Below are 136,573 nucleotides of genomic sequence, written 5' to 3'. Positions count from 1 at the left end.
CATGTGTGTGTGTGCGCATGTCTGTGTGTGTGTGCGCATGTCTGTGTGTGTGCGTGTGTATGTTTGTGTGCGTGTGTATGTGTGTTATTAACAAAATTTGTAATTTATTAAGCATTGTTTTGTAAATAATGCTATAATCAAAACTTTTTAATTTATTATGCATTTTTCTTATAAATTCGAATCCAATGCAGAAAAAAAAATTGTTTGATAAAAAAAAAGTGTGCTATAATTGTGATAAAACTTTCATCAAAGAAAAAAAAACTTAATCCATTCATTTTCTAGTTTCAGAGGGAAGCTATGAAAACTTCTGCCTTCCCCGGCCCGGGAATTCAAAGTATCATGGGTAATTGTCCCCTCTCGCCGGATGATGATGTTAGTGAAGGTACGTTATTTGATATCCCCCTGGATTTTCAATTTACAGCTGAAGAAATGGACAGTCTTATGCAAATTGTTGGACCTAATTTTTCCGGGGACATTTTTGACGATAATTTTATAATTAGTGAATTGGGTCCTGTGCAAATAGGTGCAGGACATGAAGATAGTGTCACGTCACCGGAATTACGTGAATTTTATTTGTTAGAATCTGCTCTAGGTCACTTACAAACATATAGGGTAGATTTTAACCCCCCCGAGGAAAACGCGATTGACGGGAGCATTATTTTAACAGACCCAGTGAATGTTCTCTATAGCTACATCGACAGAACTCAACACAAATTGAGATTCAGATTCAGAAATGGGAGGGTCAAGGGGGGATTAAAGCATCAGTAAATCAAAAAGTTTATTTACAAAAGGGAACATCTGGGGAAATTTTTTATTTTCATTTTTCAACTGGCAATCAAACTTTTTACCCTGGTCTAAATGAATTTGAGAGCAACTTTTTCAACTGGGTAAATAAATTAATATCAGCTTTGGACACGTTTAACGAGAGGGGAAGTGGGTCCACCATTTTACACATTGAACACATGGATCTGAATCTATGTAGATTAAAAAAACAACTTTATTTTAAGGGGAGCGGGTAGAAAAATAAAATGCCACCCAGATTTGTCGGCTACCAAAGGGGTTCAGAGTTTCGGTTTTGACACGGGGCTGCAATGCTTTAAATACGCATTTTTAGCAGCAGCCCATAAAACATTAAAAAATGAGTCAACAATGAAAAATCTCGACGGACTTGCTCGTAACGGTGGAGAAAATTTCCCTAAAGTAAATTTTGATTGTTTAGAGGGGAAGTATCCGGTGTCTTTGAAAGAAATAACCTTATTTGAAAAAGCAAATGAAAATCTTGGGTTGGGGGTGGTTGTTCTGCAGAATGACACAGAATTCGTAGATCACGGGAAAAAACCAAATAAAAAAGGGGTTTTGTATGCAGTGAGACGACTAATGATGGAAAATGTTTAAAATTGTGTATGAGTTATTTATGAGCTCCCCAGAGATGTAAATTTTTATTATCATTTTTTCCCCGTTACAGCAATAAGTCAACTGCTATCCCAATGTGTTCAGAACGGGGAACGTCTCTATCGTCCCATGTGTTTTTCCTCATTTTGATCTGAGCGAACATTCTCGGATCACATAGGACATTGTAAAATTCATGGCAATCAACGAATAGAAATGCCGGCAGAAGGCAAAGATACTTTACAATTTAAAATTTCCAAAATTCCCTGCTACAAGTTGATAAAGTATCTTTAGATTGTGAATCAAGACTGGTGGAGGTATCAGACCCATCAAGGCCCAATATAGTTAAGGAACACAAACTAGTTGCGTGTTCTGATGCGCATGCCCGTCGCGATTCCAATAATAAAATGCAGTTGGAAGAGTTTTTTGGCTATGGATCAGGAGGGTAGTATGGAAAAGTTACTGATATTTTTAATAAAAACAGCAAACGCCGCAATCTCACGATTGCGTCACACCAACTACCCATTGATATTATCAGATAAGGAGCAACTGGCACTAGAAAAGGGAACAATTTGTTGGGTTTGTAGAGGTGTTCTTGCCCCAAAAGACGCTGTCCAGGATCATAATCACCTTATTGACCCCAATTCAACGGGAAAAAGTAACTTTCGAGGGTGGGCTCACAGTTCATGTAATTAAAAAATGAAACAGCAAATGTTTCTTCCGGTTTTTATGCATAACTCTCACTACGATCTGAATTATCTGAATTATGTGAATTATCTGAATTATGTATAAGTACCAGCAATGGCACATCTTCAAAGAAATGGAACAGTGGATAATGCATGGGTGATATACAGGTTTTCCTACAAAAAAATTCCTAAATCATCGGAAAAGTTGCTTGTTTTGGAATTTATGTGGAAATCTGTTGAAGCCGACGTTGAGTACACGAATAAAATTCGCTTTTTAGATTCTCACAGTTTTTTTTCCTAAATCATTGAGCGAATTAATTCAGGTGCAGAAAAACGATGACGGCTGCAACGCTTTCCCCCTTCTCAAACAACAATTTCCGAATGATTTATATGATTTGTTGACGGTCAAGGGCATATATCCTTATGATTATTATTGTTCCATGTTGAGATTCGCCGAGGAAACTATTCCTTCTAATGAATCGTTTTACGACAGTCTAAACGATCGTAGGTGCACCCCCGATGAATACAGTTTTGCTAAAAAAGTGTGGGCAGAGGGAGGGTGTAAAAATGGGTTTGACTAATGCAAGCCGTATTTGTCGAGTGATGTGTTAACTCTATTAGACATTATATGTAAAAATACGGACAAAATCTATGGGGAATTTAATCTTGATTTGGACTATTATTTTTCATCTCCTCATCTAGTGATGGATCTCATCCTAAGAATTAGTGGGGAAAAAATTGGGCTAATCACAGACATTGATCAGCACCTTGTTCATCAAAAGGTCAATGAGGGGTGGATACGTTTTTCACGGGGATCGTATCTGGGAAACTGATCCAACTGGAGAGAAGACGGGGACAAAATCGGATGCAGTTTTCCTTGATATGAATTCTCTCTACCCCTCGGCCATGTCCCATTATGCGCTACCTTGTGGTGACTATAAATGGCTCAATGACCCTCAAGCTCCCCATTTCCCCAACATCTACAGTGTTGAGGAGAATGGACCAGTTGGATAGTTGTTTGAAATTGATGGGGAGATACCAGTTGAGCTTCACGATTCATTAAAGGATTTTGTTTTCCCGTGCATCAATAACCTGTGACTAGGGACTCTTTGAGCCCCCACAATAGGCGTTTAGTCGAGGTGGACAGATTGCATTGGTCACCTTCAAAACAAAAATTTATTGCTGAACTTCTGCCGAAAAAAAATTTTGTTGTACGTCATGTGGCTTTAAAATGGATGTGCAACAACGGTTTCAACGTCACAAAGGTTCACAGAGTGCTCCAGTTTAGCCAAAAACCATATCTAAAAACGTTTGTTGACACTTTTGTCAAGAAACGTTCTGAAGCGTAGACAAAAGCCGAAAAAGAAAGATATAAACTCATTTTGTATTCGGCTTTCGGCAAAATGTGTGAGAGTGTTCGCAATAGGAATCGTTGTGACGTCGTGACCGACCCCAAACAATGTGCTCGAATTATTGCCGATCCAAATTACACTTTCTTCACGATCATTGGCCCGGACATGGTACTATTGAATAGGAAAAAAAGAAGCATTGTCCCGAATAAAAATATTGCTGCAGGCAGTGCGATCTTGGAGATCTCAAAAAAGCTCATGTTGGAATTCTACTACAATATGGCTAGGGTACAGTGGCCGGAAAAGGGGCAAGTAAAGGTCTGTTACGGGGACACAGATTCTCTACTGTTAAAAGTAAAAACCCAAAATCTAATTGATGATTTGGCGCACGGTGAAATTATCAGCTCACGGATGGACTACACCTATTGGAGTGGGTTATACCCAGAGCTAGTGAAACGTGGGGCACCAAATCAGCTTTTATTTTTTAAATCAGAAACGGGAAGCGATATGATTTCCAGTGGTATGTTTTTAAGTCCGAAGGTGTACTTTATACAGACACACGACGAGGAAATCAAGAAACGTTGCAAATGCGTACCCACGCGCTATGTGGATAAGAAATTCGACATGGACATCTATAGGAATTGTATTGTTCAAAATACAATTCCACGAGCCAAATTGCTGGCAATTCATTCTCTCAACTACAGGAACTTTACTGTAAATGTAGAAAAAATTGCCATGATTACCATCTCCGACAAGGTCTATGTTTGTCAAGACGAAGTGACGACCCTCCCCCTTGGTCACTATTTAACTTCAGACCGGGCCGAATGTGTTATCGATAGAGAAAGTCTCGGATTGAATAAAGTCCAGTAAATTTTTCCCTAAGACCTTGGGGGGGCCTCAAGGCCCGGGGGGGGGGGGGAGCCGCCAGTGGGGGGGGGCGCACCGCCAGCCACTACCAAAGTTATCTTTTTTTTACTTAGAGCAGATTTTTGTGCTTTTGTAAATGTTGCATTGAAATTAAAAAAAAAGTGATATTATTTAAAGTGCTTTATTCTAATAAATGTTGAATTTTTTTTCTATAAACAAAGAAAAGTGTATTTATTTAAGTGTTTTTTCTCTGTGCCTATGTAAATGTTGTATTTTTTATTATAAATAAATTTAAAAAAGTGTATTTTCTTTCAAGTTTAATATTTTTTTCAATGTAGTATTTTTTAAGTATTGTTACTTTTTTTTATGCATATAATAAAAGAAAATATGATTCTTTATTCGTCTTCTTCTTATTATTATTATTATTCTTGAACGTAGTAGTAGTAGGGGAATTATTTAGTCATTAGACAACTATGGTCTACAGTTAGTTGTCTAGGTGAACTATTGAAGGGAACATGTATTAATTTTAAAACACCATTGAGATCGTTTCTGTGTGGGCCCTCAATGTCAGGCAAAACCACACTCTTAACTAAAATAATTTAAAATTGCGATAAAATGTTTGTGGAAAAGCCAAAAAAATCTACTATTGTTACAGTATTTGGCAGGAGTCATACGATAAAATAAAAGTAATTGCTGCAACCACGGGTTTGGTGCAGATACAATTCATACAGGGACTTGATGTTTTAAGCATTATTGAACCAAACTCTTGGCTGATCATTGACGATCTGGCTGAATCTATTGAACAATGGTCCTATGAAATGCTGCAATTGTTCACTGTTCGCTCTCATCATGAACAGATTTCCGTTACTCTGGTTCTACACAATCTCTTTCATCAGAGCAAATGTATGCAAACACTTGCATTGCCCTTCTCCTATCATATCGTCTAAAGAGTTTTTTGAAATTCTCGATTCCTCATCACTCTCAAAAAGAACATCTATCCAGATATCTTCGTTGGTCTGCCTTTAGCAAAAACTTAGATAACCAATAACTTATACAACTATATACGATTGGATCTTAATCAAACTACACACGATGACTTGCGTTTAGTCACAGATATTTTCTACAATAAAGTTACAGTATATCTCCCCGTGAACACTAAAAAGACCTATTAGTCGGTATCATGACACTGAAGAAACTACATGAAAATAGACATCTGTTTTCAGTTCTAACAACATCAAAGCCCTCCCTTAGGAAAGCCATACTCAAAATGGTACTGACAACGATTTCATTAATCTAGTATCTAAACTTTGTTTTAACTTGATCGAGATTAATGTTCCACTGCCAGAAGTATTTGAGCAGGGGGCAAATCAACATCATTCATTTGTACTTAAATGGGAATCTAAAAAGAAAGGAAATAATTTTAAAAAGAAACGACTTCTTCAGGCGGGCGGTAGCTTTTTCACGATTTTACTGCCAATAATTGCAGGACTTGTAAACAGTTTCTTCTAGATGGCAAAACCCTATAAATTGACTCCAATAGAACTCGCTCTCTCAACCGTGGAACACTTTGAGAACAATCTGAGTAAATTCCTTGACAATGAGAATATTAAGGATGATAAAAAACTGCTTTTACTTCAAGATGCACTTCGCCACGTGGACAAACATAAGCTCTATCGTGTGAAGGCCACTGCTGCTATTGATCACAAAAAAGAATCATCTCCTCAGGATTCTGCTGCTGGAACACAATTAAAGAAGGAGGAATTGGATTAAATTTTATTTAAAATCAGTAATATAATGACCAACTAATAGCGTTAACAAATTACACGACTCCTAGCATATCTCATGGAAAGTGGTCAAGATCATATTCAAGTTGAGAGCAATGGGAAAGGGATTATAATTCAGGGCAAGAGCTATAATCTACTTTATTTAATCTATGATATGGTTACAAATCGTAAAGGACTATTATCATTTGACGCTCATCTATACAACTTTCTAAATACATTGAACTTCCCCAAAAGTCACATTAGCAATAGACAAATTCTAAAAAAATTAAATGAACATGCATCATTGTCAACACCATTAAAATATGAACATGAAGAAGAAGAAGATTTTAAATCAATTTTGGAAAATACTAGCACACCACTGATAGCTAGACAAAAGCGAAGACGTATCAAGTCAACGTCACCACCATCGCCACCAACCGCCAGCATACAAAAGGGTAGTGGACGTTACACAACGTGTTTACGTTCAAAATGGTTGAAGTTCTGAAAGGTGTTTATGAAAATATTGGTGAAGTGGGGAGTTTAAGTTCCCCCACCACTCTTTCCAAGGTCACTGGTGTTCACACTAAAAGTGTACAACAATATCTACAAAATGAATTAAGTTAAACTTTGCATAGAAATCATAGACTTCGTGCTAATCATTATCGAAAAACTAAAGCCTTTTTCCCATTGCATATAATGCAAGCAGATCTCTTAACTCTAGATGAGATTCAAAGACGTGAAAATACACCGTACAAGTACATTCTACTTGCAATCAGTGTTTTTAGTCGCTATGCATATGCAATTCCATTGTGCTCGAAGAGAGGTGTTGAAATGGCTCAGGCAATTGAAAGTATTCTCGAACATGATTCAAATAAAAAAATTCAAACGGATTGCGGAAATGAATTTGGTAAAATCTCCATGTTGCAAAAGCACTACTAAACTGTTGTAAACTGTTCTATCACAGTCACAGTTTCATATAGACTGCATTGGCTGAATGTTTGATTAGAACTATTCGACTTTAAATTTCAAGATATTGTATATTGCAAAATACACCTGCTTTTATTCAGGATTTAGATAAAATCTTTTTGATCTATATGCAAAGACTTTATCTATCAGTGTCCAGCTCAAGCTCAACGAAAGTTCGTCATTCTGATAATGATACAAATGTAACCTTTCTTAAAAGATACTTCAATGAAGCGACTGCGAAGATGAAAAATAAATTCAATGTTGGTTATATTGTTCGAATTAATAGGACAACTAATGTTTTTGAAAAGGAGAATTACTTGTGGTCCACCGAACTTTTTAAAGTGGCAAAAATCCTAGACACTAAACCCATAACTTATCGGTTGCGCGATACCAAAAATGAAGAAATTCTCGGCGGCTTTTATGACTATGAACTACAAAAAGTTAAAAATAATAGTGAAATCTATCAAATTGAAAAGATATTAAAGACTCGTACTCGCAAGGGTAGGAAACAAATACTTGTTCGGTGGCTAGGATACAACTCTGATTTTGATTCTTGGATGGGTGTTGAAGATATTGACAATGCCCAATGATTTCTATGTAACTTTCATGTCCAATGTTTCCGATCCTCTCTACAACGACTTGAATGCGACAAGTGATTTTTGGACAAAACTCTCACCCGCCATCAAATTTGACGTTGTGTATGAAGTGGCTCTTGTCGACTGTATTCTCAAAAATACCTATGACATCCTGAGAAAATATCGTGAATATGAAATAAAAATTAGACCCCATGATTGGTCACTCATTAGCGATCAACATGGTGATTGGCTAGTCGTTAACGATCGAGAAAAAATTGAAAAGATCAATTCATTTGAATATTCATATGTTGTATTACCCTAAGAGGAGCTCACCTGTATGATTGATTTATGTCGTACTATCAATAATAGAATTTCTGCTCGTAAAAAAGGAGCTTTTCATTTCAACTATTCAAAGGAGGAGGACAAGATCTACAGTAGTTCACCTATTGCCGATGAAAAGGTTATTCTCAATGATAATCTAAAGGATGTTCTTGGCTTTAAGCTCAATATAGTCAATGGTAAAAGTGCCAGAAACACTAATTTCAGTTTCACTGACTACCCACCTGCCTTCTCCGCACAAACTTGTATATTTCTCTACGCATCCTTTGTGGAAACATCGAGAGTCGGTAATTCAAATGTTCCCCTCCTACGTGTTCTTGAACGGAAAACATCACATGAACTTGTTCATCACTATAATATAAAGCATCTTCAGTATGTTCCTGTAAACACTTCGTATTTGGAACTCTGTCAGTTAACACTAAGAACTGAATTAGGTGATCCTCTAGCAATTTCAAAAGGCTTAGCAGTGATTACATGTCATTTTCGACCCATTGTTGGCGACAGCACAATCACCTAAAATGAACAATAGGAGAATTCCATTTGTCTGTCCCAATATCGATTGCTATGTTAGTGCTTTGAGTCCACATCAAATAGGCAATGGATTGGACTACAACAAGGGACGCACTACAATGTCTGGCTATGGTCTTGGTAGCTGGTTTGCTAGGCCATTTCGTTCTGCACTACCCCTTGCCAGAAATTATCTTGTACCTGCTGCATCAAATTTTGCTGCCTCCACATTACAGGACTGGGGGTCGGGCAAGAATTTCAAGGAGAGTGTTAAGGAAAATATTAAATCTTCAGCAAGAGCCGTTGGTGAGCAATTAAAATCTCGACAAAATTGGGAGGGATTGAAAAGGATGCTTGCGCGTCATTCACTCATCAGTCTCCGCCCTGGCCGGAAGCTAATGACATCAACAAGGACTTTGAGGAATAAAACAAGGAAGACCAATAAGCAGAAGAAGAAAAAGAAAAAGATTGTTAGATCAAAGAAGGATTTCTTCTCTGAAATAGAAGGGGGAGATAAGATGACTTATCTCCCCCACAAGGAAGCATATCCATCAATTAATTCCTCATTAAATCAATCTGATGGTGCAAATATTGATTTCAAAGACAAGCATAACTAGTATGAATAATTTCATCACCACTAGGCCTTTACGGAGCAGATCCCCTTTCAAATATTTTCGAATGAGTGCTATATACCTGAGGTATCGTTTACGGGTAGAAATTTAATTGTCGTGGTGAAGAAAAAGTCAGATAATACAACTCCAACTGCTGCCGATGGTCTCTCCTACGAGAACTGTATTCTACACAATCTATTCAAACAAATTAATGTATTTATTAATGAAACATTGGTGAGCACTAGCAATAATTTATCAAACTATTCAAGCTACATACAATTTATGATGATGACACCAAAGGCATGCAAGGAGTTGTGAGGACAATCATTGGGCTATGAATATCGATGAGTTGACTACTGCAGTGACCCAGGAGTATCATCTGGTTGGAAAATTAAATCATGAGATATTCAATATATCCCAATGGCTACCCCCCAATGTCAAGATTGACATAAAGTTACAGCTGGCCCCATCGAATTTCATTTTGAGAAAAATACTTCCTGCAGCACCCGATGCTAATGTCATTATCACATCGGCAATTCTCCACGTCCGAAAACAACAAGTTATGAGCTCTGTTTCATTGGCAGTGGAAAAGCTAAGAGCCAATGGCAACAACATTAAACTTCTTGTCCCCCATACAATCACAAATCAACGTCACAGTGCCAACGGTTCTCCTAGCTATAGTGACTCGTCATTTATAAATGGACAAATACCACCAAAATTGGCTTTTGGTTTTCTAAAGAATAGTAGTGTCATTGGATCCTGGTACGAATCCCCCCTCCCATAATTTAACTTTTTCGGTCTATCTAGCCTCGTTTGCAAAGTGAATGGTATCCCACTGCAAGCTCTACGATTTTAAAAAGATATCATTTAGAACTTTGTATAACCTCACCATGCGATCCCTATATCATGACTCCCAACTATATTAAAATGGAATAACCGATTAAATGTTTTCAAAAAATCATGGGGTAATTGTTTTGGAATTGTCGGTGACTCAGAATATAAGCATAGTACGAACAGAGATTGTCCTTCTAGAGTGTACATTTGCCGATATTTTGACTGAGAGTATCACGCTAACATCACTGAGTCAATTTGAAACCTATGGGGAGATCACACCCGACGTCAGTGTTTTACTAGACCTAGCGCCATGAACACAAACCAAATAATCAACTTATTTAGTATGGATCCATACACGTCCCAGTACAACTCATACTGCATACCACCAGACTTAGATGAGAATATGCGAGGCGTGGGCAAGGCTTTAATCAGTTTTAATAATTGCCCATATAATATAAAGAGCATCTATTGGTTACCCTTATGGAAGAGGTCATAGAAGGATGTATTTTGTATCCGCTAGACCAATCGTATGGACACTACGCGCCATACATCAGCTACTTCATTGAAAGCAGAAGGAAAACCATTATTCAGAATCAACGACGTATACAGGATTTAATGGCTAAGACATGTGGCTTTCATGCACTACTCTTTTTCCTGTTCAGATGTCATGGCTGTACCTACAAGCAGTTTCTCAATATCTACGTCGACTTACCTCGATTGAAAGACTTTCTAATGGAAAATGAACCTACAAGCGTATTTAATATTGATTTTAGTGCCCTACGAATAAAATGTTCTAAAAATGTATGTGAAATTGTTTATTAATAAAAATTTATATACATGATAAAACGACTTTTCTACTCTTTAGATTTCATCTTCTACTAGGTATTTGTCGACAACAACTAGTGCAGGTAGATTATCTGAATTCACAATGTACTGATCCTTATGTACTGCAATGTCAGAGTCACATTTTCTACAGTAGAGTGTAACTTCACTCTTGTCATATCTCTTTGTATAGTCAATGATACTATTTTCATTCATTCTATAGAATTCACATGTTTCAATTTGCTTATTTGAAGCAATTTCACAAACAGTGTCCTCAAGTGTCGAATCACATTCCGTCACAGCCAAATAAAAATCAGTGGGCTTATAATCATAACACCCATTGTCTTCACAACGATGACGTAGAAACCATTTTCTTTTGCTGTTCCAACAGTTGAATCGTTGACCCGGCTCCTCCTCCCAGAACAATCTAAAACCACGACGATACCAATCTCGTAGCAATAAACTAAAATCACGGTTAGGATTCTTTCCAATCATACCGGGATATGTATTCTCCCATTGATTACATTTATCATAGCGGCAATTGGAGCATAGGTGTCCTCTAGGATGAGAGTCACAAACCTCTTCAAGACAGGAATTACAATCTTTAATTTGTACAGCATATCTTCTATGCAATTTACACGGGTTGCAGAATCTACACTTTTCATCATACTCATCAATCATTGTGCAATTCTCACATGATGACCAACTGCCCAGTGTGTACATACATAGTGGACATGTATAGAACATTTTTTATGTGTTGACACTCTCACTGCCACAATGAAACTGAGCTAGCAACAACAACAAAATTGTCTGAGAGAGAGAGAGGAGTAAATATCTCGGTTGTCTCTGATTGGCCCCCTAAAAAACAGATGTCAGCTCGAAAAAAACACTCTGGTTGAAAAACTTGGAGTTGAAACAAATTCGTGTGTGGAATCCCCGTTCATACTGCTATATTTTTTGCAATGTTTAGGAACAGGAGGGGAATCCCCACTCGTTTGGAATGGTACCAACAGGGCATAAGCAAATAGAACGTAGTTTCATAACGTGTTTAATCACGTGTAGAGAAATAACATAGGAATTGCTATACAGGCTACAGAAATGGAATGTACTACTCTACTGGCATATCAGTTTTTATAGAAAGCGTTGTCGTAAAAACTTCAAAAGGGGCTCATTCAATTGGAAATTGAGAGGGATATTGCCCTTTTTAATAGTCGAAAGTAATCGGAGGGAGAATCATCCCCCACGCCCATCATATCCCTAAATATTTATATTTGGGCCATTATATATTGGCCCAAATATATGGCCATTTTGTTCAACGTAGTTGAAAGGTCTGGAAATTATGTCTTTGAGGATGACAGCCCTCCCCCATAACCCTCAGGACAAGGGTCCTAAATTATGCCCTTGGGGCGTATAAGGTTTTTATAGAAAGTTGTGTCGTAGAAGCTTCAAAAAGGACCCATTCGATTGGAAATTGAGAGTACTAGTGCCTTTTTTATTAGTCGAAAAACTAATATATATTATAATTTCTAATACTAATATTTTCTAAATACTAATACTAATTATACTTTCAAAATAGTCTAAATATCATACAACAAGGCTTTTGGGTTTGAAACAAACCCCAGAGATTAAGGGCAAGTTATGCCCAGGGGGTATTTAAGGTTTTTATAGAAGGGATGGTTGTTTAACTTTAGAAGAGGCTCAGTCTTTTTCATGAAAAAGACCATGTCAATATAAAACGAACAGAAATTAATTTAAATAAGTTTTTTCACAAAATTACTTTTTCAAGAAAAAGTAAAGAACTTCGTTAAGCCAAAAATGAATAAAATTAGAATCAAATAATCTACTAGACATACAACTACCACAAAACAGTATCAATAAATAAATGAGACACAAAACAAACAGAAATTAAAATAAATAACAAAGTCATACTCAAAACGAGGAGAAATTAATATGAGTAGGATTCTAAACCCCTATGCTTTCTAAAAGCCAGAATATGATTTGTACTTTACTAAAAAAATTCTTGTATGTTTTCGTTTTTGTAACTTTAAGAAATCAAAAATTAATTAAGATTTTAAGGAATAAATATCAGCATATGTATATTAAACTGGCAATGCACATTTTTTTCAGTAAATTCATTTGAATTTTCTTCAGTAAAGAACAAATTATATTCTGGGTTTTAGAAAGCATAGGGGTTGAAGCAAAGAAGCAAAAACTGAAACAAATTGAACAAACATGTCCCCCACTTTCAACAACAAGGTAAAGAACTTTTATGAATGTGTCTGCTTTTTTCCAGGGTTAAACGTGCAGAACCACTGATCATTTAAAATTGGTAGAAAGCTCATCTAATGAAATTTGAATATCTAGTGCCCTTATTTAAGCAGCAAAAGAGCAAAGTGCCGTTTTTCTGTGGTTTTGTGACACAAAACGACAAAATCCAAATACTAAAATAACCAATAAATTTTTCATGGTCAAAACCCTTAACCCCGTCTCCAATATCAAGGAAAATTGCTTTTTCTATTGGGATCACGCAGTGATTTGTATCCCTCTTCTTTCCTTTTCTCCACTATGACTATTCAGGGCTAACCGCAGGGCTATTCAGGGCTATCACAAGATCACAGAGAAATATTTAATGCCTCGTTTATTAAAAGCTACTGCTCCTATTAACGAGCGATTTGTCATGATTGCTCTACTTTTAAGCCCCATATGACACTAAAAATGGTACTTTTGGGGCCATTTCTGGATTGAAAAGGATGGAAAGCATAACAAAGGAACCATTGCAATCTCCATGATTGAGAATAATTAACCAGGAAGTTTATAATCCCCTTTTTGTAAGCCTCTCCCAGCTTCCTTAGTAGATGAAAACTAAAAACGTGTTTTGAAAAAAAAACTACTTAATGGAAAAATTCATTTTCACTATTATGTGAAAATATCATCATTATCATTATCAGATTTTCATTATCACTATTTTTATCAGTAAATTTTCAAAGATACCGATAATGAGCCCACTTTGAAGTTTCTACAACAACGCTTTATCTAAAAACCTTATATAGCCCCAGGGTATAACTTACAACCCTTAACTTGAGGGCTGTGGGGGGTTGTCATCCTCAAAGATCTAAATTCAAGAACTTACATAACCCCAGGGAAAAACTTACAACCCCTGCCCTCAGGGCTGTGGGGAGGGGGGTGTGTGTCAAACTTAAAGACATAATTTCCAGAGACTTCCACTACGTTCAACAAAATGGCTATTTCAAAATGACCATCGGAAGTGTTTCGGGAAATGATGGTCGTGGGGGGGGATACATTAGCCCTCCAATCGCTATTGACAAAATTTTGCTTGAATGTGTTCGGGGAAATGGTGGGCGTGAGAGGGGGGGGGTTAGGTGCCCTTCAATCACTTTTGACTTCTAAAAAGGGAACTAGCCCTTTCAATTTCCAATCGAAAGAGCCCTTTTTGAAGTTTCTACGACAACACTTTCTATAAGAACCTTATATGCCCCCAGGGCATAACTTACAACCCTTACCCTGAGGGTTTTAGGGGGAGGGGCTGTCATCCTCAAAGACCTAATTTCCAGGCCTTTAAATTCCGTTGAACAAAATGGCTATCTCAAGATTTTGAGTGGATGTATTTGGAGAAATGGTGGGTGTTTGAGGGGGTTAGTTTCCCTTCAATCACTTTCAACTATTAAAAAGGTCACTAGCCCTTTCAATTTCCAATCGAATGAGTCCTCTTTGAAGTTTATACAACAACGCTTTCTATAAAAACCTTATATAACCCTAGGACATAACTTACAACCCTTACCTTGAGGGCTGTGGGGGGGGGGCGGTTGTCATCTTTAAAAATCTAATTTCCAAAGCTTTCAACTACGTTGAAAAAAATTGCTAACTCAAAATTTTGGATCGGACATATTTGGGGAAATGGTGGGTGTGAGAGGGGGGTTAGTTGCCCTTCAATTACTCCGTTTTTTTTCTTGCGCTGAATTTGTGTTTTCAGTAAAGCCCTAGTTTATAAATTTTTATAAATGTATGGAAATATCGCGGAATTTGAGTTAGTTCTGTAGATAGCCTAGGTTTTGGTATAGTCTGCATAACAATGATTATTGTTCCTCTAATTTTTAACTTTCCCTTTGCTTCCTTAGGAAAGCTTCTTTTATATTTAATCAACTATTTTAAGATGTAGTCTGTTTAATCCTCTAAAAAAAGAGTTTCTATACGTTAAGAGTCACTAATTATCTCAAGCTTAATTAAAGGGTTCATTGAATTGACGTCAATATGGGATGGTGGCCAATTTTGCAACTTCTATGCCAGAAGAAAAACGGATAAATCCAGTTTTCGAGCCCGGCCCGCTACAAAATCATCAAGCATGTCGATTATGCGTGAATCACAGTGAGTATTTGCTGTCCATGCTAACTGGTGATTTTCCTATACTGAATAGCTACGGAATTAACGCGGGTACTCCAATTCCTGGTAAGCAAGAAAATACGAATAAAAGTTTAAAATAAATAGTATAAAAGCATATATTTTTATCGTATAGGCCGATAGCATACAGTTGTCTTGTATTGATTAGTGGCGTTTCGAAATTGCTATATATTTTCGGTGCTTATTCGTTAGCCAGTACACAATCGAGAATTTGGATCGATAAAATCAGACAATAACCAGTTCATTGCTGTTTGTATACGGAGACAATTAGCTTCGGCTCAGTGGAAAACTACATTGTAACTATATTTTAATAAATATTTAGTTGGTATTTCTGGTAGGTTATGTTAGATTAGGTTATATTTTGCATGCAGCCCCGCTATACTTAACCCCCAACCTCCCGCCGCCTAATCTGCAATAGAAATTTGCCTACTTGACAGGTTTGCCTACTGACTTGAAATTTGCCTATTGGAATTTTGACAAAACAACATTGTACCTTGATTTTCAGTTTTCAGTTTCTTTTTCTCTGGTTATAGTTTTGAAAATGCAATTCCCGTTATTTGAGTACAATTTTAAGCCATATCCATCTTCAGTGGTCGGCAGGGGGGAGGATCAATTTTACTTACAACGATATTTCTATGCTGAAAGTCTCTTCTAAAGTCTCAAGTTGCTTTTCTTGAAAAACTGCCGGAAAAAGCTGACGAAGTGGTCGATTAATTTGTAATGTTGTTTAGATCAGAAAATAGTAGATTGTCCTGCTTCTTGTTTTTCGTCCTAGTTTTCCAGAAAACGGGTAGTCTGGCCGAGCTCGTAGTGATTGACCATGGAGAGGACTGTATCAGATTTCAGCAACGACAGCAAAGGACTGTATATTTCACTTGTATTGGGGTAGGGGGTATCGGGGTGTCCCTTTTCCTTGTCCTTTTCCTTGCCCTTTTCCACCTTTTTTGCGCAAATTTCTGGGTAAAATCTACCTCTTTAAAAAAACGACTTTAATGTCTGTTTACAAGAAAAGTGATAAGGAATCAATTGATTTTTAAAAAGCTCAGTTTCTTTGTTAAAATAGTGGCGGTTACAGTATAGTGGCATAGGCCTGTTACAGGCACCAAAATTTGGTATGAATTTTACCCCATTTTATTGGAAGGATACAAAACAAACACCGTTTTTTCACTCGACAGGGACCACTCTAAGATGCCAGTCGAGTGGAAATTCTGAGTCACTTGTCGCGTAGGTCATGAAAGGAAGAGGCTGTATCAAAGTGTTAATTTGTGCACATATTTGCCTTGTGGATATGCATTTAGCTCTTTGGACTTTAGAGATCCCAGCCCTCTTGTCAGACCTCCATTTGTCCAGAGATTTCTCATCAACACTGCTCAATTGCTAATTGACCAGACAGGCCTGCCTAGAATTTCTAACTGGTCAGCTTGATAATCCAAGTTTAAATCCAATGAACATAATTTTTAGCGTTTCGTCGATCAATCCGTGTCGAAGACACTCGTGACTAAAGGAGGCCCTAGACGGTCAAACATTTTGATCAAAAGTTTCCGTCAATCGATATACGTGTGCTTCAATCAACGTTCAATCGACCCTTCAATCTCGACCAGCGCCGATCTAACACACTGATTTTGATCAAAATGATTGAGTCATTCAAACTTTCTATCAATCACCGCCAACGCTTGACTCAACCGTCAAACAGGTTCCTAGACTGTCAATCATGCTTGGGTCAATCTATTGATGGAAGCTTTTGATCAAAATAATTGACCGTCTAGGGCCTCCTTAACTGCTTTGCCTCTCATAACATACTGACGATGTTTGGAGCATTATATACGAAAGTGGAGCTGTTCGTTATACGTCCCATGGCTCATTAGACAGCTCAATCGAGTTGAAAACTTCCAAGCATCCTGGTCATGTTCTTTATGGGGCTTGTTGATTGCTCGGTTCGCGTAATATCAGTGACTGGTAAAATATTGCCGTTGAAATCAAATCAAAACATCTCCCTAATGATATTTTTAACCCTTCTGACCGCGCTTAGTGTCAAAATGACGGAGTTTTTCTTTCAGATGTCATTTGTGGTCTGCTTAAACTTTAATTAGAAGGAAACGACCTTCAAGTTTAGAGCATATTGCATCAATTAAATTCAGATTTTTTTTTTCTTTTACTCCCTCTGACCTCGCTTATTGTGGATATGAGATATTAGATAATGAAGTATTCCGGTTCTAATATTTACAGTTTTCTTGAACTTGAATTAAAACAAAGCAATTTTTCAATTCACAAAATGTTGCGGAAATTAAAATTCAAGTTATAATCTCCTTTTTCCTAGAAAAAGAAGGATTTCTGTACGGGGTATCCTGAGTGCTTTTAAATCTGTTAACAAGTACTTTTTTTAACATTGTATTGCCAAAAAAACCTTGCTCATATGCCAAGGTTTCACCTTTTTTGCGTATCTTCACTGTATTTAATTATGAGCAAACTGTTAGTAAGAAATGAGCACAAAAAACAATGAACGAATTAATTATAAAACTTTTGGATATGGCTTAAAGCTAGATCCAAGAACTAGGGGAAATGGGCTGGGATGCAATTGAAATGGAAACACCTGTGAAAATCTAATAAACAGAAATTTTTCGAATGAAATGAAGTTTTTTATTAAGTTTTTGTTTTCTTCAGAAGAATGTAAAAACCGTATCCTAATATTTTATGTGTGTGTGGGGGGAGGGGAGGGGTTGTGCGGATACTTATCATTTTCCAGTAGTTAATGCAATGGCCGTCGTCTGTATTTTATTTTGCAAAACAAAAATTCCTGATTTTACAATACGCCTCTTATCAATTTACGTTCTTATCATTAGTTTGTCATCAGTGCGTTTTTATTAGTATTTATAAACTTGTTGGTATAGGATATTGGCTAGTCCGTGAGAATATACATATGTATGTTAGAGGTGCATAATAGTGGCAGTTCGCTAACATATATATATATATATATATATATATATATATATATATATATATATATATATATATATATATATATATATATATATATATATATATATATATATATATATATGTATATACCTTATTCAAAACTTTCCAAATTAGTAGAAATTTCCTTGTAAGAACCTTTATAGTATTTTTGTTTTTAACTTGTAAACACCATCTTATTTATGATTGGCTATACTTCGACAGAGAGGGGAGTTCAACCTCATCCCTTAGATTTCTTCAAAGTACCCTGTCCGCCAAAATTTGCTACCTAAAATACACCGTTTTCAGCTTTTGGTAGTCCCCCGCCCACCCCAAACCACTCTGTGCCAATTAAAGGGGGTGAAGCTCAGGTCAAGTGGAAGGGTCCAGTAAATAAATTTGTCTTTAAGTAATAACAGTACAAATCAGAAATGCGTGATAATTTATAGTAAACGTTCACATTAAGGGGACGTCAAACCTTCTCCCTCGCATTTCCACGTACGCAAGGGTCTCAAACTCCAGTCATCTTGACGCTATTGGGTCCAGAACGCTGTGAAAACTGTTGGTATTCTATGTCGCATGTGTACAAGAACAAGACTGCGTGCCTATGACCATTCATTCGGCATTGCCTTTGACCCTGTATCTTCGAAGCTGCGCCTCATTTGCTTGTATGTCTTCGTATCTATAGCCTTCAGACACCAGCTCCTGAGTTCCTAAGGCAGTTGCGTGCTTTTAATGTTGGAAACAAGCTTCAAAGAAACCATCTAAAATTTACGCCTGACAATCCATTTTTACGACTTGAATCAACAAATGAAACTAAGAGAGAAAAGAAAATAACAAAATGAAAAATAAAATAAAAAAGGTGAATCAACAAAATTCACCATCCTGTGGCGCAACTACTTGTGATGTTTGTGTGGCTGCCGAAGCTGGTGCATATTGGGGAGAGGACTACTTACAGTTCCCCCCCCCCCCCTTAATTTCTTGAAGCTTTTACTTAGATTTATGCAAGCTAGTCGAGAAATAAAGAAATTCCGTTATCGAATTCCTACTCTAAGAATCCGTCAAGTAAAAGCTTCATAAAAATTCTAGCCAGCCACCCCCTCTTCCCAAAATCCTGGATCCATCACTGGCTTCTGATCCATACGTCTTTTCTTGATGTGTCTGACGGTATGATAAGTATGAGAGCTATGTTTTACATAATTTTGCCTTGGAGTGACTTGAATTCTAAAAATGACTATGATTATTTAATTATAGTAACTATATTCAATTCAGTTGTATGACTTTGATTTTAGATTAGATACTTTATGATTATGCCTTCATTTGCTTTCACTTATAATTTTTCACTCTTCGTGATTAGACCACAAGTAAAGAAGTAAATCTAGAACCAATGAATCGCTTGTTCTCAGCCACCAAAGTGTACATATTGAAATGCCATGCCCCTTTGTGCCGTTCATGGCGTAGTAGTTTGTGTCCCGCTAGGTACACTGTGTAAATGTGGCGCGTGGCACAGGGTGTACACAATTTTTAAAATTGGATGACCTTATGCTTCGATTTACTTGGAACTTTTACTATTGTGAGCATTAACATTCTTTAGTATTGCGACAATGTTGGGTGTAATAGAAGTTTATTGCGCTCCCAACTAGAAACAAATGTTTGAACAAGTTAAGTCAACAGTTGCAAAAAAAAGAAAAGAAAAAGCAAATAGACATCCAAGTAAGTTTAGAAATTGAACCAGGTGGTTAAAGCAGCCTGAAGAGAAGGACTTGACCTTGAATAGCCATTTTTCAGTGGCATCATTTCACAAAAAATGTTTTATAACAAGATTTTATTGACTTTTTTTGCATATATATACAAAAAAAACAATCGCTGATGGAAGGCATGTATGCAGGAATGAATTTGGTGGATAGTGGAGATTAGGACATAGATTAACAAAAAATTGCTTGGAGAAATGGCAAACAATCATGAGAGTTAAAGTGGGGATTGGCCTGAAGGCCCCCCAACTTCCTTATTTACCGGACTGGTGGAACATTCAGACGGAATGAATATTTTGTTTTTAACGAAGAAGGGAGTAGTATGTTACCTACCATTTCTAATACTTTATGTTCCTTCCGGTTTTTCTGGTAGGTAATTCTATTCTACAGGAGCATTACACTCTTTCTTTGCCAAGAGGAACGAGTATAACTTGATTGGTGATTAGGATTTGAATATTTTTTAGGTTAAATCCGTGGTCATTCATCTGTAAGTTGATTAGTAGGTTTTTTTTTTTTTTATATTGGATAATAGGTTTTTAAACCTATTGCTACGAACCCTAAATGCATTCCATTTTTGTAACTAGGAGCGAGATTGTGTGATGCTATAAGACTGGTTTCGTTTCAAGGGTTCATTAATAGAAGGACTAATGTTTTTGAAAAGGGTAATTACTTCTTTAGTTTACGAGATTTGCGAATTTTTTGCGAAAATATATTTGCGTAAAGGTATTGCGATGGTTAAGAATGCCTCACGGGTAATTAAAGAATGGGATGCTTGCATCAACAATACAAAGAATAAGCTCTGATACTTAATAGATTTGACGCTTACAAGAGACATTGCTAGAAAGTATTCAATAGCTTAATTGAAAAGTAAAGATAGAATTAAATTGTGACTTGACCTAGCTATACCTCGACGATGTCATCTGTATAATACCTTATTAACTTTTTAAAAATATTTTCAGTTTAAAAATAATTGTCTTATAAGGTTTTTGTGGGGGTGGTGGTGCCTAGAGGGGTGAGTTGCCCGCGGGTTCAGTTAAAGGGGATACCGTTGCACGGGGGGCTTCGGTTATACCGGGGTTCAGTTACACGGGGGAGCCAGTTGCACGGGGGTTGAGTTAAATGGGAATTGAGTTCCACGAGAGTACGAGAAAATGACTGAAAAGTGTTTTGAGGGAGATGGGTTGCATGGAGGGTTGAGTTGCATGAGAGTTCAGTTAAAGGGGGTACAGTTACACGGGGGTTTCGGTTATACAGCGGTTCAGTTACAAGGGGGTTCAGTTGCACGGGGGTTGAGTTAAATGGGGATTGAGTTCCACGAGAGTAGTGCTTTGTCGTGGTTTAGCTTGTCACAGTTTTAAAAGAGCTTTACGGACATTGAGAGACTCAGTTGCCTAATTCCGTGTGGTTTTTCTTTTCATGATTTTAATTGAAATCTAAATTTGGTTTCTAAATCAGTAGTTTTTGTATCTTTAAAAAGTGCTGTCCTGTGTTTAAAAGACACTGATGCCTGATTCCGTGTAGTTTACATTAACTTTGTGGTAATTAAAAACGTAATTTTGTGTTATCTAAGTAGTTTTTTGATATTTTAAAAGTGATTTACAGGGTTTGAGAGACTCAGTTGCCTATTTCCGTGTGGTTTTCCTTTACTTGGTGGTCATTAAAAACGAAATTTTTGTGTTAAATCAGTAGTTTTTGTATCTTTTAAAAGATCTTTAAGGGGTTTGAGAGACTCAGTTTTCTGATTCCGTGTGGTTTTTCTTTACTTAGTGGTCATTTAAAACGAAATTTTTGTGTTAAATAAGTAGTTTTTGTATCTTTTAAAAGAGCTTTAAGGGGTTTGAGAGACTCAGTTGTCTGATTCCGTGTGGTGGTTATACAAGGGTTCAGTTACAAGGGGGTTCAGTTGCACGGGGGTTGAGTTAAATGGGGATTGAGTTCCACGAGAGTACGATAAAATTACTGAAAAGTGTTTTGAGGGAGATGGGCTGCATGGAGGGTTGAGTTGGATGAGAGTTCAGTTAAAGGGGGTTTCGGTTATACAGGGATTCAGTTACAAGGGGGTTCAGTTGCACGGGGGGTTGAGTTAAATGGGGATTGAGTTCCACGAGAGTAGTGCTTTATCGTGGTTTAGCTTGTCAAAGTTTTAAAAGAGCTTTACGGGGATTGAGAGACTAAGTTGCCTAATTCCGTGTGATTTTTCTTTACTTGATGGTCATTAAAAACGAAATTTTTGAGTTAAATAAGTAGTTTTTGTATCTTTTAAAAGAGCTTTAAGGGGTTTGAGAGACTCAGTTGCCTGATTCCGTGTGGTTTTTCTTCACTTGGTGGTCTTTAAAAACGAAATTTTTGTGTTAAATAAGTAGTTTTTCTATCTTTTAAAAAAGCTTTACTGGGTTTGAGAGACTCAGTTGCCTAATTCCGTGTGGTTTTACTTTACTTGGTGATCATTAAAAACGAAATTTGTGTGTTAAATCAGTAGTTTTTGTATCTTTTAAAAGAGCTTTAAGGGGTTTGAGAGAAGTTTTGTATCTTTTAAAAGAGCTTTAAGGGGTTTGAGAGACTCAGTTGCCTGATTCCGTGTGGTTTTTCTTTACTTGATGGTCATTAAAAACGAAATTTTTGTGTTAAATAAGTAGTTTTTGTATCTTTTAAAAGAGCTTTAATAGGTTTGAGAGACTCAGTTGCCTGATTCCGTGTGGTTTTTCTTTACTTGGTGGTCATTAAAAACGAAATTTTTGTGTTAAATAAGTAGTTTTTGTATATTTTAAAAGAGCTTTAAGAGGTTTGAGAGACTCAGTTGCCTGATTCCGTGTGGTTTTTATTTACTTGGTGGTCATTAAAAAATAAATTTTTGTGTTAAATAATTAGTTTTTTTATATTTTAAAATAGCTTTAAGGGGTTTGAGAGACTCAGTTGCCGGATTCCGTGTGGTTTTTCTTTACTTGATGGTCATTAAAAACGAAATTTTTGTGTTAAATAAGTAGTTTTTGTATCTTTTAAAAACGAAATTTTTGTGTTAAATAAGTAGTTTTTTGTATCTTTTAAAAGAGCTTTAAGGGGTTTGTTGGGATGTGTAGTTTGCTTTTAGGACTTTTCAGAGCTATGATTCTTAGTCTCTCATAGGCGTTTGTTGTCTAAAACTTCTAGTTTGGGATGAATAGTTTGCTGAGAAGTTAACTTTTAGTATTTTATGGTTTTATGTGCCTGAAATCATGAATTAGAATAGTTAATTAGCTGTTTAGCTTTTCAGACATAGTTTTTTAGATGTTCATGGGTGTTGGGGTCCTGGAGGGTTTTATGACTCCTCCTCTCAATGAATTCAGATGGTTTTAGGACTCGTCCTCCCTAGCCATAACTCCATTCAACCTTGAGCGAGGATATAAAAGTTTGATGAAGTATTTTTCTACTTAACAACTACATTAATAACTTCCAAGATGGTAGGACAGTATGACACAGAATTTATCAGTTACCGAAAGTTCAATGACTCCTCCCCACAATGAATTCAGATGGTTTTAAGACTCATCTCACTAGTCATAACTCCGTTCAACCTTGAGCGAAGGTATAAAAGTTTGATGAAGTATTTCTCTACTTAACAACTACATTAATAACCTCCAAGATAATAGGACTGTATGACACTGAATTTATCAGTTTGAAAAAATCATCTTGTGGTGTTATATTCGAAGGTGCTTTTTTATTATTGTCTATGGATCTCAAAGAAATTGACTGTTATCATTTGTTAGTGAACTATAATCTGTTTGAGTATGATAAAAGCTTGTGGAGTACTACATTACGTTGTATAAACACACTGGGATTCTATGATAGAGTGATTACACCACTTAATAATACTGGTCAGGAACTGAGAAATGTCCAGAAGGAAGTCAGTGAAATTTGCAGCTTTTTCGGAGTTGGAGCACTCTACGTAAAGGGCAATGTACCTACAGATAAAGTTTTAATTCAAAAGTGTGACCCTAGGATTCCACTTTTCAATCTAGAAGAGTTTAAGTCTCCTAAGTTTGAGGGGGGTTATCACCATCCTGAAGACGAGGTTAGGTTCTTCGCACAGTGGATACCTAAGAACATACCTGATCGTGATAAATCCATAAGACATGTTAAAAACTATTCTATATCATGGGACCATCGTTTGTGGATGTTAAAGAGTGAACTCTAAGTACTATTTTTACGTAAACATTTGTTGTTGTTTTTTTTTCTCAAAAAAAAAATCTGTTTATACATTTAAGCAATAAATAGCTGTAAGCTTAACCCGTCCTTGTTCTTTAGAATAGTTCTTTTGTAAGCAAGTAACAAACTCTTTCCTGAAGTCACCTCTTGGATACACAATGCAGAAACTTCATTACAGAAACTATGAAAAAAATTGTAAGTAAGTAAGTAACAAATTCTTTTTTAAAGTCACCTCTTGGATACACAATACATAAATTTTCATTAAAGAAATTATGAAAAAATTGTAAATAAGTAGCATATTCTTTCTTGAATTAACCTGCTGGATAAACAAAGACATTTCGTTCAAGAAATTATGACAAAATTCTAAGTAAGCAACAAACACTTTATTGTTTACATGACTTAGATACACGATGTAGAAATTTAATTCAAGAAATTATGAAAATATTCTCAGAAAGTAACAATTTCTTTCTTGAAGTCATCTCTTGGATACACAATACGGAAATTTCATTCAGGAAATTATGAAAATATATGTAAGTAAGTAACAAACTCTTTATTGATTTCACCTCCTGGATATACAGTACAGGTAATTCATTCAAGAAATTATGAAAAAATAGCAAGTAAGTAACTTTTTTTTTATCTTTATCAAAATCAATGTTCACTTAGCTAAATGATGTAGAAATTATTGAAAAATTCTCAGTAAGTAACAATTTCCTTCTTGAAGTCAACTCTTGGATACGCAATACGGAAATTTCATTCAAGAAATTATGAAAATATTTGTAAGTAAGTAACAAACTCTTTATTGATTTCACCTCTTGGATATACAGTACAGATACTTCATTCAAGAAATTATGAAAAAATCGCGAGTAAGTAACTTTTTTCTCTTTATCACAAACAATTTTCACTTAGCTACATGATGTAGAAATTTAATTCAAGAAATTATTAAAAAATTCTCAGTAAGTAAAAATTTCTTTCTTGAAGTCAACTCTTGGATACACAATTTCATTAAAGAAATTATGAAAAAATTGTAACTAAGTAGCAAATTCTTTCTTGAATTCACATGTTGGATTAACAAAAATACATTTCGTTCAAGAAATTATGACAAAATTCTAAGTAAGTAACAAACTCTTTATTGTTTTCACGAATTAGATATACGATAATTATGAAAAAATTCTCAGTAAGTAACAATTTCTTTCTTGAAGTCAACTCTTGGATACACAATACGGAAATTTCATTCAAGAAATTATGAAAATATTTGTAAGTAAGTAACAAACTCTTTATTGATTTCACCTCTTGGATATACAGTACAGATACTTCATTGAAAAAATTATGAAAAAATCGCAAGTAAGTAATTTTTTTTCTATTTATCAAAAACAATTATCACTTATCTACACGATTTATTAATTTAATTCAAGAAAATAGTAAAAAAATTCTCATTAAGTATCAATTTATTTCTTGAAGTCAACTCATGGATACAAAATACTGAAATTTAATTCAAGAAATTCATTACTTATATACGAGATGTATAAATTTGATTCAATAAATTATGAAAAATTTATAATAAAGTAAATAGATCTTTCTTGAAGTCAATTCTTGGATACACAATACGAAAATTTCATTTATGAAATTATGAAAAAATTGTAAGCAAGTAACAAACTCTTTCGTAACAAACTCTTTCCTGAAGTCACGTCTTGGATACACAATTCAGAAACTTCATTTAAGAAACTATGAAAAAATTGTAAGTAAGTAACAAATTCTTTCTTGAAGTCACCTCATGGATACACAATACAGAAATTTCATTAAAGAAATTATGAAAAAATTGTAAGTAAGTAGTAAATTCTTTCATGAATTCACCTGCCGGATAAACAAAAAGACATTTCGTTCAAGAAATTATGACAAAATTCTAAGTAAGTTTTCACGACTTATATATACGATGTAGAAATTTAATTCAAGAAATTATGATGAAATTCTCAGTAAGTAACAAACTCTTTTTTTTTTATTTCACCTCTTGGATATAAAGTACAGATAATTCATTCAAGAAATGATGAAAAAAAAATCGCAAGTAACTTTTTTTTTCTCTATCACAAACAATTTTCACTTAGCTACACGATGTAGAAATTTAATTCAAGAAATTATGAAAAAAATCTCAGTAACCCCACCGGTTCCTACACATTGCAAAAAAGTGAGCTGCACGAAAACTCCACGTTTTCAACCAGACTGTTTTTTTTAGCTAAATCTTTGGAAACAGCCCAGCCTCTATTTCTGACCGTTTAAGTTTTGATGTTAGTGTTGTCAGTCAAAAGCCTATGACATTGAGAAAAGAGCTTGAGAAAATTGCCTGATTATCGAAAAAATGAGAAGCAACGTCGTGTCTCAGGGACAAGCATAGAGTACAATTCATTCAAGAAATTATGAAAATATTTGTAAGTGAGTAATAAAGATGTTTTGAAACTACGTGCTATTTGCTTGCCTTTCCTTGGCACCTTTCCAAACGAGCGGGGATCCCCCACTGGTTCCTACACATTGCAAAAAGTGTGCAATACGAAAACTTGGCACCTTTCCAAACGAGCGGGGATTCCCCACTGGTTCCTACACATTGCAAAAAAGTGAGCAGTACGAAAACTCCACGTTTTCAACCAGACTGGTTTTTTAGGGACCAATCAGGAGAGACATGCAAAGTCGACATAGCTTTATTTCATTTTATAAGGTTAATTTAGACTAGGTTACGTGCGCACACGTAACCTCGTCTAAATTAACCTTAAAAAATGAAACAACGCTATGTCGACTTTGTATGTCTCTCCTGATTGGTCCCTAAAAAACCAGTCTGGTTGAAAACGTGGAGTTTTCGCACTGCTCACTTTTTGCAATGTGTAGGAACTAGTGGGGAATCCCCGCTCGTTTGGAAAGGTGCCAAGTTTTCGTACTGCACACTTTTTGCAATGTGTAGGAACCAGTGGGGGATCCCCGCTCGTTTGGAAAGGTGCCAAGGAAAGGCATGCAAATAGCATGTAGTTTCAAAACGTGTTTATTACTTACTTACAAATATTTTCATAATTTCTTAAATGAATTGTACTCTATGCTTGTCCCTGAGACACGATGTGGCTTCTCATTTTTTCGATAATCAGGCAATTTTCTCAAGCTCTTTTCTCAAGGTCATAGCTTTTGACTGACAACACTAACATCAAAACTTAAACGGTCAGAAATAGAGACTGGGCTGTTTCCAAAGATTTAGCAAAAAAAAAAGTCTGGTTGAAAACGTGGAGTTTTCGTACAGCTCACTTTTTTTGCAATGTGTAGGAACCGGTGGGGTTACTGAGAATTTTTTCATAATTTCTTGAATTAAATTTCTACATCGTGTAGCTAAGTGAAAATTGTTTGTGATAAAGAGAAAAAAAAAGTTACTTGCGATTTTTTTTTTCATAATTTATTGAATGAATTATATCTACTGAATATCCAAGAGGTGAAAGAAAAAAAAATAGTTTGTTACTTACTGAGAATTTCATCATAATTTCTGGAATTAAATTTCTACATCGTATATCTAAGTCGTGAAAACAATTAAGAGTTTGTTACTTACTTAGAATTTTGTCATAATTTCTTGAACTAAATGTCTTTTTGTTTATCCGGCAGGTGAATTCATGAAAGAATTTACTACTTACTTACAATTTTTTCATAATTTCTTTAATGAAATTTCTGTATTGTGTATCCATGAGGTGACTTCAAGAAAGAATTTGTTACTTACTTACAATTTTTTCATAGTTTCTTAAATGAAGTTTCTGCATTGTGTATCCAAGACGTGACTTCAGGAAAGAGTTTGTTACGAAAGAGTTTGTTACTTGCTTACAATTTTTTCATAATTTCTTAAATGAAATTTCCGTATTGTGTATCCAAGAGTTGACTTCAAGAAAGAAATTGTTACTTACTGATAATTTTTTCATAATTTTTTGAATCAAATTTCTACATCATTTATCTAAGTCATGAAATTCTTGAATGAAATTTCCGTATTGTGTATCCAAGAGTTGACTTCAAGAAAGAAATTGTTACTTACTGAGAATTTTTTCATAATTTCTTGAATTAAATTTCTACATCGTGTAGGTAAGTGAAAATTGTTTGTGATAAAGAGAAAAAAAAGTTACTTACTTGCGATTTTTTCATAATTTTTTCAATGAAGTATCTGTACTGTATATCCAAGAGGTGAAATCAATAAAGTTTGTTACTTACTTACAAATATTTTCATAATTTCTTGAATGAAATTTCCGTATTGTGTATCCAAGAGTTGACTTCAAGAAAGAAATTGTTACTTACTGAGAATTTTTTTCATAATTTCTTGAATTTAATTTCTACATCGTATATCTAACTCGTGAAAACAATAAAGAGTTTTTTACTTACTTAGAATTTTGTCATAATTTCTTGAACGAAATGTATTTTTGTTAATCCAACATGTGAATTCAAGAAAGAATTTGCTACTTAGTTACAATTTTTTCATAATTTCTTGAATGAAATTGTGTATCCAATAGTTGACTTCAAGAAAGAAATTGTTACTTACTTATAATTTTTTAATAATTTATTTAATAAAATTTCTACATCATGTAGCTTAGAGCAATTTGTGTGTGATAGATAGAAAAAAAAAGTTACTTACTTGCTATTTTTTATTAATTTCTTGAATGAAATATCGGTACTGTATATCCAAGAGGTGAAATCAATAAAGAGTTTTTTACTTACTTACAAATATTTTCATAATTTCTTGAATGAAATTTCCGTATTGCATATCCAAGAGTTGACTTCAAGAAAGAAATTGTTACTTACTGAGAATTTTTTCAATAATTTCTACATCATGTAGCTAAGTGAAAATTGTTTGTGATAAAGAGAAAAAAAAATTTTCTTACTTGCGATGTTTTCATAATTTCTTGAATGAAGAATCTGTACTGTATATCCAGGAGGTGAAATCAATAAAGAGTTTGTTACTTACTTACAAATAATTTCATAATTTCTTGAATGAAATTTCCATATTGTGTATCCAAGAGATGACTTCAAGAAAGAAATTGTTACTTTCTGAGAATTTTTCATAATTTCTTGAATTAAATTTCTACATCGTGTATCTAAGTCATGTAAACAATAAAGTGTTTGTTACTTACTTAGAATTTTGTCATAATTTCTTGAACGAAATGTCTTTGTTTATCCAGCAGGTGAATTCAAGAAAGAATTTGCTACTTATTTACAATTTTTTCATAATTTCTTTAATGAAAATTTTTGTATTGTGTATCCAAGAGGTGACTTTAAGAAAGAATTTGTTACTTACTTACTTACAATTTTTTTCATAGTTTCTTAAATGAAGTTTCTGCATTGTGTATCCAAGAGGTGACTTCAGGAAAGAGTTTGTTACTTGCTTACAATAGATCTATTCTAAAGAACAAGGACGGGTTAAGCTTAAAGATATTTATTGCTTAAATGTATTAACAGATTTTTTTTTTGAGAAAAAAAACAACAACAAATGTTTACATAAAAATAGTACTTAGAGTTCACTCTTAAACATCCACAAACGATGGTCCTATGATATAGAATAGTTTTTAACATGTCTTATGGATTTATCACGATCAGGTATGTTCTTAGGTATCCACTGTGTGAAGAACCTAACCTCGTCTTCAGGACGGTGATAACCCCTTCAAATTTAGGACACTTAAACTCTTCTAGATTGAAAAGTGGAATCCTAGGGTCACACTTTTGAATTAAAACTTTATCTGTAGGTACATTGCCCTTTACGTAGAGTGCTTCAACTCCGGAAAAGCTGCAAATATTACTGACTTCCTCCTGGACATTTCTCAGTTCCTGACCAGTATTATTAAGTGGTGTAATCACTCTATCATAGAATCCCAGTCTGTTTATATAACGTAATGTAGTACGCCACAAGCTTTTATCATACTCAAACAGATTATAGTTCACTAACCAATGATAACAGTCAATTTCTTCGAGATCCATAGACAACAATAAAAAAGCACATTCGAATATAACACCACAAGATGATTTTTTCAAACTGATAAATTCGGTGTCATACAGTCCTATCATCTTGGAGGTTATTAATGTAGTTGTTAAGTAGAGAAATACTTCATCAAACTTTTATACCTTCGCTCAAGGTTGAACGGAGTTATGACTAGTGAGATGAGTCTTAAAACCATCTGAATTCATTGTGGGGAGGAGTCATTGAACTCTCGGTAACTGATAAATTCTGTGTCATGCTGTCCTATCATCTTGGAAGTTATTAATGTAGTTGTTAAGTAGAAAAATACTTCATCAAACTTTTATATCCTCGCTCAAGGTTGATTGGAGTTATGGCTAGGGGGGACGAGTCCTAAAACCATCAGAATTCATTGAGAGGAGGAGTCATAAAACCCTCCAGGAACCCAACACCCATGAACATCTAAAAAACTATGTCTGAAAACCTAAACAGCTAATTAACTATTCTAATTCATCATTTCAGGCACATAAAACCATAAAATACTAAAAGTTAACTTCTCAGCAAACTATTCATCCCAAACTAGAAGTTTCAGACAACAAACGCCTATGAGAGACTAAGAATCATAGCTCTGAAAAGTCCTAAAAGCAAACTACACATCCCAACAAACCCCTTAAAGCTCTTTTAAAAGATACACAAAAACTACTTATTTAACACAAAAATTTCGTTTTTAAAAGATACAAAAAACTACTTATTTAACACAAAAATTTCGTTTTTAATGACCACCAAGTAAAGAAAAACTACTCGGAATCAGGCAACTGAGTCTCTCAACCCCCGTAAAGCTCTTTTAAAAGATACAAAAACTACTAAATTAACACAAAAATTTCGTATTTAATGACAACTAAGTAAAGAAAAACCACACGGAATCAGGCAACTGAGTCTCTCAAACCCCTTAAAACTCTTTTAAAAGATACAAGAACTACTGATCTAACACAAAAATTTCGTTTTTAATGACCACCAAGTAAAGGAAAACCACACGGAATAAGGCAACTGAGTCTCTCAAACCCCGTAAAGCTCTTTTAAAATATACAAAAAATACTTATTTAAAACAAAAATTTCGTTTTTAATGACCAACAAGTAAAGAAAAACCACTCTGAATCAGGCAACTGATTCTCTCAAAACCCTTAAAGCTCTTTTAAAAGATACAAAACTTCTCTCAAACCCCTTAAAGCTCTTTTAAAAGATACAAAAACTACTGATTTAACACACAAATTTCGTTTTTAATGACCACCAAGTAAAGTAAAACCACACGGAATTAGGCAACTGAGTCTCTCAAACCCGGTAAAGCTCTTTTAAAAGATACAAAGACTAATTATTTAACACAAAAATTTTGTTTTTAATGACTCACTAGTGAAGAAAAACCACATGGAATCAGGCGACTGAGTCTCTCAATCCCGTTAAAGCTCTTTTAAAAGATAAAAACACTACTTATTTAACACCAAAATTTCGTTTTTAATGACCATCAAGTAAAGAAAAATCACACGGAATTATGCAACTGACTCTCTCAATCCCCGTAAAGCTCTTTTAAAACTGTGACAAGCTAAACCACGATAAAGCACTACTCTCGTGGAACTCAATCCCCATTTAACTCAACCCCCCGTGCAACTGAACCCCCTTGTAACTGAATCCCTGTATAACCGAAACCCCCTTTAACTGAACTCTCATCCAACTCAACCCTCCATGCAACCCATCTCCCTCAAAACACTTTTCAGTAATTTTCTCGTACTCTCGTGGAACTCAATCCCCATTTAACTCAACCCCCGTGCAACTGAACCCCCTTGTAACTGAACCCTTGTATAACCACCACACGGAATCAGGCAACTGAGTCTCTCAAACTCCTTAAAGCTCTTTTAAAAGATACAAAAACTACTTATTTAACACAAAAATTTCGTTTTTAATGACCACCAAGTAAAGAAAAACCACATGGAATCAGGCAACTGAGTCTCTCAAACCCATTAAAGCTCTTTTAAAAGATACAAAAACTACTGATTTAACACAAAAATTTCGTTTTTAATGACCACCAAGTAAAGGAAAACCACACGGAATTAGGCAACTGAGTCTCTCAAACCCTGTAAAGCTCTTTTAAAAGCTAGCTCTGGTAAAGCTAGGTCAAGTCACAATGTCATTCTATCGTTACTTTTCAATTAAGCTATTAAATACTTTCTAGCAATGTCTCTTGTAAGCGTCAAATCTATTAAGTATCTGAACTTATTCTTTGTATTGTTGATGCAAGCATCCCATTCTTTAATTACCCGTGAGGCATTCTTAGCCATCGCAATACCTTTACGCAAATATATTTTCGCAAAAAATTCGCAAATCTCGTAAACTAAAGAAGTAATTACCCTTTTCAAAAACATTAGTCCTTCTATTAATGAACCCATGAAGCTAAAACATTCTTAAATTAAAATAAAATCTGGCCCCTTGCTCAATACTTGTATTGCAGTCTGGGTTCATATCAATAGGTTTAAATACCTTTTATTCACGTTTAAAAAAAAAAACCTACAAAACAAAGTTCATATTAAAGACCACTGATTTAAACTAAGAAATATTAAAATCCTAATCACTAATCAAGTTATACTCTTTCCTCTTGGCAGAGAAAGAGTGCAATGCTCCTGTACAATAGAATTACCTACCAGAAAAACCGGAAGGAACATAAAGTATTAGAAATGGTAGGTAACATACTACTGAAGGGGAGGAGAGATACTTTTTATGAAACTAAAATTACTAGAAATTTTTGATTCTATTAAGTTTGCGTGGTGTTGGAATGCCAAATTTGGATCTATTTAGACCCCCTAAAGTTCAGAAGAACGTATCTATGAACGAACAATAGATCATTTTGGCAAATGAATTACCTATAAATTCTGCCATGTTTTTGAAACTCTGGAGAAATTGGAAAATTTAATTTCAAAATATCCAAAACAAGCTTGCGTCCAAGACGAGCTAATCGCAAAAGTGTCACAATTCGCGAGGAGAACCAATGCCAATTACTACGGTAAGGAATAATCTCCAGAGCTAGAACATATATTACATTTTCCTTACTATTTCAAATAATCGAAGACATTTTATTAGCTATGTTCTTTCGAAATAATAATGGTAGGACTAATAATATTCTTTTTGATATCGTTTACAGTTTGTTTGTTTTTTGTCCATAAAAAAGAAAAGTTGTGATGCCATTTACAGATTCTTGAGAAATTTCATGGGTTTGTATAACCGATGCATTATAATGAATGAGTACATGTCTCTATTGTGTAAATTATTTGAAAAAAACTACGTTTTCTAAAGAGTTAAAGAGGCTGAGTTACAAGGTCGAACCTTAAAACGTACAGGGATTAGGAGGCACAGTTGGGGGGCTACCACCCCCCAAACCCCCCCGCTTTCGCAGCCTTTAAATATAAAAAAAATTTCTTTAAACTGAAAGTAAGGAGCGAGATTAAAACTTAAAAAGAACAGAAATTATTCCGTATATGAAAGAGGCTGTGCCCTCCTCAACGCCTCGCTCTTTACGCTAAAGTTTGACTTTCTCACAACTCTTTTTTTAAACAATAAAAACTTTAGCGTAAAGAGCGAGGCGTTGAGGAGGGCACAGCCTCTTTCATATACGGAATAATTTCTGTTCTTTTTAAGTTTTAATGTCGCTCCTTACTTTCAGTTTAAAGAAATTTTTTTTTATATTTAAAGGCTGCGAAAGCGGGGGTTTGGGGGTGGTAGCCCCCCAACTGTGCCTCCTAATCCCTGTACGTTTTAAGGTTCGACCTTGTAACTCAGCCTCTTTAACTCTTTAGAAAACGTAGTTTTTTTCAAATAATTTCTGCACGTTTTTGTACAGTTTATTACTTATTATTGCTTGACTAACTGTTAGCTGATCGTGTCAGGAGTTAAAGTTGGGGGCTGCCGCCCCCAAACCCCCCGCTCTTGAACATTCTTGTGTTAAGGCTTTTAATTCCTGAATACTCAAATCACGTCGTACAGGGTGCCTCCTAATCCCTGTACGTTTTAAGGTTCGAACTTGTGACTCAGCCTCTTTAACAGCCCCCCAACTGTGCCTCCTAATCCCTGTACGTTTTAAGGGTCGACCTTGTAACTCAGCCTCTTTAACTCTTTAGAAAACGTAATTTTTTTCAAATAATTTAAAAAAGAAACTGAGTTTCTTTTCAAAGTATATAAAAAAGTTGCTATGAGGGTGAATCGAACCCGAGTTTTCCGAATGAAAGTCTGAAATCTCAGCCGCTGGACACCAAAAAAATAATAGTAATTGTTGTTTAGCAAATAGAAGGTATTTTCGACGCAAGCAAATTCCCAAAAATCTTGATATGTGGTTTTTGGAAAATAGGGAAGGAGTGATCAGATTGAGCTGAAATTTCGACGATAAGCTCCCAGGCCCCAGGAAAGCTTATCCTCTAAATTTCAGCCCGATCAGACAACGTTAAAGGGGGGTTGTGGAGGGAAAAATTAACATGGGCTAATATAGGAAAACGAGGTTTTTCGTAAATGTAAATTCGGGGGATAATTTTTTCGGTCTGAAAATATCAAAAGGCCCTAACAGGTCGAATTCTGCTTCGAATGAGTCCTCATTCAACCGGATCCGTTGCCAACTGTGGCCTGTAGGCGTGGCTAAGAAAAAAAAAGAGATGAATTTTAAGTGGCTATATTTGGTTTTTTGAAAACAGGGAAGGAGTGAGCGGATTGAGCTGAAAATTTGAGGATAAGCTCCCGGGACCTAGGAAAGCTTAACCTATAAATTTCAGCCCAAACGGACAACGTTAAAGGGGAGATGTGGTGGGAGGGTCCAAACTTCCGGCCCAGTTTACCCCATGAAGAGAAAGTCGGAGGAGGATGAAATTTTGAAAGTTTCTTAGTTTGAGCTTGGGCTACAAAATGCAATTACCGCCGTCTCTCTGCGACCTCTAGGACCTGAAATCGCTTAACATTGTGGTGGGTCGCCTCTTTATAGAGGCACAAGTGTGCCTCCTTGATGAGACTTCTTTTTAGTCTGGTTTATTCGATCATGTGATTGAAAATAAAAATGATACGTTAGGAAGAATAAAAAGGTTTTTTAAATGCGAGATTTCAGCTTCCAAAATAAAGCCAGGCTCGATAAGACTGAGGAAATCTTCCAAATCAAGCGAGAATGTTTTGTAGCACGACCCGGCCTGACCTACGTTGAATCCCCAATTTCATTCGTTTTAAATTTTCAAAAAAGATCTGTGAATCTCGATGACGCCACTGCTTCGAAACTTGCAGCTGCTTAATTGGTTCATCAGCGACAGTTCCCTCTGATTGCTTGCTCCCTATTGGCCAAAAGAGCAACGGTATCAAGCAGGTGACAATAGGTGACAAAGTAATGATCCAACTATTTATGAATTGTCTTTTAGATAGTACTATTTTTGTATTTGTATGCATCCACCGGTTGTATTGGAGACCTAATGTTGTAGATTACGAAGTTATAGATTACAGCTTTAGCTGTTATTATGTATTTTCAGATTCTAAAGTTTGTCCAAAATTAAAGTCTCTATCAAATTTTATGATTTATAAAAAGAGAAATGTTGATTTTGTTTGCTCTTTAAGAACCGATAGTAGGCCTATAAGGATCTCGGAACCTTTTTTTTCGCAATTTACTGGTCGGAACGACAAGATCTCAGTTGTTTTTCAGCTTGAGATTATTTCGTATAAATGCAAAGAGTAAGAACACAGCTTGGATATCAGGGAATTGGAAAATCTGGTCTCTGTGACCGTTGTAAAAACCAAGGGTTAATACAAAAAATTATGAATAGCGCGGTGAAAACCCCACGAGTAGTGCGGAATATCTGCAATATGGAAAATCTAGTCATAATGACGGCTGTGAGAACTAAGGGTTAATAAAAAAAAAAAATTATGAACAACACTGTAATATACTGCATAGCCTGGAAATTGTGTACATCTACAATCAACGAGGTGCATAATCTCTTTATCGACGATATAGGTCACGGAAAGAGGTGCATAATCTCTTTATCGGCGATATAGGTCACAGAAAAAAGTTTTTAGGACAAATTCTGAGTTTGGGAAAATATCCAAACTATTGGACATGGCCAAGTTGTTGTGCTTTTGAATGTAGGAATTAATCTAAGCAACAAGGATCAATATTTCAATAGCAATTATGATAATTCTATTAAGATAAGCGTGTGTAGCAAATAATGTTAGTGTTTCCAAGTTATTTCTTCTTTCCTTTTGTGATTATTACAAACTCTACGACTCACAAGTTGTCATTCACAAGTTGACGACTCACAAGTTGTCATGACTTTATACATGCATCCTTATGGGAGAGTGACACACAGTGGAACTTCCAATCCACAATAATTATTATTTTGCAAATATTCCACGATTCTATAGATATCCGTGAATATCCTATAATTCTCGTGTATTTTAAATATTTTGTACTGTAGCCTTGATCCCAAGTAAATTACCTGCCTAGACTAATTTTTGCATTGCTAGTAAAACTGTTAGAAAACCATGTTGCTAGTAAACTCTGGGCTAGAATTCGTTCTTTATTATAAAAAATGAAAAAAAAAAACGGGAACAAAACATTCCTAGAAGTTCATTAAACTTTGATTAGTCCGTGTGGAGCCTTCTACATCGAGTATCCCATGGAGATCACGCTGTAATAGACTTAATAACCGTCCTTCCCATTCTCTATGTCTTCTAATCCCTGTAGGTCCAATTTATAACGCATTATTCCACCAATACCACAAAAAACCTCGAACAAATTGCAACCCTTCTTGGCTTCTATCTATAATTATCTTAAGGGTATTATTGAGTTCTTTGGGTTTTTTTTTTTTTAATTTGTCTTATTTTTTAGTTGATACCGCCTGAGTGACCACGAAGATATCAACTATGTCGTTTATACAAGCAAAAAACAGTAAAGTGAAAAAAAATTCTAGAAAAGAGCTGCTACCAATCCATCTCCAAGATGAAGACACTACTAAGAAGACGAAGAAGGTAGCATTTAATAGCTGGGGCTTTCCAAAAGGAAAGTCAGAGCATGAAGATGACTCTGATTGCGAATCGTTATTCACTTATTCAACTATAAGTAGAAAAACAACTATACGACGAAACAGGTCTGTTGCCTCATTTAGTTTATGCGAAGGAGACTTAAATGGACTGTTTTCTGTCTCAGTAGAATCAGAGAAAGGTATGGTTTTACTTACCACGGAGGGGTGAACCATTTTAGGATAAAATTATTTTTGATCTAGTGAAAAAGAAAATATTCGTCTATAAAAACTACGTGAAAAACCACTATGCTTGAAAACATATATCTTTCCTCATTGTGATTTCCATTAAGATTTAGAGGTAGGGTTGCCATTAGAAAAAAGTTTTAAATACTGAAACTTCTCAAAAAAAATACCGTTTTCACCCAATAAAATGTTGTGTTTGCACTTCACCCAAACGCATGGACTGCATTGGAATCATGCAATTTTTTTATTGATTTGGTTATACAACTGACCATATTCATCTTAGGCGAGGGGGTGCCCGTTTTCCGCCAATAGGTGTACATCTCTTGAGTTTCACATATGCCTCAAAGTTCCGCCACACTTGGCACACTTCCACCACACTTGGCACATGCCATCTGGTGCATTTGGTTTCTGAAAGTGGGCGCCCCCTCCATATAAGGTGTATTCATCTCAGGAGGATATATCTTAGTTTGAGAAAGTACCTTTAAGCCAGAACCGTTTAAAAGAGAAATATGGACAGCTTTCAATGCCCATACCTCTTTAATTAAGTTCCATTAAATCACACTTAGAAAATTTGGTGAGGCAGCCTGTTCTTAGCACCCTTGGTATAAAAAGAATAAAAATGTAGAGTGAAGCCCATGAAACGAAATAACAAGACACCTTAAAAATAAATAAAGCCCCCTTCACATATGAAGGGCATGTGACTTAAAAAAATATCATATATATTGATGTGATTTTATTCATTCATTTTTTGGCAGTTCATGTGTGAATTTAGCTATATATTTTGTTTTCGCTTTTGAGGTTTTTCAATTTCAATTTTCAAATATCATTCAATTTTATAGACTTCAGTCAATATTTTCATTCCTTTTGCACTGAAAACGGTTGAGCGGAGGTCTCGGATGAAATATCTTGACTTCTAAAATTCCACTTATGATGAACCTTCTGTTATGATCTGATAAATATTCTTTTGATAAATTTTACTGTCCAAATAAATCAATGATACTAAACAAGAGAAGAATGACGCAATCAACAAGACCAATATTCTGTGTAAAAAAAGGGGGGGGGGGAATGCTTAAGCTTAAAAAGATAAGCTCAGTTATCTATATCTTGGCATTCCAATCACCTATACTAAATTAAAAGTACAAATCCAGGTACAAATAAGAAAATACTCATAGCTAAACGTAACACTAAATAATGTTCAATACCACGATTTCCACAATCCTAAAATTCCTAAAATTCCACGATTTCCTAAAATGAAGGCAACTGCTATGTATTGATATGGCTAAACAAATTTGGAAAGTAAACTATTTTCAAATAACAGCAATATTCCGACTGAATCGACCCGTGTGGTATCAAGCACCGTTAAACTAAAAGTCTAAGAAATAGATAGTTCCGAAATCATCTATTTCTATCATAGAAATATCTATTTCAATCTACTAAAATATCTAAAAATGATCTATTTCTATTATAGAAATTTATAGAAACGATTTATTTCTATTATAGAAATTTCTATTTTATATATAGAGATATCTATAGAAATATATAGAAATTACCTATTTCTATTATAGAAATATATAGAAATTACCTATTTCTATTATAGAAATACATATTTCTGTCTATCGAAATATCTAGAAATAACCTTTTTCTATTATAGAAATATCTATTTCTGTTTACAGAAATATCTAAAAAAAGACCTATTTCTATTATAAAAATATTTATTTCCCTCTATAAACATACCTATAGAAATACATAGAAATTATCTATTTCTATTATAGAAATATCCAGAATTGATTTATTTCCATTATAGAGATTTCTCATAAGTCACTCATACAATTTCGTGAGATAAAAATTCAGTCACAGAAAATAATGCTTTAACAGTGAGTCATTTAGAATTGAAACAAATATCTAAATACAAACAAGAAACACTCAAAACTAATTGCTTTAAAAAAAAAATTGTCTAAAAATGCTTGCACCTTATTGTTACGGTAAAGTCGACTGCAAATAGAAACAAGATTGAAATTCAATTGAAAAATAAAACAAAAATAACTCATACAACTGGTTGAAAACTCTTACGACTCTTAAGGGCACGGATTCAGCGATTAGAAAAATTTTCTAGTTTTCAGTGCCGACTCACAAAAACGGCACCGAATTTCATGGTCGTTAAGTTTAAAGACCATTTTAAACTTAAGATCAGCAGATACAAGTACCTGTTATTATTCAAACTCAAAACGACCAAAAATTACTATTAAAGTATAAATGAAGCCCAAAATAAACAGAAATTAAATAAACAATCAATGCAAACAAATATACAATAGATGCTAATGTAAATGAATAAATAAATGTTAAAGCGAGTGAAACTTAAATTGAATATGCAAATCAAGCTTGAAACGAACAAAAATCAGAACAAACAAGAGTTTGGGTATCGCCTCCTTTTCTCTGTAAAAGTCTAAAATCTACATCGTCAAACCTACTTTAATAATAATTTCTGGTCGTTTTGAGTTTGAATTTTAACAGGTATTTGTATCTGCTGATCTCAAGTTTAAAATGGCCTTTACTTTTCTTTGAAAAACTTCTTTTTCGGAAAGTTTTTTTTTTAGTTAATCACCAAAAATACTGAAATTCAAAATGAATTTTCATGATGAATTCCTTCAATATTATTTTAGTTCGGAACTAGTTATTGTTTTTTCCCTGTTTTTTTTTTTTTTTTTTTTACATTAGTCTGAGTATATCCCTTATTTGACTTGAGGTGTTCATTTATCATGTTAGGGTAATTTAGTTGTCAGGGTATTTAGTTTTTCTTTCTTTTTCCTTTCCTTTTTGTCATAGCCTGATAATCAAGAGTAGCATGAATATTTCTTCTACCATTGCATTATTTTGCTTCAAAATATTGCTTAGATAGCCCATGGAAAGATTTTTTAGCTCATATGCAAACAAAGTCGCTTATAACTTCAACAGTTGGATTTATTTACTACAGGACTTTTCGTATTGGGCCTTAGGTACTAAAATCCTCACTTTAGTTAGAAAAAATTAAAATTTTGTCAAACTAACGAAGGATATTGAAATTACAAAAAAAAAGAAGAAAAAACTGAAAACTAAATAGAATATCAAAGTGTCAACATTGGCTACTGGTAAGCAAGGGAAGATAATGCGAAGCTTGTGAAGATAAATCTTCGAAGAAAGAGAAAAGAAAGAGGCGAAAGGGAGAGCAAAATAGAATCGTTTTCCCAGCTAGTAAAAATAAATCCGCATGAATTAATCATGTTATTCACTATGGGAAAAGCCACAAAGTTTTGCCTCGCCAAACACGTTTTATTCTTCTGAGAATTGTAAATAATTGTTTTATTTTTCAAATATGGACGTATGCGCAGAGAAAACCAAAATGGTTATAATTACCCTTTTTCAAGAATTAGGGCTTTTTGTCATTTTGCCGTTTATTCTGTTACTCCAAAGACGGAAAGAAATAATTCAGCACTTACGCATCAATAAATGTAGAAAAAGGGACCCATCTCATCAATCTGAAGTGAATCCGAAGTCCGTATTGAAATTTCTTCAAACCATTTTAAGTTTTAAACGGCAGTATTTTAAGAATGGGGGTCACTATTTCAATGATAAATGGGCAATACTTTCAAGACGTGAGTGAATATTTAAATGTAAATCCAAAGAGTATGGGTAATTTATATGAGTGGAACCTGACGCTATTGTCAACATAAAAACTATTAACACCATTTAGCGTTTTGTAAAACTTAGCATTTTTCAAGCTTTGTAATCGTTTTTTTTTTGGCAGGAAGTAAGGTCAGACACATATTCCTACCCTAATTTTACCAGTTACACTAATTAAATTAATTATTCTTCTTATTACAATTCCAAAGATGTCAATTGTTGCCAAACGCTGGATGGTACTGATAGTTTTTTTGCCGATAATAGTGCCAGTTTCCACTCTTATAAATTATACATACTGTTTAGGCAAGTTTTTGACTTGGGAGGTGGGTTTCAGGGAAATCCTGTGGAAATATATGGGTTTTTATAATATTCCATAGTGTCTACATAGCACGAAACAATTCGTTTTTAGTCAAACTTTTCCTCTGAAGGGTGGTGTATCAGACCACACTTAAGAAAATTCCCTTCCTCTCTTGTCCCCTTGTGTTGATGTCAGTAAGGAATTTTCATATCAAGTAGATGCACTACAGCTTGCGATCCTCCCCCAAAAAAACTTTGCTCTAGGGACGATATTTGAAGGAAAAAAAACAAAAAAACGAGAGATCAAGAAAAAAGAATTCGTAATTGTAACAGTTTAATCTCACACCACCCTTCATATCAGGAGGAAATATTTAGGGAGGGTAAGGGTAATGGACGGTCCTTACTCATGCCTTATGTGTGGAGAAAATGGTGAGGATCTGCTTTACTTTATGGCCCTTTGTCCCGAATTACAGGATCTAAGGAAAGAATTATTTTTTGGTAATGTGGGGACAAGTGAGTGGTTCGTTTCAGTAATGGGATCAAAAATTATGGGACAATAAGAATGATAGCAAAATATATAAAATTGGGTATGTCACATAGAGATAGATTTTAGTAAAGGGGGTGAGGTGAGTGTTGAAATTATTGTTGTATGTCTGTAAGTTGTTTTCTTGTTTGTTATTTTTTGTAGTCATGGTCCTTGATATATGTAACATACATCTATCTATGTATGTTAGTTTAATGGTATTGTGTGCTTCATTATGTTTTGTTTTGTTTTGTAATTTTGCGTTGTTATTGTTATGTAGGCTACTATATTTTGCTGTGAGTGTTATAATCATGTGCTATTATTTTGTGTGATTTTCCTTTTTTTTTTGCCATGGCCCAAAGCAGCTTTTATTGCAACAAATATCTATCTATCTATCAGTAATTTATAGTTGTCCGCTATTTACAAAAAAAAAACAGAAAAGGCAATTTATTAATATTTTTAATAATTTCGAACGCCTAGGCACAAGGGTGAAGGTTTATCATTCTTCAAGGCCAAATTTGTCTGTATTTATGTTCCTTTAAGCATTCTTCATTGTAACATTCTTGAAGAACCTGGTCTATAGTAAACTGAAGTTAAGGACACATCAATCCCGCAGCTCTAGACAGCAAAGGGTATATTATTTTTTTACGCAGGATGTTCAAAGAGGATCCTCCCCTCCCCCCTGCCTCTTCCTGGCAAAACAAACAAAGCGTGTAAAGTACATGGTTTTATAACTTTCAGAGCATCACAATAGCAAAAAAAAGTTCACTGTTGAGTTCCCCGTGTCAAGCTTTACGTCTTAGGGAGCCCCCTTTGCAATCCCAAAAACCTGACAAAAAATAACCCTTAAAATATAGCAGTTAAAAAAACAAACAATTACAGTTTTAATAATGAGGTCTTCATTATTTTTGTTCCTGCCAGATCTCTTTTACAAGCTAAGAACAAAAGGGGCACTAGAAGAAAAAAAACATGTTTGGCCAAACCATCAAATGGTATTTTTGGTAAGATTGGGAGAGCTTAAATCTCTGTAGTATTTACACAAATCCAGTATCGAAAATATTAAGTCTCATTGAGTCAAACTCTTAAACTTAATAAGTAAATGTAAACACGCTCAAAATGGGCTTTCTTCCTGAAAGAATTTTTTGTTCAGAACGTGGTTCATATACGCCCATTGTTCAGATACGCCCATTTTGAATAAATACTAATGTTTTCGTAAGCTATTTAGTTTGGTGAAAATATGCTGTTATTTCATCGTCCTTCCTGCAAAAACAAGTTTTAGCTATAAATCAGGGATTCTTCATCGTTTTAGTGGCACTCATAGTTGCACTCCTTTGATAGTGATCAGTAGATAGAACCCATATATCAGCATATACGGAGGGTATATGAGCAAAGCTCTTAAGCTGGCAAGTCTAGGGAAGCAACCCGTGCGATCTTATTTAGCTATATCTATTCCAGGGATTCTTTCACTACCTGTTAAAAAGAAAAACAAAACAAAAATCTGTAAATCAGGAAACACAAAACTTAACAACATGTAAATCTGTCGACATTCAAAACCAATGGACTATGGCTTTGCCTTCTGAAATACTATACCTTTTCTGAATATACTACCACTCAAATAACTCTCCCGAACCAAGTTCATTTGGAAATGATTTATTTACATCATCAAAAAACAATCTTACGTTTAGTTACTGTTGTTCAAAAGCTAACTTTGGTTTTATTTGCTTGCTGCTGCAGATGGAGATAAGGTTGATGGTATCAACATGAGTAGTATATCCCTCCAAATGTTGCAAGCGATTGAAGAAGGAGATGCAGTTGCACTTCGCTATCTACTTGATCGAGGTACAGATTCAAATTTGAAAATTGGAGTTTACGGGTGAGATTAATTTGTTGTTATTTAGTATTAGAAATGATTAATTCTAATGCTAGTTAATTATAATATGCTAATACTAGAGTAGCAAGTGTCTGACTCACCGAACCGTGTTGATTAAAGTGACTAGCACCGAACCATTCTGGGACTTGCAGATGACGTCCCTGCATGACGTCACGGGATGTTGTAGATTCTAGCTAAATTAATAATTGAGTCCTGTAGGGGTGCAGTGGGTTTGATCTCAGCTTGATAATACGAGATCCAGAGTTCGAACCCAGCTGTAGCAGCAACCTTTAGGGCTCGGAAATTGATTACGGTGATGATATTAGAGAAAAGCGTGTCTATATTGATCCAAACAAGAAGAAGAAGATTAATGATTGAAATAATGTAGAACAAAATAGTAATGATAGTCAGTAATGCAGAACTGTAGAGCTATTTTTGCAGAACTGTGGAGTTGTTTTTCATCTCTACTCAGGACTCAGAGGGCTGTAAATTAGGGTACTTCCATTATCCCTCTGGGTTCTCTGAAATCTCCTAGAAAATTAATGTCCGTAAATACGTGAATATTAATATTAAAAACAAACTTTTAATTTTAGTTAGTGTTAACTTTGGAAAATTTGGGGATACTGGCAGTACTGCCGTAAATGTACAGCAAAAACTCTACAGTTGGAAGAAGAACGGTCCAAAGAACACCCCTTTTCGTAAGAATTGAAAAATGTTAGCCATAGACATGCACTCTCGAGAATATACACCCACCCCCCCCCTCCTCCCGCATCGGGAAAATTACTGATGTACTCATAAAGATTGCACCTATGAGCATATTAAAGGGGATAAACCAGTCTATTCACTAAGCAAATTGTAGCCACCGTTATTTTAGTTACAAAATATTCCATATCGGATATCGAGACTTATTTTAGTTTTCTAAAGCATTAATCATTCTTACCTTATTTTTGAAATTTTCCTGATTATTGGCAGTTTTTTCCCAACAGATTTTAGAGTAATCTGAAAAATCAGAGGGACTTCGAACTTAATTAGCCCATGCACTAAGCTCCTTGCGGTTTTTATTCCCTGCTATCAGCAGAAGTTTCCTAAGCTTTCTTTCCAGGAGTAAAAATCGTTTTCCTGACAAATTCCCATGACGTATGCCCTGACGAGGATAGGCTGGATATAAAAGGGTGGAGCTGTTCCGGTGTTGTAAAATATTTTAAATTACTCGTTCCGCCATAATCTCCTTTCTCCGTATATATTCCCTGCATGGAAATCTTGTTTGCATGGCATCATAGTGGCATCGGAATGGACCTTTCATGAATTTTCCCTAACCAAAACTGTAACTGCTAACAGCGCTGCAGGGTGACATTGAGGAATGGTGCCCACGGAGGCAACGCTGGAAAGAGAATAAGCTGTGTTTTGAAAAAAAGCTTCGCTTTGTTTGTGTGTTTTCCATAGTCAGAGTGAAGATGGAAAAATGCAGTTACCTTTCCAGTGGTCGCCATATCCGATTTGTAATTACCGGTCATTTTTCTTCTGGGAAAAAAAAGACCAAATTAGGTATCTAGTGTTTATTTAAAAATATAATTTTGTTGAACTTTAGTTTATAAAAAAAAAAAATTGTCGAGGGTTAGTTTATAGGTTAGCGGGTTTAATAAAGGTTTGTTGTGGTTTAGTTTATATTATAGGGGTTTTAATAAAATTTTGTTGAGGGTTAGTTTATAGGTTTATAGGTTAGAGGTTTTAATGAATTTTTGTTGAGGGTTAGTTTATTAAAAAAAAGGGAAAAGGGGAAAAAAGTGAAAAAAAGGAAATGGCAAGGAAAACGATTAAGTTCGATTTTAGTGCCATGCCAGAGAATGTATTGAAAGAACTGCCGCATTCGAATATCTACCGATTCCTGATGTCGATTGGCCTGAATGCACAAAACGTACACGCGATTGACGGAGATGATGCAAATAGGTTTGGTATAGTGCGAGTAACGATGCAAAGCCCTGTACTGGCAGAAGAATGGGTTCAAAGACTAAAGGCAATGGAGTTGAAAATTATTTTCCAACATGAAAGGTATCCAGTTTTCGTAGATAAAAATGAAAAACGCCCACACGTGATCCATCTCAAACGAATTCCGGGAGAAGCAACCGACCATGATATAAAAACAGCACTGAAAGGTTATGGGCTTGTGGTGAATGTTAGAAGGAAAACTTTTCAAGGGGATGGGTTTATACCCGTTTTTAACGGAAAGGGAACAGCCCTGATGTATTTGGAAGTAGCAATCCCACCGTCCGTAAAGATTTTGACAGAGGATAAAATGCAGGTTTTCTACGATGGTCAGCCTAAAATATGTTACATTTATCATCAAGAGGGTCATGAAGCCCTATTATGCTCAAGACAAAAAAACCAAATAGAGGAAGTAGAAACCCAAGCGTAGTGCTCACAGATCAGTCCTCGGAAACCGGCAGAAACTCTAATGTTGGTTTACAGGCCCACAGAAAATTGTAAGCTCTCTAGATGAACAGCTGGCAAGTTTGAGTCCCATGGAGGCGGTGAGCCTGGTACTGGGGGCGACAGGGTCATCAGAAACGGAAAAGACTCGCACAGGAAACTCGAAAGCACAAGATGAAACCCGGAAAAAAGAGCGGGAAGTAGCTATTGTGAAAGAAAAGGAAATGACAGAGCCTAAGAGAGAAAGTTCGAAAAGAGCTGAAGTAGGGGTGAACGAAATAAGGAGCATCACCCCCCTGAGTAGTCTGAGAGGATTTAAGGAGCCAGAGGAAAAATCAACCCAATCCCCAAAAAGAACGTTAAGTAGCCTATCTTTATCGTCAACTACAAGTGAAAAAACGAGCGAAAATAAGACTGAAAGAAGTGCGCTGCCAAGGAGGCAGAAGAAACCCGGACAAAAATAAATGAGATTTGCGACGCTGAACGTTAACGGGATAAGACAGGAAAAATGACAGAGTTTAGTTTTATATTTTATTGTAAAGCAGAAAATTGATATACTGTGTCTCCAAGAATCAGATACAGTAAAGATAAGAAATATTGAAACACAGGAATTCCACTACATTGCTGGAGGACTCCGACCTGACACAGCATAGATAGTGAACGAAAGATTTAAAGATATAAGAGGAACACTGCTTTTTAAAGAGGATGGTGAAGTGAGCAGTATTTGCTGGAAAGGAGTGGTTTTTGTAAATGTGCATTTGCCTTCAGGCACAAATAAAGCAAGAGAAAGACAGTTGGTAATACAAATCACTCTTGCACGATATTTAAGACCTGGCCCGCTTTTGCTATTGGGCGACTTTAACTGTGTTTTAGAAGAAAAAGACATTTTGAGTTCGAGCCAGACAAACATTAAAAGGAAGATTACCATCGAATAAAAAGGAGTGGTAAAAACATGGAAACTCGTAGATCTGTGGCAAGAAATGGGAATGGAGAGGGGTTTCACGAGAATATAAAAAAGAGGCAACACGAGGATCAACAGGGTGTATTGTTGGAAAGATGGAGTAGAAAAAATAAAAAATATAGAAAATATCGCCGTGCCTTTCTCCGACTACTGTGCACTACTGGTAGATATAAAGCTAGAGGATATGGAATATATTTCGCTACCCATGAAGCGACATTTTTAGCGAATGGATATTAGTTCCCTCCAGGGAAATGATAAATAAGAAATAAAAAAAGAAGTAAGAAGACTTCTGGTCAGTTATCAAGAATCGAGTCACCTAGTGCAATTTTGGTTGAATTTTAAGAGAAAAATAGTAGTCTTCCTGCGCGATAAAGAAAAAGAGTCGGAACGCCAAAGAAACACAAATAAAAGGTACTTGTACAGTGTTAAATGACTTAAAGAAAGAAGTAGAAGAGGGAGAGTCCGTATGGCTCGAATATGAGCAAATTAAGAGAGCAATAAAAGATCTCGAGTACTGAGAGTATGAGAAATGGAAAACTTGGAATCGAATGGCGGAAATGTTTGCATCGGACCAGGTAAACCTAGCTTCTGAAGTTAAAGCAAGAAGAAAAAGAGAAGAAAATAGCCTGGGCAAAGTAAAAAGGGAAGATGGAAAAGTAGTAGAAGAGCAAGCAAAAAGAAGTGGGTGAAGCAGTGACAGAGTGGTTCAAGGGGTTGTTTAAAAGAAAGGAGACGCAAGGTGAAGAGGGCCGAAATTATTTTAATGAATCATACCAAACGAGCCGTATGGTAAGCGAGGAGGAAAACAAAAATTTAAGGAGCCCTGTCTCGAAAGAAGAAATTGAATTAGTTTTAAGGAAAGCTAAAAAGAAAAAGTTCCCCGATATAGAAGGGCTGAGCTAGGAGTTTATTTGAAACTATGGGAAGAAATGGGGGTTATATATGAAAAAGTCGTTAAGGGGTACCCAGAAGAGTAGGCAGTAATATCCCTTGTACACAAAAAGGGGGAACCATCTGATCTACGCAACTGGAGACCCCTCTCCTTGCTTTGCTGCAACTACAAGATTGCATCCCTAGTGCTAACAAAAAGACTAGGAAAAATAATGCCACATATACTAGGAAGCTACCAGTTCGGGGGGATAAAAGGAAGAAAATCACAGCATATTTTGAGCGTTCTAAGAGATGTATTAAACAGTTCGTGGCAAAGAACTGTAAGTAAGGAGCGACCCGGCTCAATGGTAACCGAAACTCTGAAAAACGGAATTTTGATACCAATAGATACATCAAAAGAATCAGATTTTAATGCTGATTTCAAATATATAAGTTTTCATCAAGTTTAGTCTTACCCATCAAAAGTTACGCGCCTGAGAAAATTTGCCTTATTTTAGAAAAAAGGGGGAAACACCCCCTAAACGTTATAGAACCTTAATGAAAATCACACCATCATATTTAGCGTATCAGAAAACCCCACTATAGAGGTTTCATGCACCTATCTACAAAAATGGGGAACTTAGCATTTTTTGCCAGAAGAGAGATCACGGATGCGTGTTTATTTGTTTTTTTGTTTGTTTTTTTTTTTCCAGAGGGGATCGTATCGACCCACTGGTCCTAGAATATCGTGGTAGGGTTAAATGGAACGGAAATTAAGAGTTCTAGTGCCCTTTTTAAGTGACCGAAAAAAATGGAGGGCAACTAGGCCCCCTCCCACGCTCATTTTTCCTAAAGTCACCCGATCAAAATTTTTAGATAGCCATTTTGTTCAGCATGGTCTAAAATATGATAAATATGTCTTTTAGGATGACTTAATCCCCCGAAGTCCCCGGGGGGAGGGTTGAAAGTTATGAACTTTACCCAATGTTAACATATAGCATTGGTTATTGGGAAGTATACAGATGTTTTCAGGGGGGATTTTTTCTGGTAGGTGGGGGGGGGTTCGGGGGTTATGGGGGAGGATCTTTGCTTAAAGGAAGTTTTCATGGGGGAAGCGACATTGCTATAAAGGGGGCGCCGGATTTCCCAGCATTATTAAAGAAAAAGATCAAAAATTAAATAATAAAAAAAAACAAGTTTTTCAACAGAATGGAAGGAGCAACATCAAAACTTAAAACGAACAGAAAATATTACGTATACGATTGGGTTCACCCCCTAGTCAATGCCTCTCTCTTTAAGCCAAAGATTTTTTTAGTACTTTCATAAGAGCTATTTATTCTAATTAACGGCCTTTGTGATTAAGGGGTCATTTTTGAAGAATTGGAACAAAATTTGAACTTTAGCTTAAAGAGCAAGGTATTGACTATGGGGCGAACCCCCTAATATACGAATTAAAAATTTATGAATATAGAAGTTCGTTGCGTAAGTTAATTCGTAAGTTACATATATTTATATATAAATACGTATTATTACGTATATTATATATTACGTATTATTACATATGTTTATATATATATATATATATATATATATATATATATATATATATATATATATATATATATATATATATATATATATATATATATATATATATATATATATATATATATATATATATATATATGTATATTTAGCACAACAGATCCAGTATGGACCTTAATTTGCTCCGAAGTGCGAATTAAGGTAATTAAGGTATATATATATATATATATATATATATATATATATATATATATATATATATATATATATATATATATATATATATATATATATATATATATATATATATATATATATATATATATATATATATATATATATATATATATATATATATATATATATATATATATATATATATATATATATATATATATATATATATATATATATATATAAACGTTCGTAAATAAAATTAAACAAGTTTCGAAAAAGCCATTTAACCAAATCAAGGTAGAATTAATATGCAAATTTTGTTTTAATTATTCATGTACGGTGAGCCAAAATCAAAACCTGCGTTAATTCAAAAACGTTCAAAAATTAAATTTAAAAAAAAATTTTTTTTACTGAGAGTAAGGAACGACGTTAAAACTTAAAAGAGATGAGATGACCCGAAAGAAAAATGAAGTGTGGAAACTTACTTATTTCTTAAGTTTGGATGTTGAGAAAGCATATGATTCGGTTGACAGGGGAATTTTATGGTCTTTGATGATTTTAAAGTATGGTTTTCATGAGGATTTTGTTCGTATGTTTAAAAGTTTTTATCAAAAACCAGTAGCTGTCATAAATGTAAATGGCTCCCTTACAAGGAGGATTGATTTGGAGATATCGTTGAGACAGGGCGACCCGGCTTCGCCATACCTCTTTGTAATATACATTGATCCCTTGTTCAAGTACGTAGAAGACCGTATAATCGGTTTACCTCTCCGTAAGGAGATATGCTTAAAGGCCCTGGGGTTTATAGATGATGCAACTTTTACCCTATCAAGTGTCAAAGATGTAAATGCAGTTCTACAAGGACTTGATTGGTATGAGAGGAATTTTAGGGTAAAAATCCAGAAGGGAAAAAGCAATCTTTTACCAATACTGGAATCAGAAAATACGGAAAAAATGATGCAGGAACTTTGGATAGCGAAACTAGAAAAGGCGAAAATACAGAAAATTAAAGGGATGCTGGCGACGGCAAATGATATTGAAGTGTTCTTTGTTTTTCAGAGCGACATATGTAAACACATATTGTCTACCACTACTGTTCTATTTTGCGCCAGCTTTCGAGCTAGATGAAGGGAGTGCGAAGAGAATAGGAAAAATTATTTTGAGGTTTGTGTGGAGAGGAAAAATTGAAAAGTTGAGCATGAAAATGCTCTTTGTAAATAGGGAGGGCCTATCGACTCCGAAACCTACATAATTCGGTTATCAAAAGAATGTATATCCACTAACGGGTCAATGACACCGAGGGGAAATAGATTTCTGAGAATTTGATTGCATAATCGGCGGGGAATTATTGATCCAAGAGAAGGGAATTAAGAAACAATATGGCTTCTCTGATCTTTAGGTCTGGGAGATAAATTAATATTCTTTTTTTAAATTTGGCTTCTCTGGTCTTTAGGCTTAGTGATTAATTCGGGAATTAATATTCTATGGAAGCCTTAATAGTGTAAGTAGGAACACCTTAAAGATGAAGACAGATTCAATATATTTTACGCGGGAAATGGTTTCTTGGGAATTTCAAATTTGACAGCGCAGGGATGCCGAAACAAAGGAACATGCAGAAATTACTTTTAGGGGATTATTTGGGCGAAACGGTTTAAGAAATTTTAGAAGATGATTTGGGCGAAACAGTTTCAGACATTTTAGAAGATGATTTGAGGTGAAACTATGTGGTCGTTATAATACAAAAGTTCCATTTGAACAATGTTGTGAGGTCCCCTACCCAAACCCACAAGGGCCCCATCCCCCCAGGCCCCCAGAGGGTCCCCTCTACCCCGGGGCCACCCGAACCTCCCATAAGGGGCCCCTCCCCCCTCCGTCCCCCTCTCCTGGGGCCCCTCACAGGGCCCCAAAAGCCCCCCGGGATCCCCAAAGGGCCCCCTCCCCCGCCCCCCCCAACCCATTTTTTAACTTTTTTTTGCGCACTTGAGACACACAAGGGCCCCCCTCACCCTCAACTTTTTGGCTTCCCCTGAATATATTTTTTCAGAACAAATTCTTTTATTAATGTCCCTACTAAACCAATTTTACAACTTGAGTACTCATCTTTTTCACCCACAACTTTACTTTATGACTTTTTGAATACCCCAACACCAAGCAATACATTCAAAAGGCTATCTTTTCAGAACAAGTTCTTTACGTAATGTCCTTCCTAAACCAATTTTACAAATTGAAGTACTCATACTTTTCATCCACAACTTTACTTTACGCCTTTTTGCATAACACCAACACCAAGCAATACTTTTCAAAGGCTGTATTACATCTTTACAGAACAAGTTCCTTGCATAATGTTCCTCCAAAACCAATTTTACAACTTGAAGTACTCATCTTCTTCACCTAAAACTTTACTGTACGACTTTTTGCATACCCCAACACCAAGCAATATTTTCAAAGGCTATTTTATAACTTTTCAAAACAGGCTTTTTACTTAATTTCCCTCCTAAACCAATTTTATATCTTGAAGTACTCATCTTTTTCACCCACAACTTTACTTCACAGCTTTTTGCATGGCGCACTATCAAGCAATACATTTCAAAAGGCTTTTTTATACCTTTCTAGAACAAGTTCTTTACGTAATGTCCTTCCATAACAAATATCACAACTTGAGGTACTCATCTGTTTCACCCACAACTTTACGACTTTTTGCATAGCCCAACACCAAGCAATACTTTTAAAAAGGCTTTAGTATATCTTTTCAGAAAAAGTTCTTTTCTTAATATCCCTCCTAAACCAATGTTACAAGTTGAAGTACTCATCCTTTCCACCCACAACTTTACTGTACGGCTTTTTGCACACCCCAACACCAAGCAATACTTTTCAAAGGCTTTATTATACTAGTTCTTTACGTAATGTCCCTCCTAAACCAATTTTACAAGTTGAAGTACTCATCTTTTTCACCACAACTTCACTTTACGACTTTTTGCATACCCCAACATCAAGGAATACTTTTCAAAAGGTTTTATTGTATCTTTTCAGAACAAGTTATTTACGTAATGTCCTTCCTAAACCAATTTTAAAAGTTAAAGTACTCATCCTTTTCACCCACAACTTTACTTTACGACTTTTTGCACATCCCAGCACCAAGCAATACTTTTCAAAAGGCTTTTTTTTATATATTTTCAGAACAAGTTCTTTGAATTTTTCCTCCAAAACGTTCTGCTTTAATTCTATATTTTCTCAAAGAAGTGAAAAAAGTTCAAGTTCTCTTCTGAATATTTTCAAAGAAAAGAGAAAATGTTCCACTTTAATTCTGAGTTTTCACAACGAAGTGAAGAAAAGTTCAAGTTTTCTTCAGAATTTTCTCAAAGAAAAGAAAAAAGTTATAGTCCAATTCTATTTTCTCCAAATAAAATAAAAAATTTCCGAGTGGAAGGATTTTGCACGGGGATTAACACTTTAATTCTGAGTTTTCTAGAAGAAGTGCAAAATTTTTTAGTTCTCTTCTGAATTTTCTTAAAGAAGAGAAAAAGTTAACTTAATTCTGAATTTTACCAAAGAAAATGAAAAAAAGCTTCCGCTTCAGTTCTTAATTTCTCAAAAGGCATAAAAAATTTAAAGTTCTGTTCTAAATTTTTCAATAGAAGATAGGAAAAGTTGTACTATTTCTCAATGGAAAAGAAATAAGTTACAGAGCAGTTCTGGTTTTTCTCGAAGAGATGAAAAATTTAAAGTTCTGTTCTAAATTTTACCGTAGATACTTCGATTCTAAATTTTTCCTCCAAGAAGAGAAAAGGTTCTGCTTTAATTCTATATTTTCTCAAAGAAGTGAAGAAAATTTCAAGTTCTCTTCAGAATATTTTCAAAGAGAAGAGAAAGGGTTCCACTTTTATCCTTAGTTTTCTAAACGAAGTGAAAAATTCTAATGTTCTCTTCTGAATTTTCTCAATGAAAAGAACAAATCTAGCGTTCAATTCTATTTTCTACAAAGAAAACAAGAAATCTCCGAGTGGAAGGATTTTGCAAGGGGATTTATTTTACATGAGGAGGGTATTTTACAGGGGTGAAATTTTCAGGGGGAAATTTTACTGATTTTTCCGAGGAGACGGAACGGACAGAATTCAAACTTTAGCGTAAAGAGCTAGATGTCGAGGAGGGAGACAATAGATATTGATGACCATACTAAACTAACTTAACCACAAAATTACACATTATTGCACAAAAATACCAAAACCATAGGTTAGGTTAGCCTATGTACGCGCGCGTACATAGGCTTTGGTAAAATTCAGAATTGAGTTAACTTTTTCTCTTCTTTAGGAAAATTCAGAAGAGAACTTGAACATTTTGCACTTTTTCGAGAAAACTCAGAATTAATGTGTAGCTCCTTATCGTCATAGTGAATATTCACGATCAAAGTATAACTTTTTCTATCTTCTAAGAAAAATTTGGAAGAGAACTTTAAATTTTTCATCTCTTTCAGAAAAATCGGAATTATAATTAAGAAAATTTAGAATTGAAATGAAACTTTTTATCATAATGGAAAATATTCACAATCATAGTATATGTTTTCCTATCTTCTACGGAAAAGTTTTGAACATAACTAGTTAACAGAAAAGTTGACAGAGTTAACTTTTTCTCTTCTTTAGGAAAATTCAGAAGAGAACTTGAACATTTTGCACTTCTTCGAGAAAACTCGGAATTAATGTGTAGCTCCTTATCGTCATAGTGAATATTCACGATCAAAGTATAACTTTTTCTATCTTCTAGGAAAAATTTGGAAGAGAACTTTAAATTTTTCATCTCTGAGAAAAATCGGAATTAAAATTAAGAAAATTTAGAATTGAAATTAAACTTTTTATCGTAATGGAAAATATTCACAATCATAGTATAACTTTTCCTATCTTTTACGGTAAAATTTAGAACCGAACTTTAAGTTTTTTCATCTCTTTGAGAAAAATCTGAAATGAAATTATAAAAATTTAGAATTAGAGTGAAACTTTTATCTTCATGGAAAATATTCACAATCATAGTATAACTTTTCCTATCTTCCACGGAAAAATTTAGAATAGAACTTTAAATTTTCATGTTATTTGAGAAATTAAGAACTGAAGTGTAACCTTTTTTATTTCTTGATAAAATAGAATTGATCTGTAAGTTATTTGGTAATTCCGAATTGAGCTAACTTTTCACAATCAATGTATAACCTTTTCTATCTTCTATGAAAAATGTTGGGGTGTGCAAAAAGTCGTAAAGTAAAGTTGTGGGTGAAAAGGATGAGTACTTCAACTTGTAAAATAGGATTTAGGAGGGATATTAAAAAAGAACTTTTTCTGAAAAGATACAATAAAGCCTTAGAAAAGTATTGTGTGGTGTTGGGGTATGCAAAAAGCCCTAGCCCCCTTAATATTTTTCATAAATCGTCTGATGACTAAAATTAAAGACCCCTGAAGGTTGAAAGTCTCGAGCATGAGTAGGAGGAGTTTCAACACGCAAATTGTTTGATGACAAATCAGCCTTCATTCCGAAGTTCTAAAGAAATATATTCCCGTTTTGAAGTGAGTTTTGATTCTTAAGTGCTTCGGATTAAATACTGTGCATTTTGGCTGAAAAAAATACAATAATTTTGATACCAGGAGACCAAAATAATATAGAATTATTGTTCCTTTAATAAGCTTCGGGTAACAAGATTATTGTTCGTATTCCGCTGTGAAAAAACGTTCTAGATAGGTCACAACTTTGGGAATATTCGTTTGTGACCATAATTTTCGGAAAACATTTTTCATATGACTGATGTTACAAATGCCCAGACGTCCAATACCCTAACGGTTTTACTTTCTAAAAGAGAATAAAATAAAATTCAATTTTACTTGTTCTGCGAAAGAGATAAAATATACTCTTCTTTTTCACCGAGCTAAGCTCTGTTCCCTAGTACTTACCATTAACGGTTTATAGTTTTATGGTTTTACGGAAACGTTTTAAAATTTAAAGTTGTCGAGAATTTAGACTTTTCAGTTCTAAATAAGTAAAATCTTATTTATTTTTAGAATATCTCCACTGTACGTAGCAGTCGACAAAGGACAAGCAGAATGCGTGAAAGTACTTTTTGAATTTGGTGCCGATCCAGATCCATTACTGCCAATAAAGAACGGTGTATCTTCCACAGCACCAGTTTCACCACTGCGTAGTGCTGCAAAAAGAAATAATGTGGAAATTTTAAAAATGCTTATAGAAAAGGGAGCTGAAGTCAATGGCAGGAATGGATTATATGAATTGGACACGAGTCTCTTCTTTGAATCTCCTTTACATAAGGCTGCTGCCAACAATTCATGTGGTGCTCTGGTCGAACTGATAAAAAGGGGGGCAGTGGTAAGTTTATTGATTTTAATTTGTTGATTAAAAATATGATTGATCTGTTATTTGTCAATTGTTTTGGAATTATTATTTTGTTATTCTTTTTCAGTTCTTATTATTTTTGTTGGTTTTTATTGAATTAGCATGACTGAATTTAATTATGACTCAATTATTGTTGGATTGTTAAAATACTGGGTTTTTTTTTTTTTTTTTTTTTTTTTTTTTTTTTACCAATAAAAGATATTCTTCAAAGTCTGTCTTAAAATCTAAAGATGGAGGTGTCTGTAATTTTCAAGGTAAAAAAAAGTAAAATAATTACTTTTTTCAAGAAATATCATTTTTCTTCTCTTTTGATTTTCAAAATTGTATCCTGTATGTCTTTTTGTTTTACAGATAATTTGGGAATGACTAGCGCCTGGCCCTTCTCCGGAGGTGTACCGTTTCTACTGATATATGGAAAAAGAAAAGAGACATTGGATGATTTTGAGTTGGGAAAGAGAAGAATGAAGAGAAAGCTTAGAGAAATCGGCCATTATGACCGAACTGTCACTTCTTTCACAGTGTTTCAAACAGCTTGTGGTAACAAACTGTAAATAAAAAGTGAACCATGCCAATAGTTGCCAAAGTTTTAAAAATTCGGGATCAAAAGAACATTTTTTTAAGAAATGCCTAGATATTTTGGGAAAATGACTTGACCTTATACAATTGATTTCTTTCAAATTGAAAAAAAATATATCAGTAAAATGGATTAGAAATGTGAGAATGTTCTAACTTACTGGAATTTGGATCTTTCAGAAATTTCATCCAAAGTAATTCGAAGATCTTACTGTTGCTTTTTATAGGAAAATTAAATTAAACTGAATATAAGGTTAATACAAATCTCCTCCTAGCTAGAGTATGCTATCATTTCAAAGGCTACTAATCAATTCTGTGTCTCTAGGAAAAGCTCAATGCATGGACTTTGAGCCGCACAACACAAATTTGTACATAATGCGGTAACGAACGCTCTTGTTTCATTCATTGACAGTTTTTGACAAACAGTCATTATTTTGATGCATCTTATGTGGCTTGTTATGTCATATATCTAACATGATCTCTTCTTTTTAACATGCTATTGGTATGTGTCAGCTTCAAAACTTAGGCCACATACAGTTTAAGCTCTTTTTCAATTTTCAAATGAGTCTGCGATGCTGTGTTGGTGTTTCTGGTGTATTGAAGGACAAAAACTGAAGTAAAGTATCTGTGAATATCGCTTTAAAGATGTAGAACCCTGATTAGTCGTATTGGTTTCTGAAGTGCTAATTGTTGTCGACTGTTACCTAATAAGAAATTTGTGGTATCTGTTTTTCAGGTAGACAATGAGTCAAGAGTACTCTTTGCCGGTTTTCCCTTGGAATGCATTTATTTTTTTGGACTTTTTGTTGGTCGAAATAACCAGAAAGCTTTTTGACGGACGGGAGCAAAGTTATTCAGCTTATAATTAGTACAAAAAAGAAAATTAACTAAAAGACCCAATTATGTGTCAATTGTTTTTTGTTTTTTTTCAGGTCGACATAGTTGACTGGCGAGGACGCACACCTCTACTTCAAGCTGCTTGCTTTGGACACACAGCAGCTATGCAGATTTTGTTAGGTTTTGGAGCTGATCCCTGTATGGCAGATTTGCGTGGCACAACGGCCCTCTTACTTATTGGTGGTCACTACATCACAACAAAGAAGACAATTAGACGGAAAACTCTGTCGGGGTATGGCAATTACATTTATTTACTAGAACTTAGAAAGTAATGCTATTATCAATAATTTGAATATCCTGTCTAGTACTTTAAATTTTAATTGTAATAAAATGTATCTGTGGTAATAGAATGGGATTCGTGATGCTTTATTAAAGATATTACCTTTCAATAATTACAAAGAATTTTTTTTTTCAAAGATTCGAGTTTGTTCAAAATAATATGAAGGCTTAAAAGTACGTATCTCGAACTAAGGTTCCCAATTTAATAGTGTATTTGGGACTTGCTGTTGTCTATAAAAATTTAGCATTTTTTTGCAATGAATTATAGAAATCAAATTACACATAAACTAAATATAATAATATAACATAATTGTACATAATATAACATAATTTCAATATAACATAAATTGTGTAATGTGTCAATTATTGTACATAGTAAATATCGACTTCAATCATATCCTTTAACTGTTATTTTGTCCGATTAGGGTTATCCCCAACTTTCCAATGGACCTTAATAAGATATTTATTTCCAAAAATCATTATCACAAGCCAAGAAGCGCTGAATTCGAACGTCTTACTCCAAAATATCATTAAAAAACACGAAAACTGGAAAGCTGGCAAAACATGCAAAAACCAAAACAAAAAAGAAAGTTCAGAATGATTAATCATTCGTCAATCAATAATTTAACTGTAAAATGTCAATTAAAAAGTTAAAAAGATAGAACTGTTTAAACTAAACTAAAAAAATTGTAAAATCAAACGTTAAAAAGAACACTAAAACAAGGGGGCTAAAACCAGCGAATAAATACAAAAACAAAAAAAATACATATGAAACAAGTTAAAAGGGACAATAAAATGAGGGGGGGGGGGAAACAAAAAAAATAAATTAAAACATACCCGGGCAGCAACGCTATCCGAAAAAAAAGAAAAACTAGCGGAATATTTTTTTTTTTTTTTTCTGTAATGATAGGGACAAAGGTTTTTCCATATCTGGAGGTAAAGCAGCGAATGGGGGACAGATTAGGAATGGGTTCAGAAACAGCTTGAGGTGGCCGTAATGTGGATGGGGAGTGACCTGTGGGAAAAATGCTTTCAGTGCGAGGGTTTATTATTGCATCTTTCTTGCAAAGCGGAGTTACAACGTAACCTTCCTTGGCTCAAAGGTATCCAACCTAGCTTCTCTTAGAAGCAGAGTATGGCACCTTGCCTTCCAAAAAAAATTATTTGCAGGGCTTTTTTGAATGGACTCAGTTTTTTTCGGATTCTTCGCGGATGACACCAGGGTGCCAAATTGGACAAGCATATTCGAGATGAGGGCCGGCAAATAAAGCAGAAATCTATAAGGAATGGGAAGGGGGACGATAAATTTACTTAGGAACTTAAGGAGGGAGATAGACACATTAGCTCTATGGATGATATCTTTAAAATAGATATACTACTTTAAAATAAAAGATTTTGTGACGCCAAGTAATTTAAAGGAGGACAGAGAAATTTCAGGAGTGATAGGATTAAGAAAATGGGGCGAGTATTTAAGGAAACATATCTGCATTATCATGGACTTAGAGGAGTTACTGTCATGTCCAAGTCCGAGGCATCATCTCCAGTACCACTGAGGATACTCAATGGGTTGCTTATTAAATTTCTGAAGCAAATTTCAACTACCGTTAGGTCACACATTTTGGTCTGTCAGGAAATTCCTTAGGTAGGCTGTTAATCATAACTGAAAAGAGGAGGGGACCTAGGAGAGTGCCTTGGGGTTTTCCATTGTGGACAGGGAGAGGATTGGAATAATGATTCTGGTATTTAACTACCTGCGATCTATTTCATAAGAAGGCAGCCAATTTCACCTGAAAAGAATCAATATTGAATCCACTGGCAAGTTTCTCTAGTATATTGTGGTTAACAACGTCAAATACTTTTTGAAGGTCAATAAGTTTAGCCAGGAATTATGTTTTCCGAGAATTTTCCCAATGTAGTCGATAAGAGAAGCAAGGCAGTGGGAGGTAGAAGTGGATTCAAGGTTCCCGAATCGCCTCAGGTCCGTAAGAGGTAGGATTTTTTCTTTAGCCAATTTGCAAGGAATCCTTCATGCAGTTTCGAGAATATAGGAGTAAGAATAATAGGACGAACGCCTTCTAAACCAAGCTTTCCGTCTTTCTTTTTCAAAAGTGTTATGAAACCCTATTTCCGTATCGTTGAAATTTTCCCAGACTTGGTAATCTCGTCGAAAACGACAGACAAGGATTTTGAAAGGAATTCACTGAAAGCACAATAAAAGGAAATGGGATATCCAAAGGAGAAACACTTTTTTTATTTGTTTCCCAATTCTTCTTTCTATCTCAGACAGGTAAATATAGGGAAAAGAAGGGGAGAGATCACCTGTTGGTAATTGATAAGACAATGATGGAAGGCCCTGGACGATGGAAGCGAGGAATCTCTTAAAATTATTGGCAGTAACACCCGGAGACTCAGTTAGGTTGATGTTAAGCTGATCTAGCTTCCTGCCACATAGCTTTTTAACCTCGGAATACCAATTTTTGGTTTAGTAGCAAACAATTCTTCAACCCTATTTATGTAGTAGGATCGAGCTGATTGACAAATTTCTATTTTTATTGTTTTTTCATTCAGTTTGCCATATTTGAAGAGATTCAATTTGTATCTAATTAGTATTTTTATGGGTTGATTAATGAAAAGATCATCACTGTAGCACTTTTTAAATTTTTTTTTCTGGAAAACAAATAAGATATTCATCAATTAGATTTTTGTGGAAATCATTTTCCTCCTATCTCAGCCACAAATAAAACTGAATTTTATTTCGCAATTAGGTACAACAATAAAAATGCAACATCCCAAGGGGTCTGAAAGCTTATGCTTCTCTGATTGAAAAAAAATAACATGTAGCTCGCAAAAGGCACTGAATGAAAAAAAAATAATTCTTTTTACCATTTCTCACCGTTATCACTTCTTATCCCTTTGTCTGTACTCACCTACAAACAGGTATTGATCACGTGTTTCCGAGCGGTTTAAATGCCCCTAAAAACGTGTTCAAAGGGCGTACAAAAAGAGCATCAAGAGCCGTATCTAAAACATAGGTTTTTACTGTAAAAAAATTTAAATAAAAAAAAAGTTTTTTTAACTGAAAGTAAGGAACGAAGTTAAAACTTAAAACGAACAGAAATTATTCCGTATATTAAGGGGGATGTCCCCTCCTCAATGCCTCGCTCTTTACGCTAAGTTTTTTATTGTTTAAAAAAAATAAGAGTTGTGAGAGAGTCTAACTTTAGCGTAAAGAGCAAGGCGTTAATGAGGGGACAGCCCCTTTCATATACGGAACGATTTTTGTTCGTTTTAAGTTTTAACGTCGTTCCTTACTTTCAGTTAAAAAAAACCTGTTTTTTTATATAATTTCTGAACATTTTTGAATTGATGCAGGTTTTGATTTTGGCTCACCGTACATGGATAATAATAACAAAATTTACATATTAATGTTACTTTTATTTGCTTAAATGGCTTTCTTGAAACTTGATTAATTTTAGTTACGAACGTTTTTATTAGTAATAAATATACGTAACTTACGAATTAACTTACGTAACGAACTTCTATATTCATATATTTTTTTAACGTATATTAGGGGGCTCGCCTACTAGTCAATACCTCGCTCTTTAAGCTAAAGTTCGAATTTTGTTCAAATTCTTTAAAAATGATCCCTTAATAACAAAGGCCATAATTTAGAATAAATGGCTCTTATGAAAGTACTAAAAAATCTTTGGCTTAAAGAGCGAGGTACTGACTAGGGGGTGAACCCTATCATACAAGTAATATTTTCTGTTCAGTTTAAGTTTTGATGTTACTCCTTATTTTCAGGTGGAAAAACTTGTTTTTTTTATTTTTAATTTCTGATCTTTTTTTTTAAATAATGCTGGGAAATCCGGCGCCCTCTTCATAGCAATTTCCCTTCCCCCATGAAAACTTCCTTCATGGAAAGATCCTCTCACATAACCAACAACCTACCCACCTTCTACTACCAGAAAAATCCCCCCTGAAAACGTCTGTACACTTCCTAATAACCAATACTATATGTTAACATTGGGCAAAGTTCATAACTTTCAGCCCTCCCTCCGGGGAATTCGGGGGATTAAGTCATCCTAAAGGACATACTTATCATATTTTCAACCATGCTGAACAAAATGGCTATCTCAAAATTTTGATCAGGTGACTTTGGGAGGAAAATGAGCGTGGGAGGGGACCTAGTTGCCCTCCATTTTTTTTTGGTCACTTAAAAAGGGCACTAGAACTTTTAATTTCCGTTTCAATGAGTCCTCCCACGATATTTTAGGCCCAATGGGTCGATACGATCACCCCTGGGAAAAAAAACAAACAGAAACAAAAAAACAAATAAACAAATAAACCTCTACAGTAGGGTTCTCTGATACGCTGAACATGATGGTCTGATTTTCATGAAGGTTCTATAACTTTTAGGGGGTCTTTCTCCCTTTTTTCAAAAAATCAGCCAAATTTTCTCAGGCGCGTAACTTTTAATGGGTAGGACTAAACTTGATGAAAGTTATATATTTGTAATCAGCATTGAAATCTGATTCTTTCGATGTATCTATTGGTATCAAAAATTTTCTAGAGTTTCGGTTACCATTGAGCCGGGTCGCTCCTTACTTACAGTTCGTTACCACGAACTGTTTGATTAATTACAAAAACTTTTCACACAAAATAAGTTTTTCAAAGAAAAATAAACAACTCCGTTAAACAAAAAATGAGCAAAAATAAAATCAAATAATCTACGAAGCGTGAAACTACCACAAATCAGCATCGATAAATAAATCAAACCCAAAACGAACAGAAATTACACAAAATAACCGAGTCAAACTCAAAACGAGCAGAAATTAACATAAGTTGGGCGCAAAACCCCTATGCCTTCCCAAGGCCAGAAAAAAAATTGCACTTTACTGAAAAATTATAAATGTTTTTACTTTTATAACTTTAATAAATCAAACAATGTTAACATTTTGATTACTAAATATCAGTATATGTATATTAAACTGACAATGTACATTCATTTGTATTTTTTCAGTAAAGTGTAAATTTTGTTCTGGCCTTGGGAAGGCAGAGGGGTTTTGCGCCCGACGTATGTTAATTTCTGCTCGTTTTGAGTTTGACTCCGTTGATTATTGTAATTCCTGTTCGTTTTGGGTTTTATTTATTTATCGATGCTGATTTGTGGTAGTTTCACGCTTGGTAGATTATTTGATTTTATTTTTGCTTATTTTTTGTTTAATGGACTTACTTTTCTTTGAAAAACTTATTTTGTGGAAAAAGTTTTTTAAATTAATTTCTGTTCGTTTTATATTGATAGTCTTTTCAGGAAAAAGAAAATAATACTTTAAATCTTTTCGTTTTTTAAGAATTTATAGTTTGGCCTTCTATTTGTCCGCTGGAGAAAATTTTTCAGCAATATTTAACAACAGACACCCTCTTAAAATCTTGAAACAAATAGTTCTGTTTAATTTAGTTTTATACCTCCTCTAGTTGACCTGAAATGGAAAACTTGATACCATTCGCAAGAAAATCTGTTTACTTTCTCTGATAACTTGGTTACACTTACGCTATTTTGATTTGGTTAAATTTTAAGAGCAGAAATGGGAGGGTTAGCGTGGGAGGGTGGGAGTGGAAGGGGGATTAGTTGCCCTCAAATCACTTTCGACTATTAAAGACGGCATCGGCTCTTTCTATTTTCTATCGAATAAGCTGTTTTTGAGGTTCCTACGACATTTACGTCGATGCATAGTGCTCTGGTCTAAACAACAACAACAACAAAAAATAATACATCAAACCTACATCGATCTTTACTATAAAAATGTTAAGCCTTCCAATCACATTTGACTATTAAAAAAGGCACTAGGCCTTTTGATTTTCAATCGAATGAGCCCTTTTGGAAACGGCAACGCTTTCTATAAACACCTTATATGCCCCCAGGGCATTAATTACAACCCTTACCGTAAGGTCTTTTAGGGTGGTTGTCATCATTTAAGAACAAATTTCAAGAACTTTCAACTACGTTAAACAACATGGCTATCTCAAAATTTTGATTGGATGTGTTTGGGGAAATGGTGGGCGTGAGAGGGGTGTTAGCTGCCTTCCAATCACTTTCGACAATTAAAAAGGGCACCGGCCACTTCAATTTCCAATTGAATGAGCGCTTTTCGAAGTTTCTACGGCAACTTCTTCGATACGAAGATCCCTGCTCTAAAGGAAAAAATTAATAAATAATACATTGTGCCAACATCGTTCTTATATGCCCCCAGGGCATTACTTAAAACCCTTGCCCTGAGGGTTCTGGGGGAGTGTCCTCCTCTTTACTTAGTCCCCGTTTCTTGTCTCGTTCTCGAGTGTCCCCGTTCTTTACTTAGGCAGCGCGATCTTGCTGCCTATGATTTATACAACAACTTTCTATACAAACCTTATATACCCCCAGGGAATAACTTACAACCCTTGCACTGAGGGCACTGAGGGGGTCATCATCCTAAAAGACCTAATTTCCAGAAGGATAAACTACTTTGAATAAAATGGATATCTCAGAATTTTGATTGGATGTGTTTTGGAAAATGGTGGGCGTGAGAGGGGCGTTAGTCGCTATCCAATCACTTTAAACTATTAAAAAAGGCACTAGCCCTTTCAATTTCCAATTGAATGAGCCCTTTTGAAGTTTATGCGACAGCACTTTCAATAAAAACTTTATAGGCCCCAGGGCATAACTTACAACCCTTCTCCTGAGGGCTGGGGGGGCAGGGGCTGTCATCCTTAAAGACCTAATTTCCAAAACTTTCAACTACGTTGAATAAAATGGCTATCTAAAAAATTTGATTGGTTGTTTTTTAGAAAAAGATGGGCGTGAGAGGGGGTTTAGTTGCCCTCACATCACTTTCGACCATTAAAAAGGGTACTATCCCTTTGAATTTCAAATCGAATGAACCCTTTTTCAAGTTTCTACGACAAAGATTTCAATAAAAACCTTATATGCCCCAGGGCATAACTTACAATCCCTGCCCTGAGGGTTGTGGGGGAGTGTCCTCCTCAAAAACATACTTTTTATCTGGAAATCTACTACGCTGAACAAAATGGCTATCTCAACATTTTGATTGGATGTGTTTGGGGAAATGATGGGCGTGGAGGGGGCAGTTGCCCTCCAATCACTTTAGACTATTAAAACGGGCACTAGCCCTTTGAATTTCCAATCGAATGAGCCTTTTTTGAAGTTTATACGACAACGCCTTCTATAAAAAACCTTATATGCCCCCAGGGCATAACTTAAAACCCTTGCCCTGAGGGTTGTGGGGGGGGGGAGTGTACTCCTCAAAAACATATTTTCTGTCGGGAAATCAACTACGCTGAACAAAATGGCTATCTCAAAATTTTAATTGGATGTGTTTGGGGGAATGATGGATGTGGGGGGGGGGGCTTGTTGCCCTCCAATTACTTTCGACTATTAAAAAGGGTACTATCCCTTCGAATTTCCAATCGAATGAGCCTGTTTTGAAGTTTGTACGACAACGCCTTCTATAAAAACCTTATACGCAACCAGGGCATAACTTAAAACCCTTGCCCTGAGGGTTCTGGGGGAGTGTCCTCCTCAGAAACATATTTTCTATCTGGAAATCAACTATGCTGAACAAAAATGGTTATCTGAACAAAAATGGTAAAAATGGAAAAATGGCTATCTCAAAATTTTGATTGGATGTGTTTGGGGGAATGATGGGTGTGGGGGGGGGGCTGGTTGCCCTCCAATCACTTTCGACTATTAAGAAGGGCACTAGAGCTCTCAAATTCCAATCGAATGAGCCCATTTTGAAGTTTCTACGACGACCCCTTCCAAATGAAGTGCCCTGCTCTAAAGGAAAAAAATAATAAATAGCACATTGTGCCAACATCGTTCTTATATGCCATCAGGGCATAACTTAAAACCCTTGCTCCGATAGTTGTGGGGGAGTGTCCTCCTCAAAAATATATTTTCTATCTGGAAATCCACTACGCTGAACAAAATGGCTATCTCAAAATTTTGATTGGATGTGTTTGGGGAAATGTGAACGTGGGGGGGGGCTAGTTGCCATCCAATCCCTTTCGACTATTAAAAAGGGCAATAGCCATTCCAATTTCCAATCGAATGACCCCTTTTCGAAGTTTCTACGTTATTTCCTTCGATACGAAGTGCCCGGGTGGAGAAAAAAAAACACATTGTGCCAACATCGTTCTTTATTTAGGCAGCGCTAGCACGCTGCCTATGAAAATCAAAGATTTTGAGCAAAATTTTGACATAAAATTTTATAGTATGCTTTGTAATTACATATAGAAATCAAGTTTAATAAACTACTAGATTAAATTTGCTATGTTAGTTGTTTCAGATTCTTTTAAAAAAGTCAGGAACTAAGCTAAAAAAAAACAGATGCTAGATCCCATCTATTAATTTTGTAGGTGGATGCCTTCTGGAAAAACATTAATAGTTTTATCTGTTTTTTTTTTAGATATGAAGAGGCTGTTTCGCTTTTACTAAGCTATGGTGGTGGGTCTTTCTGCATTGATCCAGAAACAAAGGCCACGCCCCTACATCAAGCTGTAACCATAGGTGATGTAAAAGTAGTCAATGTTTTATTAAGTGAGCATCATCCAGTAAATATACAGGACAAGGAAGGATGTACGCCACTACACATTGCTGCCATAAAGGTAGACTTTCAATTTTTTAGCAATTTGTCGTGTTTTTTTTTTTGAAAAATAGCAAATATTTGTAAAAAGAATGGCCATTTCTTTTTTTCTTTCTTTTTGTTTTCACGGTTCATTTGGAATCAAACAGACAAGGTTAAACATTAATCTGGATTAATAAAAACCCTGAAATAGAATGATATATTAAGTTGCTTAGATAGGCAGGATTAGGGGGATTCCTGTTTGATGGTAGCATGAACCTTTAGCCAAAACCCATCATAAAAAAGGTAGAATATTTCAAAGATCTTTTTCAAATGTCGTTGAGACTGCAAACTTTGCTCTAGGAGTTTAGCTGCAATTCTGGCGGCTTTCCTATGATAGAAATATTTATCATTAATTTCAGTTGTGGGAGATTTTGTGAAATATTCCCAGTTGGATTTTGCAACCAACCTTTCGCGCCTCTCCTAAAACAGGAAAGTAGGAAAACGCAGAAATTATGAAAGAAAAGTATCGCTGAGACAATAAACTTTGCTGCTGGAATTCTGAAATTTGCTACCAAAATTCTTTCACCTTATCTGGATGTGGGAGCTCTGTAGCGGTAATTTGACAGATTATCTTATTCAATTATTACTGCTTATTTTTACTTTTTTTCTGATGCAGCAGACTAAGATAACCAAGAACCTGGAATTTTTTTATATTTAAATATACAACTTATGCATAAAAAATGCCAAAATTTGAAAAACTAACCTGCGAGATGCTTAAAACTTTAACTTTGCGTCTTTCGTAATGGTTATCTCAAAATGGTTAAAAAATGGTTATAAAAATGGTTAAAAAGGTTATCTCAAAATGGTTATCTCAAAAAATGGTTATCTCAAAATTTTGATTGGATGTGTTTGGGGGAATAATGGGTGTGGGGGGGGGCTAGTTGCCCTCCAATCACTTTCGACTATTAAAAAGGGCACTAGAACTCTCAATTTCCAATCGAATGAGACTATTTTGAAATTTCCACGACGACCCCTTCCAAATGAAGTGCCCTGCTCTAAAGGAAAAAAATAATAAATAGCACATTGTGCCACATCGTTCTTATATGCCATCAGGGCATAACTTAAAACCCTTGCTCCGATAGTTGTGGGGGAGTGTCCTCCTCAAAAATATATTTTCTATCTGGAAATCCACTACGCTGAACAAAATGGCTATCTCAAAATTTTGATTGGATGTGTTTGGGGAAATGTGAACGTGGGGGGGGGGGGGGTGGCTAGTTGCCATCCAATCACTTTCGACTATTAAAAAGGGCAATAGCCACTCCAATTTCCAATCGAATGACCCCTTTTTTAAAGGTTCATGCTAAATCATGAACCTTTAGCCAAAACCCATCATAAAAAAGGTAGAATATTTCAAAGATCTTTTTCAAATGTCGTTGAGACTGCAAACTTTGCTCTAGGAGTTTAGCTGCAATTCTGGCGGCTTTCCTATGATAGAAATATTTATCATTAATTTCAGTTGTGGGAGATTTTGTGAAATATTCCCAGTTCGATTTTGCAACCAACCTTTCGCGCCTCTCCTAAAACAGGAAAGTAGGAAAACACAGAAATTATGAAAGAAAAGTATCGCTGAGACAATAAACTTTGCTGCGGGAATTCTGAAATTTGCTACCAAAATTCTTTCACCTTATCTGGATGTGGGAGCTCTGTAGCGGTAATTTTACAGATTATCTTATTCAATTATTACTGCTTATTTTTACTTTTTTTCTGATGCAGCAGACTAAGATAACCAAGAACCTGGATTTTTTTTTATATTTAAATATACAACTTATGCATAAAAAATGCCAAAATTTGAAAAACTAACCTGCGAGATGCTTAAAACTTTATCTTTGCGGCTTTCGTAATGGTTATCTCAAAATGGTTAAAAAATGGTTATAAAAATGGTTAAAATGGTTATCTCAAAATTTTGCTTGGATGTGTTTGGGGGAATGCTGGGTGGGGGGGGGGCTTGTTGCCCTCCAATCACTTTCGACTATTAAAAAGGGCACTAGAACTCTCAATTTCCAATCGAATGAGCCTATTTTGAAATTTCCACGACGACCCCTTCCAAATGAAGTGCCCTGCTCTAAAGGAAAAAAATAATAAATAGCACATTGTGCCAACATCGTTCTTATATGCCATCAGGGCATAACTTTGCAACCAACCTTTCGCGCCTCTCCTAAAACAGGAACGTAGGAAAACACAGAAATTATGAAAGAAAAGTATCGCTGAGACAATAAACTTTGCTGCGGGAATTCTGAAATTTGCTACCAAAATTCTTTCACCTTATCTGGATGTGGGAGCTCTGTAGCGGTAATTTTACAGATTATCTTATTCAATTATTACTGCTTATTTTTAACTTTTTTTTCTGATGCAGCAGACTAAGATAACCAAGAACCTGGAATTTTTTTTATATTTAAATATACAACTTATGCATAAAAAATGCCAAAATTTGAAAAACTAACCTGCGAGATGCTTAAAACTTTATCTTTGCGTCTTTCGTAATTTCTATATAAGAGAGGATAGAAAAGACGATAGAAGAGGATAGAATATATAGAAGACAAGAAGGATAGAAGAGAGAAAGATGTGATTCCCTGGAAATTCTGAAATTGTTTTCATATATAGAATATCAAAATAGTAAAAGCTGGCCCACAGCAACTAATAGTACTGAGGGTCTAAAGATTTAGACGAACTTTGGCCTAAGCAAAACAAAAACTAAAAAAAACTATCAGAACTAAGAGCTCTGTCTGGTCCCTCCGGTGAGAAATCATCAAAACTATTCAGTGATCTTGTTTCCTGACTGGATTCGATCTATAGATCTAATTAGCCGATTTCTCTCAAATTAATTAACAGAAAATATTATTTTCCTCTGATTAGTCAATCAATCAATCATTTATTAATACTGAAAAGAAAAACAATTACAAACATAAGAAGGTTACTTTGCCCAAGAAGCTTTGCTTGTGGCCACACAATACAGTAAAAATCACCAGACTTTAAGAAAACACTAAAGCACATACAACAATAAAACACTGGAATAAAACAAGGAGAGAAATATATGTATATGGAATAAAAGAGAGAAGAGATACATATAAATTAGAGTAGAATAAAAAAAGAAAAAAACAAAGGATAAAAATTACTGGACTTGAAAATCCCGCAGAGAAACTGCCTTTGCAGGCAGACATTGAGGGACATCAAAAGGGATGGAGTTCAATAGTAGAATTGATTGATAAACAGGAGGCCTCTGAGCTGCTGTTGAGAATCGTCTAGGTACATTAAATCTGCGAGAACAACTACGCAAAGAAGAAGAGCACTTACCTGACCCTGTCCCTGAGAAAAACTGCTGCAGAGACGGTTGAAGTGTACCTAGAATGGGCGCCATAACCCCTGGCTGAATGAATCTGCCTCATATTTGTATTAATTTAAAGACTTTTTTCACTAAATAAGTTTTTCAAAGAAAAGTAAAGAGCTCCATTAAGTCCAAAATGGGCAGAAATAAAGTCAATCTTCCAAGCGTAAAACTATGGCAAATCACTATCAACAAATAAATGAAACTCAAAACGAACAGAAATTAGAATAAATAGCCGAGTCAAACTCAAAACGCGAAAAAATTAACGCTACTAGGGCTTACAATCTCCATGCCTTCTCAAGACCAGAACATAATTTATTTGTTGTCTTTAATTAAAAAAGTGAAAAAAATTTAAACATATTTTTTTTTCAGTAAAGCGCAAATTATGTTATGGTCTTTAGAAGGCAAGGGGGTTATCAGCCGTACTAATGTTAATCTTTGCTCGTTTTGACTTTTACTCGGGTATTTATTGTACTTTTTGTTCGATTTGGGTTTCATTTATTTATTGATAGTGATTTGTGGTAGTTTTACGCTGGGACGATTACTTGACTTCATTTCTGCCCATTTTTGGCTTATTGGAGCTCTTTACTTTTCTTTGAAAAACTTGTTTTGGGGAATAAGTTTTTTTAATTAATTTCTGTTTGTTTTTTATTGACATAGTCATTTTCATGAAAAAATAATATTTTATATCTTTTCGGTCTTTTTCTATATGAATCCATAGTTTGGCTTGCTATTTGTATGTTGGTAGAAACTTTGGGCCAATTGTATAATTGTGGGGGGGGGGGAGTTGACATGCCCAAAATCCCTACAGACATAGTTGCTGGACCGCTCTACTATGTTGAATCAAAATATTTGTGTCTAAATTTTGACTAGATGTGTTTGGGAAATAAATCGGCTTGAGAGAAGGGCTGATTGCCCTCAATCTCTTTTTACTCACAGAAAGGACACTAGAACTATTAATTTTGAATCGAATTAGCTTCTTTAAAATGTTTCAATTATATTTCTAGCTATTATAGAGTGGTCCTGCCTATGATATTGGTTATATGCCTTTTTGAAAATCTGAATGAATACAGTTTTTTCGTTTGGTTGGAACTCCCCCTAAACGTTCCCTACAAGTTTCTCCTTAATACTCTTAGCGTCATTAGTTACAGTAACTGTAGTGGTAGGATTAAAAGTATACCCTTAGTGCCTTCTGGTTAGTTCAAAATCCCCCACAACTTGCTCTTAAAGGTCTAACTTAATAATATTGGTTGTTCTTGAGATATTGCTTTGTCAACTTTTTGAAAGTCCACATGCTCATAGCTTGTTTTGACTTAGTCCAACGTCCGCCTAAATATTTCTTATATTTGATTACTGAAGACATTGTTATATTCTCTTTGGACTATTGGTTACAAAATGGCTATCTCACAATTTCAATAGACTGTGTTTGGGGAAAAGAGGATTTCAAGGAGGGGGGGGGCTATTTTCTCTCCATCACTCTTGACTCTTAAAATGAAGCTAGAACTATACATTTCCAATCAAACGAGCCTCCTGTAAAGTTCAAAAGAGTACCCCTTCATAAAAACCTTACATGGCCCGGGGCATAACTTACAACCCTTACCCCTATACATCGAGGGGTTGTGTCAACCCCAAAGGCCGTGTTATGAGATCTTTGGACTATTTTGAACAAATGTCTATCTCAAAATTTCAATGAGATGTATTTGGGGAAAATATGACGTGGGGGGGGTATAGCTGCCCTCCGATAAATTTGACTCTTAAAAATGGCGCTTAAACTTCCGATTTCCAATCCAACAATCCCTCTCCGAACTTTATACGATCACCGTTTCCATAAGAGCCTTATATGCCCTCGGGACAAAACCTACAACCCTTGCCCTGAGGACTGTGGGGGGGGATATCTCATCCTCAAAGACATAATTTATGGACTTTTAAACTATGTCAAACAAAATAACTATTTCGAAATTGTGATTTGAAGTGTTTGGTAAAATGATTGGCGTGGGGAGGATGGTTGCCCTCCAATCCCTTTTGACTGTTAAAGAGGGCACTATCCCTTTCAATTTCCAACCAAATGAGCCCTTTTCGAAGTTTCTTAGACAACAAAAGACTATCTTAAAATTTCTATCAGATGCGTTTCGGAAAAATACAAAGCGCGCGTGTGTGTGTGTGGGGGGGGGGTATTTGCCCTCTGATCACTTTGAATCTTAAAAAGATCACTATAACTTCTTATTACCAATCAAATGAACTTTCTCTGATGTTTATACAACCACCATTTCTATAAAAAACCTTATATACCCCCAGGTTGTAACTTACAACATTTACCCTGAGGGCTATAGGGGGGGGGGTCATCCTCAAAGACATAATTTTTGGATATTTCAACTACGCTGAACAGAAAGACTATTTCAAAAATTCTGAATGGATATGTTTGGGGAAATGATTGGTGTAGGGGGGGGGTTGAACTCCAATCACTTTTGAATGTTAAACAGGCCAGTAGAACTTTTGATTACCAATCAAATGAACCCTCTCCCAGGATTATGCTACCATCCTTTCTATAAAAAAAAACCTTATATCCCCCAGGGTATAATTCACAGCCCTTGCCCTGAAAATTGTGTGGGAGGGGGAAGGGGTGTTATTGTCATCTTCAAAGTCATTATTTCTGGACCTTTAAACTACGCTGAAAAAAAATGACCATCTCAAAATTTTGATTGGATGTGTTTGGGGAAATGATTGACGTGGGGGCAGGGGGCTAGTTGCCCTCGATGATTTCTTTTTGAAGTTTCTATGACTTTTCTTTCTATAAGAAGTGTCCTGCCCTAAAAAAAAAATTAAAATAAATAATATATTGTGCCCACATCGCACTTTACTTGGGCAGCGCTATCGCACTGCCTATGATATTTTGTTTTGAGTTTTCTATTATACAGCATTGGGACTGCCGATTAGACCAGGTAAGCACCCCCTAAAATTCAGCATAAAGGCGCCCATGGTACCTAGAAAAGCAGAATGCGCTAAATAAAGAATGCTTTTACTTACAATACAATCCAGCGGAGCTATTCCAGCATCATTATAAAGATCAGAGGAAGGGTACAGCGGAGGGATTCCCGCCACAAGTACAAGTACAGCCGAGGGAGAACAAAAATAGCCCTAACTACCCTATTTTGGACTCTTTGAAGTTAGTGCTGAAGAGATTTGTTGGTACTACTCCAGACAGAGAAGTAAGTTTACTCGGTACAACATTGAAGACTGACGGGGGATGAGTTAACGGGTGTGAGTTATACGGGGTTGAAAAGAAAGAAAACAGTCAAGATACACACCAAGAAATTTCACCATAGTAGCATGTGGTATAACATCATTCCCATAAGTCAGGATGATTGACTCCTGTACGTCACTCATACAATAAGCGGTCCTGAAATGTACAATGGTACTCCTCTGTCTGTTAAGAGCCATACCATTTGACCAGCACCAACTTTTTCAAGAAGATCTTGAGCTACGGAAGTGGCAGATGGTAGGTTCAATGCAGCAATGAAAAATTTACTATCGTCAGCAAAAAGAACAGGGTGCACCTGGGGATGAAGACCATCAACAAAATCGTTAATTTAAATTAAAAACAAAAGTATCCAAGCACAGAGGCTTGTGGGACCCCTTCAAATATAGGGAAAGGAGAAGAAGAAGTACCATTAATCGAAACATACTGAGATCTCCCTGAGAGGTAAAACGTTAACCATTCTAGAGGTACTCAATGCACTCCAAATAATATTAGTTTAGACAGAAGAACAGATTGGTCGACCATATCAAATGCCTTTGAAAAGTCAAAAAACAGACCCAAAACACACAACCCCTTGTCCAGACTAACTCGCAAAAACTCTGTTGTGCCTGAGAGTGCATGCAAAGTAGAGAAAGAGGGATGAAAACCATACTGATGGTTAACCCGCGTTTTCAGTCATAGCGGGTCTCAATAGGGGTTGGACGCGTGTAGTGCCACAAGCGTTTTAAAATGCGGGTTCTACCGCCAAAGAACAGGGTTGGAACTCGCTCTGCTGAAAACGCCTTATGGTAGGATAGAAGGGAAAAATTCAAAAACTGTATAACATGAACTTTTAAACCGATCTAAACTCGAGTAACCTTGAGGTTTAAGAAGAAAAATAATTAGACTAAGAAGTACAAATATATTGGTTCATTAGTTAGGATTCAGATTTTCATTGATTTTTACTGTTTTCTGTAAAGATAATTCAAATTTTGTTAGCTGTTTCTATTATTGCATTTCAATCGTATCTTAAAGAGATGCATAAATTGGTCTTATTGTGAAAGATCGAATTTATGGATAGTTTTCAGCACAATAAAAAGGGCCACATGAAATTGAACAACAGATCCTAATGAACAAAATTCATTAACTGTAAATTCGGGTTTGTAGTTCATTTTTAGATTCTAGCGCCAATTACTGTAAACCACCCAGTGTTTGAACTTGGTATTAAAGCAGGTTCCATATTTAAGAAATCCGGGATTAAAGACGATAGAAAACACGATGGCTGAAAATGGTTGACAGCAGACTCGTGTAGAACCCAGACTTCTGAAAATGACTGGTGCAGAGCTGGGTATTAACCCGTGTTGGAACCTGGTGCCTGAAATCGCAGCTTTAGTTATGAGAGAATTTCCTAAAGTCGTGTTAGTACTAAATACAAATGAAGAGAGTGCGATACGCTACTTTTTCAACAACCTTAGAGAGGACAGGAAGAAGAGAAATAGGTATATAGTTCAAATTGGAGACGAATCACCTTTTTTATGCAAAGGCACGACATTAGCAACCTTAATTAAATGAGGAACAATACCAGAAGAAAGAGAGGGGTTCGTATGTGTGAGATGGGGTTAGAACACCCCATCTATCAAATATTTTTCTTATAAATACGAAAATAAATGTTTGTGATGAATGATATTTCTCAAAAGTAAGCAATTAGGTAGTGCAGATTATTTTAGATATATTTTTTGTTTTTAATCAATTTACAAAAAAAAATCAATGAAATAAAACATAGACTCTGCTAGAAGGTCAAATGACATTCAGTGGGTTAATTAATAATTAAATCACATCATCAACAATAAAAAATAAAGACAACAAAACAGAGGAATAACAAGAAAAAGAAAACAAAAAGAACGTAAAACAAAAAGACTAAACCATAATTTTCTCAAGGAACCTGCTTTTACCCTGCATCCTGACTAGCGAAAAACTTTTTGAGCTGAAATTTAAATGAAGAAACTGATTGGAAGCTCCTAATGCTGTCTGGAAGGCTATTCCAGCCACTTGACGAAACACAGGCTGACCTGAATGTGCTTCACTTTTCATATACCAGCTTATTTGCATTCTTAGTATGATTAAATAAAAAAAAAGTTTTTTAAACTGAAAGCAAGGAACGACACTAAAACATAAAACGAGCAGAAATTATTCCGTATATGAAAGGGGCTGTCCCCTCCTCAGCGCCTCGCTCTTTACGCTAAAGTTTGACTCTTTCTCACAACTACTTGTTAAAACAATAAAAGAACTTTAGCGTAAAGAGCGGGGTGTTGAGGAAGGAGCGGCCCCTTTCGTATACAGAATAATGTCTGCTCGTTTTAAGTTTTAATATCGCTCCTTACTTTCAGTTAATAAAACATGTTTTTTTTTTATTTACTTTCTTAACGTTTCTGAATTAATGCAAGTTTTGATTTTTGACTCACCGTACATGTCCAACTAAAACGAAATTTGCATGATGATTTTACTTTTTTTGGCTAAGTGGCTATCTCAAAATTTTGGTCGGACGACTTTGAGAAAATAAGGGGCGGGGAGGGGGTCTAGTTGACCTCCAATTTTTTGGTTACTTAAAAAGGGCACTAGAAGTTTTAGTTTTATTTACGAACATTTTTAATAGTAATAAATATTCGTAACTTACGAATCAACTTACGTAACGAACAACTTAATAACTATAATTTTATTACGTATATGAAGGAGTTTGCCCCCTCGTCAATACCTCCATCTTTACGCTAAAGTTCGAATTTTGTTCCAATTCTTTAAGAATGACCCCTGAATCACAAAGGCTGTTTGATTAGAATACATAGCTCTTTTGAAATTACTAAAAATACTTTAGCGTAAGGCGAGGTATTGAGGAGGGGACCCCCTCATATACGTAATAATTTCTGTTCGTTTTAAATTTTAATGTTTCTCTTTACTTTCAGTTGAAAATTTGTTGTTGTTTTTTATTTAATTTCTGATTGTCTTTTTAAATAATGCTGGGAAATCCAGCGCCTCTTCTTGGAAATTCCCCCCTCCCACGAAAAAGTTCTCAATGGAAATATCCTCCCACGTAATCCCCTCCCTCACCCCCCACCCACACACACACACACACAAGAAAAAATCCCCTCCCCCTGAAAACGTATGTATACTTCCCAATAACCAAAAACATATGTAAACACTGGGCAAAGTGCATAACTTGTAGCCCTTCCCCCGGGGACTGTGGGGAATTAAGTCGTCCTCAAATACACAGTTATTAGATTTTTCGATTAGGCTGAACAAAATGGATATCTCAAAATTTTGATCCGGTGACTTTGGGAAAAAAGTCAGCGTGGGAGGGGACCTATTTGCCCTGCAATTTTTTGGTTCTCTTAAAAAGGGCACTAAAACTTTCAATTTACGTTCGAACGAGCCTTCTTGCGACATTCTAGGACTAATGGGTCGATACGATCACACCTGGAAAAATGAAAAAAAAAGTAAACACGCATCTGTGATCTTTCTACTGGCAAAAAAATACAAAATTTCACATTTTGGCAGATAGGAGCTTGAAACCTCTACAGTAGGGCTCTCTGATACACTGAATCTGACGGTGTGATTTTCATTAATATTCTATGACTTTTAGGGGATGTTTCCTCCTTTTTTCGAAAATAAGACAAATTTTCTCAGGCTCTTAACTTTTGATCGGTAACACAAAACTGGATGAAACTTATATATTTAAAATCCATATAAAGAACCGATTCTTATGATGTATCTATTGGTATCAAAATTCAGTTTTTTAAAGTTTCGGTTGCTATAGAGTCGGGTCGCTCCTTACTTACATTTACGTACGGCCATAGGAATCTCCATGCTATTTGCGTACAGCACGTTCCTTAGTACCTCGCCATGCTATTTTCGTACAGCACTAGGAATTACCATGCTATTTGCGTACAGCATGTTCCTTAGTACCTCCCCATGCTATTTGCGTACAGCACTAGGAATTACCATGCTATTTGCGTACAGCATGTTTCTTTGTACCTCGCCATGCTATTTACGTACGGCCATAGGAATCTCCATGCTATTTGCGTACTGCACGTTCCTTAGTACCTCGCCTTGCTATCTGCGTACGCCCCTAGGAATCTCCATGCTATTTGCGTACATCACGTTCCTTAGAACCTCGCCTTTCTATTTGCGTACAACCATGGGAATTAACATGCTATGTGCGTACAACACGTTCCTTAGTAGCTCGCCATTCTCTTTGCGTACAGCCCTAGGAATTACAATGCTATTTGCGAACAGAATGTTCCTTTGTACCTCGCCATGCTATTTACGTACGGCCATAGGAATATCCATGCTATTTGCGTACTGCACGTTCCTTAGTACCTCGCCATGCTATTTTCGTACGGCCATAGGAATCTCCATGCTATTTGCGTACAGCATGTTCCTTAGTACCTCGCCATGCTATTTGCGTACAGCACTAGGAATTACCATGCTATGTGCGTACAGCATGTTCCTTAGTAGCTCGCCATGCTATTTACGTACATCATTAGGAATTACCATGCTATTTGCATACAGCATGCTCCTTAGTACCTCGCCATGCTATTTACGTACAGCACTAGGAATTACCATGCTATTTGCGTACAGCACGTTCCTTAGTACCTCGCCATGCTATTTGCGTACAGCACTAGGAATTACCATGCTATTTGCTTGAGGCCATAGGAAAACGTTTCTATAGAAGCTCTACACCTTTTCAAAGAGAGTGAGTATCCTCTCACATGGTCTTATACTTCTATGGAAGCTATAGGAATTACCATGCTATTCTATAGCGCTATGTTCCTTCCATTGCTATTATATGGGACCTCTACACGTGATTAAAACACGTTATGAAACTACGTGCTATTTGCTTATGCCTCGTTGGTACATTTCCAAACGAGCGGGGATTCCACACCTGTTCCTAAACATTGCAAAAAAAGATAGCAATATGAACGGGGATTCCCCACGCAGGTTTGTTTCAACTCCAAGTTTTTCAACCAGACTGTTTTTGAGCCAACGTCCGTTTTTTTAGGAGCCAATCAGAGACAACGGAGGTATTTACTCCTCTCTCTATTTGTTGTTGTTGGTAGCTCAGTTTCATTGTGGCAGTGAGAGTGTTAACACATGAAAAAATGTTCCATACATGCCCGCTATATATGTACACACTGGGCAGTTGGTCATCATGTGAGGATTGCACAGTGATTGATGAGTATGATGAAAAGTGTAGATTATGCAACCCGTGTAAATTGCATAAAGAATATGCTGTACAAATTAAAGGTTGTAATTCCTGTCATGAAGAGATGTTAGACTTTCATCCTAGAGGGCACCTATACTCCAATTGCCACTATGATAAATGTAATCAGTGGGAGAATGCATATCCCGGTATGATTGGAAAGAATCATAAGCGTGATTTTAGTTTATTGCGAAGAGATTGGTATCGTCGTGGTTTTAGATTGTTCTGGGAGAAGGAACCGGGTCAGCCATTCAACTGTTGGAACAACAAAAGAATTTGGTTTCTACGTCATCGTAGTGAAGACAATGACTACTATGATTATAAGCCCAATGATTTTTATTTGGCTGTGACGGAATGTGATTCGCCACTTGAGGACACTGTTTTTGAAAATGTTTCAAATAACCAAATTGAAGCATGTGAATTCTATACAATGGGTGAAAAAAGTGTAATTGACTATATTAAGAGATATGAAAAGAGTGAAGTTTAAATATATTGTAAAAAATGTGACTCTGACATTGCAGTACATCAGGATGAGTACAATGTGAATTGGAATAATTTAACTGTACTAGTTGTAGTCAACAAAAACCTAGTAGAATAAAAAATCTAAAGAGTAGAAAAGTCGTAAGTCGTTTTATCATGTACATACATTTTTTATTTATTAATAAACAATCTTACATACATTTTTAAAACATTTTATTCGTAGGGCACTAAAATCAATATTAAACATGCTTGTAAGTATATTTTCCACTAGAAAGTCGTTCAATCGAGGTATGTCAACGTAGATGTCGAGAAACTGCTTGTAGGTATAGCCGCAACACCTGAACATGAAAAAGAGTAGTGCATGAAAGCCACATGTCTTAGTCGTTAAATCCTGTACTCTTCGTTGATTTTGAATAATAGTTTTCCCACTACTTTCAACAAAGTTGCTGATGTATGGAGTGTACAATGTTTATGATAGACCAAAAGGATAAAAAAATTCTATATTCTTTGCGCTTTGAAGGATGTATAGCAACTGATCTGTCCTCAAAGTGGGTAAACAACTATTATCAATAATTAAGATCTCATTAACACTTGGAATTTTCTAAATAAAGTCCGACGGTATGCAATAGGACTTGTACTTGGAAATGTATGGATCCATACTGAATTCGTGGATTATTTGGTTTGTGCTCATGGTGCTAGGTTTTGTAGAACACTGCCGTCGGGTGTGATTTCCCAATAGGTTTCAAATTGACTCAATGATATTAGTGTGATACTCTCAGTCAAAGCATCGGCAAATGTACATTCCCTGTTCGTACTATGCTCATATCCTGTGTCCCTGACAAATCCAAAACAATTACCCCATGATTTTTTGAAAACATTGAATCCGTTATTCCATTTTCAAATAGTTGAGAGTCATGATCTAGGAATTGCATAGTCAACTTGTACAGAGTTCTATTGGATTTTTTTAAAATGATAGAGTGTACAGTGGAATACCGTTCACTTTGCACACAAGGCTAGATAGACCGAAAAAATTAAAATCATGGGGGGATTCAGTCCAGTATCCAAAGGCACTGCCGCTCTTCACATAGGCCAAAGCCAATTTTGATGGGATTTCTCCATTGATAAATGATGAATTGGTATAGCTACGAGAGCCGATGGAAATGTGACGTTGATTGGTGATTGTATGGGGGACAAGAAGTTTAATGTTGTTGCCATTGGCTCTTAGCTTTTCCACTGCCAATGCAACAGAGCTCATAACTTGTTGTTTTCGGAAATGGAGAATTACCGATGTGATGATAATATTTGCATGGGGAGCTGCAGGAAGTTTTTTTCTCAAAATGACATTTGATGGGGCAAGTTGTAATTTTATATCAATCTTGACAATGGGGAGCAATCATTGGGATATATTCCATATCTCATGGTTTAATTTTCAAAACAGATGATACTCTTGGGTCACTGCAGTAGTCAACTCACCATCAGTATCAACACCTGATCGATATTCATAGCCCAATGATTGTTCTCTCAACTCCTTTTACACCTTTGGTGTCATCATCATAAATTGTATGTAGCTTGCATAGTTGGATAAATTATTGCTAGTGCTCACCAATGTATCATTAATAAATACATTAATTTGTTTGAACAGATTGTGTAGAATACAGTTTTAATAGGAGAGACCATCGCCAGTATTTGGAGTTGTATTTTCTGACTCTTTCTTCACCATAATATTTAAATCAATTAATGTCGATGAAAATTCAATGAAATAATCTTCATTGAAAAATATTTGAAAGTGAATATCTTCCAAGATGGGTTGTTGGGGATGGAATTGTTCATACTAACCATACTTGACACTGACATCAACATTTTCAGTATTGAATAGATTCAATGAGGAACTGATTGATGGATATGATTCCTTGTGGGGGAGATAAGTCATCTTAAGAGAAGAAATCCTTCTTTGATCTAACAATGTTTTTCTTATTCGTTTGCTTATTGGTCTTCCTTGTTTTATTCCTCAAAGTCCTTGGTGATGTCCTTCGCTTCCCGCCTGGGTGGAGACTGATGAGTGAATGACGTGCACGCATCCTTTTCAATACCTCCCCATTTTGCCGAGATTTTAATGGCGCACCAACGGCTCTTGCCGAAGATCTAATATTTTCCTTAACACTCTCCTTGAAATTCTTGCCCGACCCCCAGTCCTGTAGTGTGGAGGCAGCAAAATTTGATGCAGCAGGTACAAGATATTTTCTGGCAAGGGGTAGTCCAGAACGAAATAGCCTAGCAAACCAGCTACCAAGACCATAGCCAGACATTGTAGTACGCCCCTTGTAGTAGTCCAATCCATTGCCTATTTGACGTGGACTCATAGAACCAACATAGCACTCGATATCGGGACAGACAAATAGACTTTTTCTATTGTTCATTTTATGTGATGGTGGTGTCGCCAACAATAGGTCGAAAATGACATGTAATCACTGCTAAGCCTTTTGTTATTGCTAGAGGATCACCCAATTCACTTCTTAGTGTTAACTGACAGAGTTCCAAATACGAAGTGTTTACAGGAACATACTGAAGATGCTTTATATTATAGTGATGAACAAGTTCATGAGTTGTTTTTCGTTCAAGAACACGTAGGAGGGGGACATTTGAATTACCAACTCTCGATATTTCCAAAAAGGATGCAGAGAGAAATATGCAAGAGTCCGAGGCGAAACCAGGTGGATAATAAGCAAAAATTACTTCATCCATCCCGTAAACGGTGACAACATTTTTCCCATTGATCATATTCTGTTTAAAGCCAAGAACTTCTCTCAGATTATCATTAGCCGCGTTTTCAGGCTCAGCGGGTTCGAAAACGGGTTGTTCTCGTCGAGTTTCAAGTTTCTAGTTTTTCGTCTAGTTTTGTCTAGTTTCAGCAGTTTCACAGCTTCAACACTGTGTTTGTTAAACTAGATGCACAGATACACAACCCTTAATGCACTAGACAAGAACAACCCGTGTTCGAACCTGCTGATCCGTGAACACCCCGTCTTTAAACACGGGTTGTTCGCGTCTAGTGCATCAAGTGTTGTGCAGCAGTGCATCAAACACGGGGTTGAAGCTTCGAACCCGCTAAGAATAGAAAAAACTAGACAAAAAACTAGAAACTTGAAACTAGACTAGAACAACCCGTGTTCAAATCCGCTGAGCCTGAAAACGCGACTATTGAGAATAATTATTTCGGTGTCAACAGGTGAGGTAATGTAAATCCTATCGTGTTCCAATAAATAATTAAAATGGAATGTACTATTCTTACGATAGGAGATTTTTCTATTGATTGTACGATGCAAATCTCTCATATCATTGTATTTAATATATTTCAATTTGTCATGTGGATATTTGCTCGATTTAAGTGCTTCAACCCTTTTATAGTCAACAAAGAGTGGCCAATCGAATGGTATAATTTTTATAGCATACACACGATCCTTTCTCCGGATGTCAGGTATTTTTGAGAATACAATCGACAAGCTCCACTTCATATACACCGTCAAATTTGATGGCGGGGGAGAGTTTCGTCCAAAAATCACTTGTCGTATTCAAGTCGTTGTAGAGAGGATCAGAAACAATGGATATAAATGTTACATAGAAATCATTGGGCATTGTCAATATCTTCAACACCAATCCAAGAATCAAAATCGGAGTTGTATCCTAGCCACCGAACAAGTAACTGTTTCCTACCCCTGCGAGTACGAGTCTTTAATATCTTTTCAATTTGATAGATTTCACTATTATTTTTAACTTTTTGTAGTTCATAGTCATAAAAGCCGCCGAGAATCTCTTCATCCTTGGTATCGCTTAAACGATAAGTTATGGGTTTAGTGTCTAGGATTTTTGCCTCTTTAAAAAGTTTGGTGGACCACAAGTAATTCCCCTTTTCAAAAACATTAGTTGTTCTATTAATTCAAACGGTATTACCAACATTGAATTTTTTTTTCTTCTTAAAAATCGTTTTATTGGAATACTGATTAAGGAAGGTGTCAACCGTATCTTGATCAGTATGATGAGCTTCCGTTGGGCAAGAGTTGGACACGGATCGATGAGGTCGTTGATTATAAATCAAAATGATTTTATCTAAATCATGAATAAAAGCCGGGGTATTTTTCAATGTACAATATCTTGAAATTAAAAGTCGAATAGTTCTTATCAATCGTTCGACCAATGCAGCATGTATAGGACTATGACTGTCATGGAGCAGTGTACTATATTTCACTAGTACTTTTGCAACGTGAGGTTGAACAAATCCACTACCACAATCCATTTTAATTTTTTTATATGAATCCTGTTCAAGAAATCTTTCGATAGCCTGATCAGCTTCAACAGCCCTCTTCGAGGGCAAAGGAATTGCATATGCAGAGCGACTAAAAAAACCGATTACAGTTAGAATGTACTTGTACGGTGTATTGGGACGTCTTTGAATCGCACGTACAGTTAAAAGATCTGCCTGCATTATATGCAGTGGGAAAAAGCCTTTAGTTTTTCAATAATGATTACCATGAACCCTATTATTTATATGCAGAGTGTAACTTGATTCATTTTGTAGATAGTCTTGTACACTTTTAGTGCGAACACCAGTGACCTTGGAAAGAGTGGTGGGTGAACTTAAACTCCCCGCTTCACCAATATTTTCATAAACACCTTTCAGAACTTCAACCATTTTGAACGTAAACACGTTGTGTAACGTCCTTTACCCTTTTGTATACCGGTGGTTGGTGGTGTTGGTGATGACGTTGACTTGATACGTCTTCGCTTTTGTCTAGCTATCAGTGGTGTGATAGTATTTTCCAAAATTGATTTAAAAATCTTCTTTTTCTTCATATTTTAATGCTGTTGACAATGGGACAAGTTCATTTAAATTTTTTAGAATTTGCTTATTGCTAATAAGAGTTTTTGGAGAGTTTAATGTATTTAGAAAGTTGTATAGATGAGCGTCAAATGATAATAGTCCTTTACGATTTGTAACCACATCATAGATTAAATCGAGTAGATTATAGCTCTTGCCCTGAATTATAATCTCTTTCCCATTGCTATCAACTTGAATATGATCTTGACCACTTTCCATGAGATTAGTTATGAGTCGTGTACATTGTTCACGATATGAGTGGGGCAGTAGATTTACAATTTTAGATACAATTGAATCCAATTCCTCCTTCTCTAATTGTGTTCCAGCAGCAGACTCTTGAGGAGATGATTCTTTTTTGTGATCAATACCACTGGCCTTAACACGATAAGGCTTATGTTTGTCCACTCGGCGAAGTGCATCTTGAAGTAAAAGCAGTTTTTTATCATCCTCAATATTCTCATTGTCAATGAATTTACTCAGATTGTCCTCAAAGTGTTCCACGGGTGAGAGAGTGAGTTCTATTGGAGTCAATTTATAGGGTTTTGCCATCTAGAGAAAACTGTTTACAAGTCCTGCAATTATCGGTAGTAAAAGTGTGTAAAAGCTACCGCCTGCCTGAAGAAGTCGTTTCCTTTTAAAATTCTTTCCTTTGTTTTTAGAGGTCAATGTACTTACAATAGAACGATGTTGCTTTTCCTTTTGCTTAATTACTTCTGGCAGTTAAACATTGCTCTCGACCAAATTTGAACAAGGGTCGGATATTATATTAAGGAAATCATTGTCAATACCATGTTTGTGTATGGATTTCCTAAGTGGGGGTTTTGAAGTGCTTAGAACTGAAAATAAATGTGTGTTTTCATATAGTTTCTTCAGTGTCATGATAGCAACTAATAGGTCTTTTTAGTGTTCACGGGGAGATATACTGTAATTTCATTGTCGAAAATTTTTTTGACTACACACAAATCCTCGAATTTATTTTCATAAAGATCCAGTGGGATATAGCCGTAGGGTTTATTTGTCGCTTGATTTTTTGATGAGGGAAGGCCTTTAGGTGTACCCGGAAGTATTTTCTTATTGAGGGTGTTGCGGGAATTGGAATCATGAGCAACTCCACAAATTTTACAGTATGTGAATCGCATATAAAGTACTTAAATAAATTGGATCTGATAAACTATATTGTGTAAAAGCAGATTAATGCAAATCTGTTCATGATGAAAGCGAACGGTGAACAATTGTAGCATTTCCTGGGACCATTGTTCAATGGCTTCAGCCAGTTCGTCAATAATCAACCAAGAGTTTGCTTCAATAATGTTGAAAACATCAAGTCCCTGTATGAATTGTGTGCACCAATCCCGTCGTGGCAATTGCTTTTATTTTATCGTATGACTCCTGCCAAATACTGTAACAATAGTAGATTTTTTTCGGCTTTTCCACAAACATTTTATCACAATTTTTAATTATTTTAGTTAAGAGTGTTGTTTTGCCCGACATTGACGGCCCACACAGAAACGATCTGAATGGTGTTTTAAGCTGATACATGTTCCCTTCAACAATTCACCTGGACAACTAACTGTAGACTATAGTTGTCTAATGACTAAATAATTTCCCTACAAGTCGGTTCAAGAATAATGAGAACAAAATCAATAAAGAATCATATTTCTTGTATTATAAAAAACAGCACTTTACAGAAAACAAAGAAAAATGCACTAGAAAAAGCACTTAAAATAATATCACTTTTTCTTTTCAATGAAACATGTATATTTACAAAAGCACGAAAAACAAATCTGCTATAAGTAAAAAAAGATAACTTTGGTAGTGGCGGTGCCTCCCCCGCTGGTGTCCGCCCCCCCTCAAGGCCACGAGACCCCCCCCCCCAAGGTTTTGGGAAAAATTTATTGGACTTTATTCTAACCGAGACTTACCCTATGGATAACACATTCGGCCCGGTCTGAAGTTAAATAGTGCCCAAGGGGGAGGGTAGTCACACCGTCTTGACAAACATAGACCTTGTCGGAAATGGTACTCATGGCAATTTTTTCTACATTTACAGTAAAGTTCCTGTAATTGAGGGAACGAATTGCCAGCAATTTGGCTCGTGGAATTGTATTTTGAACAATACAGTTCTTATAGATGTCTATGTTGAAATTCTTATCCACATAGCGCGTGGGTACTCATTTGCAACGTTTCTTGATTTCCTCGTCGTGTGATTTCCACGGGAAATCATGTCGCTTCCCATTTCTGATTTGAAAAATAAAATTTGATTTGGTACCCGACGTTTCAATAGCTCTGGATGAAGACCACTCCAATTGGGGTAGTCCATCCGTGAGCTGATAATTTCACCGTGTGCCAAATCATCAATTAGATTTGGGATTTTTACTTTTAACCGTAGAGAATCTGTGTCCCCGTAGCAGACCTCTACTTGCCCCTTCTCCGGCCACTATACCCTAGCCACATTGTAGTAGAATTCCAACATGAGCTTTTTAGAGATCTCCAAGATCGCACTGCTTGCAGCAATATTTTTAGTCAGGACAATGTTTCTTTTTTTCTATTCAATAGTACCATCTCCGGGCCAATGATTGTGAAGGAAGTGTAATTTGGATCGGCAATAATTCGAGCACATTTTTTGGGATCGGTCATGACGTCACAACGATTTCTATTGCGAACACTCACACATTTTACCAAAAGCCGAATTCAAAATGAGCTTATAAATTTCTTTTTAGACTTTCGTTTGTGCTTCAGAACGTTTCTTGACAGAAGTGTCAATAAACGTTTTCAGATAGGGTTTTTGGCTAATCTGGAAGGCTCTATGAACCTGTGTGACGTTGAAACCGTTGTTGCACATCCATTTTAAAGGCACATGATGTACAACAATATGTTTTTTTGGCAGAAGGTCAGCAATAAGTTTTGTTTTGAAGGTGACCAATGCAATCCGTCCACCTCGACTAAACGCCTATTGAGAGGGCTCAAAGAGTCCCTAGTCACAGGTCTATTGATGCATGGAAAAACTAAATCCTTTACTGAATCGTGAAGCTCAACTGGTATCTCCCCATCAATTTCAAAAAACCATCCAACCGGCCCATTCTCCTCAACACTGTCAATGTTAGGGAAATGGGGAGCTTGAGGGTCATTGAGCCATTTATAGTCAACGCAAGTTAGCACATAATGGTACATGGTCAAGAGGTAAAGATAATTCTTATCAGTGAAAACTGCATCGGATTTTGTCCCCGTCTTCTCTCCAGTTGGATCAGTTTCCAAGATATGATCTCCGTGAAAAACAAACCCACCCCTCATTGACCTCTCAATGAACAGGTGCTGATCGATGTCAGTGATTAGCCCAAATTCTTTCCCACTTATTCTTAGGATAAGAGTCATCATTAATTGAGATGAAAAATAATACCCTGAAGCAAGATAAAAGTTTACATAGATTGTGTCTAAATGTTTACGTATAATGTCTAAATAAGGTAACTCATCACCTGATAAATACGGCTTGCAGTAGTCAAAGTCATTTTTAAATTCTCCCTCGGCCCACAATTTTTAAGCAAAACTGTATTTATCGGGGGTGAACCTACGATCGTTTAGACTATCGTAAACGATTCAATCGAGGGAATAGTTTCCTTGGCTAAACTCAACATGGACCAATAATAATCATAAGGATATATGCCCTTGACCGTCAACAAATCATATAAATCATTTGGAAATTGTTGCTTGAAAAGGGGGAAAGCGTTGAAGCTGTCATCGTTTTTCTGCACTTGAATTAATTTGCTCAATGAGTTGGGGAAAAAACTGTAGGAATCTATAAAGCGCATTTTATTCGTGTACTCAACGTCGTCTTCAAAAAATCTCCACATAAACTCCAAAACAAGCAACTTTTCCGATGATTAACGAATGATTTTGTAGGAAAAGCTGTATCACCCATGCATCATCCACTGTTCCATTTCTTTGAAGATGTGCCATTGCTGGTAGCACATACTTCAGATCGTAGTTAGAATTATGTCTAAAAACCGGAAGAAAGAGTTGCTGTTTGATTTTTAAATTACATGAATTGTGAGCCCATCCCGGAAAGTTACTTTTTCCCGTTGAATTGCGGTCAATAAGATGATTGTGATCCTGGACAGCGTCTTTTGGTGCAAGAGCACCCCTACAAACCCAAAAAAGTGTCCCCTTTTCTAGTGCCAGTTGCTCCTTATCTGATAATGACATTGGGTAGTTGGTGTGACGCAGTCGTGAAATTGCACCGTTTGCTGTTTTTATTAAAGACACCAATAACTTTTCCATGCTACCCTCCTCATCCATAGTTAAAAAAACTTCCAGCTGCATTTTATTATTAGAATCGCGACGGGCATGCGCATAGGAACACGCAACTAGTTTGTGTTCCTTGACTATATTTGGCCTTGATGGGTCTGATACCTCCACCAGTCTTGATTAAAATCCAAACATACTTTATCGACTTGTAACAGGGAATTTTGGAAGTTCTTAAATTGTAAAGTATCTTTGCCTTCTGCCGGCTTTTCTATTCTTTGATTGCCATGAATTTTGCGATATCTCATGTGATCCGAGAATGTTCGCTCAGATCTAAATGGAGAAAGACATGTGGGGCAATAGAGACGTTCCCCTTTCTGAACGCCTTGAGATAAGAGTTGACTTATTGCCGTAACGGGGAAAAAATGACCATAGGAATTTACATCTTTGGGGGGCTCATAAATAACCCAAACCCAATTTTTAATATTATCTACCATCGGTGTCCTAACTGAATATAAAATCCCTTTTTTATTTGGTTTCTTTCCCCCATTTACAAATTCTGCGTCATGCTGGAGAACAACCACCACCAACCCAATATTTTCGTTTGCTTTTTCAAATATGGTTATTTCTTTTAAATACACCGGATACTTCCCCACTAAACAGTCAAAATTTACTTTAGGGAAATTTTCACCATCGTTACGCGCAAGTCCGTCGATATTTTTCATTGTTGAATCATTATTTAAGTTTTTATGGGCTACTGCTAAAAATGCATATTTAAAGCATTGCAGCCCCGTGTCAAATCTGAAACCCTGAACCCCTCTTGTAGCCGACAAATCTGGGTGGCAATTTATTCGTCAAATACCTCTCCCCGCCCCTCTTAAAATAAAGTTTTTTTTAAATATACTGAGATTCAGATCCATGTGTTCAATGTATAAAATTGTGAACCCGCTTTCCCTCTCGTTAAATGTGTCCAAAGTCGATATTAATTTATTAACCCAGTTGAAAAAGTTACCCTCAAATTCATTTAGACCAGGGTAAAAAGTTTGATTTCCAGTTGAAAAATGAAAATAAAAAATTTTCCAGATGTCCCCTTTTGTAAATAAACTTTTTGATTTACCGATGCTTTAATTCCCCCTTGACCCCCCCCCCCCCATTTCTGAATCTGAATCTCAATAAGTGCTCGAATTCGGTCGATGTAGGTATGAAGAACATTTACAGGGTCTGTTAAAATAACACTCCCGTCAACCACGTTTTCCTCGGGAGGATTAAAATCTACCGTATGTGTTTGTATCTGACCTAGAGCAGACTCTAACAAATAAAATTCACGTAGTTCCGGGGACGTGACACTATTTTCATGTCGTGCACCTATCTGTACAGGATCCAATTCACTAATTATAAAGTCATCGTCAAAAATGTCCCCGGGAACATTAGGTCCAACAATTTGCATAAGGCTGTCCATTTTTCAGTTGTAAATTGAAAATCCAGGAGGATACTAAATGACGTACCTTCACTAATATCATCCTGCGAGAGGGGACAATTACCCATAATACTCTGAAGTCCCGGGCCAAGTAATGCAGTTGTTTTCGTAGCTTCCCCCTGTAACTAGAAAATGAATGGATTGAGTTTTTTTTTCTGTGACGAAAGTTTTATCACAATTGTAGCACACTATTTTTTTTTCTTAGTCGGATTTATCAAACAATTTTTTTTTATTCTTTGAGGGAAGTTTTATCACAATTATAGCACACTATTTATTTTTTTCTTAGTCGGATTTATCAAACAATTTTTTTTTCTTTGAGGAAAGTTTTATCACAATTATAGCACACTATTTTTTTTCTTAGTCGGATTTATCAAACATTTTTTTCTTTGAGGAAAGTTTTATGACAATTATAGCACACTATTTTTTTTCCTAGTTGGATTTATCAAACAATTTTTTTTTTTGCTTATAGCATTATTTATCAAACAAATGCATAATAAATTACGAATTTTGTTAATAACACTCACGCACACACACACACACACACAAACACACACACACACACACACACATGCGCACACAAACACGAATGCTCACACACGTTCACACACACACATGCGCACACACGCACACACACATCGCAACGTTTGACTAATACCAATAAAATAGGGTAAAAAAAAATTAACTCAATAATTGTCTTAATAGCTCATTTAAAAAAATTGACTCTTTTTTCCTACAAATCTGGTCATCCATAAAAAATAGCAATCAGATTCCTTTTCCCACAAATCTACTCGTTTAATGGTTGTTTTTTTCTTAATTGGATTCGTATTTATCAAACAAATGCATAATAAATTACAAATTTTTTGCTTATAGCATTATTTACAAAACAAATGCATAATAAATTACAAATTTTGTTAATTACACTCACACGCACACAAACAGACACACACACACACACACACACACACACACACACTCACACACACACCCACACACACACATGCGCACACACGCGCACACACATCGCAATGTTTGACTAATAGCAATAAAATATGGTAAAAAAAACCAACTCAATAATTGTCTTAACACTTCATTAAAAAAAACCTGACTCTTTTTTTCTACAAATATAGTCATCCATAAAAAATAGCGATCAGACTAGAAGCAGATTCCTTTTCCTACAAATCTACCCTTTTTTTACAAATCTACTATTTGTAATAACAATAAAGTAAAAATGCTCACATTTCCAAATTCAGACTGTAGTTGAGTGCCGTATGGTCCTGTCAAAGCATGATGGGAGATAGATGGGACGATGACATCTTTTTCTTGCATAGATGTGGTGGCGGCTGCGATGTGACTGGATTTGGGGGCTGGAGCAGCGGGACTCACCATCATGTGAGGAACCATCCCCTCTCTTTTCAGCTTTCTACCCGGCTGCATAGGGGCTGGCACGGGTGGGTCTTGGGCAGGCAGCACCGGTCTGGAATGGATGTGGGTGGCTCCCGATGGGCCAGCTATCTCCAGTTGTTTCATTGGAGTATCAACATTAGCTTTTGTTCTCTTTTGAGGGGGAGAGTAATTGCAGGAATCCTCCTCCTTAAAAATAAGACGAATTTTAGTATGGGCAAACAATTCCCTTTTTTACAGAAGAAAAAATTAGTCTGCAAAAGGAATCCTCCTCCTCCCCCCCCCCCCGCTGCATCAAATCCAATACAATGATTTAAAATATAGATCTAAAAAATAGTCAGCCATAAATATGCTATAATTAACAGCTAACCAAACACTAAACTTCAACGGTGCATGTCGGAATGACCACATTAGTTTTATTGTCAAAGGATCTACGTGTCTGTACCCAGAACTCACCCCCCTTTCTTTTCATGCGAAGAAATAGTTTGTTTTTTCTCCTTACAACGAAGGTGTTAGAATTGATACATTCCCCCCCCTCCTTTCCCCGCCATATATTTTTATAAAAGCCTCTTAATCATCTGTGAAATCCATTTGCTTTCATCAAATACAATTGAAAATAGATTATCTCGTCTAATTTGGCCAAAAAACAAACTCTTTGTCAACGAGTCTTGAATCACACATTTCCATTCCTCTGTTTTCTTAATTCAGATAATGCACATGCCAATGTTGTTTTGAAATCACCCCTCTTGGTAACAGGATTATAAACACGGATGGTTTTATTTAGACCGGAAAAAGACAGCACATTTTAAATGCACGATGGGAAAAGGACATTTTTGAACAAAAAGAACTATTTCTAGTGAATTAAACTTGTAAACAGAGGGGTGGGGGGGAAGATGGGGTTTACATAATGGAAAAAAGAGCGTATTTTACGTTTTTTAGCGACTATAATCATCATATTGTAGTTTGTATTGTTGATGGGAGGGGGGCCTATGCCCCTGAAATTTGAATTTACTGGTAAAATGATTTTTATTTGAAAATAAATTAAGAAATTCAGTAAACTATACTCAAGTTGAAAATTGAAGTATCCATTATTTCAAAGTTAATAATAATCAGTGTACTATGTATGATATGTTAAATCATAATGAAAATTAAATCGTAATGTATGGGCATTTTATAGAAAATCTCAAGGACGAATAAAAACCAGTCCTTTTATTTTTAACCAATCACCACTCGAGTTATCGTATATCGAGCAATCATCGATGTCTCTGATTGGCTCCTAAAAAAACGGATGTTTGCTCAAAAACAGTCTGGTTGAAAAACTTGGAGTTGAAACAAACTTGTTTGGGGAATCCCCGTCCATACTGTTATCTTTTTTTTGCAATGTTTAGGAACCGGAGGGGAATCCCCGCTCGCTTGGAAAGGTACCAACAGGACATAAGCAAATAGCACGTAGTTTCATAACTTGTTTAATCACGTGTAGAGGTCCCATAGAATAACAATGGAAGGAACATAGTGCTGTAGAATAGCATGGAAGGGAACATAAAGCCTTATAATAGCATGGGAGGGAACATAAACCCTTAGAATAGCAGAGGAAGGAACATACTCCACCCAAATCCATAAGTACATGCTCTGGAAATATTTTTCCTATACGTCTAAGTAAATGGCATGGTCCTATAGCTGCAAGCAAATAGCATGGGAATTCCTATACCTGCAAGCAAATAGCATGGTCCTATAGCTGCAAGCAAATAGCATGGGAATTTCTATACCTGCAGGCAAATAGAATGGTCCTATAGCTGCAAGCAAATAGCATGGGAATTCCTATACCTGCAAGCAAATAGCATGGCGAGGTACTAAGGAACATGCTGTACGCAAATAGCATGGTAATTCCTAGTGCTGTACGCAAATAGCATGGCGAGGTACTAAGGAACGTGCTGTACGCAAATAGCATGGAGATTCCTATGGCCGTACGTAAATAGCATGGCGAGAAACTAAGGAACGTGCTGTACGCAAATAGCATGGAGATTCCTATGGCCGTACGTAAATAGCATGGCGAGGTACTAAGGAACATGCTGTAGGCAAATAGCATGGTAATTCCAAGTGTTGTACGCAAATAGCATGGCGAGGTACTAAGGAACATGCTGTACGCAAATAGCATGGAGATTCCTATGGCCGTACGTAGATAGCATGGCGAGTTACTAAGGATCGTGCTGTACGCAAATACCATGGAAATTCCTAGGGGCGTACGGAAATAGAATGGCGAGGAACTAAGGAACATGCTGTACGCAAATAGCATGGTAATTCCTAGGGCTGTACGCAAATAGCAAGGCGAGGTACAAAGGAACATGCTGTACGCAAATAGCATGGAGAGGTACTAAGGAACGTGCTGTACGCAAATAGCATGGAGATTCCTATGGCCGTACGCAAATAGCATGGCGAGGTACTAAGGAACATGCTGTACGCAAATAGCATGGTAATTCCTAGTGCTGTACGCAAATAGCATGGCGAGGTACAAAGGAACATGCTGTACGCAAATAGCATGGAGATTCCTATTTCCGTACGTAAATAGCATGGCGAGATACTAAGGAACGTGCTGTACGCAAATAGCATGGAGATTCCTATGAGTAGAAATGGGGGTACCAGCCCCACGAGGCACCCCTGCTGCCACCTATAACTTTTTTGCACCCCAAATAAGGGCATAGAATACTGACAGGGCACCAAATATGGGCATAGAGTCATTAGGGAGAACACGTGGTTAATGGGGTCAATGACCTAAATTGATTGCGTAATCAAAGTGTGTCAACAACAACAACATCGACCATGACATTCGCTGAGAGCGTGCACTTACAACAACAACAACATCGACCGTGGAACACCTGTGCTGTCGACCTCAATTCACCTATCGTGAATCAAAAATTCCCCTTAGAAACAAAAAATTAATTCCCCTTTCTTGACAGATCAATCAACCAATGACATCATCTTTCAGACTTTAAAAATTTTCGCATAGAAACGATTCTCCAGGAATAGATCCAAGTCATTAATGTCTTTGCCTCGGAAACAACTCTTTTGGTCGAACTCCAAAGGATATTAATAGCCAATGGCCATGGAAACAATTATCCAAGAAACATCTTAGCGATGAATTGTTTTAGCGCGGGAATCATGTTTCTTATTAATTTGAAATGCATTAGCGCAGAGATACCAAAAACAAAAGGAACACGCTGAATTACGTTTAGTGATTATTTGGAAGAAACTGTTTGAGACAGTTTATTGAACTATTTCTGCGAAACAGTTAGAGACATTTTAAAAGATGATTTTTGAAGAGATTTTAGAAGAGAATTTAATGGTGAAACTCTGTGGTCGTTATAATACACAAGTTTCATTTGAACAGTGTTGTGAGGTCCTCTAACCCAACCCCAAAGGGTTCCAATCCTCCTACCCCAACCCCGAAGGAAGGCCCCGGTCCTCAAAGGCCCCCCAAGCTCCCAAAGGGCCACCGGCGCCCCCAAAGGCCCACCCAGACCCCCAAAGGCCATCCTCGGGCCCCCCAAAGGCCCATCGAGCTCCCAAAGGACCAACGGGGTCCCAAAGGCCCTCCACCGGTCCCAAAATGTCCCCCAGGCCCCCAACTGTCCCCCCGGACCCCCAAAGGCCCTCCCGGTGCCCCAAAGGCCCTCCCCCGGCCCCCAAAGGTCCCCCCGACCAGAGAAGTGCCCCCGGGCTGCGCCGTGGGCCAGGACAGCACCACAGGATGTACCGCAGAGATGCGCCGCGGGTCAGGAAAGCGCCGCAGGGGATGCGCCACAGGGAGGCACCGCAGGAAAGCGCCGCAGGATGCGCCGCAAGGATGCGCCGCAAAAAGTAAACTAAAAAGTAAAAAGTTCGACTTGTTATCCCCCACACGCCCTCCTCAGACCCCCACCGGCCCTCTCCTGGTCCTCAAAGGGCCCTCAGACTCCCCAAGGGCCATCCGGCCCCCAAGGGTCCCCCCCACCGCCTCCCCGGGCCCCCATCGTTCGTTGAGGTGTGTGTTCTGTAAACGCTGTTTTGGGGTGTGTAGTTTGCTACATAAGGCGTTTATGAGCTAAGGTTTCCGAGTATTTCCTAGGTGAATGTTTTATTAAAACAATAGTTTGGGATGAGTAGTTTGCTTTTTCAGGCTTTTATGAGCTAGGTTTCTTAGCCATTCGTTGGTGTGTGTTGAGTGAAACTTATGATTTGGGATATGTAGTTTGCTATTTTTGACTTTTCTGAGTTGGATTTCTTAGTCTTTCATAGGTGTGTGGTGTCTGAAACCTATGATTTGGGATGTGTGGATTGCTATTTTCGACTTTTCTGAGCTAGGTTTCTTAGCATTTCATAGGTATGTGTTGTTAGAAAATTATGATTTGGGATGTTTAGTTTGCTATTTCAGGCTTTTCTGAGCTAAGGTTTTCTAGTATTTCGTAGGTGAATGTTGTCTGAAACCAATAGTTTGGGATGAGTAGTTTGCTTTTTTTGACTTTTCTGAGCTAGGTTTCTTAGTCTTTCGTTGGTGTGTGTTGACTGAAACCTATGATTTGGGATGGTTAATTTGCTATTTTTGACTTTTCTGAGCTAGATTTCTTAGCCTATCATATGTGTGTCCTTTCAGAAAATTATGATTTGGGGGGTGTAGTTTGCTTTTTGGACTTTTCAGAGCTAGGATTCTTAGTCAGTCATAGGTGTTTGTTGTCTGCAACTTTAAATTTGGGTTGAGTAGTTGGCTATTTCAGACTTTTCTGAGCTAGGTTTCTTAGTATTTCGTAGGTGAATGCTGTCTGAAACTTATGATTTGGGATATGTAAATTACTATTTCGGGCTTTTTTGAGTTAGGTTTCTTAGCCGTTCATAGGTGAGTGTTGTCTGAAACCTATGATTTGGGATATGTAGTTTGTTATTTTCGACTTTTCTGAGCTAGGTTTCTTAGCCTTTCATAAGTATGTGTTGTTAGAACATTATGATTTGGGATGTGTAGTTTGCTGTTTCAGGCTTTTCTGAGCTATGGTTTTCTAGTATTTCGTAAGTGAATGATGTCTGAAACCAATAGTTTGGGATGAGTAGTTTGCTATTTTTGACTTTTCTGAGCTAGGTTTCCTAGTCTTTCGTTGGAGTGTATTGACTGAAACCTATGATTTGGGATATGTAGTTTGCTATTTTTGACTTTTCTGAGCTAGATTTCTTAGTCTTTCATAGGTGTGTGTTGTCTGAAACCTATGATTTGGGATGGGTGGATTGCTACTTTTGACTTTTCTGAGCTGGTTTTCTTAGCCTTTCATAGGTATTTGTTGTCTGAAACCTATAGTTTGGGATGACTAGTTTGCTATTTTTGACTTTTCTGAGCTAGGTTTCTTAGCCGTTCATAGGTGAGTGTTGTCTGAAACCTATGATTTGGGATATGTAATTTGCTGTTTCTGACTTTTCATAACCGGATTTCTTAGTCTTTCGTAGGTGTGTGGTGTCTGAAACCTATGATTTGGGATGTGTGGGTTGCTATTTTTTGACTTTTCTAAGCAGGATTTCTTAGCCATTCGTAGGTGTGTGTTGACTGAAACCTATGATTTGGGATGGTTAATTTGCTATTTTTGACTTTTCCGAGCTAGATTTCTTAGCCTTTCATAGGTGTGTCCTTTCAGAAAATTATGAATTGTGGGGTATAGTTTTCTTTTCTGACTTTTCAGATCTATGATTATTATTAACTGATATGTGTTTGTTGTCTGAAACTTCGTTTTTGGTATGATTAGTTGGCTATTTAAGACTTTTCTGAGCTAAGGTTTCTTAGTATTTCGTAGGTGAATGCTGTCTGAAACTTATGATTTGGGATATGTAAATTACTATTTCGGGCTTTTCTGAGTTGGATTTCTTGTCTTTCATAGGCGTGTGATGTCTGAAACCTATGATTTGGGATATGTAATTTGATATTTCTGACTTTTTATAAACGGATTTCTTAGTCTTTTGTAGGTGTGTGGTGTCTGAAACCTATGATTTGGGATGTGTGGGTTGCTATTTTTTTAATTTTCTGAGCAGGATTTCTTAGCCATTCGTAGGTGTGTGTTGACTGAAACCTATGATTTGGGATGGTTAATTTGCTATTTTTGACTTTTCTGAGCTAGATTTCTTAGCCTTTCATAGGTGTGTCCTTTCAGAAAATTATGATTTGGGAGGTATAGTTTGCTTTTTGGACTTTTCAGAGCTAGGATTCGTAGTCACTCATAGGTGTTTGTTGTCTGAAACTTCGAGTTTTGGATGAGTAGTCTATTTCAGACTTTTATTATCTAAGTTTTATTAGTTTTTCGTATGTGAATGCTGTCTGAAACATATGATTTGTTATATTTAAATTACTATTTCGGGCTTTTCTTAGTTGGATTTCTTATTCTTTCATAGGTGTGTGATGTCTGAAACCTATGATTTGGGATGTGTAGTTTGCAATTTTCGACTTTTCTGAGCTAGGTTTCTTAGCCTTTCACAGGTATGTGTTGTCAGAAAATTTTGATTTGGGATGTGTAGTTTGCTATTTCAGGCTTTTCTGAGCTAAGGTTTTCTAGTATTTCGTAGGTGAATGTTGTCTGAAACCTATAGTTTGGGATGAGTAGTTTGCTATTTTTGACCTTTCTAAGCTAGGTTTCTTAGTCTTTCGTTGGTGTGTGTTGACTGAAACCTATGATTTGTGATACGTAGTTAGCTATTTTGGACTTTTATTAGATGAATTTATTATACTTTCATAGTTGTGTGTTGACTGAAACCTATGATTTGGATGAGTGGTTTGCTATTTTTGTCTTTTCTGAACTAGATTTCTTAGCCGTTCATAGGTGTGTGTTGTCTGAAACTTATGATTTGGGAGGTCTAGTTTGCTATTTGAACTTTTCAGAGCTATGATTCTTAGTCCGTCATAGGCGTTTGTTGTCTGAAACTTCTAGTTTGGGATGAGTAGTTTCGCTATTTCAGGCTTTTCTGAGCTAAGGTTTCTTAGTCTTTCATAGGTGAATGATGTCTGAAACCTATGATTTTGGATATGTAAATTACTATTTCGGGCTTTTCTGAGTGGGATTTCTTAGTCTTTCATAGGTGTGTGTTGTCTGAAACCTATGATTTGGGATGGGTGGATTGCTACTTTTGACTTTTCTGAGCTGAATTTCTTAGCCTTTCATAGGTGTTTGTTGTCTGAAACCTATAGTTTGGGATGACTAGTTTGCTATTTTTGACTTTTTCTGAGCTAGGTTTCTTAGCCGTTCTTAGGTGAGTGTTGTCTGAAACCTAGGATTTGGGATATTTAAATTACTATTTCGGGCTTTTCTAAGCTAGATTTTTTAGTCTTTCATTGGTATGTGTTGTCTGAAACCTATGATTTGGGATGTGTGGGTTGCTATTTTTTTACTTTTCCGAGCTGGATTTCTTAGCCGTTCATAGGTGAGTGCTGTCTGAAACTTATGATTTGAGATGGTTAATTTGCTATTTCCGGCTTTTATTAGCTAGGTTTCATAGCCTTTGATAGGTGTGTGATGTCAGAAAATTACGATTTGGGATGTGTAGTTTGCTATTTGATCTTTTCAGAGCTAGGATTCTTAGTCCATCATAGGTGTTTGTTGTCTGAAACCAATAGTTTGGGATGACTAGTTTGCTATTTCAGGCTTTTCTGAGCTAGATTTCTTAGCCGTTCATAGGAGTGGGTTGTCTGAAACTTATGATTTGGGATATGTAAATTACGTTTTCGCGCTTTTCTGAGTTGGACACTTGTAAATTTTTCCGTAGAAGATAGGAAAAGTTATACTATGATTGTAATTATTTTCCATGAAGATAAAAAGTTTCACTTTAATTCTAAATTTTCTTAAATTCAATTCTGACCTTTCTCAAAGAGATGAAAAAAATTAAAGTTCTATTCCAAATATTTTCCCGGAAGAAGAAAAGTTCAACTTCGATTCTGAATTTTCTCAATGAAAATGAAATAAGTTACTGATCAAATCTGTTTTCCCAAAATAATATAAAATTTTCCACTTCAGTTCAGATTTTTTTCTCAAAGAGATGAAGAAATTTAAAGTTCTGTTCCAAATTTTTCATAGAAGACAGGAAAAGTTATACTTTGATCGTGAATATTCGAGTTCTATTCTGAATTTTACCAAAGAACACAATTCAATTCTAATTTCCCCAATAAAAACTTTAAAGTTCAATTCTAAATTTTTCGGTGGAAGATAGAAAAAGCAATACCATACTTGTGAATATTTTCCCAGAAGATAAAAAGTTCTAGTTCAATTTAAAATTTTCTCAACGAAGTGAAGGAAAGTTCAAGTTCTCTTCTGAATTTTCTCAAGGAAAAAGAAATTAGTCATTGATCATTTCTATTTTTCCAAATAATATAAAAATTTTCCACTTTAGTTCAGATCTGGCTCGAAGAGATGAAAAATTTAAAATACTGTTCCAAATTTTTCACTGAAGATAATAAAGTTCAATTTCTCTTCGGAATTTTATCAAAGAACACAATTTAATTCTAGTTTCTCCAGAGAAAATAAAATCTTCCACTTCAGTTCTTTATTTCACAAAGACATAAAGAAATTTAAAGTTCAATTCTAATTTTTCGGTGGAAGATAGAAAAAGTAATATCATACTTGTGAATATTTTCACGGAAGATAAAAAGTTCTAGTTCAATTTAAAATTTTGTCAACGAAGTCAAGGAAAGTTCAAGTTCTCTTCTGAAGTTTACCAAAGAACACACTTCAATTCTAATTTCTCCAGAGAAAACAAAAATCTTCCACTTCAGTTCTTTATTTCACAAAGACATAAAGAAATTTAAAGTTCAATTCTAAATTTATCGGTGGGAGATAGAAAAATTAATACCATACTTGTGATTATTTTCATGGAAGATAAAAAGTTCTAGTTCAATTTAAAATTTTCTCAATGAAGTGAAGAAGAATTCAAGTTCTCTTCTGAATTTTACCAATGAACAAAATTCAATTCTAATTTCACCAAAGAAAATAAAAATCTTCCACTTCAGTTCTTTATTTCACAAAAGACATAAGGAAATTTAAAGTTCAATTCTAAATTTTTTGGTGGAAGATAGAAAAAGTAATACCAGACTTGTGAATATTTTCATGGCAGATAAAAAGTTCTAGTTCAATTTTAAATTTTCTCAACGAAGTGAAGAAAAGTTCAAGTTCCTCTTCTGAACTTTACCAAGGAACACACTTCAATTCTAATTTCTCCAGAGAAAATAAAAATATTCCACTTCAGTTTTAAGTTCCCCAAAGAAATAAAAGAAATTTAAAGTTCTATTCTAAATTTTTAGATGGAAGATAGAAAAAGTAATACTATGACTGCGATTGTTTTCCATGAAGGTCAAAAGTTTCACTTTATTTATAATTTTTCTTAAATTCAGTTCTGATTTTTCTCAAAGAGATGAAAATTTAAAGTTCTGTTCCAAATTTTTCATAGAAGATAGAAAAAGTTATACATTGATTGTGAATATCCGACATGAAGATAAGGAGCATCACTTTAATTCGGAGTTTTCTCGAAGAAGTGCAAAATGTTCAAGTTCTCTTCTGAATTTTCTTAAAGAAGTGAAAAAAGTTAGCTCACTTCTAAATTTTTCATAGAAGACAGGAAAAGTTATACTTTGATCATGAATATTCGAGTTCTATTCTGAATTTTACCAAAGAACACAATTCAATTCTAATTTCCCCAATAAAAAATTTAAAGTTCAATTCTAATTTTTTCGGTGGAAGATAGAAAGAGTATGGTTAGGTTAGGTTAGACTAGATTAAGTTAGGTTAGGTTAGGTTAGCCTACGTACGCTTCACTTAGGTTAGCTTAGGTTAGCTGAGAGACATGCAAAAAGTTAGGTGTATGATTAGGTTAGGTTAGGCTAGATTAAGTTAGGTTAGGTTAAGTTAGGTTAGGTTAGGTTAGCCTACGTACGCGCGCGTACGTAGGCTTATTTCATTTTCATTGGGAAAATTCAGAATCGAAGTTGAACTTATCTTCTTCCGGGAAAATATTTGGAACAGAACTTTAATTTTTTTCATCTCTTTGAGAAAGGTCGGAATTGAATTTAAGAAAATTTAGAATTAAAGTGAAACTTTTTATCTTCATGGAAAATAATTAAAATCATAGTATAACTTTTCCTATCTTCTACGGAAAAATTTAGAAGTGTCCAACTCAGAAAAGCCCGAAAACGTAATTTACATATCCCAAATCATAAGTTTCAGACAACACACACCTATGAACGGCTAAGAAATCTAGCTCAGAAAAGCCTGAAATAGCAAACTAGTCATCCCAAACTATTGGTTTCAGACAACAAACACCAATGATGGACTAAGAATCCTAGCTCTGAAAAGTTCAAATAGCAAACTACACATCCCAAATCGTAATTTCTGACAACACACACCTATGAAAGGCTATGAAACCTAGCTAATAAAAGCCGGAAATAGCAAATTAACCATCTCAAATCATAAGTTTCAGACAGCACTCACCTATGAACGGCTAAGAAATCCAGCTCGGAAAAGTCAAAAAATAGCAACCCACACATCCCAAATCATAGGTTTCAGACAACACATACCTATGAAAGACTAAGAAATCTAGCCTAGAAAAGCCCGAAATAGTAATTTACATATCCCAAATCCTAGGTTTCAGACAACACTCACCTAAGAACGGCTAAGAAACCTAGCTCAGAAAAGTCAAAAATAGCAAACTAGTCATCCCAAACTATAGGTTTCAGACAACAAACACCTATGAAAGGCTAAGAAATTCAGCTCAGAAAAAGTCAAAAGTAGCAATCCACCCATCCCAAATCATAGGTTTCAGACAACACACACCTAGGAAAGACTAAGAAATCCCACTCAGAAAAGCCCGAAATAGTAATTTACATATCCCAAATCATAGGTTTCAGACATAATTCACCTATGAAAGACTAAAAAACCTTAGCTCAGAAAAGCCTGAAATAGCGAAACTACTCATCCCAAACTAGAAGTTTCAGACAACAAACGCCTATGACGGACTAAGAATCATACCTCTGAAAAGTTCAAATAGCAAACTACACATCCCAAATCATAAGTTTCAGACAACACACACCTATGAACGGCTAAGAAATCTAGCTCAGAAAAGACAAAAATAGCAAACCCCTCATCCCAATCATAGGTATCAGTCAACACACACCTATGAAAGGATAATAAATCCAGCTCAGAAAAGTCAAAAATAGCAAACTACGTATCCCAAATCATAGGTTTCAGTCAACACACACCAACGAAAGACTAAGAAACCTAGCTCAGAAAAGTCAAAAATAGCAAACTACTCATCCCAAACTATAGGTTTCAGACAACCGTCAACTACGAAATACTAGAAAACCTTAACACAGATACGACTTAAATAGCATTCGATCACTCACATCTCATAATTGTCTGAAAACCCATCCATATGATAGGCTAATAAATCTAGCTCAGAAAAGTCTAAAATAGCAAACTACACATCCCAAATCATAGGTTTCAGACATCACACACCTATGAAAGACTAAGAAATCCAACTCAGAAAAGCCCGAAATAGTAATTTACATATCCCAAATCATAAGTTTCAGACAGCATTCACCTACGAAATACTAAGAAACCTTAGCTCAGAAAAGTCTGAAATAGCCAACTACGAATCCTAGCTCTGAAAAGTCCAAAAAGCAAACTATACCTCCCAAATCATAATTTTCTGAAAGGACACACCTATGAAAGGCTAAGAAATCTAGCTCAGAAAAGTCAAAAATAGCAAATTAACCATCCCAAATCATAGGTTTCAGTCAACACACACCTACGAATGGCTAAGAAATCCTGCTCGGAAAAGTAAAAAAATAGCAACCCACACCTCCCAAATCAGAGGTTTCAGACACCATACACCTACGATAGACTTAGAAATCCGTTTAAGAAAAGTCAGAAATAGTAAATTAAATACCTTTAATCATAGGTTTCAGACATCACACGCCTATGAAAGACTAAGAAATCAAAATCAGAAAAGCCCGAAATATTAATTTACATATCCCAAATTATAAGTTTCAGTCAGCATTCACCTACGAAATACTAAGAAACCTTAGCTCAGAAAAGTCTGAAATAGCCAACTACTCATCCCAAACTCGAAGTTTCAGACAACAAACACCTATGAGTGACTAAGAATCCTAGCTCTGAAAAGTCCAAAAAGCAAACTATACCTCCCAAATCATAATTTTCTGAAAGGAAACACCTATGAAAGGCTAAGAAATCTTGCTCGGAAAAGTCAAAAATAGCAAATTAACCATCCCAAATCATAGGTTTCAGTCAACACACACCTACGAATGGCTAAGAAATCCTGCTCAGAAAAGTCAAAAAATAGCAACCCACACATCCCAAATCATAGGTTTCAGACACCACACACCTACGAAAGACTAAGAAATCCGGTTATGAAAAGTCAGAAATAGCAAATTACATATCCCAAATCATAGGTTTCAGACAACACTCACCTATGAACGGCTAAGAAACCTAGCTCGGAAAAGTTAAAAATAGCAAACTAGTCATCCCAAACTATAGGTTTCAGACAACAAACACCTATGAAAGGCTAAGAAATCCAGCTCAGAAAAGTCAAAAGTAGCAATCCATCCATCACAAATCATAGGTTTCAGACAACACACACCTATGAAAGACTAAGAAATCTAGCTCAGAAAAGTCAAAAATAGCATACTACATATCCCAAATCATCGGTTTCAGTCAACACACTCCAACGAAAGACTAGGAAACCTAGCTCAGAAAAGTCAAAAATAGCAAACTACTCATCCCAAACTATTGCTTTCAGACAACATTCACCTACGAAATACTAGAAAACCTTAGCTCAGAAAAGCCTGAAATAGCAAACTACACATCCCAAATCATAATGTTCTAACAACACATACCTATGAAAGGCTAAGAAACCTAGCTCATAAAAGCCTGAAAAAGCAAACTACTCATCCCAAATCATAGGTTTCAGACAACACACACCTATGAAAGACTAAGAAATCCAACTCAAAAAAGCCCGAAATAGTAATTTACATATCCCAAATCATAAGTTTCAGACAGCATTCACCTACGAAATACTAAGAAACCTTAGCTCAGAAAAGTCTGAAATAACCAACTACTCATCCCAAACTCGAAGTTTCAGACAACAAGCACCTATTAGTGACTAAGAATCCTAGCTCTGAAAAGTCCAAAAAGCAAACTACACCCCCCAAATCATAATTTTCTGAAAGGACACACATATGATATGCTAAGAAATCTAGCTCAGAAAATTCAAAAATAGCAAATTAACCATCCCAAATCATAGGTTGCAGTCAACACACACCAACGAAAGACTAAGAAACCTAGCTCAGAAAAGTCAAAAATAGCAAACTACTCATCCCAAACTATTGGTTTCAGACAACATTCACCTACGAAATACTAGAAAACCTTAGCTCAGAAAAGCCTGAGATAGCAAACTAAACATCCCAAATCATAATTTTCTAACAACACATACCTATGAAATGCTAAGAAACCTAGCTCAGAAAAGTCGAAAATAGCAAACCACACATCCCAAATCATAGGTTTCAGACACCACACACCAATGAAAGACTAAGAAATCCAACTCAGAAAAGTCAAAAATAGCAAACTACGTATCCCAATTCATAGGTTTCAGTCAACACACACCAACGAAAGGCTAAGAAACCTAGCTCATAAAAGCCTGAAAAAGCAAACTACTCATCCCAAACTATTGGTTTCAGACAACATTCACCTAGTAAATACTCGTAAACCTTAGCTCAGAAAAGCCTGAAGTAGCAAACTACACATCCCAAATCATCGGTTTCAGACAACATACATCACCCAACGACGGGGGCCCGGGGGGGGTGTGTGGGGGACCCTTGGGGGCCGGGTGGCCCTTTGGGAGCCTGGGGGACCTTTGAGGACCAGGGGAGGGCCTTTGGGGGTCTGAGGAGGGCGTTTGGGGGATAACAATTCGAAATTTTTACTTTTTAGTTTACTTTTTTGCGGCGCATCCCCTGCGGCGCTTTCCTGCGGTGCCTCCCTGCGGCGCACCCCCTGCGGCGCTTTCCTGACCCGTGCCGCATCCCTGCGGCACATCCTGCGGCGCTTTCCTGGCCCACGGCGCATCCCAGCGGCGCTTCTCTGGTTTGGGGGACCTTTGGGGGCCGGGGGAGGGCCTTTGGGGCACAGGGAGGGCCTTTGGGGCACAGGGAGGGCCTTTGGGGCACAGGGAGGGCCTTTGGGGGACCGGGGGGCAGTTGGGGGCCTGGGGGACATTTGGGGACCGGTGGAGAGCCTTTGGGACCCCGTTGGTCCTTTGAGAGCTCGATGGGCCTTTGGGGGCCCGGGGATGGCCTTTGGGGGTCTGGGTGGGCCTTTGGGGGCGCCGGTGGCCCTTTGGGAGCTGGGGGGGCCTTTGATGACCGGGGCCTTGCTTGGGGTTTGGGGTAGGAGGATTGGAACCCTTTGGGGTTGGGTTAGAGGACCTCACAACACTGTTCAAATGAAACTTGTGTATTATAAGGACCACAGAGTTTCACCATTAAATTCTCTTCTAAAATCTCTTCAAAAATCATCTTTTAAAATGTCTCTAACTGTTTCGCCGAAATAGTTCCATAACCTGTCTAAAACAGTTTCGACCAAATAATCCCTAAACGTAATTCAGCGTGTTCCTTTTGTTTTTGGCATCTCTGCGCTAATGCATTTCAAATTAATAAGAAACCTGATTCCCGCGCTAAAACAATTCATCGCTAAGATGTTTCTTGGATAATTGTTTCCATGGCCATTGGCTATTAATATCCTTTGGAGTTCGACCAAAAGAGTTGTTTAAAGTCTGAAAGATGATGTCATTGGTTGATTGATCTGTCAAGAAAGGGGAATTAATTTGTTGTTTCTAAGGGGAATTATTGATTCACGATAGGTGAATTGAGGTCGACAGCACAGGTGTTCCAAGGTCGATGTTGTTGTTGTTGTAAGTGCACGCTCTCAGCGAATGTCAAGGTCGATGTTGTTGTTGTTGACACACTTTGATTACGCAATCAATTTAGGTCATTGACCCCATTAACCACGTGTTCACCCTAATGACTCTATGCCCATATTTGGTGCCCTGTCAGTATTCTATGCCCTTATTTGGGGTGCAAAAAAGTTATAGGTGGCAGCAGGGGTGCCTCGTGGGGCTGGTACCCCCATTTCTACTCCTATGGCCGTACGTAAATAGCATGGCGAGGTACTAAGGAACATGCTGTACGCAAATAGCATGGTAATTCCTAGTGCTGTACGCAAATAGAAAGGTGAGGAACTAAGGAACGTGCTGTACGCAAATAGCATGGTAATTCCTAGTGTTGTACGCAAATAGCATGGCGAGGTACTAAGGAACGTGCTGTACGCAAATAGCATGGAGATTCCTATGGCCGTACGTAAAATGGTACTTAGACCTCTACTGTAATCGCTCACATACCTGGAAAATTTATCCTAAGGAAGACTATGTTTGTCATCCTTATTGATTGTCTATAAGATGCTAAGCTTTCATTAAGCACCAATAAATGTCATTCTATTTATTTCGTGCAGTACCATAATACTTATTTTCAGGCAGTAACTGATAATACTCACGAAAAAAATAAAAGTACTGTGCAACTTATTGGCATAAATGTGGTCTGAGACCGCACTGGCTGTATATGATATACGAAAAAAAATTAGGAATAAAAAAAAATTAATAAAAAAAAAAGTTCGTAGCTTGGCTACACAGGTCAAAAGTTCCTGAAATTTGTTCCTTCATGCGTTACGGGTGGGGGGGAACGCCTCTTTTTTGGGATTAAATAAAAAAAACAAGTTTTTACATTAAAACTTAAAACGAACAGAAATTATTCCGTATATGAAAGGGGCTGTTCCCTCCGCAATACCTCGCTCTTTATGCTAAAGTTGTTTATTGTTTAAAAAAAATAGAGTTGTGAAAAAGTCAAATTTTAGCGTAAAGAGCAAGGCGTTGAGGAGGGGACAGCCCCTTTCATATACGGTATAATTTCTGTTCGTTTTAAATTTTAATGTCGCTCCTTACTTTCAGTTAAAAAAAACTTGTTTTTTTTTATTTAATTTTTGAACGTTTTTGAATAAATGCAGGTTTTGATCTTGGCTCACCGTACATGAATAATTAAAACAAAATTTTCATATTAATTTACTTTTATTTGGTTAAATGGCTTTCTTGAAACTTGTTTTATTTTATTTACAAACGTTTTTATTAGTAATAAATATACGTAACTTACAAATTAACTTATGTAACAAACTTCTATGTTCATATATTTTTAATACGTATATTAGGGGGTTTGCCCCCTAGTCAATAACATGCTCTTTAAGCGAAAGTTCAAATTTTGTTCCAATTCTTTAAAAATAACCGCTTAATCACAAAGGCCGTTAATTAGAATAAATAGCTCTTATGAAAGTACTAAAAAATCCTGGCTTAAAGAGTGAGGTATTGACTAGGGGGTGAACCCAATCATATATGTAATATTTTTTGTTCGTTTAAAGTTTTGATGTTGCTGCTGTTGCAGTTGAAAAACTTGTTTTTTTTATATTTAATTTCTGATCTTTTTTCAAATAATGCTGGGACGTCCGGCGTCCCCTTCATAGCAATATCCCTTCCCCCATGAAAATTTCTTCAAGGAAAGATCCTCCTACATAACACCCGACCCCCCCCCCTCCCCACTACCAGGAAAAATCTCCCCTGAAAACGTCTGTACTGTATACTTCCCAATAACCAATGCTATATGTTAACATTGGGTAAAGTTCATAACTTTCGGCCCTCCTACGTGGAACTTTGGGGGATTAAGTCATCCTAAAAGACATACTTATAATATTTTCGAGTATGCTGAACAAAATGGCTATCTCAAAATTTTGATCAGGTGACTTTGGGACAAAAATGAGCGTGGGAGGGGGCCTAGTTGCCCTCCATTTTTTTGGTCACTTAAAAAGGGCACTAGAACTTTTAATTTCCATTCCAATGAGCCCTCCCACGATATTCTAGGACCACTGGGTCAATACGATCACCCCTGGGAAAAAAAAACCACAAATAAACACGCACCCGTGATCTTTCTTCTGGCAAAAAAATGCAAAATTCCACATTTTTGTAGATAGGAGCTTGAAACCTCTACAGTAGGGTTCTCTCATACTTGGAATATGATGGTGTGATTTTCATTAAGATTCTATAACTTTTAGGGGGTCTTTCCCCCTTTTTTCGAAAATCAGCCAAATTTTCTCAGGCGCGTAACTCTTGATCGGTAGGATTAAACCTGATGAAACTTATATATTTGAAATCAGCATTAAAATCCGATTCTTTTGATGTATCTATTTGTATCAAAATATCGTTTTCTAGAGTTTCGGTTACTATTGAGCCGGGTCCCAACAACCAATACTAGCCTATATGTTAACATTGGGTAAAGTTCATAACTTTCAGCCCTCCCCCTGGGGGCTTCGAGGGATTAAATCATCCTAAAAGACATAGTTATAATATTTTCGAACATGCTGAACAAAATGGCTATCTGAAAATTTTGATCGGGTGACTTTGGGAAAAAAATGAGCGTGGGAGGGGTCTAGTTGCCCTCCATTTTTTTTTGTCACTTACAAAGGGCACTAGAACTTTTAATTTCCATTCCAATGAGCCCTCCTATGATATTCTAGGACCACTGGATCAATACGATCACCCCTGGGGAAAAAACAAATAAACACGCATCTGTGATCTTTCTTCTGGCAAAAAAAATGCAAAAGTCCACATTTTTGCAGATAGGTGCTTGAAACCTCTACAGTAGGGTTCTCTGATACGCGGAACATGATGGTGTGATTTTCATTTAGGTTCTATATTTTTTAGGGTGTCTTTCCCCCTTTTTTCGAAAATCAGCCAAATTTTCTCAGGCGCGTAACTTTTGATCGGTAGGATTAAACCTGATGAAACTTATATTTTTGAAATCAGCATTAAAATCCGATTCTTTTGATGTATTTATTTGTATCAAAATACCGTTTTCTAGAGTTTCGGTTACCATTGAGCCGGGTCCCAATAACCAATACTATATGTTAACATTGGGTAAAGTTCATAACTTTCAGCCCTCCCCCTGGGGGCTTCGAGGGATTAAGTCATCCTAAAGGACATAGTTATAATATTTTCGACCATGCTGAACAAAATGGCTATCTCAAAATTTTGATCGGGTGACTTTGGGAAAAAAATGAGCGTGGGAGGGGTCTAGTTGCCCTCCATTTTTTTTGTTCACTTAAAAAGGGCACTAGAACATAATTTCCGTTCCAATGAGCCCTCCCACGATATTCTAGGACCACTCGGTCGATACGATCACCCCTGGGGAAAAGAAAAAAAAACAAACAAAAAAACAAATAAACAAGCATCCGTGATCTTTCTTCTGGCAAAAAATGGAAAATTCCACATTTTTGTAGATAGGAGGTTGAAACCTCTACAGTAGGGTTCTCTGATACGCTGAATATGATGGTGTGATTTTCATTAAGGTTCTATAACTTTTAGGGGGTCTTTCCCCCTTTTTTCGAAAATCAGCCAAATTTTCTCAGGCGCTTAACTTTTGAGAAGTAAGATTAAACTTGATGAAACTTATATATTTGAAGTCAGCAAACTGAAAGTAAGGAGCGACATTAAAACTTAAAACGAACAGAAATTATTCCGTATATTAAAGGGGCTGTCCCCTCCTCAACGCCTCGCTCTTTACGCTAAAGTTTGACTCTGTCTCACAACTTTATTTTTTAAAACAAAAAAAAACTTTAGCTTAAAGAGCGAGGCGTTGAGGAGGGGACAGGGCCTTTTATATACGGAATAATTTCTGTTCATTTTAATTTTTAATGTCGTTCCTTACTTTCAGTTTAAAAACTTGTTTTTTTTATTTAATTTCTGATCGTTTTTTAGTCAATGCAGCTTTTATTTTGGCTCGCCGTCATTGAATAAGTAAACAAAATTTGCATAAAAATTTTGCTTTTCTTTTGCTAAATGGCTGTCTCTAAATTTGGTTCTGACGTAATTTACAAATTAACTTATGTAACGAACTTCGATATTCGTATATTTTTCTTCTGGCAAAAAATACAAAGTTGCAGATTTTTGCAGATATGAGCTTGAAACCTATGTTATAGGGTTTTCTGATACGCTAAATCTGACGGTGTGATTTTCATTAAAAAATTTTCACTTTTAGAGGATGTTTCCCCCCTCTTTAAAAAATCAGGTAAATTTTAACAGGCCTGTAGCCTTTGATGAGTAATACTAAACTTAAGAAAATTCATATATTTAGAATCAGCATTATAAGCCCATTCTTTTGATTCATTTATTGACATCAAAGTTCCATTTTTAAAAGTTTCGATTACTATTGAGCCGTATCGCTTATTATTTTTTTATTGTTTTTTTTTTATTACGTATATGTTATTACGTATATGATGGGGTTCTCCCCTTATTCAATACCACGCTCTTTACGTTAAAAGTTAAAAAAAATTTAATTAACGAAACCCTGAATCACAAAGGCCGTTTAATTATAATAGATAGCTCTTTTGAAAGCACTAAAAAAAACTTAGCGTAAAGAGCGAGGTATTGACTTGGGGGAGAACCCCCTCATATACCTAAAAATTTCTGTTCATTTTAAGTTCTAATGTTGCTTCTTACTTTCAGTTGAAAAAACTTGTTTTTTTTTAATTTAATTTCTGATCGTTTTTTAAATAATGCTTGGAAATCCGGCGCCCCCTTCATAGAAATGTCCCTTGCCCCAAATAAACATCGTCCACGGAAATATTCTCCCGAGTACCCCCCTTCGCCAGCCCCCCCCCCCCACCAGAAAAAAATTAGTCCTGAAAATGGATGTATACTTCCCAATAACCAATACAATATGTAAGCAATGGGCATAACTTGCAGCCCTTCCCTGGGAACTGTGGGGGATTACGTCATCCTAAGACATATTTATTTGATTTTCGACTATGCTAAACAAAATGGCTATCTCAAAATTTTAATTGGGTTACTTTGAGAAAAAAATGAGCGTGGGAGGGGGCCTAGTTGCCCTCCATTTTTTTGGTCACTTAAAACGGGCACTAGAACTTTCAATATCCGTTCGAATGAGCCCTCTCACGATATTCTAGGACCACTGGATCAATACGATTACCCCTGGGGGAAAAAAACAAACAAACAAAAACAAACACGCACCCGTGATCTTTCTTCTGGCAAAAAATGCAAAATTCCACATTTTTGTAAATAGGAGCTTGAAACCTCTACAGTAGGGTTCTCTAATACGCTGAATATGATGGTGTGAATTCCATTAAGATTCTATAAATTTTAGGGGGTCTTTCCCCCTTTTTTCGAAAATCAGCCAAATTTTTTCAGGCGCGTAATTTTTGATGGTTAAAATTTATATATTCGTATTTTCTAAATTTAATATATTTTTAAATTTTAAAATTTATACTTATATATTTGAAATCAGATTTAAAATTTGATTCTTTTGATGTATCTATTGGTACCAAAATTCCGTTTTTAAGTTTCGGTTACCATTGAGCCGGGTCGCTCCTTACTTACAGTTCGTTACCACGAACTGTTTTATCGGGTGACTGTGGGGAAAAAATGAGCGTGGGAGGGGGCCTAGTTGCCCTCTATTTTTTTTGGTCACTTAAAAAGGGCACTAGAACTTTTAATTTCCGTTCCAATGAGCCCTCCCCCGATATTCTAGGACCATTGGCTCGATACTATCACCCCTGAAAAAAAAAAAAAAACGCATCTGTGATATTTATTATGGCAAAAAATTGAAAATGCCACAATTTTGTAGATAGGAGCTTGAAACCACTAAAGTAGGGTTCTCCGATACGCTAAATATGATGGTGTGATATTCATTAAAGTTCTAGAATTTTTAGGGGGTCTTTACTCCTTTTTTCGAAAATCAGCCAAATTTTCCCCCGCGCTTAACTTTTGATAGGTAAGATTAAACTTGATGAAACTTACATATTTGAAATCAGAATTAAAATCTGATTCTTTTTTTGTATCTATTGGTATCAAAATTCCTTTTTTTAGAGTTTCGGTTACCATTGAGCCGGGTCGCTCCTTACTTACAGTTCGTTACCACGAACTGTTTGATAGCCGTGAATGAATCAATCAAAAATAAAGAATTTTGAAATTTAAAGGTTTTACTGCGCAAATGCTGTTGATACCTAATAGACACCAGTGCTTAAACAGCTGACTATAAATTAGACAAAAGAAATAATAAATAAACAAGACCAGTTTATTCCCCTTAGAAATAGAAAAACGAGAATTAGCTCAATTTAATGCCGATTCTTCCGTTTAATAGTTGACAATTTACTCTGCTAGACGTCACTAAAAACCTTCCTTTTATTTCAGTTGCCCTTCCCCCATCCGTGATCCATTGAAAACGCGTTTTTGATACCAATAGATACATCAAAAGAATCAGATTTCAATGCTGATTTCAAATATATAACGTTCATCAAGTTTAGTTCTACCCATAAATAATTACGCCCCTGAGCAAATTTGGCTGATTTTGGAAAAAAGGGGGAAAGACCCCCTAAATGTTATAGAACCTTAATGAAAATCACATCATCAGAATCAGCATATCAGAGAACCCCACTGTAGAGGTTTCAAGCTCCTATCTGCAAAAATGTGGAATTTTGTATTTTTTGCCAGAAGAAAGATCACGGATGCGTGTTTCACGGATCACGGATCCCTGAAGGGTGAATGAATCAATCAAAAATAAAGAATTTTGAAATTTAACGGTTTTAAGATAAGATAAGATTTATTGCTGAAAAATGGCTATCACAAGCCCAAAAGGGCCGAATTCGCATTTTAGCGTCAAATACAGCGAAGAAAGAACAACAAAAACAAACAATCAAACAACAACAGAAAATTATAAAAGGGTCCATGTCAAATACGTAAAAACTTTAAAAAAAAAAGCAAAGTACAAATTAAAATAATAAAATTAGAATGCCAATTTAAATTCACCAAAAATGCCCCAAAAACAAAAAAAAAAAAAAACTCGTAAAATTAACAAGGGGATAAAGTACATTTAAAACAAAAACATAAGTTAGTTGGTGACTAACAAACATAAATAAAAAACCTCTAAATTTGCAAAATGGGCATTAAAATTAATAACTATGAGGTAAAGAGTGAGTGAGGGGGGGGAGGTAGCGGAGATTCAGGGGGTGAAAATGTCAACTTTGTATGGTATAAAAGTACGACGCGATATGTGCGCGCACACTCTTCGGGAGGCAAGCAGAAGGATTTTAGTTGAAGCAGACCGCGGGAGGTAGGGTTTAAAGGCTAACTTGTGATTGGGGAAAAGAGAAGCTTCTTGAGCGCTATGACGGGCCTTGTTAGCAAAACGAAAGTTAATTTTTGCTCTCCTTTCCTTAAGGGTAACAAGGTTAGCTCTCCTAAGAAGGGAAATATAAGGTACTTTACCCTCATTGAAGATAATTCTTAGGCACCTTTTTTGTACTGCTTCTATTCTGTCCGACAATTCAATGGAAATACCAGGATGCCAAACAGGACAGGCGTACTCAAGGGTTGGGCGTACAAATGACAGGAAAATCCTTAAACAGTGCGATTTAGGGCATTTAAATTTTTTAAGGAGTTTAAGGAGGGAAAATGCGGCATTTGCACGGTTTAAGATGTCATTAATATGACAATCCCATTTTAAGTCGCTAGAGATGGTAACGCCCAGTGATTTCATAGTGGTAACGGACATTTCAGGGGGGATTGGACAGGAGAAAGAAGGAGGAGTTTTAGGGAAATTAATAGTAAGAACAGTCGACTTTAAAGGGTTGACTTTCATATCATCAGTGAGAGCTTCGGCTGATTTCGATTCCAAGATGTATATTGGGCTGCTTTTGTAATTTTTGGAACTTGTCTCTAAGACAGTTAGATCATCAACGAATTTCCATCTATCCGGGAAATAAACACCAAGGTTATTTATCATTGTAAGAAACAAAATTGGACCTAAGAGGGTTCCTTGGGGCACACCATTATAAATTGGGAGGGGATCAGAATATAAATTCAGGTATTTCACGACTTGCGTTCTGTTTGAGAGGAAAGATGCAATTATTCTAATTAAATTAGGTTCAACTTGAAAGTCATAAGATATCTTTCTAATAGTATAATGTGGTTGATTAAATAAAAAGCTTTTTGCAAGTCAACAGCGATAACATCGAGCCAGTTATTGGTTTTTAGAGTGTTTTGCATATTGTGTCCATAAGGTGAACAAGATAGTGGGTAGTAGAAGTAAAGCTTAGGTTTTCGAATTGTCTTTTGTTAACATTTTTGATTATTTGTACTTTCAACCACTAAGCTAAAAAGCTTTCATATAACTTCGAAAAAACTGGAATAAGAGCAATGGGACAGACACCATCAAAATCTTGATTTTTACCTTTCTTTTTTACGAGAGTTATAAAACCTAATGTCAAACAATTTGGAAATTTACCAGTAGAGGTATTTTCAGTAAAAAGTAAGGACAAAGGCTCTGAGAGATTGTCGGCAAAGGCTTTAATTAGTACAATCGGAATGTCTAATGGACATGTACTACACTTTTTAATGTTCTTAATTTTTGCAACCACATCCGAGGGCGAAATAACGGGAAAATTGAGAGAGCACAAATCATAAGGAGTGTCAAAAGAAAGGGGAGGGAGGTTCTGAACTATAGAAGTAAGAAGCCTGTTCAGATCATTGGCTGTAACTGAAGGGTCTTCTTGGAAATGGAAGTCTATATTATTATGTGCTTTCCCACAAATTTTCTTTCTTCTATTATACCACTATTTTGGCTTTGTAGAAAATAAATCCTGGACTTTGCATTTGTAATATGAAGAAGCAGAATTACGTATTTCTTTTTTTATATGTTTACGGAGTGAGTTCGCTTCCGATGTTTTACAACTCTTTAGTAGATTCAATTTAAATCTAATTAGTTTTTTTTCAATTGGCTAGTAATGTATGGTTTGTCATTAGAACATGTTTTAACATTTCTCACAGGGAAGGAATTTATGCATTTCTTTTAAATCAGATTTTTGAATTTGGTGACTTTAAAATTAATGCCATTTTTTCCTTTGAAGGACAACCAGTTTTTATTGGTAATCCAAGATCCAAATGTGTAAAGGCCATCATTGGAAATTGGGCAATAAGAGAACTCAGTAACAGAAAAAGTATGATTAAAGCTATTGAGAGGCTTCGTTAATAATCAAAAATGGTAACTTCCTCCTAATGGGGGCAAAGGGACAGGAGGGGTATATAAAGCCTGCATATTGGTGCAAATCAAATCAAGGGTTGAATTTCCTTTTGTTGTTGGTATTTTCACTATTTGTTTTAAGTTCAGGGGACTACAAAGGGGATTCAACTTTAGATCGTTAGCATCACTTACTAAGAAAATACCGGCCTTCGGGACTTCGCATAGGACGAAATCGGCACTACTATGCAGTTGTTGGTAGAATCGCTGTCTTTGTGCAGCGTTTTGATTTGGGGAATAATAGAAGCAGCAAAACACAATCAAATTAAAGGGGCGTGGTAAAACTTAGGGTCTTCACTTACCCATATGATTTCATCGTAATCTGAAAGGTTGGGAGTATGAATTAATTTAGGAAAAAGATAATTATTTACAAATAACCTCCCTTTTTACCTAGGGGGTGATCATGGGGACGAAGTTTTATGAATTGGGAGTAGTTATTAATTTTCAATAAATTAGGGTTCTGTGCTTGGACCTCAGTCACGGCAATTACAGCAATTTTGTGTACTTGACAGAGGGCCTCTAGCTCAATCAATTTGTCAAAATTCAGGCTTTCGGCGTTCGTAACAAGCAACTTTGGGAAAGTAAAACGGTTACTAAAGAGGGTAGTTTTTTGTTTGTTAATTGTAGGAGGCTGTGGGGGGGTGGGAGGACCGTGGATCTGGGAGAGGAGAGGCATCTTTTTCGGGATGAAGGCTGGGATTCGTTTGAGAAGCAGGATTAAAAGGCGGGGCTGGACCCGGCTTGAGAGAAAAGGAGGACAGCGGACAAATTATGGGGATATTATTAAGTAGGGATTTGGGGGGACTTAAGTTAGAACTAAAACACAGGTTTACACTAGAGTCACGTAATTCGATGCTTCCATAAGCCGAATGGATGGAAGTAGGGTCTTCTTTGTGGTGATAGAATACCGTTTTACTGCGCAAATGCTGTTGATACCTAATAGACACCAGTGCTTAAACAGCTGACTATAAATTAGACAAAAGAAATAATAAATAAACAAGACCAGTTCATTCCCCTTAGAAATAGAAAAACGAGAATTAGCTCAATTTAATGCCGATTCTTCCGTTTAATAGTTGACAATTTACTCTGCTAGACGTCACTAAAAACCTTCCTTTTATTTCAGGGAAATTTTAAAATTATGAATTTACTCATTAGTCAGAAATATGACCCTATTGACTTAGAACTGGCCGACGCTGAGGGAAGAACCCCGATCCACCGAGCAGCATACCGCGGATCAACTGAGTGCATAAAGTTACTTGTATCAAGTGGTGCTGACTTGTCACGCAGAACAAACAGCAAAAATTCAGCTATTAAACTCATACTGTCCCTCCCAGATGGACCTCAGTGTTTTAAAGAAATGATGGATGATTCAGTTCAGTGTAATGATGTGACCCCGAGTGAACGAAATTTCAGAATAAAATATAACTATAATTTGTTGCTGAGTAAAGGGAGGAGGAATCAGATGGTTAATTTAGATGAAGTTTTAGAATTACCAGAGAAAAAAGTAGCGGAAGTGCTAGAACACCCTCTAGTTGAAAGTTTTTTAGCACTTAAATGGCAAAAAGTGAGGCATTTGTATCTTTTAGGGTTTTTAGCCTATATTTTCCTTGTTTTAGGGGTAACCATCCTTGTGGTTTTTGGGTTTTGTCGACTTGAAGTTGGCCAAACGTTAAATAAATTTAAGGAATTCGTTCTAATGCAGCGAATCCTCCTTGCGTTTCTTTTATTAGTTGTCTTTCAAGAATTTTTGCAAATGCTCGCTTTAAGAGATAAGTTCTTTCGGGAGATTGAAAGTGTTTTGAAAATTGTTGTTCTTGTAACCTCCTGCATTATTTTAGTTGTTCAAACTAAATATGATTGGCTTCTTCACGTAGCAGCTGCTTCAGTTTTTTCCGGGTGGGTGGAGCTGATGATGCTGGTCGGTCGTTTGCCAACTTTAGGTGTGTATACTCTAATGTTTAGCTCAGTGGCAAAGAATATTACAAAATTTTTGGCCGCATTTTCATTTTTATTGATTGGATTCGGACTTTCATTTCACATATTATTCACAGAAAGCGCGTATAGTGACGTTTTTGTGTCACTACTGCGTACATTTAGCATGATGACCGGAGATAGCGAATTTGAAAATCATTTCTACCCGGATGACTCCAGCCCCCCACCCCCTGGGTCTAGTCACTTAGTGTATTGTTTGTTTTTGATTTTGGTATCCATTGTACTCATGAATTTGTTGATTGGCTTAGCTGTAAGTGATATTCAAGGCTTAGTGAAAGTTGGTCGTTTAAAGCGCTTACGAAAACAGGGGCGATATTTAATTTATTTAGAAAATGCTATTTATAGTCGAGTTTTTGACGTTTTCTTTCCAAAGTGCTTATGGAATGGTTTTATATCAGGGTTAAAAATTGATGAAGAATTTAATTATTATCCATCCGGAGGAAAACGAAAAACATCCACCCTGCCTTCCCATATTTTAGAAAATTCAATAAATCTTTTTAAGAAAAAGGGATGCTCCTACTCTCCGAGCATCAGAGAAGTTGTTGAACTTACTAAAGATTGTAGGGAAAGGATTATTTATTTGTCTCGAAATTCAGGCTGTAATTGTGGCTGTGACAGAGGAATTAAAAACGATCTTGATTTACTTCGTAAAGAAGTTTTGCAAATATCTTCGTCGCTGAAGCTACTTTTAGACGAAAAAAGCAACTCAACACAGGCTTGAATTTCTCTAAAATGAGTTGCCTTGCCAAATTCCCTAGAAATTACTTGTCTGGTTAATTAATTCTTACAGTGGGAGTTTTTTTTATATATTTCATCCCCAAAATCAAAAGATTGTCAACGAAGAGTTGAGACAAGAAGGTACAAGCTGTATCCTCAGGGAATATCAAAAATGCCAATAAAGTGGAGCATGCTAAATTTTTTTCTCAAAAAGATACTTTTTTGGAAAGACCCCTGAAGGGTCAAATACCCCGCAGATACATTTCTGCCGACGCCCTAGTTGTTTAACTTCTTATATAAAAGAAAATAGGCAAACCTAAAATAAGCTAAAGGGAAATGAAAATAAAAAACTTACATTTACAGATACTTCTTGTTTAAACTTCTTGTTTAAGGCTTTAGACCATGAGAAATTACGGAAGTTGGAAAAATAGTATTTGCTTCAAAATTTTACTTAGTGTAGTTATATTCTTCACCGCCGCACGCAAAGAATGAGTAGGTTACCAGGAATAAGGTTGGTAAAATAGTCGTATCTATTGTCAATTAGGAGTTTGGATCTACATTCATGGCCTAACTAAATCAAGAAATTTTTTAGAGAGTTGCATAGCTAGTTAACAGATTTTCACAGATTCCTCAGAATATATAAGGATTTTATTTTAATTTTTGTCAAAACTTGTATCTTATTTTAGTTCTATTACTCTAACCGAAACCACACAAGGAACATGACGATATTTTCAGGAATTCAAAAGACACATGTGTTACATCATCTCTTGTCAAAAGATACGTATGTTATGTCATCTTGTTTGTAAAGTTGCAGTTTTGCCAAAAAGAGTATGCTGTTTTACTGTTTTGTTTTGTTACTTACAAGAAAGACATAACGTAAAAATTATCTTTCAAAGACTTTAAACCTATTTCTATGTTGTTTCAGTGCCCCGCTAGTGGCAAATAAAAATAAAAAAGGAGACATGTCACTGCTTCCCATGCGAAAAAGTCCTTTTCCTTGTTGCTTAAGTATAGGACGGTAATTCCCCCAAATGGGGTTTTCAATGATGGTGATTCCAATGGTGTAGCTTTCATTTCTATCCGACACAATTTTTGTAGGGCTTCTAGCTATTATTTGAAATGCCCCTGCTTTGCAGCAAATTTTTGACCGCTAAAATTAACGAAAAAAAACAATTTCCACCGCCGAATCGGAATCGGGTTCAAATGGCATTTCTTCTTTACTTGGCAGTTTTTTTTTTTTTTATTTTTCAACGCGCCTTTTAAATTTTCAGTTCCTATGCGTTAGAGTTTGTTCTTTGCTTTTTTTAGGTGAATGTCGCAACCACGATGAAATAAAATATATAAATTTAAAACAGTGGCATCCAGCTTCAATGAATTTCAGACCAAGCTTTTTCAGGAGTTAATATTGCATTATTCTTGAAATTAACTCTCGGTTCGAAGAATCAGCCTCTTTACTACCCTATTTAAAAATTGCCCACAAATTCGAATAAACTCTGCATATGTAGAAAAAGTAATGCAAGAAATGCATAGAAATGCATAGTAATGCATAGAAACAGCAAGAAATAGTGCTTTTGATTCTAGGTTTTTGTCTTTATTATAGGCTGTTGAACATTAAGGTGATAAATCGCTTGTCGGAAAACCTTTCTCTGATGTTCTAAAGAAAGTACTAGAGGTAGGTTTACCTATCTGTAGAACACCAAAGAAACTTTGTTGAACAAGCCAGTTTTTACCTTAGACTTCAATTTAAATCCACTATAATTGTTATCTGTCATACCAGTATGTAAACAGCCCTAGAATCACGTGTAATTAATAATCCTATGCCTGTTTATGCATTACATCGTTTCGGTGCTTGAACTCTAATTATTATTTGCATCTGATCCCCCAATTCATAAAAGACATTATTTTGTGAGGCCTAAAAAATTTATTTTGTTACGCAACCCATCGTGTGGCTATTATCTAAATGAGGGGTTGCCTATTAACTTTGGTACATAGTCAATTAATTTTGCGTAAGGCCAAAATGTTTTGTGTGGAATCTTCAACGAAGAAGTAATATGCCATCATTATCAGTCACATATAAATGTTATAGATTAGTGTCCATTCCCGACTCCCCCGAAATCTCCAGATTCACGCTGATTAAATGGTTAAACACACTTAAGCATACTTAACACATTATCCTATCCAATATATAATGTATTATGATTTATTCCATAATTTGTTCTATTTTCCATATAAATCAATTTCTTCCTATATTTGCGAAGCCTTCCGCCCAATAAAAATCCTGCGTCTATGTTTGTCTAAATCAATTAACTCAAGTTCTGTCCTAGATTTTGGAGCAGCAAAATACTAGATTGACATATGAAGCTAAGAGAGGAAAGGAAATAATAAATGAAAAATAAAACCTTAAAAGGGTGAGAAAACGAGGATTTTGTCAGCCAGTGGCAAAAACATGAAGACGAAAAGCAATCAGATATTTCGACAAGGACCTCCGCCAAGTCGTCCTCAGTGCTAAACAAAAAAGAAAAGAAAAAAACAACACAATCTAACCTTTTGGAATTTACTGTACAAGATACGAAGAGACACTGAATGAAAGACCAAGCCGAAACCAATGAAAAACAGGTATTACCAAAGAGATTGAGCAAGAATGTTTTGCCTCTCGATACTTTTTGCTTGTCTGCAAATTCGGTTTTCATTAGGTATGCAAATAGGCATAGCCTCATATGTCATATATAGCCAGTGTGGTCTTAGAAATTATTTACTAGATTGACCCTTAACGCGGTTCATTCACAAAGCAATTCTGTAAAAGACAGGACGAAAATGTTCTGGTCTTTGGACAGTACGTAATTTTAAAAACTCACTTTGATATGCCTACACACTAAATATGTGCCGTGTAGATACAAATATACTTGCTGATTAAATACTTAAACGCACATAGGCATACTACATACATATTGTCCTACTCTAAACATATTTTTAATAATGATTCCATTAAATACCTTGGCTTGATTTTGGCCCGACAATTAAAGCTACGCGGGAATTGGTGTTATCGTCTGTACTGGGAAAACTTATGAAAACTTATGGCCTGCTAGTCAGGGTGAAAGGTCGTTTTGATAAACAAACACTTGCTATAATTCATAATTCAGTTTAAGCACCTAATGTATTTTTCATCTTTCAATTTTTGAAATTCTTAGTAAAAGTGGTAAAAAATGTACCCACATGTACTGCTTCCGGTTTTATAAATATTTTCTTGTAATTCCCCTTTGTTTCAAAAATAGGTATATTAAACAAAATTCGGAATATTTGATATTACTGTCAAAATGGATCAACAATACAACCGATTTCTTAGACGATCTAGAGAAATTAGAACAAATTTTCGACTTAATTGTCTCGTTTAATAGAAAAATAGTTTTGTCGCCATTGCTTTAATAAAACAGCTATTTATGCGTTATGTATTATGAGTGTTTATGCGTTACGTTTTATGAGTGTTATGCACTAATGAGCTATCACAAGCTATTTATTATGTACTCATTAGTTATTGAGTATTATGAGCTACTTATTGTCGTCCTTTTCGTTAGAAGTGTAATTTTGTATTTTTCAGTTTTCTTTTCATTTATTTCCTATACTCCTCTATGTACATCCATGTATGTATAGAGGGCATAAATAAATTATTATTATTATTTGTTCATCATATTTTAAATTTTCCATACATGATTTTTGCTGATTTTATCCAGCAAAATCTATATCACTCTTTTGAAATATTGAAAATGTGAGGACACCCCTCCGACGCATGACCCCAGAGGTTTTGGGTCCAGCCTCTTCAAACTTCATAATTTGGTCGTAATATCCAATAATTCTTGTTCATTTACCATTACCAATTCACCCCACTTCCCCTCCACTCCACCACACAAGTAAGAGGTTTTACGACCTATTGTATTCAAGCACTTCGAGACGAAGTTATCTCGAAGAAAAATTCTTTGGGCCGATCTCAGCGACTCTACCTGCCACTGTATATATAATTAGCAGTAAGTTTACCGTAGACGATTTCTGGCTCTTCATTCTCGGTGCGAACAAAAGCTCCTCCCACTTCTTCATGCATTAGCGGGTTAGTGTGTATGTGTCAATCAACGAGAAACGGTTCGAAACTGTATTATTCGTAATTGCGAAAGAAGAAAAAAACTTGCTGAGCCGGACATGTGTTTTTAAGCTGTCCATCTAACATTTATTAATTTTTTTATATACATTTTTTTTATTATTATTTTTTTATTACTCATTTTACTTACCGTATTGTGCTTTTGTGTTTGTCTAAAAACAGGGGCGGGAGGTTGATGAAATTTGTGGAAAAAAATAATTTTTTTTCTTCTAATAACTGGTGGAATAGATGTGATGGTTTCAAGGGCGGATCCAGGATTTTTTAGGGAGGGGGGGGGGGCGCAAAATAGGTTGAACCGATAAACTTACTTTAGGAGCAAGTTTAATTAATGCAAACTTAGGTTAATTAGGTAAATTACACTACTTTAGACTACGTTAGGGGGGGAGGGGGCCCCCCGCCCCCCCCCCCTCTGGATCCGCCACTTGATGGTTTATCATTTTTTTTTACGTCATGATATTTATTTTCTCAGATTGTAGTTCCTGTGTGACTTGAAAAAGGCTAATCACCTGTTTTTGCGGAGAGCCGAGATAAGAGCTAGTTTCGTTTTCAATCAATGTTTTCGCATGAAATGGGCAGACCTTTCCTGAACTTTAAAGAATAAACACCTTTAAGAATAAAGAATTTAACTTGCTAATCGTTGTAAATTCATTCTTTGTCTTTTTTTCCATTCTTAAACCAATGTTATATTTACCTTTTGGATTATTACAGCCCAATATATATACATTTATATAAATTTATATGCGGTGTTACAGACATACCAATTATTCTCCTTTCCTTTTTTATTCTTTAATTTTTTGTTAGAGTTATTGTAGGCTTCTATTTCTATTGATCTTAAGTTTAATATGGCCTCTACTTTTCTTTAAAAAAAAAACTTTCTTTTTTGTAAAGTTTTCGTAGTATATATATAATATATATATATATATATATATATATATATATATATATATATATATATATATATATATATATATATATATATATATATATATAAATGTCGACGCGTACAAACAGCTCCTCTCATTTGATCTGCCATTAGCGGTCCAATTACCCTTGAACACGTATTTTGGCAGAAACTTTCTCAAAATGCCTTTAAAACGAACTCGAGACTTCAAAACCTACTTGTAATTCCTACTTGTATTCCATCTGAACTAATTTTCAAATATATATATATATATATATATATATATATATATATATATATATATATATATATATATATATATATATATATATATATATATATATATACATATATATATATATATATATATATATATATATATATATATATATATATATATATATATATATATATATATATATATATCGGCGCGTACAAACAGCTCCTCTCATTTGATCTGCCATCAGCGGTCCAATTACCTTGGAACACCTATTTTGGCAGAAACTTTCTCAAAATGCCTTTGAAATCAACTTGAGACTTCGAAACCTACTTTTAATTCCTAAAAACATCTAATAATAACATTGCACTACTAATTACCGATTTTCGTATATGTATTGGAATAAATTAATTTAAAATTAGTTTCTTCAAAATTTAGTGTTCCAACGTTGAAGCCAAGTTTCGCATTCAAGAGAAATCTGACGATATATATATATATATATATATATATATATATATATATATATATATATATATATATATATATATATATATATATATATATATATATATATATATATATATATATATCGGCGCGTACAAACAGCCCCTCTCATTTGATCTGCCATCAGCGGTCCAATTACCCTGGAACACGTATTTTGGCAGAAACTTTCTCAAAATGCCTTTGAAATCAACTTGAGACTTTGAAAACTACTTTTAATTCCTAAAAACATCTAATAATAACATTACACTACTAATTACCGATTTTCATATATGTATTGAAATAAATTAATTTAAAATTAGTTTCTTCAAAATTTAGTGTTCCAACGTTGAAGCCAAGTTTTGCATTCAAGAGAAATCTGACTTGTCTACCCGTGAAAAGATCTAATGTCGCTTATGTTTTTACTTTCTCTGGAGCACTTGCACCTCGGTCCGGGTTTTTATGATGGGTGAGATAGGGAAAGATCATACTGCCAATTATATATACAGTGCTACCTGCAAACAAATGTGGTTTTTAACTCGTTTTGTAATTCTTATCTTTAGAAATCAAAGACTGATTCACTGCTAGGTAATTTCATAGGTTATGACCTGAATGTGTTTCTATTTGTATATTGTTTTTCATATTTATTCGTCATTAAATTATTGTAGAAGTTTTAACATAAGAATTAGAAACATTACATAGAACGTTTACTCGGGAGACACTATTTGCTGTACATATTTATCTACGCATTTTTGCTATACATTCTGTCTGGGATAGTTTTATCAACTCAAAGCTAGATTAATGATGCTTCAAAGGTTGAAAACGAGTGTAAACACAAAAACAAATGGTCCTTCGATATTTATTTATAGTCCGTTCTGATTAAGCACCATGTACTCTATTTTAGATGAATTTAGAATTAATTTTTTGGGAGCAATTTTTTATTAGCAGGTGTAATGTTCCACGATGGGGGAGGGGGAATATTTTCAGGCCTTATTTGCAAAAACTGTCGAAAATTAAATATAAAAGCATTTTTTTAAGATTCAGTGGGGTTGGAATTGTCTTGAGGATTTTTTGTGGGGAAGGAGGAAAATTTTGAGTGCGGGATATTCTTTACTGTTGAGTTTTTTTTGTGAGAGCTATTTTTCAGGGGAGGGGAAGATCTTCTGAAAAAATTTCCACGGAGGGGATAGTTAAACTCTTATAGTAGTTTATATCGCGTTTCCCTATCCAGCAATTGAAATCTCTTTTTTTCCTGTCGTATTTCAGGAGGTCTCTAGCTCTCCCTGGATGGCGCGTGTTGCTGTGTTCCCCGGTTTAAAAGGATGTCTGTGTGACTTATGTCTTTTGTTATCAGAACGATTAAGTGTATTATAGTACAGGTAATTACAATTTTCAAAATGGTGAAATAAAATACACTAGTTCTGTAAACTCATAAAGACATAAATGGCTACAAGAAGGATTGACATATGACACAGAAGAAAAAAATAAAAATATTAAATAACCGAGAAAATGTCAGCCAGCGTACAAAAAAGAAGCGAAAATGATAGAGGCAGATATTTCGTCAAGGCTTTCCGATCAGCCGTCTTCAGTGCTCAAAAAAAAAGAAGAAAACTAACATTTTGAATTATCTCTAACTGAGCAGAAGAAAGACCACTGAGAAACCAAAAAACTAAGCCAGAATAAATGAAAGACTATTCACCAATTAGATTGAGCAAGAATTCTCTGCTTAGTGACTTAGCTTGTCTACTGACCTAATTTTCGTTAAAAGTATGGTCAGATGATCTTAATTTAAACTGGAGAAAAATGGTATTTGAATCCTTTAATTTTCAGTTATAGTAACTTGACTATATAGGAATATCTCTAGTATCTCTATTTAAAGCAAAGTATCTATGATCTTTTTTTTTTATTTCAATTGCCTTCCTTAAAGAATGTTGGAAGCCATTTGCTTCAAATATTTAAGTGGCCTCATCAAAAAGAACTACATGATCTGGATTTTCAACAATGTGAAATGCCAAAGTAGAACCAACATCCTTATTTTTATTTTAGATTTCACATCTTAGAGAAATCATGTATTCATGCCGTATTTTCCCAGGGAACCGACGTTAGTAGTAACGATATACACAGTCCGAATCCTACGCCTGAGGCATGAATATACAGTGCAGTTTAACCGGTACATTGGCTTACCAAGGACAGTCACCTATACTACGAACGATACATGAGTTACCAGACGGGTTTCTGAGGCAACACCCATTTTTAGGGGCAATAACGGAGAGTAGAGGCTACTCCATTTACGGTAACTTGATTAGTAATTGGATTAAAATAAAAGGTGTAATTTTCATTGTAGTTCTAATTAGTAAGAGAATTGAAGTCGGGGAATAGTTTATTTGAGACGATATTAGTAAAGAAAATGAGTGGAACATTTACACTATTGGAGCTTGATGGTGGAGCCGGTAGCAGCGATGATGCAAGGGCGAGAGTACCAAACGTGGCTGTGGAAATAACACGAGGAAGTAGACTAAGCCTTGAATGGGACGATATATACACAAGATATGTGATATCATTGTGCAAATTTAAACTGGAGGAGCAATTATGTTTTGCTGTGAAACTGAACATTCTGCATATAAATAGACTTCAGGCAGCATTAGATGCACAAGTGAAATATGTTGATGAAAACAAATTGAATCAGTGATTATTATTGTTGTATATATGCTCAATAAAACTGTTTCTAAATCGAAGATATTTTTCTTTCTATAGTAGGCTAGCGTATATTTCTTAGAGTAGAAAAAAGAATCCTGGTTAGTCTGAAGTGGGTTGTGTCTGAACTGGTTAGTCTGAATTTGTTGATAGTAGCTCAGTTTCATTTTGGCGGTGAGAGTGTCAACACATGAAAAAATGTTCCATACATGTCCACTATACATGCACAAACTGGGCAGCTGGTCATCATGTGAGAATTGTACAATGATTGATAGGTATGATGAAAAGTGTAGATTATGCAACCCGTGTAAATTGCATAGAGGATATGCTGTACAAATTAAAGGTTGTAATTCCTGTTTGGATTTTTTTTTTTTTTACCTTGTCACTGTTACATTCTTAAGATGTTTCAAAGTTCATTTTGGGTTTTTTTCGTTAAACTGTAAGAGTTGGAATATTTCAGTAGTGTTTTGTCGTGGTTTACCTTGTCACTGCTACATTCTCTTGATGCTTCAAAGTTCATTTTTGATTTAATTCGTTTAAATGTAAGAGTTGGAATATTTCAGTACTATTTTGTCATGGTCTACCTTGTCACTATTACACTCTCTTGATGCTTCAAAGTTCATTTTGGATTTTTTTTTTTCGTTGAAATGTAAGAGTTGAATTATTTCAGTAGTGTTTTGTCTTGGTTTACCTTGTCACTTTTACATTATCTTGATGTTTCAAAGTTCATTTTGGATTTCATTCGTTGAAATGTAAGAGTTGGCATATTTCAGTACTGTTTTCTCGTGGTTTACCTTGCCAGTGTTAGATTCTCTTTATGCTTCAAAGTTCATTTTGTATTTTTTTCGTTGAAATGTAAGAGTTGGATTATTTCAGTAGTGTTTTCGTCGTGGTTTACCTTGTCACTTTTACATTCTCTTGATGTTTCAAAATTTAATTTGGGATTTTTATTTCTTTGAAATGCAAGTGTTGGAATATTTCAGTAGTGTTTTTTACTGGTTTACCTTGTCACTGTTACATTCTCTTGATGTTTTAAAGTTCATTTTGGATTTTTTCGTTGAAATGCAAGAGTTGGAGTATTTCAGTACTGTTTTCTCGTGGTTTACCTTGTCACTGAAACATTCTGAAGATGTTTCAAAGTTCTTTTTTGATTTTTTTCGTTGAACTGTAAGAGTTGGAATATTTCAGCACTGTTTTCTTGTGGTTTACTGCGTCACTGTTATATTTTCCTGATGACTCAAATGTCCTTCTGTATCTTTTTCGTTGAATATGCATGAATTGAATTATTTCGGTAGTGTTTTCTCGTGGTTTACCTTGTCACTGTTACATTCTGAAGATGTTTCAAAGTTCATTTTGGATTTTTTTGTTGAAATGTAAGAGTTGGATTATTTCAGTAGTGTTTCGTCGTGCTTTACCACGTCACTGTTACATTGTGAAGATGTTTCACAGTTCATTTTGGATTTTTTTTTTCGTTGAAATGTAAGAGTTGGAATATTTCAGTAGTGTTTTGTCGGGGTTTACCTTTTCACTATTCCATTCTCTTGATGTTTCAAAGTTCATTTTGGATTTCACTCGTTGAAATGTAAGAGTTAGAATATTTCAGTAGTGGTTTGTCGTGGTTTAACTATTCATTGTTACATTCTCTTGATGTTTCAAAGTTCATTTTTGATTTTTTCCCTTGAAATGTAAGAGTTGGAATTTTTCATCTGTGTTTCGTCATGGTTTACCTTGTCAATGCAACATTCTAAAGATGTTTCAAAGTTCATTTTGGATTTTTTTTTTCATTGAAATGTGAGAGTTGGAATATTTCAGTACTGTTTTCTCGTGGTTTACCTTGTCACTGTTACATTCTCTTGATGGTTCAAAGTTCATTTTTTTGTTATTGAAATGTAAGAGTTGGATTCTTTCAGTACTGTTTTAGCGTGCTTTACCATGTGATTGTTACATTCTGAAGATGTTTCAAAGTTCATTTTGGTTTTTTGTTCGTTAAAATGAAAGAGTTGGAATATTTCAGTAGTGTTTTGTCTTGGTTTACCTTGTCACTGGTACATTCTCTTGATGTTTCAAAGTTCATTTTGGATTTTTTTTACATTGTAATGTAAGAGTTGGAATGTTTCAGTAGTGTTTTGTCGTCGTTTACCTTATCAATGTTACATTCTCTTGATGTTTCAAAGTTCATTTTGGATTTTTTTCGTTGAAATGTAAGAGTTGGAATATTTCAGTAGTGTTTTGTCGTGGTTTATATTGTCACTCTTACATTCTCTTGATGTTTTCAAGTTCATTTTTTTTTTCGCTGAAATATAAGAGTTTGAATATTTCAGTAGTGTTTTCTCGTGATTAACCATGTCACGGTTACATTCTGAATATGTTTCAAGTTTCATTTTGAATTTTTTTTCGTTAAAATGTAATAATTAGAATATTTCTGTAGTGTTTTGTCGGGGTTTACCTTGCCATTTTTACATTCTTTAGATATGTCAAATTTCATTTTGGATTTTTTTTTTTTACTTGAAATGTAAGAGTTGGAATGAGATAAGCAAACACCCGCCCAAAACACATAGGCCCAGAGAGTGAGTTAGACAAAAACACAAGCAAATATATAGATTCAGACATACAAACCAACAATGACAGGCATTGAGATAGGCAAACACCCTGCCCAGACACATAAGCAAAGAGAGTGAGAGAGTCAAAATACATAAATATATAGAATCTGACATACAAACCGACAAAGACAGGCACTGGGAGAAGCAAACTTCCGCCCAGACATAAGCAGAGGAAGTGGGAGAGATAAAAACACATATAAATATATGGATTCTGACATGTAAACCAACAATGACAGGTATTGAGATAGGCAAACACCCGCCTAGACAGATAAGCAGAGGAAGTGAGAGAGACAAAAAAGAGAGTGAGAGAGACAAAAAACGCATACAAATATATAGAATCAGACATACAAACCGACAATGACAGGCACTGAGACAAGGAAACACCTGCCCAGAGACACATGAGGCAAACACCCACCGAGACGCATAAGCAGAGGAAGTGAGACAGACAAAAACACATATAAATATAAGGATTCTGACATACAAACCAACAAAGACAGGCACTGAGATAAGATTCACTTAGAGTGACGTGCCGCTCTAAGTGAACGAAGATCAACCTAACTTTTTGAATATCTCTCTCGCTATGACTGTCTGTCTGAGCGAGTGTGCTGCCATCTATAATTGATCTACCCTAAATTCAACGAAATGATGCATAGTCATATCTCAATGCCTGTCATTGTTGATTTGTATGTGTGAATCAATATATTTGCATGTGTTTTTATCTCTCCCACTCTCTTTGTCTATGTGTCTGGGCGGATGTTTGCTTCTCCCAGTGCCTGTCTTTGTTGGTTTGTATGTCAGAATCTATATATTTATGTGTTCTTGTCTCTCTCACTCTCTTTGCTTATGTGTCTGGGCGGGTGTTTGCCTATCTCAATGCCTGTCATTGTTGGTTTGTATGCCTGAATATATATATTTGCATGTACTCTTGTCTCTCTCACTCTCTGGGCCTATGTATCTGGGTGGGTTTTTGCTTATCTCAGTGCCTGTCTTTGTTGGTTTGTATGTCAGAATCCTAATATTTATATGTGTTTTGTCTCTCTCACTTCCTCTGCTTATGTGTCTGGGTGTGTGTTTGACTATCTCAATGTCTGTGATTGTTGCTTTGTATGTCAGAATCTATATATTTATATGTGTTTTCTCTCCCTTACTTCGTCTACTTATGTGTCTGGGCGGGTGCTTGCCTCATGTGTCTCTGGGCAGGAGTTTTCTTGTCTCAGTGCCTGTCATTGTCGGTTTGTATGTCTGAATCTATATATTTGTATGCGTTTTTTATCTCTCTCACTCTCTTTTTTGTCTCTCTCACTTCCTCTGCTTATGTGTCTGGGTGGGTGTTTGCCTATCTCAATACCTGTCATTGTTGGTTTACATGTCAGAATCCATATATTTATATGTATTTTTATCTCTCCCACTTCCTCTGCTTATGTTTCTGGGGTGAAATTTTCTTCTCCCAGTGCCTGCCTTTGTAGGCTTGTATGTCAGAATCTATATATGTATGTGTTTTTAACTCTCTCACTCTCTTTGCTTATGTGTCTGGGCGGGGTGTTTGCCTATCTCAATGCCTGTCATTGTTGCTTTGTATGTCTGAATTTATATATTTGCATGTGTTTTGTCTCTCTCACTCTCTGGGCCTATGTGTCTGGGCGGGTGTTTGCTTATCTCAGTGCCTGTCTTTGTCGGTTTGTATGTCAGAATCTATATATTTATGTGCTTTTGACTCTCTCACTCTCTTTGCTTATTTGTCCGGGCGGGGTGTATGCCTATCTCAATGCCTGTTATTGTTGCTTTGTATGTCTGAATCTATATATTTGTCTTTGATTTTTTCTGTCTCACTCTCTGGGCCTATGTGTCTGGGTGGGGGTTTGCTTATCTCATTCCAACTCTTACATTTCAAGGGAAAAAAATCCAAAATGAACTTTGAAACATCTAGAGAATGTAAAAGTGACAAGGTAAACCCCGACAAAACACTACTGAAATATTACAATCTCTTACATTTGAACGAAAAAAAATCCAAAATGAACTTTGAAACATCTTCAGAATGTAACAGTGACAAGGTAAACCACGACAAAACACTACTGAAATATTCCAACTCTTACATTTCAATATAAAAAAAAAATCTGAAATGAACTTTGAAACATCAAGATAATGTACCAGTGACAAGGTTAACCACGACAAAACACTACTGAAATATTCCAACTTTTACTTTTCTACGAAAAATAAACCCAAAATGAACTTTGAAACATCTTCGGAATGTAACAGTGACATGGTAAAGCATGACAAAACACTACTGAAATAATCCAACTCTTACATTTCAACGAAAAAAATCCAAAATGAGCTTTGAAACATCTTCAGAATGTAAAAGGGATAAGGTAAACCAGGAGAAAACACTACTAAAATATTCCAACTCTTACATTTCAAGGAAAAAAAAATCCAAAATGAACTTTGAAGCATCAAGAGAATGTAACAGTGACAAGGTAAACCACGACAAAACACTACTGAAATATTTCAACTCTTACATTTCAAGGGGGAAAAAAATCTAAAATGAACTTTGAAACATCAAGAGAATGTAACAGTGAATAGGTAAACCAAGACAAAACACTACTGAAATATTCTAACTCTTACATTACAACGAATGAAATCCAAAATGAACTTTGAAACATCAAGAGAATGTAATAGTGAGAAGGTAAACCACGACAAAACACTACTGAAATATTCCAGCTCTTAAATTTCAACGAAACAAAAATCCAAAATGAACTTTGAAACAACTTCAGAATGTAATAGTGACATAGTAAAGCACGACAAAACACTACTGAAATAATCCAACTCTTACATTTCAACGAAAAAAAATCCAAAATGAACTTTGAAACATCAAGAGAATGTAACAGTGACAAGGTAAACCACGAGAAAACACTACTGAAATATTCCAACTCTTATAATTCAACAAAAAAAGAATCAAAAATGAACTTTGAAACATCTTCAGAATGTAACAGTGACAAGGTAAACCACGACAAACACTACTGAAATAATTTGACTCTTACATTTCAATGAAAAAAAAATCCAAAATGAACTTTGAAGCATCAAGAGAATGTAACGCAAGGCTGTTAGGGTAAATTTATTAGGTTTAAATGTAGAAAAAAGTGCTAATATGATTTTACTCCTAAATAATGGTAAATTTGATACTTTAATTTTTTTTTATATATAAAATGGATGTCCGAAATCAGGAACTGTCCAATTGCTGAGGAATTACCCAAGGCGCAAGATTACCAAAAGAATAATCTAGACAGTTAATTAAATTGATGAAACTCTAGATGATGTGGCATTACCTTTTTCAAAAGAAATCAGAATCATTAAAAAGAAATTCATTAAAAACTGTAAGTAATGCTGAAAAAGAAAGCTAAACGGGTCTTATAGTTACAGAATAACTCTAACACACCAACTTTACCCTGTATCTCCTAGGGAGTACCTTATTTTACCAATTTTACCGTGTTTTACCAATTCTACTTACCGAGTTTTTATTTTAAGGTAATTTTACAACACTAGTCGCAGAAATTAGCGAGTTTGAGGCTGGCTGGGGTTAGAAACAAACACTTAATTCTTAAAAACATTTTAATTCAAGGATGACATGCGTAGAAAACGTGCCAGTGGCCTGTTTCTAAGACATTGTAGGACTAATATATTGCAGAATAGACGCTTCCTGGCGATATTTTCTCCGAATGACATTTTTACGACAAATTCATAGCCTAGGAAGATAGAGAAGTTCCTACGGCATTGAATTGGAGTATAGGGGGCTTAAGACTCATAGCATTAGAACATAGGAGGGTTCCGAATACATTGCATCAGAGCATATGAAGGTTCCGAACACATTGCATTAAAGTAACGGGTGATTTTGCGCGCTAGGGGGCGTTATGGGGTCAGCAATAGATGGGTTGAGGTGGAAATATATATAGACTAGGGTTTTACCTATGAACTAGGAGTCTAGGACTATTCAAACCTTTTGAATATATCAATTGACACCAAATCTCGTTATTTTTAGATTTTATGAGTACTTTCTACATTTCACTGGCAATAAGTCTGTTTTCCTTTTAATTTTGTCATAGACCTTTGATAAAGGTAGGTTAAAGGTTAAAAAAACATTTGTTTCTGAAAAAGGCACGTGTTAATGCCAGGGTGGCATGCGTTAGACGCTCGAAGGGGGCGGGACATACCTAGAATAGGGTTTTACCTATGAACTAAGACTATTCAATACTTTCGAGGTCATTGATTGACACCAAATCTCTTTATTGTAAGATTTTACAAGGATTTTTTACACCAAAATCTCTTTGTTAGTAGGAAGCTACCAGGAGGTCCGAACCCACACCACTTCTGTCATCTACAATTGAGTCTAAGGCTGACGAGACATAATTTATTCAAGGATTATCGATCGAGTCTAATGGGGTCAAGGTCGATTTATTTGTTTTTTCTAGGTGTAATTACTCCAGAGCGAAGTTTGCACATGCGCATTAACGGGGGAGAGATGTATTGATCTAGGACAAAAGGGGGAAGTGGATTTCTGAGAAATCGATTTACAAAAGCGAAGGGGAGAGGATTTCCGAGAAATTGATTGTGCAATCGACTTGGACAGGAGGGGGGCCATAAGGACTCCTGATTACATATAATTTATTCAAGGATTATTGATCGAGTATAATTGGGTCAATGTCCCCCTTTTTCGAGCTCGATTGAAGCCCTAATATCTCCTGATTACACATAATTTATTCAAGGATTATTGATCGAGTATAATGGGGTCAATGTCCCCCTTTTTTGAGGGGAGAGAATTTTTTAGAAATTGATTTGCATAATCGAGGGGAATTATTGATCTACGAAAGGGGAATTAGAAATGACATCACTTGTTTCTTAGGAATTATATGGGACTCTAAAGAGATAAAAATTCCATTTTTAAATATGGCTTCTCCGGTCTTTAGGTCAGAAAGATAAAATTAATATTCCATTGAAGCCATAATAGTGTAGCTAGGAACACCTATGAGATGAAGAGATTAACGCGGGAAATGGTTTCATGGGAATTTCAAATGTGACAGCGCAGGGATGCCGAAACAAAGGAACACGCAGAAATTACTTTTAGGGGATTATTTGGGTGAAACCGTTTGAGACATTTTAGGGGATTAGTTAAGCGAAAAAGTTTGAGACATTTTAGAAAATGATTTGGGCGAAACAGTTTGAGACATTTTAGAAGATGATTTTAGAAGATTATTTGGGGTGAAACTCTGTGGTCTTTATAATACAAAAGTTTCATTTGAACAGTGTTGTGAGGTCCCCTACCCCAGCCCAAAATCCCCCCGGGCCCCAAAGGCCCGTTGCTGCCCCCCAAAGGGCCCCCCTCCGGCACCCAAAAGGGCCCCCGGTGCCCCCAAAGGCCCCCCGGTCCCCAAAAGGCCACCCGATCCCCCGAACCCCCAAAGACCCCCCGGGCCTCCAAAGGCCCTCCCAGAGCCCCTCCCTTCCTCCTCCCTTTTTTGAATTTTTTTAAGTTTTTCGGACTGAATTTTTTAGACTTAGAACTTATCCAACATTTATCCGGTTTTTTTCTTAACCCATTGGCATAGAGTTTTAGCTCAGACTCTTAGCTTAGAGTTTTTGTTAGAGTTCTAGTTTAGTTTAGTTTTAGTTAAGAGTTTAGAGTTTTACCATAGAGTCCTAGCAAAGAGTTTTAGTTAGAGTTCAAGTTTAGTTTAGTTATAGTTAAGAATTTAGAGTTTTAGCTTAGAGTCTTAGCTTAGAGTTTTACTTAGAGTTCTAATTTAGTTTAGTTTTAGTTAAGAGTTTAGAGTTTTAGACTAGAGTCTTAGTATAGAGTCTTAGCTTAGAGTTTTTGTTGAAGTTCTAGTTTAGTTTTCGTTAAGAGTTTAGAGTCTTAGCCTAGAGTCTTAGCTTAGAGTTTTAGTTAGAGTTGAAGTTTACTTTAGTTAAAGTTATGAGTTTAGAGTCTTACCCTAGAGTATTAGCTTAGAGTTTTTGTTAGAGTTCTAGTTTAGTTTAGTTTTAGTTAGGAGTTTAGAGTTTTACCTTAGAGTCTTAGCATAGAGTTTTAGTTAGATTTGAAGTTTAGTTTAGTTATAGTTAAGAGTTTAGGGTTTTTAGCTTAGAGTCTTAGCTTAGAGTTTTACTTAGAGTTCTAGTTTAGTTAAGTTTTAGATACGAGTTTAGAGTTCTAGCCTAGAGTCTTAGCATAGAGTATTAGCTTAGAGTTGAAGTTTAGTTTAGTTTTAGTTAAGAGTTTAGTGTCTTACCATAGAGTCTTAGCTTAGAGTTTTAGTTAGAGTTGAAGTTTAGTATAGTTATAGTTATGAGTTTAGAGTCTTAGCTTAGAGTCTTAGCTTAGAGTTTTTGTTAGAGTTCTAGTTTAGTTTAGTTATAGTTAAGATTTTGGAGTTCTACCTTAGAGTCTTATCTTAGAGTTTTAGTTAGAGTTCTAGTTTAGTTTTAGTTAAGAGTTTAGAGTTTTAGCTTAGAGTCTTAGCTTAGAGTTTCTGTTGAAGTTCTAGTTTAGTTTAGTTTTAATTAAGAGTTTAGAGTTTTAGCTTAGAGTCTTAGCTTAGAGTTTTTAATAGAGCTCTAGTTCAGTTTAGTTTTAATTAAGAGTTTAGAGTTTTACCTTAGAGTCTTATCTTAGAGTTTTAGTTAGAGTTGAAGTTTAGTTTAGTTATAGTTAAGAATTTAGAGTTTTAGCTTAGAGTAATAGATTAGAGTATTAGTTAAAGTTGTAGTTTAGTTCAGTTTTAGTTAAGAGTTTAGAGGTTTAGTCTAGAATCTTAGCTTAGAGTTTTTGTTAGAGTTGAAGTTTAGTTTAGATATAGTTAAGAATTTAGAGTTTTTAGCTTAGAGTCTTAGTTTAGAGTTTTTGTTAGAGTTGTAGTTTTGTTTAGATTTAGTTAAGAGTTTAGAGTTTTAGCTTAGAGTCTTAGCTTAGAGTTTTGTTGAAGTTCTAGTTCAGTTCAGTTATAGTTCAGAGCTTGGAGTTTTAGTTTAGAGTCTTAGCTTAGAGTTTTCGTTAGAGTTCTAGTTTAGTTTTAGTTAAAAGTTTAATCTTTTAATTTAGAGTCTTATCTCAGAGTTTAAGTTAGAGTTCTAGTTTAGTTAGTTTTAGTTAAGAGTTTAGATCTTTAGCCCAGAGTTTTCTATTAGAGTGTCTGTTAGAGTTGTAATTTAGTTTAGTTTTTGTTAATATTTTAGAGTTTTTAGCTTAGATTCTTAGCTTAGAGTATTTGTTGAAGTTCTAGTTTAGTTTAGTTTTAGTTAATAGTTTAGAGTTTTAGTTTAGAGTCTTAGCTTAGAGTTTTAGTTAGAGTTGAAGTTTAGTTTAGTTATAGTTGATAATTCAGAGTTTTAGGCTTAGAGTCATAGTTTAGAGTTTTAGTTAAAGTTATAGTTTAGTTAAGTTTTAGTTAAGAGTTTAGAGTTTTACCTTAGACTCTTAGCCTAGAGCTTTAGTTGAAGTTTAGTGTAGTTATAGTTAAGAGTTTAGAGTTTTAGGTTAGAGTCTTAGCCTAGAGTTTTTGTTAGAGTTCTAGTTTGATTTAGTTATAGTTAAGAGTTTATAGTTTTAGCTTAGAGTCATAGCTTAGAGTTTTAGTTAGAGTTGAAGTTTAGTTTAGTTTAGTTTTAATTTATAGTTCTGGCTTAGAGTCATAGCTTAGAGTTTCAGTCAGAGTTCTTGTTTAGTTTAATTTTAGTTAAGAGTTTGGTGTTTTACCTTAGAGTCTTAACTTAGAGTTTTAGCTAGAGTTCTAGTTTAGCTTAGTTTTATTTAAGAGTTTTACCTTAAAGTCTTAGCTTAGAGTATTAGTTAGGGTTGAAGTTTAGTTTAGTTATAGTTAAGAGTTTAGAGTTTTACCTTAGAGTCTTAGCTTAGAGTTTTATTTAGAGTTCTTGTTTATTTTTAGTTAAGAG

General features: G+C 35.7%; 1 protein-coding gene across 2 annotated transcripts; it reads left to right on the top strand.

Moving 5' to 3' along the window:
- The first annotated feature begins 14,952 nt into the window (after window positions 1–14,952).
- On the top strand, window positions 14,953–120,729 carry LOC148942875 (uncharacterized). 2 transcript variants are annotated; one of them, XM_089102767.1, is made up of 7 exons: window positions 14,953–15,091; window positions 36,843–37,175; window positions 43,430–43,568; window positions 55,581–55,902; window positions 57,435–57,631; window positions 66,147–66,345; window positions 116,011–120,729. In XM_089102767.1, the coding sequence occupies exons 2-7, from the start codon at window positions 36,878–36,880 to the stop codon at window positions 117,598–117,600; spliced, it is 2,745 nt and encodes a 914-aa protein (XP_088958893.1). In that variant the 5' UTR covers window positions 14,953–15,091; window positions 36,843–36,877; the 3' UTR covers window positions 117,601–120,729. The 2 variants fall into 2 exon arrangements, with proteins under 2 accessions (XP_088958893.1, XP_088958892.1); XM_089102766.1 differs by having other exon boundaries at window positions 14,970–15,172.
- The last annotated feature ends 15,844 nt before the right edge of the window (window positions 120,730–136,573 follow it).

The sequence above is a fragment of the Artemia sp. Qi Xiang Cuo genome, chromosome 16 (genome assembly GCF_049724085.1).
Source record: "Artemia sp. Qi Xiang Cuo chromosome 16, ASM4972408v1, whole genome shotgun sequence".
Taxonomy (NCBI): Eukaryota; Metazoa; Arthropoda; class Branchiopoda; order Anostraca; family Artemiidae; genus Artemia; species Artemia sp. Qi Xiang Cuo.
Note: the sequence above shows the minus strand (reverse complement) of the source record. Positions and strands in the feature narration are given on the sequence as shown.

Bases quoted from the DNA above. Each gene is read 5' to 3' on its own strand.
- LOC148942875 (XM_089102767.1), top strand. From the start codon at position 36,878: ATGTCGTTTATACAAGCAAAAAACAGTAAAGTGAAAAAAAATTCTAGA. The intron at 37,176-43,429 runs GTATGGTTTTAC...TTGCTGCTGCAG, and splicing joins CTCAGTAGAATCAGAGAAAG to ATGGAGATAAGGTTGATGGT. The intron at 55,903-57,434 runs GTAAGTTTATTG...GTTTTTTTTCAG, and splicing joins TGATAAAAAGGGGGGCAGTG to GTCGACATAGTTGACTGGCG.